Source organism: Rhipicephalus microplus, chromosome 3 (assembly GCF_043290135.1).
Source record: "Rhipicephalus microplus isolate Deutch F79 chromosome 3, USDA_Rmic, whole genome shotgun sequence".
Classification (NCBI taxonomy): Eukaryota; Metazoa; Arthropoda; class Arachnida; order Ixodida; family Ixodidae; genus Rhipicephalus; species Rhipicephalus microplus.
This window is the reverse complement of record NC_134702.1, coordinates 115,668,522-115,812,700: the sequence shown is the minus strand read 5'-3', so window position 1 is coordinate 115,812,700 and position 144,179 is coordinate 115,668,522. Positions and strand designations below refer to the sequence as shown.

At 45.8% G+C, this 144,179-nt stretch overlaps 1 protein-coding gene across 1 annotated transcript; it reads left to right on the top strand.

Annotated features, from left to right (window-relative positions):
* The first annotated feature begins 51,060 nt into the window (after positions 1–51,060).
* Positions 51,061–142,768, top strand: LOC142802912 (uncharacterized). The gene is made up of 9 exons (XM_075887995.1): positions 51,061–51,277; positions 56,031–56,269; positions 69,260–69,400; positions 73,981–74,085; positions 87,987–88,178; positions 131,037–131,193; positions 132,730–132,834; positions 137,424–137,711; positions 142,488–142,768. The coding sequence occupies exons 1-9, from the start codon at positions 51,061–51,063 to the stop codon at positions 142,766–142,768; spliced, it is 1,725 nt and encodes a 574-aa protein (XP_075744110.1).
* Positions 142,769–144,179: the final 1,411 nt, after the last annotated feature.

The window sequence follows — 144,179 nt, the reverse complement described above, 5'->3', positions numbered from 1 at the left end:
CCGCAGGAGTCCGCCCGGATCCCGAGAAAATTCGCGCCGTCACGGACTTTCCTGTTCCAAAGTCAACAAAGGACGTTCGCAGTTTTGTGGGCTTGTGCTCCTACTTTCGACGGTTTGTTAAGGACTTCCCCATCATTGCACGCCCACTCACAAACCTCCTGAAGAAGGACACCCCGTTTTTCTGGGGCGCTGATCAAGCTTCATCTTTTTCGCAGCTCACGACGGTCCTTACAACACCGCCGATTTTAGCCCATTTCGATCCATCAGCTCCAACCGAGGTTCGCACTGACGCTAGTGGGCATGGCATCGGGGCAGTGCTAATGCAACATCAACGCGGACATGACCGTGTTATAGCATATGCAAGCCACCTGCTATCTACAGCCGAGCGCAACTATTCAATCACGGAACGTGAGTGTCTCGCTCTCGTGTGGGCAGTCGCCAAGTTTCGCCCATACTTATACGGGCGTCCATTCCGGGTAGTCACCGACCATCACGTGCTCTGCTGGCTGGCCTCACTCAAGGATCCCACAGGACGCCTCGCTCGTTGGTCTCTACGATTACATGAATACACGTTCACCGTAACGTACAAAACAGGGCGGTCACACCAAGATGCTGATTGCTTATCACGCTACCCCGTGGAAGAGGCTGCCCATACTGACACCTTTCCAGACCTGCTGTCTGTGACGCAGCTACTCAACCTTGGGCACGAACAACGCCTGGATGCTTCCCTGCGAACCATCATTGGCAAACTTGAGTCAAGGCCTTGCGACGCATCTCTACAAATGTTCCTGGTAAAAGACGGCATCCTGTATCGCCGTAACCTCGATCCATATGGCCATGACTTGCTCCCCGTCATACCAGCACATCTTCGTGCGACTGTTCTCAACCAACTTCATGACGCTCCTTTGGCGGGCCACTTGGGCGTCTCTCGCACATACGACCGTGTACGTCGTCGTTTCTTTTGGCCTGGTCTTGCCCGCTCTGTTCGACGCTACGTCGCCGCTTGTGAACCCTGCCAGCGCCGCAAAAAGCCATCTTCTCTACCAGCCGGATTCCTTCAGCCAATCGACATTCCCATTGAACCTTTTTTTCGAGTTGGCCTCGACCTGCTTGGCCCATTCCCAATCTCCAGCTCAGGCAACAAATGGATCGCTGTCGCCACTGACTATGGGACACGGTACGCTATCACACGAGCCCTTCCGACGAGTTGCGCAACCGATGTGGCGGACTTTCTTGTATATGATATTATTTTAGTACACGGAGCTCCACGCCAACTTCTCACTGACCGGGGCCGCACCTTCCTATCAGCTGTCGTGGATGAAATCCTGCGCTCTTGCTCTGCCAAGCACAAGTTTGCCACTTCGTACCATCCACAAACGAACGGTCTTACGGAGCGCCTCAACCGCACCATAACCGACATGCTTTCTAAATACGTAGCGGCCGACCACCAGGACTGGGACGTTCATTTGCCATTTGTGACGTTCGCATATAATTCGTCACGTCACGACACTGCCGGCTATTCACCATTCTATTTCTATACGGCCGAGAACCCGCCCTACCATTTGACACCTTGCTGCCCTCGGTCACGGAGTATGCCGGCGAAGCCATCGCGCCAGCCGTCCACGCACGCCAAATCGCCCGCAGCCGCCTGCAGGCTTCACAGGAGCACCAAAGACAGCTCTACGATTCCCATCATCGAAACGTGCACTTTTCACCGGGTTCCCTTGTCCTCCTCTGGTCCCCCACTCGGCGTGTAGGGCTTTCTGAAAAACTGCTATCACGCTACACTGGACCATACCGCGTCGTTCGCCAGGTGACTGACGTTACATACAAGATCGTTCCAGCCGATTCAACGTCATCATCGTCACCTTCTAGTGACATCGTGCACATAGCTCGACTCAAGCCCTATCACCTTCCTTCTACCGCATGCGAGTTGCTCAAGCACCGAGACGGTGCTTCTACCGCGGGGGTGTTATGATACGCAACAGCCGGCACAGCCTCTCTGGAAGAAAGAGAAAGACGACGTTGGTGGCTGGTTGTTTATGAACTGTCGCCATCTTGTTCGCCGAGCACAATGCATCTTATTTAATTTATTAAATAAGTTACCCGTAACAATATATATATATATATATATATATATATATATATATATATATATATTGTGTGTGTGTGAAGTTTGCATGCGAAATATGTATACTTACGCGTCGTGCCGCTCCGACCACCAGGGGTGCCCTAACGGGCTTTTCGCAGACCCCTTTTTTAACATCGCAGCAGGTAGTGAACTTTAGATTGCGATCTGTTGTGAGTGGGCACCTCCATAACTGAAGTGAAAGAGTTGATAGTGTTCTAGGGTCAAAGTTGCTTCTGTGTTTCGCTTTTTTATATTGTACTAAACAGTATGCTGTATGAAATTTTCACTGTGTGACACGCACTGTTCTGGTCCTTTTCATTTCGCTTTTACAATGCTGATGAATGAAGGAGTGTTAACTTCTTTGATATTTAACTAGGCTAAGAATGAAAAAGAATTGATGGAGCCAGAAAAACATTTTGTTTATCAGGTGTGCCATTCACTCAGACACAGTAGTAGTAGTAGCAGTAGTAGATGCAATAGTAATAGTACTTGTAGTAATAATAGTAATTGTAATATTACCATCTCGCTTTTCAAGTTCTAAAACCACCATATGAATATGAGAGATGCCGTAGTGTAAGGTTCCAGAAATTTCGATTACCTGAGGTTATATAACATGCATCCACATCTGAGCACACGAGCCTCAGGCATTTTTGCCTCCATCAAGAATGCGGCCACCATGGCCAGGAGTACATCCCGTGACATGCGGTTCAACCACCGAGTGCCTTAGCCACGATGGTGGGTAGAAACACAAAAGTCTAGTGTTTGAGTACAAAATTATTCATGTTATAAATTGTGATTTCAATTTAGCAAAAAATTCACCTAAATGACTGTCAACTTTACTTCTATATTTCAATTTCCATTGATAATACCTGAAATAGGAGTTATGTTTTATTTCGTTTCACAACTTATGACTAACTAGCCTTTAGCAGCTGCTTAATGCTTATGCCATCGTTGATACTTTACTTTTTATAGTTAATTAGCCGGTCAGAGATATACGGTCTATGTAGCTGGTACTGGTTACAAAAAAAGCTTTGCTGCTTATGTACGTTAGGATGCGTTTCAAAACCAGGACATTGAAAACAGTTCAAGACTGCCAAGTTAAACGTTCTTTTTTTTCGGAAAGGCAGCATCTAAGAGCCTGCTCCTTGATGCGAATTATGCTCCATACGTTTTATGCAACTAACTAGTGAGGCGACAGTTTTATTACTAACCTTAATTTAGGTTGGTGTGCTAGAGCATCATTTTACAATCGCACGTTTGGCTATTAAATGACACAAAAAATGGTACAGTTTTCAAAAGATTTTTTTTGGTTTGTTCCAGTTTAGAAGTCGTTGCTATTGTCGCCCTCTCATATCATCACTTTGGGTCACACTGTCGCTTTGCATGGCGTGTAACGTCGCATGTCCAATGCGTGAAGCTACTAAATGCCTGCCGTAACCATGTCACCCAATGAACGTGCATGAAAGACATTAGAACCTTTCGGCATACAATTTGGTTGACCGCTACCTCCAGGATTGACTGATATGTGGGGTTTAACATCCCAAAACCAGTATATGATTATGAGAGACGCCGTAGTGGAGGGCTCCGGAAATTTCGACCACCTGGGGTTCTTTAACGTGCACCCAAATCTGAGCACACGGGCCTACAACATTTCCGCCTCCATTGAAAATGCAGACGCCACAGCAGGGATACGAACCCGCGACCTGCGGGTCAGCAGCCAAGTACCTTAGCCACTAGACCACCGCGGCGGGGCTACCTCCAGGATTGGTACAGCTCTCAACACTTGGCGATTTCGTGCGAGGACGTTGCCACGTAACATGTATTTATGTCACGTATCAATAACTTTACTGTTTTTTCCTGTCCCTTACATCGTCATGACGGGGGAGCAGCGATGCCCCGTAGCTCACTTTTAACGAACTCCCTTACCTCTTTTGTTTGTATGTTGCCTAATTAGTGTTTGTGTTGAGTGTATTTTTGCAGTGACATCTGATATATCGAATAAAATTTGTAACTTGACTGAGTACAGTAATTTCATATTTTTAAGAAACGTTTTCGTGGGACTTTTTGAGACGTGCTTAGAGAGACACAGCAGGGTTGATGAGCAGGGAGACACAACAGCACAAGTTGATAAAAAAAATAAAAAAGATACAACAGTGAATATTCACAAGAATTTAATATAAAAATGCAGGAATTTAAAAACTTCAATGAATAATAGGAAACTTTATCGAAAAGTAGTCTGTAATGATACGTACATAAAAACTATTTGCCCGAGTATTTCAATAAATAAAAGGACGTTTACAACTCTATTCCCTGTATCGCAGTCGTCGACAGTTGTTTCGAATGTTCCTACTTCGATTCTAGAAGACAGTAGTGTCTGATTGGTAAAAAATCAACGTCTACAGCTCAGGGCCTGTCCGTAAAATATACAAGTTGAGTTTGGTCAAAAACAATTACTGATGTCTTCAGTATATTCTGTGTAGAAATATATTGAGCATCGAGACACCAAGAATAACACAATCTTCTCCCTGCAAGGGCTCCCCTATAGTTAACAGCCATGACCACACGACAGCGTAGTGGATGGTGAGAGCACCGCTCAAGTTTTAATTTTCCATTGTCATTTTTTTAACATTTTATAGTTCACTTTTTATATGTGAAGGCTTCTGTTGATATTTGTCAAAGGGAAAAAGTCAGAGGGCTAGCGTTATCGTTGCATCAGAGCTGCATAATACGTTATATGCACCGACAGGCTTCCTCATGATTCCAAATCTCAAGAGAAGCCTTACTTGGACCATTTTCAGGGCGTTCCTGCCACGGAACGTAGACTGTCAATGCCTCAGAGAAAGGTCATAGCTGGTTACATTCCAGGAACCTTTGCAGCGTCCAGATAGATATTTACACGGTGTAAAGACGTCTACGAATACCGTTTTGTTAATTAGGTAATTCTGACTAGGTGCAACGTCATCAAGCATTGCAGTGATTACGCATGCGCAAGCCTGCCCTGCCTCTGTACAAATACACCGGCGTCATGCAATAAAGGGCTCTTTCATTACCCGCTGCACGACTGTCCACATGGTGTCAGAAGTGGTTCGTTTTATACCACCGTAAGTTCGCAATGAATGGACCCACCGACCGGCCGCAAACGCCCGTCGCGAGAATGGCGTCAACGCTGCTGCAGCCACCGAGGCCACTAGACTTGTCTGGGGACATTTTTTATAATTGGACCACATGAAAACGTGAGTTTGACCTTTTTGCTACGGCGACGGGACTGAGCCGGCAGCCTAAGGATGTTCAAGCCGCAACCCTTTTGGTGACAATAGGAGAAGACGCGAGAAGAAAATTCTATACTTTCAAGTTTGACAGCGAAGACGATAAAAAAAGACCTCGGAATTATTTCAGCAAAGTTCGAGGCGAATTTCAAGCCGTCTCACAACCTCACCTTTAACAGATTCCGATTTGGCTCCAGGGACCAACAAGAGGGAGAGTCGTTCAATGACTGGCTTACGGAGTGTTATGAATTTGCTCCGTCGCGATGGTAGCGGTGGCGAAGAGCGGCGAGCCGTCGAGCGGACTTCGATGAAGCCTTAGCCCGAAGGTGAAACAGGGAGGCAATCCGTTTGGAAAACAGCAACAAAAGGAGCGTTTACTGTAGCAGGTTGTCGTTTGTACAGGGCCGGCCAGCACGACAACGTCGGCTGGGGCAAAATCTTCTTAACATGGGGCCGGCACGGCCTTAAATAGTCTCTTTGGTCCATTCTCTCAGACCAGTTCTCGGGCTCGGAGGGGGAGACGTAGCCATACCCGGAACTGCAAAGTGGTTCCGCGGAGGAAACGACGTTATGCCCGGAACTGCACGGTTCTCCTGCACAGAAGGCGGCGCTGGGAGGGGGGGGGAGACAGTTCTTCGAAACAGGGCTCGATCTTGTGAGACGTGCTCCCGAACGAGGAACATGTCTGTGGCATAACAGCACCCCCGCCGCCAGACAATGCATCCGGAGTTTTGAGCCGTCAGCGCGGCTCGGAAGGAGGGATGCTGGTTGACCGTCGATACTGTAGCCACTCCGTGGTGATCTTCAGAGCCCTGCAGGAAATCACTGGAACGACGGAGTTGAACGCAAAGCCAAACCACTTTCGTGGAAGCAAGCACCCTCTGAACGTCTCTCATAGCGCCAGACCAAGGCAGCAAAGAGATCTATTGAGTCTCTACTATTGTACGTTTTAAAAAGCACGAGAAACGTATCCCTTAGGGACCTCAAAACACTGGCCCTCACGAATGCTGTGATTACACTGCGCAGTCCCGATGCCAAGAAAGGCCACGCGAAACCATCCCCAATGCCATACGAGCGGGTCGGAACCCGCTGAAGCAGCCCAAAACCAATTCTGTGCAATTTTTTTGAACAATTTTACCAGAATGGAAGAGGCTGGGCTTCCTGGTAACATATCAGAGTACACTTCAAACAAAATTACATCTGTTAGTGAATTATGCACAGAGTTTGTGTACCAGCTTAAATCTAATTTGAAAGAATGGCTTAGAAGTGCAGATGCTTACGGTAACCACAACAGGGTGATTGATTGTGTGGCCCTCGAGCAATTTTATCGTGTGTTGCCTGAAGATGCCAGACTCTGGCTTCAGGACAGAATGAAGGGGACAGACATTGACAAAGCTGCTGAGCTAGCTGATGAGTATTATACGCGAAGGAATTTTCAATTGGATCGCGAGGATACAAAAGAGAAGAAGGATTCGTCAAGGCGGCTTGCTGCTCAAAATGCAGCACAAAAGATGGCTCCGCCGCGTGACGAATTCAGTCAGGGAGCGACTAACAATGAGAGGGGAAGGAGAAAGCCAGGAGAGGGACCTGAGTCGACAGCAAGTGCGAGGGAACGCGTCGACACCGCTCGAGCTCTTGAATCAAAACGACCAATTGTATGCTACAATTGTAAAAAGGAGGGTCATATCTCATCTAGCTGTAAGCAAAAGTTTGTTTTCGCTGGCATTCACGAGTCGGACGAGAACTTGAAGTTACTCGAGCCTTACATGCGCGAAATTCTGGTCAACGGAAAGAAATGCTGGGCACTCCGTGATTCAGCTGCGACGATGGACATAGCACACCCATCTTGCATCTCCCCTGGCGACTATACTGGCGAATGCGCCTGGATCAGACAGGTTGCAGAAGAGCAAAGTGCCTGTTTGCCAATTGCTGCGGTTGTTCTAGAGGGAAGTTTTGGAAAATTGCACGCTGAGGCGGCCGTGAGCCCTAATTTGCCCCAAGATTTTCCGTACATTTTTTCCAACAAATCAGAGCAGCTCCTTAAAGAAAAGGGCCAGTCATTTTCATCTCCCCTCGCGTGCATGGCACTCACGCGATCGCGGTCCCGCGCTCTCGCGGGGAGACTTGAGGTCTCGGTTTCAAACGAGGAGGCGGTCGAGCGTGAGACAACTCCTTAGGGAGACTCGGGCCAAGAGGCGACTAGTGTATCACAGGACATCGAAGACAGTAGGGCTCCGGATACGGTATTGGCTGCTGAACGCGACGAGCCTGTGGAGGTGGATGAAAGCAGGGCGCTTCAGGAGAGCGTTCAGTCGTCCCTGCTTGGTCCAACATCCACTTGTTGGGAAGAGCTCAGTAAAGTAGACAGAAACACACTCGTCACTGCGCAGGCAAGTGATGATACCATTAAGAATCTGCAGCATAACGGGAAAGAAGGAGTAGCCCGAAAGAACATCTCATTCTACACTAAGGCAGGGCTCATGTATCGAAAGTATCGGGACGCTGAGGGTAGAACGTTCGACCAGCTTCTTGTGCCAGAGAAGTACCGACGACAGTTTTTAGAACTGGCGCACGGAAATGCCTGGGCGGGCTACCTTGGCATCAAGAAAACAAAGGCGAGGCTCGCACAGGATTTCTATTGGCCTGGATGCTAGAAAGATGTAGAAAACTTCGTGCGATCGTGCGACACGTGTCAGAGAGTAGGCAAATCTACTGATAAACGGAAGTCCCCGATGAGATTAGTGCCTGTTATCACAGAGCCGTTCCGGAGGCTCGTAATTGATATTGTTGGCCCCCTTCCAGAGTCCCGTTCCGGTTGCCGCTACATTTTAACTGTTTTGTGCGTGGGAACGAAATTTCCCGAAGCGGTTCCGCTAAAAGAGCTCACCTCTCCCTGCATTGTGGACGCACTTTTGTCCATTTTTGCTCGCGTTGGCTTTCCAGCCGAGATTCAGAGTGACAATGGGAGCGTATTTACCAGTTGTCTCACAACAGCGTTTTTTGAACGCTGTGGAATAAAAATAATCCACAGCTCTACAGGACATCCACAGTCTAACCCCGTGGAGAGGATGCATGCTGTATTCAAGCGAGTTCTGAGAGCTCTTTGCTTTGAACATAACAAAGATTGGGAGACTTGCATACCCGCGGCACTGTTCGCCATACGGTCCGCTCCCCACGAGACAACTGGATTCAGTCCCGCCGAGCTTGTCTATGGAAGAAACTTAAGATCTCCATTTCGGCTATTGAGAGACTCGTGGGAAGGATATGAAGAAGACCCACGCGTAGTCAGCTACGTTTTAGATCTGTTGGAAAGACTATCTAAAACCAGAGAGCTAGTTGAGGAAACATGAAGGCAGCTCAGAGTTTAGCGAAGACTTACTACGATAAGTTGTCCCGGAAGCACACGTTCAACATCGGCGACCAGGTAACGCTGCTACGACAGTGTAAAAAGAACAAAATGGACATGCAGTGGGAAGGGCCAGCTAAAGTAATGTCCAAGCTTTCAGATACAAACTACGAGGTAAAACTGGGCCGAAAGAAAGGTAAGGTTTACCACAGTAATTTAATGAAGACTTACATCCAGCGCCATGCCGTGGTTAACATGACACTGAATGCGCCGAACGAAGTGGAGACCGACCTCTTAAGTTTTCCACGTGAAAGCGACGCGCCAGCTAACAGGCTCGTACAGCTTATTGCCGAAGAGCAAAGTCTCACGGAGAGTCAGCGTGATGATCTCACGAAAGTAGTTAGAGACTACGCAGTCCCACCGCTGCCACCACTGTTATGAATTTGCTCTGTCGCGATGGTAGCGGTGGCGAAGAGCGGCGAGCCGTCGAGCGGACTTCGATGAAGCCTTAGCCCGAAGGTGAAACAGGGAGGCAATCCGTTTGGAAAACAGCAACAAAAGGAGCGTTTACTGTAGCAGGTTGTCGTTTGTACAGGGCCGGCCAGCACGACAACGTCGGCTGGGGCAAAATCTTCTTAACATGGGGCCGGCACGGCCTTAAATAGTCTCTTTGGTCCATTTTCTCAGACCAGTTCTCGGGCTCGGAGGGGGAGACGTAGCCATACCCGGAACTGCAAAGTGGTTCGGCGGAGGAAACGACGTTATCCCCGGAACTGCACGGTTCTCCTGCACAGAAGGCGACGCTGGGAGGGGGGGGGAGACAGTTCGTCGAAACAGGGCTCGATCTTGTGAGACGTGCTTCCGAACAAGGAACATGTCTGGGGCACAACAGGAGCTGCGAATTTTCGCGGGGAGATGCGAGTTCGGTGAGCTTGAGGAACGGCTGATTCAGAGCAGGATAATTCTCGGCATCAAAAATAAGGATTTCCAGCAGAAGCTTCTCTCGGAGAACCCCTCTCTTTCAAAAGTAGTGCAAATGTGCCGCGCAAGAGAAGAAGCAAAAGAACAGCTACTAGAAATCGGAGCCAGAACGGACAACCCGAAAATTGCCACAGTCACAGAAAATACAACGCCTTGCACGCGCTGCTGTCTTGAAAAACATCAATATGGGAAATGTGTGGCGCAGGGCAAACGCTGCAACAATTGCGGCAGAAACAATCATTTCGCTCGTGTGTGCCGTCAGCCAAAGCGAACGCCTAGATCGACCACACGCGAAGTAAAGCAGGTTGTTTTGGGAGTTGCAGATGAGTACTTTCTACAAGCCCTAGAAGCGTATGCTATCTCCAGTGAGGATCGTTGGTCGGCGGAAATTGTTATCGCAGGTTCAGTGGTTGAATACAAAATTGACACGGGAGCTAACAGCTGTGTCATGCCTGAGGCGACGTTTCAGAAACTAACTACGCAGTCGGCGCAGCGGTGCTCGACCACCTTGCGCGCTTTTTTTGGCCACAAGCAAACTGCGTTGAGTGAAATGATGTTACAGACTTCGTACATGGCTCAGACTTGTCAAGTGGAATTTTTCATCGTACTCCAGTCCGTGCCGGTAACAGTGAAGGGCAGTGTTGCAGAGCACTTAAGACTGAAATCCCGCGTACGCGCGGTCGATGCCCAGCCAAGCCAGGACCAAAAGTGCCGGTTTTGAATATGTATTCCAAGGCCTCGGGGAGCTGAAGGGTGTTTCGCACCACATCGAGCTCAAGCCAGGCGCACAAGGTAGCATCAAGCCAGCTCGGCTAGTTGCGGTTGCTCTTCAAGAACGCGTGAAACAAGCGCTCGATAAAATGGAGCGTGACCTCGTCATTGCAAAGGTAACTGAACCTACTGCCTGGGTAAGCCACATGGTCGTAGTAGTTAGGAATGACAAAGTGCGCATTTGTTTAGATCATTTGGACTTGAACAAGGCCATACAGAGGGAGCACTATCATATGCCGACATTAGAAGATGTAGTTCCAAGCCTGCATGGGGCAAAGTACTTTTAAACGCTAGATGCATCGTCAGGATTTTGTCAAATTAAGCAAGACGAAGAAAGTTCATTGTTATGTACCATGAGCACTCCCTTCGGCCGCTACAAATTTCTGCGCATGCCCTTCGGGATTGCCTCGGCCCCAGAAGTCTTTCAGCGGGCAATGCACCAGGTAGTTGAAGGCCTGAGTGGTGTCGCCGTTGTAATAGATGACATTCTCGTATGGGGAAACTATCGAGAAGAGCATGACAAAAATCTAGCAGCTTTGTTCGCTAGCTGCAGAGAGCACAACCTAAAGCTGAATAAAAAATTGTCATTTTTTGCAGCCGCAAGTTCGATACATGGGTCATATCCTCACTCAAGAAGGACTTTGCTTGGATCCCGGGTCAGTAGACGACATCTCGCATGGGCCACCACCGCAAAACTGTAAGGAATTGCAGGTTTTTCTCGGTATGATGGACTTTGTGGCGCGTTTCGTCCCCAACATGTCTTCACTATCTGCACCCCTTCGGGAGCTATTGAAGAAGAACACGGCCTGGGTATGGACACAAGAGACCCAAGAAAGCTTCAATACACTTCGCACTTGCCTAACAAAAGCACCTCTTCTCGCCCATTTTGCGAAAGGTGTTCACTTGACGTTGTCCGTGGATGCAAACCAAAAAGGGGTAGGGGCAGTTATTTTGCAAAATGGACACCCAATCGCCTACTCGTCGCCTTCGCTTACCGAAGCACACAAGAAATACGCCCAAATCGAGAAAGAGCTGCTAGCCATTCTTCACGGGTGCGCAAGGTTTGAAGACTACATCCTAGGGCAGCCAGAGGTAATCGTCGAATCCTATCACCGCCCTCTAGAGTCAATATTTAGGAAACCACTATGTGAGTGCCCGTTACGGTTGCAGCTTATGAGACTCACCCTTCAGAGGTTTCTTGTAAAAGTGATTTACAAACCAGGAAAAGAATTGTTCCTAGCGGATGCGCTCTCGCGTTTTCCTAACCAGAAGGAGCTGAAAGAAGAATCACTTGATTTTTATGTGCACGCTCTCTCTTCTCTTTCACTCTCTGATCGGCAACTGCAGGAAATCCGGGAACAAGTACTCAAGGATGAAACAATGACCGAACTGTGCAGCTATTCAAGCACAGAATGGCCTGAGAACAAGCTTGAGGTGTCTGAAACCGCACGACCATATTGGAACTATCGCGATGAACTTCACGTCGAAGATGGCTTTCTCTTAAAAGCAAGAAGTTGGTCATTCCGCCGACAAAAAGGCAAGAAGTACTTCGTTTGCTTCACGCGGCGCACGGGGGTGCAGAAAAGATGAAGGCAAGAGCCAAAGCGGTTATGTACTGGCCGGGCATGTCGGTGGATATTGCAGCTCTAGCGAAGGCGAGTCAACTTTGTCAAAAGTACAAGAGCAGGAACGCCAAACTACCAATGCTTAGTCCCTATATACCTACTTTGCCGTGGCAAGTAGTCGGATTCGACCCTTTCTACCACGAAGGCGAGGAGTACCTCATTGTGGTAGATTTATAGTCTTTTTTTCGAGATCAAGCAGATGCATCGAACTACTGCAGACGCAGCAACAAACGTGTGCGTGCAAATCTTCGCCACGCACGGCATACCAGCAAAGATATCAAGCGATAATGGTCCCCCGTTCAATAGCGCGTGCTTCCGTATTTCTTCAATGCAGCTGGGCATCACCTACGTGACTTCCAGTCCGCATTATCCTCGCGGTAACGGCATGGCTGAAAGGGTCGTCCAAGAAGCAAAGAAACTACTGAAGAAGTGCAGGTTTGGAACACTGGAGTTCTACAGCGGCCTGCTTGAATGGAGAAACATGCCGAGGGATGACCGCCTAAAGTCACCCGTCCAACGGCTCATGGGTCGACAGACGAGGAGCAAGCTGCCCGTACTAGACTGCCACCTAGAATCCCTAAACCATGCCAACCGAAGTTGTCCAAAAGTGACTCGGCGCAATACGGCGAAAACAACGCGTCTTCTGCAACAGATCAACGCGGAATCTACCGGAAGTGCACAGTGGGCCCACAGTATTGGTTTACGATACAACAAACAAAACTTGGGCACCAGCAGTTGTCATGGGCCCGGAAAGTACACCACGCTCTTATATTGTTGCTTCTGAGAACGGCCAGCATCTACGACGCACGAGAGAACAACTCAGGTCAACAAACGGGCAGGTTTTCTCACAGCAGCCAGAAAACGCGACAGCGACCGCGCGTTCCAGCCAGCAGCCGTGCACCACAGAGCAGCAAGCACCTCAAGAAGCACTGCGTCGAAGCACAAGACTGCGAAGATTGCCACAACGCTATCTTCTCCCAGAGCACCCAACATAAACTGTTCCACGGATGTAGTGCAAATTGAACTTGAAATTGTTTCTTCAATGTGCCTTCGTTTACACATTTTTTGTTCTGTTTCTTTTTTTTTCGAAAGTAAGGAAGATGTGACCAGGTGCAACGTCATCAAGCATTGCAGTGACTACGCATGCGCAAGCCTCCCCTGCCTCTGTACAAGTACACCGGCATCATGCAATAAAGGGCTCTTTCATTTCCTGCTGCACGACTGTCCACAGTAATATGAACCGATACGATCAATACATTTGTATTTACGAGACCCAGTCAGATTGAATCGCGGCAAGACCCTGTGTGTAAAAGTAGTATGCTTCACACATTTACTTTAAGAAACATCGGCGCTTTTTCTATGAACAACGCTCATCATTGTTCTATCACAGCTTTCCTAAGGGCCTTATAACAAGCTTTCTCTGTTTCTTTTACAGGTGAAAGACGCCATCAGCTTTTTTGCCCTATTACGCCTCACCGTTCCGTATATACCAGAGTCCAATCAACTTTCGTGGCAGAAAGCAGCTGGGATGTACCACGTTTGCTTGAATTTTGTATCGAAGTACGAACCAGAGGTGTGTGAATGCTATGTTATTATGAAACCTATTATATGAGTACGTTGATAACAGGTGACATGTGCGAGAAAATGGCTTCTTTCTGGATTACACGTGTCTTCAATTGAAAGACAGTTCTGAAGGGCTTCTAGTAGGAATAACTTTAGTGAGGCCACTATAATACCCACGTGGCAGCGTTTCTTGGCAGCCACATGAGTATTATAGCCCCGAAACGCATCGGTTCTATCTCGCATGATGCGGTTCTGCGTATATGCAAGTGAAATATTACTGGTCTGTGTGCTGGGTGTTTTCATCGCTTGTTGAATACCACAGGGGGTAGAAAGGCCGTGAAACTTTACCGAATTGAACCGCATTAGTGTATATCTTCTTACTTACAAGAAAATCACAGAAGATCAAGCATAGAAACTTTCAAGTACATACAATCGATTAGAACCTAAGAATATATCGAAGCTCTACCTCCCCTCCCACCCCCCAAAAAAAATTGAAACAGCGGTGCGCCTGTCTGTCATCTGTACAAAAGCCATTCCTGCACAAATAAAGCACATGTTGGCTGCTATAGAAGCTACTACACGTACTATATGTTCAAGTTGGTCGTGCGCACCTCAAATATTACTCAATAACAATGTAAGAATTTTCGCTAAATTTGAGTGCGTGTTTTCTTATGGAAACCATCGTTGCAGTGTTTGTATGGGAACAAAACCCGGCCGCGACCTGCATAAGGAGCTTGACTTCGTGGAGCGAATGCGATTAGATATGGCATCACACTGCATATAAGCAAATCACCTCGGATAGGACCCTAGCTACCGAGGGTGGAGCCTGTATTTATTCTTAGGCTCTAAGCGACTATTGTAATAACTCAATAGTGAAATGAAATTACGACGTCATAAGAGAGAAAATAGGGCGTACTGTGCACCTTTATGTTCTGAGTACACCCGATTGGTTCTGTTTTCGCATAGCCACTGTAGACAGCACAGCTGCATTGCCATCTTTTCGTTCTGGAGGAAACAGGCGTGTAGCAGACCATAGAAGTGGTTCTCATTTTTTTCAGCGCGAAGCACTCCAGGCTCTAAGTTTGTCCATTGTGTGTTGTCCTGCACAGCTGATGAAAGCTGCCCACTATTTGCATTGACGATGAGAATGAAGTATAAGTGCGTTAGCACACGCGCGGTATTCTATGAAGATGACACTGCCATCACGGCACAGAACATGCAAGGTATCTACCACACGTCATAGGAATGATGATGACGCTGATGACCACGAAGAATAAGTTCGCTAGAGACCACACATTTTCTTCTGCCAATAATTAAAACAATCGGGAAAGCGCTCTAGCCCACAAAACGCAAAGCAGCAATTCGATTGACAAGCCGCTACTCCGTGGAGCCGAGAGTTGGAATGTGGTGGCTCAATGTCTACGCAGACAGCAAGCTACTCTGAAAGCAAGAGATCGGGAATCAGCGTAAAAACAGCTGAAAGCGCAGGAAGTGGCAGCTCAGTGGCAAAACACAGTGTATGGGACGTATACATGTGTTTTCGTGCTGGTAAAAGTGCGAGTAGGCAATGTCATGGGTGATTTGTGGCACAAAACATTCTCAGTGCTTCGCCAATTCAAGGTTCACTTCATAGAGATGCGTAAATTTTGTGTTGGCACTTGGCTTTCCGGTGCACTGAGAGTGGTGCCAAGGCAATATACGCACTCCACACAGTCAGTAACTGAAAAGCCATGATAAGCGGCATCACATATGATTTGCATGGGCTGCGTGAGTTGTACTTCTATCCTGCTGCGTATAAAAACAGCTTGGTTTGAGACGTTCGACCAGCCTCCAGCAACACTGTGGCATAAACGACGGGGTTATGTGCGGCTGAAATGTTTCTATGCTGTGCATTACGTTAGAAGGGAAATAAATGTTTCCTCGCATATGCATACTTCAACGTAATTAAAGCTGCTTTTGCATGCAATAATTCCTAATTGAAGGCTGAAATTGTTTCAACCGCCATTTTTTTCTCTAATTAATCTTGCTTTTTCATGTGCGAGAGCCCTTCGGCCAGAACACAAAACGCACCTTAGCAATGTGTTTTAATTTATCTTACAACTGCTTTTTTATCGCAGACTGAATACCTCGTCAAGTGGCTAAATTCACTAAGCCTGGACCTTCGTAGCCGCCGAACTCTACTGCAGTTCAACCCGGCCGAGATGATAGTGCGCGGTTCTCTTGAATTTGGTGTTCCAGCCATATTAGCCATTTCCTTTAACCCGAAGGTGTTTCGTGATAACAAGAGAATAATGCAGGTGCGTAAACAAATCGTCATTCAACGTACATCTGGAATTTTAAGAACAGCGTCGTAGGTCACATTGTACAGGCAAAGCGGTGTTGGCTTGTTTTCATAAGCATGCGTTGTGGCTCCCTAGAGGCAAATTTTGAGTTTAAGTGAAAGCATCAACCTATATGTCGTTCTGTATTGAGTGATTGATATTCACCATTACAAAATGACAATAGTTAATATTTTGCTTTGACGAAGCCTAAAGCCGGCCATTTGGATGTGCGTTTAACCGTAGCTAGAATAGGACCGCTGAAAAGCACACATAAACATTTTTACGGCAGCTAAAAGTCTAATAAATCTGTACAGCGGTGTTTGTGCATACTACTTACCAAGAAAGAGAAAGTAGCAAGGCAAGAAAAGAAAGTTCAAAGCTACCCTGAAGAATGATGTGCCGAAATAGCCCGTTTTCCAATGTATGGTTCAAAGAAAGAAACATTCTGTGCTTGTATCCTAATTCTAAGCCTGTTTTATTTTTGTAAGTGCATACAGAATAACGCTTAACTCAATGAGAGCTCATTGGTGTTTGGTGACAATACAATTGTATGAATTAGAATTACATCACGTATGCTTCAGCCCATAATGTTTTAGTGAATATTCATGTCCTTGTTAAGAAACATAGTTTGGCCCAAATTAAACGTGTAAGTATTTCGGTGCTAAGTTTACAAGATACTTGTTCGTGTATCTATCTATCTCTATTTCTTCAGGGTATCTTTGCCATAACAACACATTTGGCTGTGGCTTAACGCAGTTACGCCAGGATGTGTGTCGCGAAAGGTACTGTTAATATTATTGGTCAGATTTAGTTTAGCATACGCAACAGCTTTGCGGATGCAGCATGCCGTAGGAAATGGCTAGAAAGCTGAGTCCAGAGATCTGCCGCGGATGTTCAACGACATCTTTCCATGACGCATCTTGGTCCTACCTACGGTCACACTTATCGACACATGCCGCTTGTTCTTTCCTGTCTCCTCGGCTCACAGCATCCTCTCAGTTTCGTTCCGATGACGAACCCTGCCTCTCTCCGACTGATTTTCTATATCCACTGATGAATTCCACCAAGCCACCACTTCTGTGCATACGACGCAATGTCAGCTCCTTAGAATGAAATCGATGTTGGAATGAAATGCAAAAACATCATGTTAGTTCTTCAGCATGCGCTTAGCGCGTAGCTTGCGTCTCCCACGTAGGGACCGACAAGGAGTACCTGGTGGCCGCTTCATGGGCCTGCTGGACGGCCATTGCTGGTCGGCGAGGAGTGAGCTCCTGAGGAACCTCTCTCTCTTGTTTGAAATAGAGCCGGGAGGAGTGCTTCTACATTCCCAGAGCGTGTGCGCGAGCGTCGCCATGTCTCCACGTGAAAGGCACGTGTCGTTGTGGTACGCATCAGGAGAGTAAACGTGACGCTTGACAAGGTTTGGGTACGTTTGGGTCTGTAATAGGCGTAGGGTTAGCGCCTGAGGTCTGTTACTTTGGGGTGGGGGGGTGTATAATTGTGGCGTTCAAGGTAAAAGTGCTTTGTGATGTCATTTTGCGTAATGGGTGCGTCCCGATTGGTCTCTAACACAGCGAGATGGGGTTGCTCTGTGGCGGTGTGGTCGGCAATTGTGCGCGCTACATTACGGGCGATCTCGTTGAGGTTGGATGGGGCACCCGGCACCTGGCCGAGAGGGGCTGGGAACCAGATGAAAGTGTGGTGCTTATGGGCACTCGGGTCCGCTATTCGCAGGATGCGTAATGCCCGGCTGGAGACGACGCCACGTTCGACGACTTTGATGGCCAATCTGGAATCACTGTAAATGACGTCCAGTTCGCTATCGAGCATGCCCATAGCTATAGCTACTAGCTCCGTTACTTCGGGGATATGGGTGAGAATTGTAGCAGAGTTAAGAATCAGCTCTGCGGATGATACCACGACCACGGCGAAGGCTTGGTTGTTGTCATAGGCAGCGGCATCTACGAACGATTAGTTTTCGGCTTTCATATCTATGCTCTTGAGATTAGCGGTCGCCCGCACAAGGCGCCTGCCTCTGTTGTTTTCGGGGTGCACATTTTGCAGAATGGGAGTGGATTTCACGGGGAATCAGAGTCAATTTTGGAGGATCCCTGGCCATCGAGGCGAAGAAGCCGATCTGGTTCGGAATATGACGGCCCACTTTTCATGGTCGTGAGTCGCGTCAATCGCACGCGTTCCCGGGCCCTGGTGAGATCTTCTAGCGTGTTTTGTACGCCAAGCTGGAGGAGATTTTGCGGATGAGTAGTGATACGGAGGCCGAAAGCTTGTTTGACCACCATGCGAGTGAGGGCATTCAGTTGATCGCTCTCAGCACGTAGCCATTTGTGTATAGCGGCGACGTAGGTAAAATGGCAAAACGCGTGTACGAAACGCAGCAACTGTGATTTTTTTAAGCCATGGTGCCTGCTATTTACGAGTTGCATAGCGTTCTCAGCCGTAGTCCTGAGCTTCTCTACTCTTTGGGTGATGGTTCCGTGAGGCTTGATGATCATGCCGAGGACCCTGATAGTATCTACCCTGAGGACTGTGTAGCTATCTCTGAATTGGAGCATGATGTTGCGTTCCGCCGAAGGTTTCCACCTTTTGGTTTTGGCACCCCTGCGTTTGAGCAAACGTGAATAAACGCGGACCGCGTAGAACGCGCACGCGCACACACGCGCGTGCACACATACACACATAGCTGACTTCTAACTGAAGAGTAGTTCAAAATCGGTTCCTCTGGCTCGTCTTCTAATATAATGACAGGAGACGTGGTCATCAGGGCGGCCTTCGGCTACAGCAAAACAGCAAGAATGCGGTAAACGTAGCTCGCGCTACAAAATGGAGTCAGAACCAGCAACGAACTTGCGCAACAAAGTTTTCATGACGAAGGAGTACTTTCCTACCTCCAGCGAACCATCAGAGGACATGATCCGTCCCGAATTTTAAGACAATCGAAAGAGACTTAACTTGTAACGCACAACAAAAATGAACCACATGTTCTCTGTCGCATCATATGCAATTAGATTCATACAGTATTCACAAAAGTGTCATGTCGTTCCATTTTTTCCATTCAGTTTGATTTCAGCAGTTCATAATATTTAGGACTTGAATAAATTTTTGTGGTCATTCCATATGTCAGGTATTAGTATCATTATTCGATTGTATTGACGATATTCGTTTTCTCTTGTTATGTTTGTAAGAGTTTTCTTTGAACCATGTTTTTTCGTTAATTTTTTTGTGAAAAATATCTGTATTGCCCCACTGCCACAATCTTGAAAGAGAGTAGCAGTGTTGTAAATGTATATTATGAAATATATTATTGCCCGTAATCAGTGCACTTCAAACGTACTGAGATGTATGAAGAACCAGCATCTCCGGCTGCACAACTCAGTTTCCTTCCGGCATGAAAGTTCCGCACTTAGTGCGTCAAAAAGGAGGCTGTCCTCAATCATTGTGTGGCGTTGACAACTCCTCGACCGCTTAGTATACTTGGCGCCCGCACCAACTCATGCTCACACCGAATCTCGGTTGTTTTAGTTGCAGAACTAAAGTTTTGAGGTAGATTTTATCAGACAATTGTTCATTGACCACCAAAGCTACCAAGCACGACTGTCTTTCACATTTAATTAGGGGGCGGTTTCAGCGTTGGAGCCTACAGCTATTCTTAGGTGTAAATGTGTATGGGGTCATAATCCCCAGAAAGATTTATGATGCAACGTGCCAGCATGTACCGATGATGACAAGACGGCGGAGTTATCGGCTGTCAGAAAGCGTGTTTTAGGCGCCCAAAATAGGCAGCTAGAACAACAGTTTAGGTTGCGGATATTATGCAGCAAATAGCAGTTTCAGACATCAATTTTTCCAAGTATCCGTGCAATAGATTTCTGTATAAATTTAAACAATTTGAAAATAAGAACTTGGATTACCTGGATGACTATTGTGATGGTATGGTGCTATTTTGGGTTCAGGACTCGTCACAGAAAAAACGACGCAGCGTGCAGGTGAACAAGCTTGCGTAAGATGTATTTACAGACGCAAAATAACCGAACAAGTATAAGCATACAGTTGCGTTCAATATTCTGTCCGCTACGCGCAATAGTCGATCGTTCTTGTTCTATTAGGAGTCTTGGCTGGCGAGGCCGCCGAGTCCAAAGCGTCAAGCGTCAGATGGCGTAGCTTCGTGGATGCGTGTTGGCGTAGAGTAGTGGCCGTTGATTCAAGAGCTCCGCCCCCGAGAACTCCGCAGCGTAGACTTACTCAGCCTCCAGGTGCTCATGCACTGAACCCTCAGTGTGCCTGGCGGCATACAAAGGCAAGATTTTTACCGGCCTCATGCCCGGTTTCTCGCCCGATCTTCGATTAGCAGAACAGGCGGGAGTGAATCGGTTACGCTGAGGTGACAGGAGGTAGGGCTGTGGATTCTCCCATGCATAGGACACCCAGAAAAAGAGAGCTCTGAAACTTCTGCCCTCGTGCATTGGTCAGCCACTGACCATGCTTCCTAACGCCACACCAGGCAGCAGATAGCCACCCTTTACGCCATCGCACAGCACATAGGCTGTTGAATACTCGACCACTGTCGTGCTGTTTGGAGTCGTAGCTGACAACGTTGGTGAGTCAAAAGCATCCAGCGTCACATATTGTAGCTCGGCTGTGATTGTGGTCGCATAGAGTCGTTGTGGTTGAACTAGGAGTTCCTCCAACAGGAACTCCTTCAAGGTGAACGTACTCGACCTCGACGTCCTTGCTCGCAGGTCGAAACTTGCGTGGGCCCATTGGGACACAGCGGCAACGCTTGGCCTAGCTTCGGAGCTGGTTCATGGCCTAATCTTCTGCTGGTAGAGGTGAGGGAGTAAGGCTGCAGGTTCTTCCTTGAATGCCGGCCCTAGCTTACGGCTCAAGGACTGGTCATGCTCCCTCGGGCTCTCCCACTCACCTGCCCGATCAAAGCAACCTCTCATTAGATTCATTGTATTCTTTACGTGAAATTGTTTAATATTATTATCCTTAATTCCCGCACATGCAAAGGCCAATGTAAAGTGAAGGAGCGGTTTTTACTACAACTGTACACGAAGACAATACTGTGTTCGGTAGCACTGAAACACTGAAACCCTGCCATATCTTACTATTCTTCATTTGCTGGCACGACACACTCGGGACATCAACTGGTAGTGGGTAGTCTGCGGAAGGAAAAGAAGAGATAGGACAATGATGAAAATAGCAGTTATAGCGGTTAAACTAAAGCGGTTAAACTAAAGTGGTTATGTCAGATAGAAGACGAACGCTGCGCTATTTTAGGCGCCGATTTCTTTAGACAATTTTATCTGCTCGTTGATATAAACCACTGTCGCTTGGCGTACAGCTATGCGGGCTTATTGTTAAATAGTTTTCTGTTGAGTGCTATGATTCTAAACCCCACTTTCGTCGAACTGGCTACGTCATCATGTACATCTCTGCTCAACGAGTTTCCGGAGCATACTACGCAGTCCCCAACGAATCCAGGGGGTCACATTGTAACTCCCTGGATAATAACCACACGCCTACCTGCTCACTGCCACCCTCTTTGACTCGACACGGACAAACTTCGATTGGCTCACAACGAGTCTAAGCGTATGTTACAACTGCAGATCACTCGTCCACCATCAAGCTCGTGGTCGTCGGCGCTACGCATAGTTCACAAGAAGAAGACTGACTGGTGGCCATGTGGTGATAATCGGTCTCCTAATGCAGTCACCGTTCCAGATTCATACCCGTTACTCAATATTCAGGAGTGCACTGCCTTTTAAGTGAGCACCACAATATACTCGAACAATAATCTCGTGAAAGCTTATCGCCAGATCTCTGTTGGGCCTTCTGACAATCCAAAAAGGGTAACAACTACCCCATTTGGGGCTCATGAGTATGGACGAATGCCTTTAGGTTTTAGAAATGTGGCTATGAAGTTCCAGCTTTTTATAGATGAAATCACGAGAGGCTTGCCATTTTGTTTCGCCTATATGGACCATCTTCTTGTTGCCAGCATTGACGCTGAAACGCAAAAGGCGCATCTGCGTGAGCTTTTCTCTTGACTGCATGACTACGACCTTGTCATCAACGTAGGAAGAGTGTCAGCTTAGAGTCTAGGAGACAACATTCCTCGAACATCAAATCACTAACTAAACTTGGCGTCACTTTTTTAGCTGTCAAAGTACAAGCTGTCATCCACTATCTCCTCTCACGTCTGTATACGTCAGCTGCAACGTTTCATCCCACTCGTAAATTTTTATCGCCGCTTTATTTCTACATTCTCTACACAGCTGCGGCATCTGGAAGCAGTACTCTCGACTGTGAAAGCAGAGTCAGCCGCGCTATCCTGGGTTGCGGATCAAGCTGTTGCCGCCGTTAAGGTCATACTCGCCCAGGTCACGCTCTTGCACCACCTTTCATGAAATACTCCCACAAGCCTCATGGTGTGCGCATCTTCGGAAGCCTTCGCAATTACCGTCACAGATTACAAGGTCACGGTACTGGCATCGGCAACAATCCTCGCCAAACGTATCAGAACAGCTGAAGAAGCTGCTGTAGCACTCGCCACCCAGACTAGGGATAATACCATCGTGGTCTTTATTGAATTACACGATGCTGAGCGCCCATACACTATTTTTGGGTGGGAGCTTCTCGCAGTCGATTTGGCGGTGAAGGACTTCAGGTACCTTCTTAATGGGCGACGATGTCTTGTTTTTACAGGCCACAAGCTACTTGTTTCGGCTTTAGGTTCTTGGAGTAGAGAACTCAGTCCTAGAAAGCTTCGGCATTTCGCTTTTACTGCCGAAATCATCACAGAGATGCATTATGTAAAAGGCAGCTTTAACAGTGGAGGGGCAGACGCTCTCAACCGTATTATACCATCATTGGCACGACAGCCACCACCGACTTTTTATTATTTCCGCTCGCGTAGGCACATCTATTAGACAATGAGCTTCCGCGATTCAGAAGCTCTACACCTCTTCGACTGGAACAAGTCAACCCTTCCGTCGACCACTTTGATCTCTGCTGTGAAGTTTCACACTACTGCACTCGTATCTATGTTCTCTCACATCTGTGTCGTGCTGAATGATCACACTCTCCACTCAATCTGCCATCCAGGCATAAGAGCTAAGCAACATCTGTTCACTGAATGATATGTCTGGCCACCCATACGATCTTGCATTCGTCATGGGTTCGCACTTGCGCAGCGTGTCAGCGTATCGAGACATAAAGAAATACCAAGCCTCCATAGGAAATACTTGTTTTACAAGATGCACGTTTTGACGCCATTCATGTGGAAATTGTCGGGCCTGTACGTCCATGCTGGCGATATACGTATTTGATTACGTGTATTGACAGGTACACTAGGCGGCTTAGGTTTATGTGTTGACAAGCATTGCACGTATGCAATACACGTTGTCAATACACGTTTTCGTGTATTTACATGTGAACAGAGCGTACGTGCATTGACAGGTACACTAGGTGCATGTCGTATACTTGGGTCAATAGCATGGTCGGTCACTTGCCCCTTAAGAGTTCGTTATTTTTGTCCGCAATGCGTTTTTTTGTGTTTTTCTTGTATTTCCCCAGCATTAGCTTGCTTGTACAATGTATATTCCACGCCTGTAACAACCCTCGTGGAGGGTTGACGGTATTCTGTAAATAAATAAGTAAATACATAAATACACTGAATAAATGATAAGCCATGATGTAACATGTCGTTTATCTTCAAGCGTTGGAGCAACTTCACAAAAACTACCATACCTTGTGATTCTGACGAAAAAAACTGAAAGTCAATATTCAGATAATCTCTCGTGTACGTTGAGCTTTGCACTTTGCCTCCAGCTATTTCTCATATTTGGTGATTCGCGAAGGAGAAATTTAGTTGCGCCAGGTGCACTTGAGAGGCACCACAAACGTTCATGTCTTCTTTTTTACATTACAGCTTGAGTATGCTCCAGATGAATTTTTGCGGCGAAATTTCAAACGCAGCCTGAACGATTATACAAAACTTACGGTATTGTTGGGTGATCATCCCGCAGTGGCCGAAAAACTCGCCCAGAAGATAAAACAATACGACGACGAACGTGAGCAGCATGCTTTTCTTTTTTTCGTCTAATACAAGTAACTAGAATAGTGCGCATGCTATATTTACTGAGCTTCTACGTGTGTACTTCTCATTTTTCTTGCGCGAGAATTTTACATGCTTGTAGCTGTTGCCTCAAGACCCATTACTTGCATATAATTCGTTGCCGCATCAGCCTCTGTGCTTGATGACGAGTATAAGAAAACTGTTTCTAAAAATTCGTACGATCGGAGAAGTACTGACCTTTCGTTAAAGATCTAAAAACTTGCGAATGTTTTCTCGATGAATTGTTAAATAGTGTAGCACTTTTATGCAGATGTAATAATGTAGGCTTTCTTAAAGCAGATTGCGTGTTCTAGCGATTTCCCTCAGCGGAACATGTGGACCTAGGCGATATACTGAGTCCTTTGTTATAGACAAACCTTTATACATGGTAAAGCTATGCACCACTGAAGAAATACAAGAAGTACAAGTAAATACGATGACGTCAATTTACCAAACAATTCCGAGTCACTATACCACCCTGTATTGTTTTCCTTTATCTTTATATGGTTCGGTGAATGTGTTATTGGAGCCACCGCTAAGGCCAACATATATATTAGGGGTGGAGCCCATCAAAGGGTCATGCTTTCGTACTCTGTAGAATACTGTCGGCGTCACTTGGCGCAGCGGTTCATGTGCGGAATATTGAGTGCACGTTCACTCCGAGGAGAAGATTTCTTCATAGTTTTCTGCGTGTGCCTTGATGTAATCACTTCTCAACACTAGCAAAAAAAATAGACAACTGGTGCTCATGGTGCAATGCAAGCAAAATTATGTACAAAGATAGATGAAAGTGAAAAGCGAGTGCGAAATAGAAAGAGACAAGCGAAATGAAAGAAAAAAGACACGAAGAGCAAGAAAGAAAAATGTTAAATAGGCAGAAATAAATAAATAGAAATCAAGAAAGAAGTTTGAGAAGAATAACCAAAAGAAGAAGAAGAAACAAAAACAGCAGAAGAAAGAAATCACATAAATTAAAACAAAAGAAGGCCTATGGGCTACACCCTTTAATAAGGCTTGGCAACGGTACTGCAAATTGCCCATTTTTTTATTTTTTAGAATATATTTTCTGCAGTATGCTGCTACAGACCGACAACTGCCCCAATACAGCGGGTCTACGCCAGCCGTGACACCATCTCCACGCTTGATAACGTCTTATAGCCCTCTGAAGCCACTCACCGACAAAACCTGTATCATTTGTCAAAAGCATTGATTATATATTATTAACTTATATTATATATAGCAAACGCAAGCTTTCATGCATTATGTTTAGTTAGCAAATAAAAAATTGTGTGAGCTGTTATCTTGAAGCTTTAAAGTTTAGACGCATAAGTCTGAACCAAATGACGACAAAGTGCCAACATTTATCGAAAAAATTGGGCCCCAGTTGGATTGTAGCAGAACGATCATAAAACAGGGCGGCGTGTTAGTTTTTTTCTGTGCAAGAAGTAGCCACTGATTGGCGAAGACAAAGCAGTGTTGTCATCGCAAGTCCTCAAAAGTCGACACTCATGTGAGCTGCAGTGGTAACAACAACCAATACCACAAAATAAACAGGCTGCTGCTGCGGTGCAGCCTACTGCTGGAATGGCGAAGTTGGCTAGGCTCAAGGAATGTTGAACGAGACTGGTGTAAGAATGTTTATGGACCGCTCTTTAGGGACGGCTTCGTTTTTTTGCCACTGTCTTCAACCTACAATGAGTTAACAAAAAGCAGTGACATTGTTTACGTTGAAGCTTGCAGTACACAAACACACACACACACACACACATTATTCCTATTGTGGCTACCAAAAAAGCAAGCCCTTATATTCATACATCTTTCCTATGAAATAATACCCTACCTCACGTTGAACATTCCAAAACCATGAAAGAATTGTAAAGGCACTGTAGCGGAGGGCTCCAGAAAGTTTGACCATGTGATGTTCTTTACCATGAACTTACATTGCATAGTTCACGGCTTTCTCCGAAAGACAGAGGGCTGCATATACATACATATATATATATAGGCAGGCATGGTGGTTGAGTGGCCGTAGCGTTGCAAGTAGTCAAGCAGATATACTCCGTGAGCAGTCACAACGTGGTTTATTCCGACGTTTCAGCAAGGCTCTGGCCTTCATCAGGATCGAGGATACAGTTTGTTGGTGCTCAGTTTTATACAATCCTAAATCAAAGGGGGAGAAAGAAGCAAAGGCAAAAAAAAACAGAAAAAATTGAGATGGAATTCCCGGGTATCCCTTTCACTCTTCCTTCCGCTTCCCCCTTTCTTTCCTTTTTATCCGTTTCACCTTTACGATGTCTGCGGTCTGTGTATCCTTCCTTTCACTAACGTACTGTTCCCGACCAGACGGCGCCGCATGGCTCTGGCGGTTCGATGTGGGGGAAAAGAGCTTGTTAAAGAAGTTTAGGCCTTTAACTAGTCAGCGCCTCGTCGACATCTCGTCGTTGAAAAAGGGGCGTTGCGTATTGCCGCAGAGACTGGCAAACGGGTGCAATGTCATATCTTGCCCACTTCGGGATTACGCGTGCAGTAGGGGCCTCCTGACTGTGCACATGGTTGCTGTTGGACATGACATGCTTGGCACAATTAATTGGATAGTAAGGTAAAAAATTGGCAGATCCCACGAACAGTGGGAATCGATGATATGCGAAGCATAGATGAGAAATGATGATATGTCAGTTTAAAATGAACACAACCTTACAAGTTAGATGCAAATGATGCCGTACATGACTTCCGTGTCATGAATATCATGTTTGAATGTGTCGTTTACCTTCGTCATCTATTCACGTCACGTGATACCAAATTTAGTATATGTGAAGCTAGCGAAACGGCCGTGAAAACGCTATGAGCGTGGTATGTTGTCATGTTCTTACATGACACGCGTGTCAGGATTATCATGTTTGCACCAGGATTATATTTCATCATTCATTGACATCACATAGGACTAAACTTGGTATACGCGGAGCGAGCAAAACGGCCGTGAGCGCATCATGAAGGACCCAATATTATACTCCAAGGTAGCGTTGACGCACGCGCACGCTGGGGACAGCAACGCTACCTTAGCAAAACGCGAGCACTCTATAATCTGACCCCAGGCGCGACCAGCGTCCGTTCGTGCGCGCCGAACGGCAACTGGCGCGAAATGCGACCTGCACTTCACACCGATGCCATAGAGTAACATAAATATATGCCAATGCGCAACGAAGACAATACTGCGTCTCCCCCTTTTCGTGACGCAGGGACGCCGGACGCGCAGAAACGCGCATGCGTCAAAGCAACGCAGTGCGGCACGCTCCTGCGAGTTTACGGCAGGACTGGCGCCTAGTGTGACAACGCCAGCGTGATGCGACGAAATGAACCCCAACGAGCACGCACACCGCGTCATGTCGAAATGCATTGGCCCCTTGAATGTGGGATGTAGTCATGTTCTCACATGACATGCATATCATGATTACTTTTGCACTATTCACACACCTTCGTCATTCATTGGCGTCACGTAATACGAAATTTGGCATACGTAAGCTAGCGAAACGGCCGTGAGCGCATCGTGTGTGTGACATGTACTCATGTTCTTACAGGACACGCATGTCGTGATTATCATGTTTGAATGTGTCATTTACCTATATCTTCAGTTCGCGTCCCGTAATACCGAGTTTGGTACATGTAAGGATAGCGAAATGGCCCCGAGCGCATCATGAGCGTGGCATGTAGTCATATTGTTACATGACACGCATCTCACGATTATCATGTTTGCACCAACCACATACTTTCGTTGTCTATTCACGTACCGTAATACCAAATTTGGTATATGTGACGCGAGCGGAACGGCCACGAGTGAATAATGAGCGTAGCATGTAGTCATTATGTTACATGACACACATGTCACGATTTTCATGTTAGGGTCAGTCCCTTGTGTTCGCCATGCAATCATGCCATACCCTACTAGTTTTGCAACATGCCATGTGAATGAAACCACTGCAAGAGCTGCAGGACCGTGAAATGTAAATCTTGACATTCCTGACATACATACCAATATCTTTATATTGTGACTAGTCAAATGTTTTTCATACAGATGTTCTTCATATCGTCATGTTATACCATACCAAGTTTAGTATTGATACCTTTATGGAAAAGGCCAGGAGAGCTGAAAGTCGTAGGCGGTTAGATAGATAGATAGATAGATAGATAGATAGACAGATAGATAGATAGATAGATAGATAGATAGATAGATAGATAGATAGATAGATAGATAGATAGATAGATAGATAGATAGATAGATAGATAAATACCCTAAAGTCGCCGCAGTTTCTCTACTCTATTTCACATATTTTATTGCTATGTGCGTAAGTCTTCTCGTCTGAGAGGGAACGCTTGTGTGGCACCTCTCCTATTCAACAAGTTTCTCAGATCTAGCCCGAACCATCGCTCTTTTCCCTTTATTGTGTTCTATAGCTTCAAATTTTGTCTTGGTTTCCCCTATTTTGTTTCTGAACAACCCAGGACTACTTGTTTTTCAAGTATTAAACTGTCTAATAGGGTCGCAACCACGTTTTTTTTCTACGGGTCGTAAACATTATTTTGCACCCTCTTTCTATTGCTTTAATTTTAAAGTATTGTTTAAAGCTTTCCCATTCTTACAACTTATCCTACTCCCTTTGTGTAACCAAATTTTTGACTTTACTCTTCACGAGTTCAATGATTTTTTATCATTCAAAAGCTTTTCATTAAACTTCCAAAATTCCCGTTCAACCTCCTTTCTAGTCTTGGTTCCTATCTCGAACATGACCAAACTGTGATCAGTATACAATATTTATTTCACCATGTAGTTCCTGCAGCTGCTGGCTACGTCTGAGGTCACATAAGCTCGGTCAAGCCGAGCATGGCAGGTACCTTGAAAATGAGTGAAGTGCCGGCGTTTCCCACCAACAGGATTATAAGCCACATCGAGCACAGCAAGATTGCCTATTACATCCCTTAAGTACACTGAACCGGCCTCACTTACGCGTGTTACAGTAGAACGATCGTCGGCTTCAACCACACAATTGAGGTCCCCGAGCAGTATTGTTGCTCTATCACAGTCTAACGTAGGAGAGATAAATTGAAAGAACTGCAAATGTGCCTTTGGCAACGTAGGTGCTTAAACTCAAACCACACGGAACGCACACCCAGCTAACTTGAAATCGCACTTCGCTAACCTACCGTGGACACAAGACACCACATTTTCTACCGTAATGCCGATCGAGTTCTTTAAGAGAAGACAACATCCTGCGGATGAGCCAACAGCGTGACTTATGCACACGTAGTAGGAGACACGGAAAGGTGCAAGCATTCTGTCGGTAATAAATGCGAAGCACTTCTTTGCGAACTTCGGTGACTTTAAGCGTATCTATCTATCTATCTATCTATCTATCTATCTACCTATCTATCTATCTATCTATCTATCTATCTATCTATCTATCTATCTATCTATCTATCTATCTATCTATCTATCTATCTATCTATCTATCTATCTATCTATCTATCTATCTATCTATCTATCTATCTATCTATCTATCTATCTATCTATCTATCTATCTATCTATCTAGCCGCCTAGGACACTTAGCTCTCATGGCCGTTTCGATAATGGCATCTCTTGCAACACCAGCGGTTGCCGAAGTGGACGCAGAAGAGCACGGTCATGCGTCTTCTCTCTCTTTTGTTCCCTCTCCACCCCGTTTCCCCTCTTTCATGATATATGCTTCAAGTGGTCAATCACCGCTGTCCTTTGCCTTGTGGCACCGCCTAGTTCATGTCTCCGGCGGTGTCTTTGGCGCCAATGTAACAGTATCGATACCACACTTAGTATGGCATAACATGACTTTACGAAGAACATATTTGATTAGTCACAACATGCAAATCATGACATGTATGTCATGAATATCATGATTTACTATTCATAGTCCTGCCACTCTTGTGGTGGTTTAGTTCACATGGCATGCTGTGAAACTGGTATGGTATGACATGATTGCAAGGCGAACACAAGCGACTGACTCTAGCATTAAAATCATGACATGCGTGTCATGTAACACTATGACTACACGCCACGCTCATGATGCACTCGCGGCCGTTCCGCAAGCGTCACATATACCAAATTTGAGATTACGGTACGTGAATTGACGACGAAGGTATGTGACTGGTGCAAACATGATAATCATCAGATGCGTGTCATGTAACATCATGACTACATGCCACGCTCATGATGCGCTCAAGGGTTTTCGCTGGCTTCACATGTATCAAACTCGGTATTACGTGACGCGAACGAAAGATATAGGTAATTGACACATACATACTTGATAATCACGACATGCGTGTCGTGTAACAACATGAGTACTTGCTACACTCACGATGCGCTCGCGACCGTTTCGCTAGCTTATGTATGCCAAATTTGGTATTACGTGATGCCAATGGATGACGAAGGTATGTGAATGGTGCAAACATAATCTTGAGATGCGTGTCATGTGAGAGCATGACTACATCCCACAGTCAAGGGGTGAATACATTTCGACATGACTCGGTGCGCGTGCTCGCCGGCGTTCATTTGGTCGCAGCACGCCGGCAATGCCACACTAGGCGCCGGTCCTGCCATGAACTCGCAGGAGCGTGCCACACTGCGGTGCTTTGACGCATGCGCGTTTCAGCGCGTCCAGCGTCACTCCGTAACGAAAAGAGGGAGACGCAGTGTCGTCTGGGTAACGCATTGGCATATATTTATGTTACTCTATGGCATCGGTGTGAAATGCATGTCACATTTCGCGCCGGTTGTCGTTCGGGGTGCACTGACGGACGCTGGTCCACCTGGCGTCAGATTATAGAGTGTTCGCGTTTTACTAGCGTAGCGTCGCTGCGCCCAGCGTGCGCTCGTCAACGTTACGTCGCAGTATTACGGGCCCTTCATGATGCTCTTCCCGCCGTTTCGCTAGGTTCACATATTCCAAGTTTGGTATTACGGGATGTGAATGGACGACGAAGGTATGTGACTAGTGCAAACATGATAATCATGAGATGCGTGTCATATAGCAAAACGACCACATGTGACGCTCATGCTGCGCCTGCGGTCGTTTCTCTAGCTTCACATATACCAAATCAGTATTGCATGACGTCAACAGACGGCGAAGTTAAATGACACGTCCGCGCATGGTGATCATGAAATGCGTGTCACGTAAAACATGACTACATGCTACGTTCAGCACGCTCGCGGCCATTTCGCTAGCTCCACATGTACCATAATTTGGTATCAGGTGGCGTGAATAGATGATGAAGGTAAATGACACGTCCAAACGTAATACATATTGTCACGACGTCAAAACAGAGGTCTTCCCGCATAAACTGAGACACCAGAAGCAGGTAGGTTCTTTTAATAGAACGCGCAAGAATGTTCTTTTTTTTTGTCCATTTCGTAGTCCTTGGTGGCACATGCACAACTGCCATCGTCTTTTTTGAGCAAGCACGTTACTTTGCCTCCCTCCGAAAGAAGCATCGTCCCGATGCGCAACTTAGGTTCTCTACAAGGCGTATGAAGTGGTCGTACGAAAACGGCAGCCGGGAGCTAATTAACTCGATAAATATGGTTTCATACGCACGACGAGCACAACTTCAGGCAAATGCTTTCGGCGCTTAGAACTACAATCAGTGTCGGGAACAACTTCGTAGTTAACGTCGTTCAAGCGTCGCGTGACGCTGTATGGACCAGAGTACCGTCTTAGCAGTTTATCAGACAGTCCAGGTCGACGTATTGGAATCCAGACCCACACTTTGTCACCTGGTGTGTAGCTAATAAACTGGTGTCGGGTGTCGTAGCGTTGTGCATCTTGATGCTGCCGATGGCAGATGCGCACGCGCGCGAGCGGTCTGGCTTCTTTGGCAGGCTGAGTGAATTCTTCGGCGTCTACATGGATGTCGTCACACTCATGTGGCAACATGGCGTCCAATGTTGTCGCGACTTCACGACCATAGATCAGACTGAACGGTGTAATTCCAGTGGTTTCTTGTCGAGCGGTGTTGTAAGAAAAGGTCACGTACGGCAATATCTGATCCCAGTTTTTATGTTCTGTGTCAAGGTACATACTGATCATGTCTTTGAGAGTCCTATTGAGGCGCTCCGTCAGCCCGTTTGTCTGCGGAAGGTATGCAGTTGTTCTCCGGTGAGCTGTACCGCTGAGTCTGAGAACCGACTCCGAAAGCTCTGCGGTGAATACAGGTCCTCTGTCTGTGATCACTGTTGTCGGAGCGCCATGCCGAAGGACGATGTTCTCGATGAAGAACTGAGCGGCTTCTGCTGCTGTGCCGCGCTGCATAGCTTTAGTCTCCGCATAACGGGACAGGTAATCAGTGACCACAATAATCCATCTGTTCCCTGTTGTGGAAGTTGGAAAGGGACCCAGGAAATCCATTCCAATCTGGGTGAACGGCTTTTCTGGTGCTTCGACTGGATGTAAAAGACCGGCTGCCTTACTGGGAGGTGCTTTGCGTCTTTGGCAGTCGGTGCAAGTTCACACGTGATGGTTAACAGCAGCAGGTAACTTTGGCCAGTAGTACTTGCATCGCAGTCGGCACAATGTTCGGGTGTAGCCTAGATGACCAGACGTTGCTTCATCATGGCACGCTTCCATAATTTCTTTTCGAAGAGAGGCAGGCACGACGAGCAAGTGCGGGTGACCGTTTGGTGAGAAGTTTTTCTTATAGAGAACATCGTTTCGCAAGCAAAAAGATGGCAGTCCTCTAGCAAATAACCGCGGCACGTCTTCACGTCATCCTATTAAATATTCAACACATACATACTTGATAATCACGACATGCGCGTCGTGTAACAACATGAGTACTTGCTACACTCACGATGCGCTCGCGACCGTTTCGCTAGCTTATGTATGCCAAATTTGGTATTACGTGATGCCAATGGATGACGAAGGTATGTGAATGATGCAAACATAATCTTGAGATGCGTGTCATGTGAGAACATGACTACATCCCACAGTCAAGGGGTGAATACATTTCGACATGACTCGGTGCGCGTGCTCGCCGGCGTTCATTTCGTCGCAGCACGCCGGCAATGCCACACTAGGCGCCGGTCCTGCCATGAACTCGCAGGAGCGTGTCACACTGCGGTGCTTTGACGCATGCGCGTTTCAGCGCGTCCAGCGTCACTCCGTCACGAAAGGAGGGAGACGCAGTGTTGTCTGGGTAACGCATTGGCATATATTTATGTTACTCTATGGCATCGGTGTGAAATGCATGTCACATTTCGCGCCGGTTGTCGTTCGGGGTGCACTGACGGACGCTGGTCCACCTGGCGTCAGATTATAGAGTGTTCGCGTTTTACTAGCGTAGCGTCGCTGCGCCCAGCGTGCGCTCGTCAACGTTACGTCGCAGTATTACAGGCCCTTCATGATGCTCTTCCCGCCGTTTCGCTAGGTTCACATATTCCAAGTTTGGTATTACGGGATGTGAATGGACGACGAAGGTATGTGACTAGTGCAAACATGATAATCATGAGATGCGTGTCATATAGGAAAACGACCACATGTGACGCTCATGCTGCGCCTGCGGTCGTTTCTCTAGCTTCACATATACCAAATCAGTATTGCATGACGTCAACAGACGGCGAAGTTAAATGACACGTCCGCGCATGGTGATCATGAAATGCGTGTCACGTAAAACATGACTACATGCTACGTTCAGCACGCTCGCGGCCATTTCGCTAGCTCCACATGTACCATAATTTGGTATCAGGTGGCGTGAATAGATGATGAAGGTAAATGACACGTCCAAACGTAATACATATTGTCACGACGTCAAAACAGAGGTCTTCCCGCATAAACTGAGACACCAGAAGCAGGTAGGTTTTTAATAGAACGCGCAAGCGAGTTCTTCTTCTTCGTCCATTTCGTAGTCCTTGGTGGCACATGCACAACTGCCATCGTCTTTCTTGAGCAAGCACGTTACATTGCCTCCCTCCGAAAGAAGCATCGTCCCGATGCGCAACTTAGGTTCTCTACAAGGCGTATGAAGTGGTCGTACGAAAACGGCAGCCGGGAGCCAATTAACTCGATAAATATGGTTTCATACGCACGACGTGCACAACTTCGGGCAAATGCTTTCGGCGCTTAAAACTACAATCAGTGTCGGGAACAACTTCGTAGTTAACGTCGTTCAAGCGTCGCGTGACGCTGTATGGACCAAAGTACCGTCTTAGCAGTTTCTCAGACAGTCCACGTCGGCGTATTGGAAACCAGACCCACACTTTGTCACCTGGTGTGTAGCTAATAAACTGGTGTCGGGTGTCGTAGCGTTGTGCATCTTGATGCTGCCGATGGCAGATGCGCACGCGCGCGAGCTGTCTGGCTTCTTTGGCAGGCTGAGTGAATTCTTCGGCGTCTACATGGATGTCGTCACACTGATGTGGCAACATGGCGTCCAATGTTGTCGTGACTTCACGACCATAGATCAGACAGAACGGTGTCATTCCAGTGGTTTCTTGTCGAGCGGTGTTGTAAGAAAAGGTCACGTACGGCAATATCTGGTCCCAGTTTTTATGTTCCGTGTCAACGTACATACTGATCATGTCTTTGAGAGTCCTATTGAGGCGCTCCGTCAGCCCGTTTGTCTGCGGATGGTATGCAGTTGTTCTCCGGTGAGCTGTACCGCTGAGTCTGAGAACCGACTCCAAAAGCTCTGCAGTGAATACAGGTCCTCTGTCTGTGATCACTGTTGTCGGAGCGCCATGCCGAAGGACGATGTTCTCGATGAAGAACTGAGCGGCTTGTGCTGCTGTGCCGCGCTGCATAGCTTTAGTCTCCGCATAACGGGACAGGTAATCAGTGACCACAATAATCCATCTGTTCCCTGTTGTGGAAGTTGGAAAGGGACGCAGGAAATCCATTCCAATCTGGGTGAACGGCTTTTCTGGTGCTTCGACTGGATGTAAAAGACCGGCTGGCTTACTGGGAGGTGCTTTGCATCTTTGGCAGTCGGTGCAAGTTCGCACGTGATGGTTAACAGCAGCAGGTAACTTTGGCCAGTAGTACTTGCATAGTACTACTTGCATAGTACTACTTAACAATGTGCCGACTACTTTGGCCAGTAGTCGGCACAATGTTCGGGTGTAGCCTACATGACCAGACGTTGCTTCATCATGGCACGCTTCCATAATTTCTTTTCGAAGAGAGGCAGGCACGACGAGCAAGTGCGGGTGACCGTTTGGTGAGAAGTTTTTCTTATAGAGAACAGCGTTTCGCAAGCAAAAAGATGGCAGTCCTCTACCAAATAACCGCGGCACGTCTTCACGTCATCCTTCTAAATATTCAATGAGTGGTAACAGCTCAGAGTCACTGCGCTGCTCTCGTGCAATAGTGGCCGTGTCGACAACTCCCAAGAATGCCGCGTCGATGTTTTCGTCATCAGGAGCGGCAGTTTCCACTGGCGACCGTGAGAGACAGTCGGCGTCGGTGTGCCTCTTCCCAGATTTATAGACGACGGTCATGTCAAACTCTTGAAGCCTTAGGCTCCAGCGTGCCAAACGACCAGATGGATCTTTAAGGTTGGTGAGCCAGCACAAAGAGTGATGGTCGTTAACAACCTTGAAGGAGCGGCCGTACAAATACGGGCGAAATTTGATGACCGCCCACACCACGGCGAGACACTTCTTCTCGGTGGTCGAGTAGTTCTCCTCCGTGCGAGAGAGAGTTCTGCTGGCGTAGGCTATTACTCTTTCACAGCCGTCTTGCCAATGCACTAGAACGGCACCCAGACCTACATTTCTGGCGTCAGTGTGAAGTGCTGTAGGGGCTTCCTGGTCGAAGTACGCGAGGACTGGAGGTGTTTGCAGGCGTTGTCGTAGTTCATTGAACGCGATTTGCTGTTGTTCACCCCAAAGGAAGGGGACGTCCTCACGTGTGAGTCGTGTCAATGGCGCCGCAATAGACGAAAAGTCCTCGATAAATCGCCGGTAATAGGCACACAACCCTAAAAAGCGTCTCACGGCCTTTTTGTCGCGTGGTGCAGGAAATTGCGCTACAGCGTCTATTTTGGCCGGGTCAAGTCAAACACTCTCGTGACTGACGACGTGGCCTAGGCAGCTGAGCTCGTTAAAACCAAAATGACATTTTTCTGGTTTTAAAGTATGGCCGGCCGAACGTATGGCTTGGAGGACGGTGAATAAACGGCTGAGATGTTCCTCGAATGTTGCTGAGAATACAATAACATCGTCCAGATAGACCGAGCATGTTTGCCACTTCAGACCTGATAGTACGGTGTCCATGAGGCGCTGAAAAGTAGCTGGCGCCTAGCACAACCCAAAAGGAAGCACCTTAAATTCGTATAGGCCGTCGGGCGTCACGAAGGCCGTTTTTTAACGATCTCTCTCGTCGACTTCTATCTGCCAGTAGCCGCTTCGGAGGTCCATTGAAGAGAAAGAGCGCGCATGATGCAGTCGATCGAGTGAATCGTCTATTCGGGGCAGTGGATAGACGTCTTTCTTCGTGACTTGGTTCAAGTTGCGACAATCAATGCAGAAGCGCAAGCTGCCGTCTGTTTCCTTGACCAAAACCACGCGGGGACGCCCAAGGACTTTTCGAAGGTTGTATGACGTCATCCGCGAGCATCTTGTGTACTTGCTTCTGTATCTCCTCGCGCTCTTTTGGAGACACACGGTAGGGGTTTTATCGAATCGGTCGCCTGTTGTCTTCAGTAATGATGCGGTGCTTGGTCAATGCTGTCTGCTGGACCTTCGACGTACGCGAAAAGCAGTCTTCGAATTGGTGTATAAGTTCAAGCAGGCGCTTCCTATCTGAGGGCGGTAGCGTAGAGCAGATGTCTACCGACAAAGTTGTCGAGGCGGGGACAGCCGCGTCATCTGGTTGCAAGGTAAAACAATCCCCGGCTTGGTCTACATCGTCGTAGTAGGCAATTGCGGTACCCTTCTGGATTTTGCGGCGCTCGTTGCTGAAGTTTGTGAAGAGCACTTCTGCCTGTCCACCAGTAAGCGCCAGGACGCCCCTCGCGATGGAAATGCCTTACGTGAATAAAAGAGTGACTATGTGCTCCGCTATCACATCTTTATAGCAAGGACACCCACTGGACACCGACACAAGGCAGCAGGATCTCGGTGGGAGTGTCACATCGTCGGCCATTCGCAAACGGCCGCGTTGTTCTTCACTGCTGTTGTCGGCATAAGGATGTGCGCAAAACGTGACCTTACGTTGAGGGATGTTGATAACAGCACCATGATCTTGAAGAAAATCCATGCCCAAAATTAACTTTTTACAGCAGTCTGGCAGCAGGACTAAAGTGGCCACGAAGCTAGAATCCCCGATGCGAAGTCTAGTGGTGCATTTACCCGTGGGTGTCATCAGCTGACCACCAGCACTCCTTATGTGCGGCTCTGTTCACGGTGTCTTGACCTTTCTAAGGCGGTCGGCGAGCTCTTGTTGCGTGATTGAGAAGTCGGCGCCAGTGTCGACCAGTGCTGTAACGTGATGTCCATCAATGAAAACGCTCAGATCGGCACGTACAACTTCATCAGTATTATTATTCGTCGTCGTATTCGTCGTTGTCGCCATACCTTCTTGCGATGATTGGGGGAACTTTTCAGTGTGTCGACGATTGGCAACCTTGCCCCCCGAGGTCGCATCAGTTAGTTTCCCCGGCGCGGGCTAGGCGAACGGCCTCTGGTGACGTCCGCGTAGCTCTGAGGGAAGTCACGGTGACGCGCAGGTGATGGAGATCGCCAGCGACGCGGTGGGGTTGCTTGGGCAGGCGATAGTTGATCGGCATCGTGGGCACGACGGTCTTCGGAGCGGAAAGAAGCGGGACGAGAAAAGTTCCCGAACCCAGAATCGCCGTGACGGCAATAGCGGGCAATGTGACCGGATTTTCCGCAGCGGTAGCAAATAGGTCGATGGTCGGCCATGCGCCACAAGTCAGTTCGGCGAACTGGTGGTCGTCTCGTAGAATCCCGTTGCCACCAAGGTACGGCAGTGGGTCGTGGCTGGAAGGGTGTCGCCACAAATGTCGGTGGAGGGCGACGGACCACATCAGCGTAGCTCGCTGGATGTGGCTCAGGACTTGGCGCGGGTGGTGTAATGGCTTGCCTCAACTCCTGGCGGACGATTTCGGCAACAGATGCGACTGGCGGTTGGGCAGGGGGAACGCAGAGGGCCCGAAGTTCCTCACGCAGTATTTCCCTAATCACTTGTCGCAGGGAACTTTCGCATACGGCAGTGTTCTGAGCTGCAGCACTTACTGCCGTGTGGCTCTGCAGGCGGTCAAAGTGTCGGCGTCGTTGTTGCAGTGCGCGCTCGATGACTGTCGCCTCTTTTTTGAATTCATCTACTGTTGTAGGTGGATTTCGTACGAGGCCCACAAACACTTGTTCCTTAACACCCTGCATTAAATGACGCACCTTCTTCGTCTCGGGCATGTCAGGGTCAGCTTGTCAAAACAGACGGATCATACCCTTTGCGTACATGGCGGCTGTTTCATTGGGTTTTTGCACGCGTGCCTCAATCACTTGCTGTGCGCGATCCCGTCGGTCCGAGTTCAAAAAATGTAGCGAGGAGCTTTCGACGGACGTCTTCCCAAGATTGGAATGTAGCCTCGCGGTTCTCATACCACGTGCGAGCGCTATCTTCCAGTGCGAAATATGCACGGCCAAGTTTGTGCTGTTCGCTCCAGCGGTTACATACAGCGACCCGTTCGAACTGTTCGAGCCAGTCCTCGACATCCTCGTAATCTTCCCCACAGAAAACTTCAGGAGCGTGAGGATGTTCAAGAGTTACCTGTGAGGGAAGAGTGGTCTGCGATGGTGGGATAACCGTGGATGTCGTAGAAGCTGCCATGCTGGAAATAGGCGGAACAGGTGCGGACTCTGGACTTAGGCCTAGTAGGCGCCGACTGAATCAGTGCACAGGAGTCGTGACGAGGGGCTGAGTTTCTGGACTAGGTGAACGGGTCCGAGCAAGACTGTGCTGCATCAGGTTGTAGGCCCCAGCACTTCCACCAGTGTCACGACGTCAAAACAGAGGTCTTCCCGCATAAACTGACACACCAGAAGCAGGTAGGTTCTTTTAATAGAACGCGCAAGAGAGTTCTTCTTTTTTGTCCATTTCGTAGTCCTTCGTGGCACATGCACAACTGCCATCGTCTTTCTTGAGAAGGCACGTGACAATATGACATGATAGTCATGTACGGCATAATTTACCTACCCCTCATAACGTTGTTCTGATTTTAAACTGGCATATACACCTTCCTCATCCGTGCCTCGCATATCATCGATTTCCACTGTACGTGGGATTTGCAATTTTTTTTCTTACAATTCCCAACCACGAGAAGAAAAAACGAAGTGGACTGAGGAGCAGGCACAGTTTACCGGTGGTTACTGTCAAGTTTATTATTAGTTTCTCGCTCTTACTAAAGGGAGACATCTGCTCAGGCTTTATCCCCCGTATTTAGAAGCGCTCCTTGACTTCAAGTTGACTTGAAACTGCCTTCAATGCAGCGCGTTTCAACGAGTCTGTGGTTTGTGCTGCCTTGGCACCGCCTAAAACAGTGCATTAAAAACGTGTTTGTGCTGCATTGAAGTCGGTGGCAAATAACGTTCAAGTTTAGCAGCGTTTCCAAATACGGGGGTATGACGCCTCTCGGCTCATTTGACAGACAGCCCCGCACAAATGATTGAGTAATGAGATGTTTTTCGCGCACCGTACAGCGCAGTCGGGCTAGCGCAGTGCTGTAGCTTTATTATTAGCAACAACTACATAACAGCTTGGCCAAAATAATGCAATGCGCAGGAAACATTATGCTATCATATTATTGCTTCAGTAAGCATACGAATGGACAATCTGAGTTTTCGCATAAAAGCCTAAGAAGTGCCGGCGAGTACGACCGGCGGCTGTCGGTCGCGGAAGGCGTATACGTTTGCAGGATGTGCTGGCAGCACGTCTCATTGATGTTTGTTGCTTTTTGCGCGGACTCTGTGCACTCTAAAAATGCTTCATTTAGGGTAAATGATGCCATGGATGTGTTGTATTGTGGTTCTTACTCGTCGAAATCGTGTATTCTGAAACCCAAAGGGCCGATAACACTTGAACAGGCTCGGTCGGTAGGCCCAACCTTTGGTTGAAGTCATGGTGGTAGAACAGAAGGGTAAAAGTCAAACTCTCTGGGACTCGTCTTGACATATGTCGAAAGTAGAAGTTTAAGCCTTTAAGCGTCGCACGCACTTTGTTAAGTTAAATGTACGGCTCAAGTAATTGGGTCTACAAGAATTGCCAGAGTTGCGTTTCTAGCGTGGCGGCATCAAGTGACCGCTGTATTATGGTGTACCGTTGAAAGGGGAAATTGCGAACTGGAGATCATTTCTTTCTCGACAACTGCGCGGGGATGTAACACATTTACAGTCACTGCTCACAGTGACACCTCTAGTCTTCTGTCACCACAAAGCACTACGATGCGCATGTCAAACTGATGCATAAGTGCACGAGATGTAAAGATTCGCGGCCACAATTTACGTACCACAAAAATTTAAGCATCGTTGCCGCCACAGTAAAAAAAGAATGCTTGAAAGCGTAATGAGCGGTGTTGGTTTCTTTCAACCGTAAACATATTTCTCTGCGCATTAACGAGTAGAACACTAAGAATAATTGAATGGTTTCTCATACTGCCATCGAGTTTTTCATCATGCCACCATCATTCACCAAGATTCCATCATACCGCCGTCATCCAGCTTGTTAACCAAGCCATCCACTAAACATGTCTTGAAACGCAACCATCAGCCGGCATTCACCACAGTCGCCCCCATTGGCTCGCCACCACCACTACCATCTGCCACCATTTTGTTCACTCTCGCAGTCATCAGCCATTATGACCACTACAGCTTCCACCATATCTGCTATCATTTCCACCATATGCAGTATTATTTACACCACATCCACCAACGATACCAGCATCCAGCAGCCCAAGATTTTCAATAGGGGTATTATCAGTGAGGTCCTTGTCGACTATAAGACGCGAGTTTTCTTTCCTTTATACTTCGGTTTCCAGTACGGTCCTGCCCTGTGTTTTTGCTTTCTGCCGTTTGCGTAGTGCTATGCTTCGCCATGAATACATGCTTTCTCACCCAGAACTTTGCGTTACTTCATAAGCTGTGGCTTGCGGAGTACGCAAGACGGAATTATAGTAAGGCGAAAGCCTTCAATCGCACCCTTTCGTTTTTTTAGAGGTGCATTAGAAGGGAACGCGCACATCGCCTTTCCTTCTAATGCACCTCTCTGTTCGTCTGTCTGTACATCCCTGCTTTCGTCTCTCCGTCCATGCGTCCTTCCGTCTGTCTGTGCGTCCGTGGTTCCGTCCAGCCGTGCGTTCATCCGTGAGTTGGTCTGTCTCTTCGTCTGTGCATCTGTACTTCTGCCCATCCGTCCGTGCGTCTCTCCAAGCACCCATGAGTTTATGTATGCTCCCATTCGTCCGTCTGTGTGTCCATCCGGCCGAACAGACGGATGGATGGATTGCTGATGTGCTGTGATTTTTTAAAGCTGTGTCGGTGCTCTTGCCGATACATTTATATGAATTGTATCGTATTCTCAGGTGGACGTTGTGTGCCTCTCGCAAAAGCCAAAGTATATAATTTGTGTTTTTTGGAACACAGGAACACTACATGATGTTTTTTTATTCCTTGTGCAGTTGATTATTTTGAATACACAACCTATAGTGACCGAGGATTCGAGCCGATTCGTCTGAACAACTTCGGCAGCGTTACGGAACCGTACGTTACTTCAGGTAGGAAGTCATTTTGTAACTATGTCCGCTTTGAGTAACAAAACCTTTATTTTTCATAAGTCTGCCAATGGCACCTAATGCAGTTATGCTTGGTACGTAAAGATGCGGGAATACTCACGGCATCTTAGTCACTGAACCATGATGATCTTTGTGGGCAGACTGACTAGCTACACATAAGAAGTCAAGAAGCAGTAAATGATCAGCACATTATTGGGTCACTCAGTAGCTAGCTCAAAGTGCCTCGAAAGTTTCCGCAAATAAATGTAAATAACGAACAGCTCAGCCTAGAGAGTGTTTATGTGATGATATACACAAATCAAATCAGGGTTATGGTAGAACCATTAGGCGCATTTATTATTTCAACGTGATTTGTCCTTCACAAAATTATTGGTAACAAGGAATGCTATTGTCCCTGCATGCCCGTTGCGTGAGCTGTATACCCTGATTTTTTGCGAACGTTACAAGATACCATTAACCAGAATACACAAAAAGTGATGGCGTAACTGTAACAAGTATACTTATTGGTTCAAGCGCCTGTAAATAAATGACCTGGTGATGTAAAAGACGAGGATACCTATTGCTAAAGATAGCTATTGATCGTAAACGTAAAAATAGCTATTGGTCATTCTTACCAATACTTAGACTACTTAAACTCCATGGTAGCCAGTGCAATCAAAAATCATTTAACACATCCAGTTGCTTCTAGATGACTAATATGTACTGAACTGTTACACACGTGGGGCAATAAAAATGTTTAAAATGCTAAGTTCATTTTATTTTTATTTATTTTTTATTTAATACATACTGCGGACCACACTTCGGTCCAAGAAGAAGGGCATGGTGTAATGCAAAGAGAAATACAATACACACAAAAAAACAAAAAAAACAGTGCACAGTTACTCAGTATCGCAAGTACTACATCCGATTGTCTGGTTCCAGTCTGAAATGATGCGTGGAAAAAATGAAAATTTGAACGTGTCCGTTTTCACGAAGTACGAAGTTAGTGCATTTGGTTGGCGATGTTTTGTCGGTCTTGTGTTTAATAGAGAAAGAAAAGGGGTTGGATCAAGGGAAAGTTTGCGATTATATAAAAGAGACAGAAAATCAAGGCGGGACTTCTTTCTACGATCCTGAAGGGAAGGAATATTATTAGCTAGCATCAGGTCTGTGGGGGAGTCCGTTCGCAAAAACCTAGAATAAACAAACCGAATGGCCTTCCGCTGAATCCTTTCAAGTTTTTAACGTTTTGTTTAGTATGGCTGTTTAGTATGTTTAGTATGTTTAGTATTTCCAGATTGTTTTGTCGCAGCGTCCCAATTTAACCAGACACCTCTTCACCAAACCCACAAAAGTACTCGTTAGATAACATGCCAGAAGGTGCTGTAAAAAGAACAAGACGCTACACGTTTACAAGTCCAGCAGATACCCAGAGACAGCGTTCTCTTGCCATCGACCTGCTCCTTGGTTTTCTCAGTTGTGTTAGTAAAAATTAAATTGGTGCGCTGTACTTTCGCGTCGATTAACAAAAGCTCAACAAGATCACAACGAAAGAAGCTTATGTTCTGCCCGGAAGAGGCGATTGTTCGCATCGTATGCACAACGCACGATAATTCTCTTGTGTGGATTTGCGGATTCATTATAGTAGACTATCATTAAAAGAAACCTGAAAGAGCCAGGAAAATCTGTTCAAATTAACAGGAGTTTTGTTTACTGAGAGATGAATAAGGCTGCAAAATGGAAGTAGAAAATCAATTGTGTTAGAGGCACTTGTTCCCCTTAAGCAGCTGTTCTCTTTAACAGATTTACATTTACTGAGGGTCTTCTGTAGCCGCAAATTGTAGTTCACCAGTATGACTACAAAAGTACCATTTTTTGTCACCAGTCTTGGTAAGTTATCACACTATAAAACAGTTAGAGATGGCATTGCACGTTCTTTCTTTCGCGCAGCTCCAACGAAAATATGTAGGCGCCTCATGAACACTAGCACTTCCCTACATTTAAACAGACTGTGGATTTCTGCCTTCGGACCTTAGACTTTGAAAATGTGAAAAGCTTTTAAAACAGGTCAAGGTAAAAGTTGTGTCGTACCATCTAGAAAAAAAAAATTGGCCCCGTATCTGCATGTAGTCTGCAAATGTCGTCTAAACACGACAGTCTTGCGTGTGGAGAAAGTGAGCAAAACATTTGTTTGGTGTTCTTCGCAAGAAAATTGGTGATTGGTATCTCGGAGGCGCTGCGTTAGTACCTCGAGCGTGCAGCGGACGCGAATGAGCGCATCACGTCAGATCGTACGTGAGACATGAGCACCATCTGGCAGTTTTTTTTTTAACAAAGCGCATGGCCTTGAGACGGGCGTGCACTCCCGCATCAGAGGTGATAAGATGTAAAACACAAAGCGACGTGTAGGTGCTACCACAATGTCGTCTTAGCAAACCGTTGGAAACACTCACTTGTTCGTGCAAGCGTCGCATGGTTCACGCAGCGTTATTAACGCTACGGTCCTTAGAAATATTTACATACACCTTTTCTAGTAAAAGACGCAGATGCAGAATGTATACGTGTTTTTATGGTGCCACAGATATGCGCAATATATGCTTTTTAATTGACAATCGCACACGAATGAACGCTGTACCTTAAGCAACATTGGTGGGCGCTGCGGATGGAGTCGGCTGTTCGGGGTATCGGCTGGGGCTGTTTAAAGTACCTTGTTCACGTTAAAGGTGGACAAATCGACAAAGGAACAGACAGACAGACCAAAGTTTTTGCTTCGAAGGTCCCCAAGAAAGACTATCGTCTTTAAAAACGTCACTGCGCCCAAGTCTACAAAAAGTCGGCGCAAACTAGAGCGTATACACGTGGTCCTAAGCACCCCTAACAAACTTGGAAAGATTTGGCTGCCGTCCCAATAAACTTTATTAAAACAAATACCTCCTGAAAAGGGTAATGTAGCATATTACACAATGACCAGTTTGTACCATGCGCTTCCATTGTTTATATAATATCCCAATGGCATGTGGGCGAGTTTGAATAGGAGAGATGTCCCGCTGCCTAAATACCTGCCTTTTAGTGCCTTTTAATACTTTTAGTGCCAAATATGAGACCCATTTAGCTGCCCACTGTAAGGTTCGCAAGTTAACGCCTTTTCTTTATAAAAAAAACTTTTATGTTTATAAATACGGATGTCAGGGCTCAAGAAATCATGGAAACACTTTTTATTAGAAACCCTTGGGAGAGCTGTATCGGGGTACCAGATGTCAGAGTTCGTTTCATGAAAAGTGCATTCTACTTAGCTGTCAAGAAACTACAATCTCACCTAATAAATACAATGGAGGGCACAAACACTCCTTGCCAAAGCCCGTTGTGATACTAACGTAATTTACATTACTGACCAAGCTACACATATCTTCAGTTCAAGTTAAAATTGAACGTAAAATTGTGCAAGTATTCATATACTATACCCTGAGGAACCATCGAATGATGTATATGAAGCGCATTGCAAGACTTAAAAACGAGAGCACGACACTGACACAATAATTGAACGTTTGCCTCGTCTGCACCTGCATTGTTTTCAGAGTATTGGAGCGCCTTCATTTCGCTGTACACCAATAACACCTACACTTCTTCAGACTACATTTACTACAAGGAAGCTGCAATTCTGATTCTCAAGAAAATATACAAAAATATGGGCGAAGACAAGCTTCGATATCTGATCGCTTGGAAATTTTTCTCGCACCTGGTCCGGTTCACCAACCCCTACTTCTTTCTTGGTGATAGGCCTGCCAGTGAAGCCTGTTACGAGCACGTCAGAAATGTCATGGGTCTGGCTGTCATCAGTCCATTCTTGGTGTCAGGTGAGTATACTCTGCTGTGCACTGTTAGTAGCTTTCAGATGAGCAACGTCCTTCTATCATCGACGAAGTGGGCTTTTAAAACCTTACATAACTACACCGCGAAAGCCTTGATCTGCTGCGTGAGTCAGAGTGGTGTCAGTGAGCACCCACCGTATATCGACTGCTGATCAGGCATCCATCGTGAGCACGCTCAATTCAGCGTTTCGTCGTGGTTGTAGAGACGAGCTGTTGCTAACGTGAAAATTAGAAAACGAAGTAACCGTAACAGATCAGTCTTTTAGCTTTCTGTTGAAGGTACACTAATTAGAAAGAATTTTAAATGCGAAGCATTTCTTTGTAAACTTCGGTGACTTTGAGAGTATCTATCTATCTATCTATCTATCTATCTATCTATCTATCTATCTATCTATCTATCTATCTATCTATCTATCTATCTATCTATCTATCTATCTATCTATCTATCTATCTATCTATCTATCTATCTATCTATCTATCTATCTATCTATCTGTCTATCTATCCGACTACGACTTTTAGCTTTCCTGGCCATGTAGATAATGGTATCGATACCAAACTTGGTATGATATAACATGACTGCATGAAGAATATAACTGACTAGTCATAACATGGAAATCATGACAAGTATGCCATAAATGTCCAGATTTACATGTGGTCTTACTGCTCTTCCGGTGGTTTCATTCACATGATATGTTGTAAAACTGGTATGTTATGACACGACTGCAAGGCGAACACCAGCGACAGACCCTAACATCGAAATCATGACATGCGTGTCATGTAACATGACTACATGCCAAACTCATGATGTGCTCACGGTCGTTTCACCAGCTTTGCAAATACCAAATTTGGTATTACGGGAAGTGAATGGGTGATGAAGGTGTTTGACTGGTGCGAACTTGATAATCATGAGATGCGCGTCAAGTAACAACATGACTACATGCCATGCTCATGATGCGCTTGCAGCTGTTTCGCTATCTTCTTATGAACCAAATTCGGTATTACGGGACGTGTATGGATGACGAAGGTATGTGGCCTGGTGCAAACACGATTATGATGAGATTCGTGTTATGTACAAACATTACTATAGGCTACGATAATGAGCTTCACATGTTCCTTCACATGTACCAAACTTTGTATTACATGACGCGAAAGGACGACATAGGTAAATGACAAATCCAAACATGAGAATCATGACAATCGTGTCATTTACCAACATGACTACGTTCCACACTCATGAAGCGTTCGCGGCCATTTCGCTACCTTCACTTATGCCAAAGTTTTGTATTACGCAACGTGAATGGATGGCGAAGGAATCTGACTAGTGCAAACTTGATAATCATGATATACATGTCATGTAAGAACATTAAAATATGCCACACTCAAGGCACATATGCATTTCGTCGTGAGCCGGCACGCGTGCGCGCCGGCGTTTTTTTTCACGCGTTACGCCGGCGATGCCACGCCAGGTGCCGATATCACCCTAGTAGAGGTCAGTAAATCTGAAAACGGACCTTCATTGTTGATATGCATGCCATATACTCGAAGGCTTGCGCCGCGCTGCGTTGCTTTGACGCATGCGCGTCTGAGCGCACACAGTGACCCACCGTCACGAAAAGAGGAAGATGCGGTTCTGTCTATGTAACCTCGTCGGCGCGAAATGCTGCATGTTGCATTTCGCGCCGGTGGCCACCACGCTGCGCTAGCGGACGCTGGTGGCGCCGGTCTCTCCTGGCTTCACACTATAAGTGCTCGCCGCCCAGCCTGCGCATGCGTCAACGTTGCGTCGGAGTATATTGGGCCTTTCATCACGCGCTCGCCGCTGTTGCGCTAGCTCCACATGTACCAAATTTGGTATGACGGGAAGTGAATAGACGAAGAAGGTAAATGACACGTCTACGCCTGACAATCATAACATGTATTTTATGTAAAACATGACTACATATACACCGATAGCGTTTCGCGGTTGTTTCACTAGTTCCACATTTATCAAATTTGGTATTACGTGACGTGAATGGACAATGAATGCAATGTACACGTTTAAATATGACAATAATGTTATGAACTTTATGTAAAAATGACTAATGCTATGCTCATAGCACGTTTTTGGCCGTTTGGCTAGCTCCATATCTACCAATGTTGGTATCAGGTGACGTTATTAGATGACGAATGTAAATAAAACGTCCAAATATGATAATCATGACATGGCAGTCATGTACAGCATAACTTACCTCTGCCTCTTTACGTTGTGCTGATTTTTAAGTGATCTATCACCCTTCCTCACTCGTGCTTCGCATATAATCGATTCCCACTGCACGTGGGATCTTCCATTTTTTTGCCTTAGTAAGGTACTTCGCGAATAAGCCAAGAAGATGCTTTGTATGCCAAAAAGTGTTTGAAAACTTTGATGATTGATTTAAATGTTAGGTTGAACGTCCGAAATCACCATATGATTATGAGAGACGCCGCAGTGGAGGACTCCGGATATTTCGACCACCCGGGGTTTATTTTAACGCACACGCTTTGAAAACATATAGTGGTGACGCCTACCTGAAATAGGTGTGTAAATACACAGTTTCAGTTTTCTTCGTTGGACCAATGTCATTAAAATACAAAAAAACTCTCGTTGTACTCTTGTCCCATTATGCCCGGTGGTTTTGGCCGGAAATGTAGACATAAAATTTTGATCGATTTTTTTTGTTCTTAGTTCGTATGGTTTTACTGCCGCCCCAAGAACAAAAATATAATGTGTTTTGAGCACATCATCGGTATACAAGATTAATGGTGCCATGTCTTATATTAGGACACAAGGGCTTAGTATGTTTAAAGAAAATTATTGGAAGGTAAATAACTGCTATTTACTTTACCCTAACAGCCCGTCTAAAACAGTGTCTAAAATGTCGAAGAGCGGGTTTTAGTGCTCCCGATACTCAACTTCATGATGTACTCGAATGGTCATCGTCTAATAAGTGGACGCTTTAAACAACCAACCTCATAATAGGACACTGAACACTGTTTTGCAGTGCGAAAATTATTTACGGCCGTGTTTGAAAGGGCAAACTGATTTTACTGAATTTCATTTACTTCTAGCTCCCTCACGTACCGTTCATATAGTGCGAAAAAGAAATTCAAGTTCATTACGTACAATCTCGCTATTATAGACACCATATATATTAACTAAGAGATTTGGAACGGTTTGTTATCTATATTAACAAGAAATTGGGAACTTTCACAAGTGCTACAACCCCGGATTTTCTGGATGCATTTACAGTTTTGACAACTACTGAGCCCAAGTGTTCGATATTTAGGACACAAAGATTACCCATTCCTGCGGGTGACATTCCAGTGTTAGGGTAGACCCACTTTGTATGTAGGAAGTTGACATGTTGTAAAAAACTGGAAAAAACTTGTGAGCTATCGATATAATAGTTAGTCATCACACAACATCAAATATTCAGTTGCGGGAAATGTCTTGTTCACATTCTGTCGTATTGCTTTCCGCTTTCCAGAGTTACGAACAAGATGATGACGAAAAAACTACTGACTATGTTCATACAGAATTAGTAGGGATACCTCCGACATTACTTTACGTTTCCGAGGTAATTCTGTCGCATTAGACAGCGAACTTTGTGTGTCCTTTTTGTAGGACACTAGGGCCGGAAAAGTCAATGTACTTATGACATCTATATTATCGAGATTAATATTGTGACAGCCCATTTTATGAATACTAACCAAGCCAATGTATCACTTTAGCATGATTTTGACATGCCCACACACTTTCACGCCTTTTCTGCCTCCTAATGTCCAGACCTCGATTGTACATGACCACTATATCTGTAGTGTGGGCAGTGCTCAATGTAGAAGCAAACGCTACAGGTTTTCTCAGAGGAGTCGGAGACGTTTGCTATCGCAGCAAGGAAGACAACAGCATTAGCACTGTACTCAAAGATATATTCTGGCATAAAAAACACAAGCGGCATAAATACTAACGCAAAAACTGAGAACAATGCAACGAGCTTAACAAGTGTCCGTCAAAATTATTTCGAACAAAATCCACGCTCACGCTTTGGCGCTGGACGAGACAGTTGTAGTTTAGATTATGCTCTTGGACGAGAAAGACCAGGTGGGCTCCCGCTGGTTCTGCGTCAGCCTGCCGCCAAGAGCAGAATACGTGTCCCTGCGAGGTTCTTCGTGCGTCGGCGATCGAGCAGGGCTGGCGGCGACATTGCTGGCCTCTCTAACTTTGACATCCGAACTATCTCTTGTGGCCAGGTCTTCTGGTGATGTTGGTCAAGCCAACGTGGCCTGTTCTTTTTTCTTTTTTTTCATTGCGCCACGTCGCCACGCGTACAGACGTATCTTGAAGACGAGCGAACTGCTCTTATTTCATTTCGCTTGCTTGGGCGTTTTGAATGCTATGGTCGTCTTCTCAGCATGACTGGTTCTCATCCCAACACCAGCGTTATGCTTACACGCCTCTGAAGTAATACTGATAAGTATTCCGATGCGCGAAAGACAACATAGCGCTATGCTTGGAGATCCCTTTATAAAAAAAGGCTTATAGATGTCTGCTTATCTTTTAATGTAATGCTTATATTCCCGTTCCATCCCAGCTGCGTCAAATTTAACAGTCTCTGCACTCTATATTTTTGTCTCAAAGTTTCTGCCCTAAAGTTTAGTACTTGCGAAATATTTCTTGCTTTTTCGACTACACAGACAGTGGTCAGAAAATCACACTGCAACAAACCATGTGCGTTACAAAACAATGTCCTTGAATGAACTAGTCAAGCTGCATATGTCTCTAAGAATCTAAAACTTCTTCCAGCGCCTCAAACTTTGATCAGATATACAGATTGCTTCTTGCTTTTTTAGTTGATAAAAGATGATGTATTGCTGCAAATTCTAGATGAAAAGTTCAAAATTTAATGGGTAATAAAACGAATAAATAATGGTGGTTATGCTGGCTGACTGCTGTCACAGGCATCATTGTGTCTGCAGCAGCAGTCATAATGGTGTCAGTCACCGAGAGTCAATTATATCTGGTCAGTTGACAAAATTATTCAAATAATTTACATTTTGGTAAATATGTCACAGAGTCGTTTTTTTCAACTAGTTTCTGATCCTTATAGCGTGAACTTCATTTTCAAATTGTACCCTTCAACATAATTTCACTGCAAGAGACGGAAAAACAACGGGAGACATCAACGTGGTTCGGCACCATACTAAAATAAATAATGGTTGCCTATATGATCGTTTCGTCAACAGAGGTTCAGCCGTACACGATAGGAAAGGCGAATAGCATGGTGGACGAAATCCGTGAAGCTTACCTGAGGGCCCTGCAATATTCAACCTGGCTCAACACCGACTTTCGACAAGCGGCTAAAAAGAAGATCAAGGACATGGTGTCCTACGTCGGAAGTCCCGGGAAGCGCTTAGATCCTAACTTCGTCGAAGGTCTTTACAGTGAGTATTGATAAAAACGTGTGTCTTTAATGCACTATAGGAACATGAGCGTGTCTACTGAGGGAAGAGGCAGAATGGCAAGGAAGGCGGGAGGTGAGGAAAGAGTGCCCGTTACCCTGTTCATCTAGTAGGGCACAAAGTTTTCCCATCATTTTCGCTATGCTTGTCCTCTCTCATCCTTGTTTAAGCAGCAGTCCTACATTTATGCAAGTTTTTGATAATACCAGCGGCTTCGATGCAATCATGTTGCCTAGCAAGAACGGTTCATTTGCCACATTCAAATAAAGCCGGTGAACAAACTGAAGTCATTGTAACTATGTGCCAATTTATGATTTTTTCAGCCATTGCCAAGCTTGCTTTTTCTTTGCTCTACGCTAATCAAGAGAGGAAGAGCTGTACTGAAGTTACGGTAGTTCATTTAACATATTGAATAGTATTGATCAAATTTTTATTTCGTTGAGTAAAAACTACTTGTGTTTGTCCTTTTTAACTGCGAAGGTGCTCCTTGCATGTATCTGTTTTCCACTTTATTTGATTTATCAGTGAAATGCAATTCATCGTAGAGTAGCCTTACCTGAAACCGGGTTTTGTTCCTTGTTGAATGAAGTTACGTGTTACTGTTACACTGTTTCAAAATACCTTTGTAAATATTTTGAATATCACCACAAGCTAACGTGTGGGCCTGTAACTCATTAATTAATTTGTTTTCTTCCTTGTGTATTAGCATAACCTTGGCACATCTACTCAATCGAACTCTTCTTGTTGTGAGGCACTAATTTTTCGTAATAAATTCTGGACCGTCTGTAATCACATCTGCTGCGACTACATCATTATCATCGGATTTGCCACTTGGCGTATGTCGTATCAACAATTCATCTTTTTTCGACTTACTTATGGATTTAAACTTGCTCGTCAATAATTCATTACTAAAACAAATAGTTATCTTAGAACTGTATTGCTTAGTGCAGAATTTGTTTCCAATATAGCTGTCCTTTGAAAGATTGGTATTTATTTATTTGCTTTTTCAGTATGCACTGTTTCTTATTGAACGGAGCTGCCTTTTTTTACTGCTGGCTCAAACAATTTGACAATGTCATTTTTTATGTAACTTACTGCTTCTGTATTTTGCTCCTTTGCAGCCCATTAGACCGGAAAGCCCTGTTTTAGATGTGGAGTTGATCTCCATATTGCATCTGCTTCTTTGAAAATATTTCGTGAATTAATAGAGTTTGTCGACTGTCACTCTTGGGATTTTGCCACCATCTTCCATTGCTGCCTTGGTATGAGAGTCACGCGTGCGATTTCAGTAGCGACGGTCGCATTTTCGTGGAAACGAAATGCTCGAGTCCCCGCACACTATGCTATCTCAGTGCACGTTAAAGAACACCTGATGGTCAACATTTTTGGAGCCCTTCACAACGGCTTCTCGCTTACTAATCGCGTGCTTTCGAGACGCAAAACTTCCCATAAGAATAATAATAATGCTTCTTCACTGAATAATATAGTCATTGGTTTCATCATTCTTTCGACGTCAGTACTGTCTCTTGTCATACAATTGTGTTTTTGTTCTTTATAACCCTGAAATCGAACAATATTCTTGCTAAGTCAAGGCATGACTGGCTTTTTTGTGATGTAAGGGTACAAACAGCTGCTAAGATGAGGGTAAGGAAGAGTGCGTTCTATCTTGCTGTGATTGACCTTGGCAGAACAGCGAGCATTCAGAGCAGTGGCTTGCTTATTTCTCTTCTGCTTCCACCCGGCTCTTTCTGCACTTCCATCGGTGCATGTGCCTTTTAGTAAAATGCGCTGATATTTTTTGGATTTCATTCCTTCTCAATGCAAGGCGTGCACATCATTTTCTGGTAGTCAACAGGTTAGGCATTCATTATTGAAGACGAAGTCAATATGGTGAATCATGGGCATGTAAAGAATTTTTCTTTATGTAACCGAACGTGCAGGTCTTCTTGATCTCTCGGTCACTTCATTAACCTGATAAACACCGAAATTCGCATTTGATGACATAAGTGTATGGCGACAGCAACTGACTGGTGATAACAAGAAAATCATGTCAAGCATGTCTTTAGTGTTGGGACGCACACTTATTGCTCGTGGGGCTCAAGCAATTTCTTTACTAAATAGATGGCTTCCAATTGCTTCATGCATACCAAATTGCATTCAAATTGCATTTGTTTTATAAAGTTGGTGCCTACCGCAGTGAGCTGGCATATCTTGTAAAAACAAAACTCATAGGACGAAAATAGTGTCATGCATGCCAGGTACGTACTGTAACATCAACTGTTGGTGACGCCGTAGCAGCTGTTTTATTGATAAGAACGTGTTGAGAGACTGGTTCGTTCATTTTAGGAGGCATATCAATGCGAAGTATTTCAATGGAATATCGCAAAGAAAACACGAGCGTCAAAAACGCCAAATACTGGTTCATTGTCTGGAGAGCGTCGTTGATCTTTTGGTCCTCCGAACAAAATTGCGCAGATGAGCACAAACAGAGAAAATCCTAACACACATTATCGTTTCTGCATCGTAAGGTCATAACTGGCAGCACTTACCCAGATACCACCCTCCATCTTATTGGCAAAAGCTTCTGAGGCTTCTCGAGGACTCTCGTTGTTACAACGCCCCTTAATCTTAACATGATAAACTAATGCTTCCCATTCACAGGAAGCACAGTGAGCGGCTAAATGGACAATTCATTTTGTTCTGACCTTGATGAATACTCAAATATATGAGAGATATATGACGTGTGTAAGTTACTGATCCCAGAAAAATTAGGCTTCCGATGTATGTACGTCACGTTAAACACTACTCATTGATGGCGATTTGGCAAACTCTTTAGTTACTTCACCTTCACTAAAAATGTCAAGCCATAATAAAAATAAATTCATAGCGTTATTGACCACTCATAACATGAGTCATGAGATCGAGTACATGGCATGGCCAAGTGCGTGTTGGTATTTGACAGATTTGTATAATTTTAGTGGGAAGTGACTATGTCTAAATTCGCGCGGGTTCGTTAGAGATGTGCTGGTCCTGCCTCTCCAGAATAATGTATTCGGGGCTACCCCAACTGGCTTAACCTGACCCTACTTAGTTATGAAACTAGCTAGGCAATCTCAAGGTGCTTAAATGTTCAAGAGAAGCTTCCGCCGGCATATTCCAGGACAGCTTAGCGTGCACACACGCCTTCATCCAACTGTTTCGGTAGTCTTATTTTTCGTAAATGTGAAGAGATTTTTCATAACTAAACACAGCCCCCTTGCTAAGCATTCTAAATTTGATCAATAATAAATTGTTGAAATACGGATTTGCTTAATCCACACTAGCACCGTAATGAAAAGTTTTCTCGTTGTAGCGACACCACTTCATCTTGTTCGGAATTAGCACAAGGCAACAGTTTCTGCGCTATCTCACTCAATCAAGGTTAACTGTTACAGATAAGTATTGATTGCTACACTGATTGGCTGGTCCGAGCTTAATCAAGCCGGGAGAAACTCGTTCAACTAAACTTTTGTAAGCTAAAGGTGGTTGTTGTTAATAAAATTGAGTAGCATTGATTACCTTTTATTGGTATCACTTATTACTAATTGGTTTGACGAAGCCTAATAAATCTAGGGTAAGAATAGTTTTTCTTCTCTAATGTTACCTAAGTTCAAACTGCGCCACGTAGGTATCTGCAAGCTAAGCTGAGTTTATCTTACCTACCCTTAGCCTGAAGAAAAGCTTAGCGGGTCCTCTGCAGGTGACGCTCCGCATAACATTTACCTAATGAAGCTACTACGGAAATAGTATATAATTCATGCAATAATTGTACAACAACATGCTCATTGCAAGCGACGAAATATACAGGCACATAACTTTCATTTGAGTTGACAACTAACCGGACATGTCTTGGTGCCGTCAGTCCGACACAAGCAATGGAGTTTTCCTTGTGCCTCCCATTTGTTTGTTTGCACGCTATTACAAGACAAGCAAAATAATCGTTGGTTTTTTGCTTTTAAACTTGAACAAAGTGGCGCACAGCAGCGTCTCATGCCAGTCACAGAATGTATGTAATAATTATTGACACGCTTGTAGCACTGTCCCTGTTCAAGGCACTGTACGCTGCCTCACACTTTATAAGCATTAGTCTTCCCATAAAACATGGTTACGCGTACATCAAGACATTCTATACAATCATGGCGTCCTCTGCACTTTCAGAATTTTCACCTTACGGGAGTTGCATTTAGCATGCGATTTAAAAGTACGTCATGACTTACACTGCCTTTTTTGTAAACACCAATGCGTTGCTATTTTCGGTTGAAGTTGTTCTCAGAAATAATAAATCAATCAATAAATTATTGTTGTTTACAACACGAATATAATAAATATGCGCAATATGTATATTCATAATATAGGCTACTTCGGGCACCATTATAATCATACGTAACAGAAACTCCTATAGTTTTACTAAGTGTAAACAGAAATAAAAATAAAAGGGTGTCTTATAGTCCTGAATAGGAACACAATGAATACTTCGATACGCGTGCTCACAGCTTCTTGTCAAGTTGGTAATTTTGACTTCTCTCGAAATGCAGTCACACCGTGAGCCGTCTGACAACACTTTCTTTGGTCCGGTCTCATGCTAAGATTGAAAAAAATACGGTTACTTTTTGCGAATAGAACATTTTGTCATTTGTGAACCTGCATGATATCCTTGTTCAACATCTGAAACTTTTTCGTTGATCTTCTTACTCAGAACCCTATCCGGATGTGCCACTGGACCTAGAAGCATTGTTCCCTACGTGGATAAAGGCTCTGGGTTTGTCCGCTCAGTACATGTGGATGGACACGACGACCCCGTTGTACGACGAAACTCGTCCCATCCCTTATTACACGGGTGTCAGCAATGACGTAACTGTACCGACAGCATCCATGCTTCCTCCGTTCATGCATACAAACGGGATTGACGCACTGCACTATGGTGGCCTTGGAACGGTGCGCACGCAGTCTTTTATCACGTATACTCTTCGCTCTGTTTATTTACACCTCACCGTTGCATCAAAATCAATTCAGCAGGACAACAATATTGGCACAAAACTATTGCACGCGCTAGAGAACAACAATATATTTACCAGAAACACCACTGAAGACGCGAGTTAAGAGAGAAAATGTCTGCATTTTTTTTGCTTTGCACCTCAGTAATTTAGCAACCAGCTTCGCAGGTTTCTGCACACCTGCATTTGAAGTGTCAGCGGCGTTCTTCACTACGACGGCGCTATTAGGATTCAACTTGGTAAATATTTTTTACTGGCTAAAGAAACAAGGAGTGTATATTGTACTGCAAAGCAATGTTACCATGGCATCAATTATCGCAGTGATGTGCCATTCTCATACACTTCGGAAATCAATGAACTGAATAACGTCTTATTGAATACTCTGCCAAGGGGTGATACAACCGACTCCGCCCACTCAGGGACAGTTGGACTTGTGAAGCATTATGAAATCGTGTTCTGATATTCATGCTGCGCCCCTTTTCAAACTTTCTGAGTTGATATAAAAATTTATGGCAACTTATGCAGCCAACGAATAAACGAAGGCATTCATCGCAGCTCCAATGGCTCGCCTGTGCGGTGTTTAAAAGGGGAGGGTCCATAGCGATCGACAAGCACTATCTATCTATCTATCTATCTATCTATCTATCTATCTATCTATCTATCTATCTATCTATCTATCTATCTATCTATCTATCTATCTATCTATCTATCTATCTATCTATCTATCTATCTATCTATCTATCTATCTTTCTTTCTATCTATCTATCTATCTATCTATCTATCTATCTATCTATGATGTGGCTGAATACGTCTTTCCACTTTTGTGGTAGAGGGGAGGAGTGTGGCCTTAACAATTAACAGCTCAACAAAGTGCGTTATGTGCCATTATCATTAAAAAACCCCGCCAAAACCTTCTAAAAAAAGGTAGTATACCTTGACAGCATGGGACTCTGCAGTGTACTGTGACCCATACTAACAAACATCCTTCACCAACGACCGCTTTTTCAGAATATAGATGGCTGCGCTAATTTTGTACTGTGATTCAATTATTCTCCTTTACGCAACTATGATTATTAAACAGATTGGATTGGAGAGCACTGAATTCGGTGTGTCTGTAAGATGAAATGATATATGCGGTGAAATCCCGCTTGTATGAATGTCAGTTGGGCAAACCATTTATTAGCGCTAACTTTGTTTTCTACCTTTGAAGCCAGCACTGTAACTAGATAGACTGCAGAGTTTAAACTATATAACAAATTAGAGCGCACGTATGATTTCAATTCTACGGACATATCTTGTGACGCCATCGAAGGCCTCGCACGTCGTATTCCTTACAAGTGCAACGGCACTAGTGGGGAATACGACTGAAATTGTCGTTCAAAATTACCAACATTGCACCCAGCTTGTTTAAATTTTCAAAACAACACATCAGGTTTTCTTCAGCTTACCATTGTGTTTGCAATGAGTTCCACGTGCCCCACCAGCGAACTTCCTGGATGTCAGGCTCCTACCTCTATGAAATGGAATGCGTTGGTTGTCTCCCTTTCCGCCATTATTGAGACATGCGCCAATCCATCTTGAGAAGAGATGGCAGCGAGTGTCCCCTTCCAAAAACATAAGCGTGAGGTCGAAGTAACTCTTCCCGAGGAAGCACCACTCATTTCAGCTAAAGAAGCACTTGTGTATTTAGACAAATTCAAGCGCTTCACTGTGCAGGAGAGGGTTGTGCCAGAAAAATATATATGTGAGCACTGAAGCCCAGCTATTGAACTGATGACCACTGCAACCCTAAGTGAACAAGGGGGGCACAAGGGTACTGATTCCTTCAAAAACATCAGCAATAGCCGAAATTGTCGTTCAAAATAACCAGCATTGCTCCCAGCTTGTCTAAATTTTCAAGTTTCTTCAACTCATGGCAAGCAGCAATCTATATATATATATATATATATATATATATTGTTATAGCGTTTATTAGCCGGCACACAGCGAGTATACACAATGGCGACAGTAACGGCCAAGCACGGACTCTCCGCGCGAGCGGCGTTCTTTTTGGGTATATCCACTAGAAAGCACTTGAGGGTTTGACCCATTTCAGTGTTCGGCGGCTTCTGTAGAATTACCCCGGGGTCGAAGAGGGAGCCGCCTGGCGACCTAACAGCTTGTCACTACGAGCGGGTCATAGTAAGCCTTCAGGCGCTCCACGTTGACTATGTCGCGCCCGCGACGGCGCATGTCTGAAGATGGTTCAATTGGCTCGATAAGATAGTTGACTGGAGACGTGCGCTCGATCACACGGTAGGGACCTTCATATTTCGGGAGTAGTTTGGAAGAAAGGCCAGCTACAGAGGTTGGGATTGAGAGCCATACACGGGAACCGGGAAGGAACGTGGGCTCAGAAGTGGCGGAGCCATCACGACTACTCTTCTGCCGCTCTTGCTCATGCGTCGTGAAAGTCTTGGAAAGCTCGCAACACTCTTCAGCAAGCTTGGCCGTCTCGGAAATAGGTGTACACTCAGATGGATACGGCGTGTACGGGAGTATCGTTTCGATGGTGTGTGACGGGTGTCTTCCGTACAGCAAGAAGAAAGGTGAAAAACCGGTCGTGCTCTGATGGGCGGTGTTGTAGGCGTAGGTGACGAAGGGCAGTATAGTATCCCAATTCGCGTGGTTGGCGGCGACGTACATCGACAGCATGTCGCCGAGGGTGCGGTTAAAGCGTTTGGTCAGACCATTCATCTGCGGATGGTAAGCAGTAGTTTTGCGGTGGACAGAATGGCACTTAGTGAAAATGGCGTCGACGACTTCTGACAAGAACACCCGGCCTCGATCGCTGAGAAGCTCCTGGGGTGGACCGTGGCACAGTATGAATCAATGCAGTAGGAAGGACGCAACATCACGCGCAGTAGCCGCAGGGAGAGCGGCGGTTTCGGCACATTGCGTTAAATGATCTACGGCAACGACGGCCCAGCGGTTGCCAGTGGACGTCAGAGGGAGTGGTCCATACAAATCGATACCTATGCGCCCAAACCGACGGTCAGGGCAAGGTAACGGATGCAGACCGGCTGGTGACATGTGTGCGGATGGTTTGCGGCGTTGGCAAGCGAGACAGGAGCGAACGAACTGCTGGACATAGCGGTACATCCAGCGCCAGAAGAAGCGTTATCTAATGCGATGGTAGGTTTTGAATACCCCAGAGAGCGCGCATTGCGGATCAGAATGGAAGGATTCACATATCTCCGACCGCAGACTGCGGGGTATCACGAGTAGCCACTGCCGGCCATCGGCGTGGTAATTGCGTCGGTGTAGGAGGCCGTCACGAATGGTGAAATGGTGAGCTTGATGAAGCAAAGCACGCGTGAATGGCGTTTCGGACGGATCAGAGAGCAAGTCGATCAGTTGGGTGATCCAATTACACTTTCGCTGTTCGGTAGCGATGATGTCAACATCAGTGGCAGAAACAGCAACCGAGGATACTGAGCAGAGCACGTCAGCTTCAGGCAGAGGGGAGCGCGAGAGGGCGTCGGCGTCAGCATGCTGGCGTCCGTTGCAGTAGAGCACGCGGATGCTGTAGTCATGTAAGCGAAGAGACCAACGGGCCAGGCGGCCAGAGGGATTTTCAATGATGACAGCCAGCATAGTGCAAGATGGTCGGTGACGACATCCAATGGGCGACTATACAAATAAGGTCGAAACATTGTAAGGGCCCAGACGATCGCCAGGCACTCTTTTTCCGTGACGGTGTAGTTTGTCTCGGCTCTCGTGAGCGCACGGCTTGCATATGCCACGACAGAATCAGGAAACCCGGGTTTGCGCTGCGCCAGGACAGCGCCGAGGCCTACACCACTGGGGTCCGTGTGCACCTCCGTTGGGGCCGTAGGGTCGTAGTGGCGGAGAATGGGAGGAGACGTCAACAAATGGCGGAGCTTCAAGAACGCGCCGTCGCACTCTGACGACCATGAATTCAGGGGCCCGTTACTTCCTAGGAGCTTCGTCAGCGGTGATATAGTCGTGGCAAAGTTTCGTATGAAGCGTTCTCAGTATGAGCACAGGTCCACGAAACTACGCAGTTCTTTGACGGACGCAGGTTTTGGGAATTCGTTCACGGCCCAAAGCTTGGCTGGGTCAGGAAGAATGCCATCCTTGGACACGACGTACTCTAGGATGGTGAGGTGGCGTGCTGCAAAGCAGCACTTCTTCAGATTTAGTTGCAAGCCGGCATTGCTCACACGTGCGAAAACTTCTTTTAAACGTTGAAGATGCGTGGCGAAATCTGGAGCGAAGACAACAACGTCATTGAGGTAACACAAGCACGTGTACCACTTCAAGTTGCGCAGAACGGTGTCCATCATGCGCTCAAATGTCGTAGGTGCATTACACACACCAAACGGCATGACGTTGAATTCGTACAAGCCGTCGGGTGTGATGAAGGCAGTCTTCGGTCGAGCGTCATCAGCCAGGGGTACTTGCCAGTACCCCGAGCGCGGTCGAGAGAAGAAAAAAATCGGGCTCCGTGAAGGCTATCGATTGCTTCATCGATGCGCGGCATTGGGTAGACATCCTTGCGAGTGATCTTATTGAGCCGTCTGTAGTCTACACAAAACCGCACAGAACCATCTTTCTTCGCAACAAGGACAATGGGAGACGCCCCTGGACTGTCCGACGGCCGAATGACGTCGCGTCGAAGCTTATCGTCAACCTGCTCGTTATTTTCCCGGCGTTCAGCAAGCGACACGCAGTATGGACGTTGCCGTAATGGTGGATGGCCACCAGTGTCGATACGATGCGCCCGATCGAGAGAACGGACGCCCGATCGGACGCCCGGACGCCCGATCGAGAGAACTATGGATACGCACGCCCGATCGAGAGAACTTCGCCCGACATCGAAAGAAGAACCGTATTCTTGCAACAGGTCTAGAAGCTGTGAACGCTGTACTGACGTAAGGTTGTTATCAATGTATGGGCCCAATACATCAGGAGATGATTGGTCAGAAGTAGAAACAGCACTGATTGTACGCGAATCGGGACAACACGAGTCTTCGGGTACGTCCAGGACTTGTGCGTCGTCGACTGGTTCCACTCTTCCGAGACATTCCCCTCGAACCAAGGTAACACTGTACGGGGATGGGTTGGTCAAGAAAATAGCGGCGTTGCCCTGATGATTTGCACGGTCGCGAAAGGTACTAGCAACCCTTTCTTTCTGGAAGCATGGTCGGATGGCGAAACGAGCGCAATTGTGTCGGAGAGACCAGTGCAGTATACCGATACACCCATCGTCGAGCTTGGAGGCACTATGGTATCGTCTTTCACGAAAATCTTGCTCAATGTCGAGGGACCGTCTTCTGGCGTCAAATGCGAGAAGGGCGAGAGTTCAATTTTGGCAGCGGCACAATGAATGACGGCGTCGTTGCGGGAGAGAAAATCCCATCCCAGGATGACGTCATGAGAGCATGCAGGAATGATGATGAATTGGGCGACATACAGAACGTCCTAAACGACAACGCGAGCTGTGCAGCCTGGTGTAGGATGAATACGATGTGAGCTAGCTTTACGAAGAAACAACCCAGAAATCGGCGTCGTCACTTTTCGAAGCAAGCGCCAAAGGTTTTCGTTCTTAACTGATACCGCAGCTCCAGTGTCAAAAAGAGAAGATGCATGAACACCGTCCACAAGCACATCAATGACATTAAGTGGGTTGCTCTGAGGGCTTTAACAATGCGATAGCGTCGCATTCCTTGCCTCTGTGACTGCGACGACTAGTTTTCCCGCTCATGAGCAGCTGCACTTGGCCGCATGGGGGACAGGGAACGACGTCGTGGAGACGGCGATTTTCGAGATGGACCTGGGCGAGACCGAGGTGGCGTAGACGGCGGTTCTTCGCGATAAGGGCGGCTGAGTTGGCCAGCAACAGGTGAAGAAATTGGAGCCGGCTGTACGCGATGGCAATAACGGGCCACGTGACCGGCGTATACGCACGCAAAGCAGATAGACCGGTTGTCGGGTGTGTGCCATCTGTTCACCGGGGTAGGTCTCACCCATGTCACAAGGACCAATGGACGGAACGGTGGCTGCATGGTGGACTGATGCTGAGGCTGAGTTGTTACGTCGACATACGTAGTGGGCATACCAGCTGCAAAGGACGGAGGTCGAGCGGCAGATTCGGCGTAGGTCAGAGGAGCGGGTGCTGGAACGACTTGGGGCAGCCTGGCGACCACTTGCGCGTAGCTGAGGGGCGCAGGAGCTGAAGGCTGTGGGGGGTGGTACGCAGGCATTACCTCCGCTATTTCCTGTTCAATCGCTCGACGGATGGGAGGGAGAAGCGTAGTAGCCGATTGTCTAACAGCCGGTTGGCGGGCAAAGGGCAGGAGTGAGAACTTACGCGCGATTTCCTCACGGATGAAGGACTTCAGGTCTGCCATCAACGCCACTTGGTCGCAACTGGCCTCTAAGCCAGCAAGCGTTGCAGCTCGTTGTGAAGAGCGTCGGGTCATCAAACGCGGCCGGCGGAGCTCCTCGTAGCTCTGGCACAGTGTGATGACCTCAGCCACTGTGCCGGGGTTTTTGGCGAGCAGCATCGTGAAGGCATCATCGTCAATGCCTTTCATGATGTTCGGAATCTTGTCAGACTCGGACATGGTGTGATTAGATTTGTTGCATAGGCCCAGGACTTCTTCAATATAGCTGGTGAATGACTCACCAGCCTCCTGAGCACGTTCACGTAAGCACTGCTCGGCTTGCAGCTTGCGAACAGCAGGGCGGCCAAAGACGTTGATGATTGCGGTCTTCAAATAGGATCAGGTGGCAAAATCGGACGCGTGGTTGTTGTACCACAAACTGGGAACACCCGTAAGGTAGAATACCAAGTTGGTCAGCTTGCCGTCCTCTTCCCATTTGTTGGGCACGCTCACGCGCTCGTAAATGGCGAGCCAGTCCTCCACGTCAGTGCCACCAGCGCCAGTGAAGATAAGTGGATCGCGGATCGTGGGGACACCGGGACAAGGGGGTGGCATGGGAGGAGTCGTTTACTGAGAGGCATTGTGGGACATGGTAGATTGCAGGGTACGTGAGCGTAGTTCCAAAAGCATCAAAGGGGATCGTAGCACTCACCACCAACTTGTTATGGTGTTTATTAGCTGGCACACAGCGAGTATACACAATGGCGACCGTAACGGCCAAGCACGGACTCTCTGCGCGAGCAGCGTTCTTTTTGGGTAGAACCACTGAAAAGCACTTGAGAGTTTGACCCATTTCAGTGTTCGGTGGCTTCTCTACAATATATATATATATATATATATATGGTAGTGGGGAAGAGGGAGAGATACAGCATCTATTCGGAGCACCTAGAAGACGACTACGACGAAGAGCTGAGCTCGTGACAGTGACTGACGCCCCTTGAACCAGACAATTAGTTTTAGTCAATTAACCCACTTATAATTTGGTGGAAGTGCTGGGGTAGTCTTCGAAGCTGGAACTACAATGTCGCACCTTACCTATAGTGCCAGCAATGCCGGAAGAACCCTCCACCCAAGGTACCTCGCAAGTTCCCGCCTCTACATGTCCCGGCTTGTGGCCACTGCGTCACCCACCAATCTTCAGCGGCACTGACGGCAAGGACGTTGAGGAGTGGCTAACTGCTTCCCAGAAAGTGAGCACAGCGAACAAGTGGGACCTTGCTGCTAAGCTGACCTATGTAAGCTTTTACTTGCGCGGCGTCGGTAGTCTCTGGTTGCGCAATCACGAAGCAGACATTGCCAGCTGGGATTCATTCAAGACCTCCTTTTCGCAAGTCTTTGACCGCCCTGCTATGCGAAAACTCTGCACAGAACAACGACTTCATGAGCGCGCTCAACATTCAGGAGAGACCTTTACTAACTACATTGAAGACGTTGCTGAGTTGTGCAAGCGGGTAAACCCAGCGATGCTCAAAGCTTACAATATCAAACGAATCCTCAATAGCATATGCAATGACGCCTTTCAAGTGTTGTTAGCCAAGAACCCACAAACCATAGCCAATCTCGTCAACTTGTGCCAGAGTTTTCACGAATTGCGCAAGCAACACGCCCAAACACGGCGCTCTCTGGAACAACGTGACACGATCGCGGCCTTGCCTCTCGCAGACCAGAACGACACGTTGGCTTGCATAAAGCAGTTCTTGCGTGAAGAGGTCGCTCGGCAGCTCTTTGTTTTATCGAGCATGCCCGAACCAGCACAAACGCATTCTCTGGCCCCAGATCATCTGGCCCTGGCCATAGGCACATCATACAAAATGAGGTAGCGGACGCTTTGCCTTTCGCTCGTTCACCTTCTTTGGAGGCCGCATCCTTAACATATACACACGTCGTTGCAGCCAGAGCACCTCGACAGCCCACATATGCTACCTCACCGGTCCCTGTTCGGTCATCACCAGTTCCGTTCAGTCGGCTAAATTGCGGCGTTTCTGAATCCGTGGCGCACCGCAGACAACCACCCGATTTGATATTCTTGCGGTTACGCAGGACATGTGGCTCGCTTGTGCCATCGCCACCCTCTCGTTCACAGCGACACCATGCAAATATTGTCACACGACTCTCGGCGCTTCAACAACAAGGCATGTCAACAAGGATCCTCTTTCCCCGACCCCCCACCCCTCAGTCAGTCACCGATCTCCATCTCCCCGACGTCGCTCCTGGTCACCTATGCGCCGTCAACCCTGCCCTTCAGAGGCGGAAAACTAGATGCCGCAGTTCCCGAAGCACGAACTGCATCGTTGTCGAAAGAATCAAGTCCTTGCATTTCTCCAACAAACCTCATCGACGTTTCTGTGAATGGTTACCGTACCCTTGCGCTTGTGGACACTGGTGCTGCTGTTCCAGTAATTGATTTAACACTTTGCCGCCTGCTTCGGAAGGTTACCACGACGCCAAAGGGATTGTCCCTCCGTACTGCCAGTACTCACCATATTCGACCATCAGCTGCCTGTACCGTCCGCGTTCTCATCCAAGATAGTTTGTATACCGTTGAATTTCTCGGGCTACAGGCATGTTCTCATGATGTGATCCTCGGCTAGGATTTTCTGTCTCGTAATCATGCGGTAATCGACTTTGCTCGTGTTGAAGTGGCCTTCTCTGCGTTGTGTGCCTCGTCTCCGGAAGTTCCGTTGAACAAGCTGTTTGTCGCCGGCGACATCGACATACCACCTACTAGCGCAGCCTTTGTTCCCGTGTCTTGTGCCGATGTGCCTAGGCCTGCAGTGCTGTTTACTCCTTCCCAAACATTCCAAAGTCGCAAGAACATCGCGTTGCCCTTCGCACTTCTATATATTACGAGAAATGCTACCAATTTGTCACAAATCCCTTGCCGTCTCCCACAACCTTGCATCGCACAGAATGAATGTATTGGAACATTTCAAGACTTCGACGTTTCCTTCATCTTCGGCCTTGACGGTGAAAGTGATTTGCAGCTTAATGCACTGACGTCGTCTGCCTGTTCACCTGTTCACGAAAACATTAATTTTTGGCCCCTAAATTGATAGGGAACTTGAAGAACCACACCGCGAGAAGCTTCTAGAACTTCTTCACCAGTTTCTCGGCTCGTCGAATTGTCAGCAGACGTATTTAGGTCGAACGCACACCGTTGTCCATCACATTAACACATGCTTCGAAGCGCCTCGGCGACAGCGTCCCTACCGTGTATCTCCTGTTGAGCGTCGTGTGATCACCGATAAAGTGGCCGACATGCTTCAACGTGGCGTCAGTCGACCGTCCAGCAGCCCCTGGTTTTCACCTGTGGTACTTGTGAGGAAAAAAGGCGGCTCGATTTGTTTTTGCGTCGATTACCGCCGTTTAAACAACGTCATGCCTAAAGACTTATACCATTTGCCTGGCATCTATGATGCCCTGTCCTGCTTGCATGGCGCTGAATTCTTCTCATCACTGGACATATGGTCCGGTTATCGGCAGGTACCCATGCCACCATCAGATTGACCAAAAACTGCTTTTGTGACGCCCCATGGGCTATACGAATTTAATGTAATGCCCTTGGGTCTTTGGAATGCGCCAGCCACATTCGAAAGGATGATGGATAGCGTCTTGCGTGGGATAAAATGGAAGAGATGCCTATGTTACTTGAATGATGTCGTTGTTTTTTCTCCTGATTTTGACAGCCACCTCTATCGTCTCAGCGAAGTCTTGAGCTGCCTCGCGAGCGCTGGCCTTCAACTAAACACAAAGAAGTGCCACTTTGGAGCTCAAAAGCTCGCAATACTTGGCCACGTTGTCTCAAAAGATGGCGTCCTCCCAGACCCAGAGAAGCTTCGTGCTGTCGCTGAGTTCCCGAAGCCTACGACCCTGAAAGTGCTTCGCTGCTTCATCGAATTGTGCTCATATTTTCTTGGAGTATGTAGTTGCGTATGCAAGTCGTACCCTAACCAAGGCAGAGCACAAATACTCGGTTTCCGAAAAAAAATGTTTGGTCATTGTTTGGGCATTACAAAACTTATGTCCTTACTTATACGGACGCACCATTGATGTAGTTACAGATCATCATTCACTCTGCTGGCTCGCTTCATTCAACGATCCGTCGAGCCGGCTTGGACGTTGGGCACGACGTTAACAAGAATTCGACATTCACTTCATTCACCGCTCAAGCCGCAAGCATATCGACGCAGATGCTCTTTCTCGTTCACCCCATCCTTCAGCCATTGCACCTGTTTCCTTTGCCGAAGCTACCATCGATAGCATCGATACCGCTGACATGCCTTCGGAACAACGCAAGGACCCTTGAATAGCCTCGCTCATCGACGTTCTCTCCTCATCTTCGGCGACACCACGTCAGCGTCTACCTCGTGGAATACGTCGGCGAATTACTCATTATGCGATACGGGATGCCATGTTGTACCATGACAACTATCAGCCGGATGGTAGGAAATGACTTTTTGTTATACCTCGCAATTTGCGCTCCAACATGTGCGCGTACTTCCACGTAGACCATTAAAATGCGCACGCCGGCGTTTTGAAAACATACGACCGGCTTCGCCAGCAATTTTTCTGGCGTGGAATGTATTCGTACGTTCGCAAGTACATACGCTCCTGCACTGAGTTTCAGCGACGGAAAGCAACTTGTCATGCCTCTGGTGAAAACAACCATTGCCGTGTCCAGCTCCGCCGTTTGATAGAGTCGGCATCGACCCCTACGGCCCACTACCTTGTACTTCCGCTGAAAATCACTGGGCTATTGTGGCCATTGAACATCTAACCCGTTACGTTGAAACTGCGACTTTGCCAGCCGCTTCTGCTAGTGAAGTCACCTTGTTCATCTTGCGTTAGTTTGTCGTTCACTATGGCGCGCCACTTGAGCTGCTTAGCGACCGTGGGAGTGCGTTTCTATCGCAAGTAGTCCAGCAGCTTCTCAGTTAGTGTGATATTATTTATCGCACCAGCACAAACTATCACCCATAGAGAAACGGTTTGACGGAGCGCTTTAACCGCATGCTCGGTAAAATGCTCCCTATGTACATATCCTCCGACCATTCCAATTGGGACTTGGTGCCCCCTTTTGTGACGTATGCGTATAATAAAGCCACGCAAGCAACTACTGGCTTTTCATCCTTTTTTTCTACTGTACGGATGAGAGCCCTCTCATACGCTTGACACGATACTTACTTACCACCCAGATGCTTAAGAATATCGCCAAGCCTCCCAACTTGTTTAGTTGGCCGAAGAGTATCGCCAATTAGCGCGTTCATTTACGTCCGTCGCACAAGGTCTCCAAAAAGAACTTGACCAAGACATGCCTGCTCCCAGCTTCCCCGGAGGCTCATTTGTATGGCTCTCAGTTCCATTCCAGTCCCTTGTCCTTTCCCGAAAGTTTGCACTCAAGTACAATGGTCAGTACCACATCGTTCAATTCACATCACCGGTCAACTACGTCGTCGAATCAGAGACACCTGCTTATGACAGACGATGAGTGGTCGTGAGACCATCCACATCAGCCGCTTAGAACCTTACTATGATCCCCTTGTGCTTGCTTCGCCGTGAGTCACCAGGATGGCTCCTCTTCACCACCGGGGCAAATGTAGTGGGAAAGAAGGAGAGAGACAGTATCTATTCGGAGCACCTAGAAGACGCCCCTACGACGAAGAGCTCAGCTCGTGACTGTGACTGACGCCCCTTCAACCAGGCAGTTGCTTTTATTCAATACACCCCCTTATATATATATATATATATATATATCTAAATATATATATATATATATAAATATATATATATATATATATATATATATATATCGCAATAACAATATTTTATTACTTTCATTTCAACAAGAAAGAAATCTGCAAAGTGGTCAAGCCTAAAGTGCCCTATGAATACGCTCATGAGAAAAGGAAATTACCGGTTGTGCTCGCCAGGACACCATGCTACAGCTTCTCGTGAAATCCCAGCACTGTAGCGTTTGGTCACAAGTGCATGTGCAAAAATAGAATTGAAAACAATTGTTGATGGCCTAACGCTGAAATTTCTCACAGTGGAGCAAAGACTGAAGCAATCTGCGCTTTAGAATTCATGCCAGAAACTCCACAGAAGTTGTATATTAGACCGATTGTGCACTACGATTTTCAATTGTAGTCGTTTTTAATTCTAGCAATTATACACGTGACAAGCTGCCATTTCCTTTGTCCAATTTTGAGATACACTTTGCTGTGTTTGGGTACTTTTCTGCTTTGAATACACGTGACATCGCAAACTTAATTCCATGGTAATCAAGCAGCAAGGCCGCAGTAGCTATTTCATATCAAAAGTACCATTGATTGGCGCTACTTGGCGGGATAAAAAATAGTGAGCTCTCCGCACATTCATAAAGTTATCTCGTGGTTCAAGTTCAATCAGCAAGTACCAATTGCGCTTTGTTTTTACGTAAGTGCTTCTTGTATCTTACCTCCAACAATTTCTTTTTTCAGATGATTGGTCACGCAATGATGCGTGCATTCGATGTGCGAGGCATACATACTCTCGAGGGCTATGTACCAGATGAAAATGACGACGTCATTCGAGAATACACGAAAAGAGCACTGTGCTTGCGGAGATCTCATAAGTCCGTCGTGAGTAGACCTACCGAAGGTTCTGTTTCATCTAACATCTTTCAATATATATATATATATATATATATATATATATATATATATATAGGTGTGTGTGTGTGTGTTAGTGAGAACAAAAAGAAAAATGCGGTGTAAAAAAGTTATGCCTGTTGTATAATAATAGCAGTCGTGTGTACATACACCCGCTAAAAATCTAATTAATTAGTGCATTTGAATATGATACTTATTTATTATTGCTTGAATATGTCAAATATTGCTTTCTATTGTACGTTACCCAACATAAACCAAGACTCAAACATTTGTGTGATGAAATCAGCCTCATTATTTTTTTTCGAATCGGTGCAAAAACACCCAAAACACGCGAAATATGATATACATATCGCTACCTAGTACCACTAATCTAATGTCGCTGTTCGAGTGCGTCCAGGAGTTCTTTAGCTAATACATGACTGAGTTCGATCGTCAGTGCATCGTGCACGGCCTCACGCTCGCAGATGAACGCGGTGGCTGCGTCTAGAGATGCACGTCTATCGAATAGCAGGATGCCCTGTACAAGGAATGAACTCAGCGGTGTATCAGCTAAACAACGGGAATTTATTTTGCTTTATTGCCTGTTTCTGTACAACCAGAATAAAGTATTCGTTATGCTGTGACATGGTTTTGTCAGTTTCCTTGCACCCCGTTTTACCAAAGCTCTGTGGCTGGGGTTGCAGAAACTTTGCAAAAACGGAAGGATATTGAAACCCAAAAAGATAAATCGAGGTCAATTTATTTCAAGCTTATTTAGCTGCTGAGCGTACACGAAAACAGAATAACAGTGATAATTTCGTATGTGCTGTGAAAAAAAAACGTCAACATTTTTTAGATTTAGTAAAAAGCCTAACAAATAAATTTCAAATATTTAAAGTTCAACAGCTTTTAACTCTTTTTACAAAATATATCACGCTGAAAATTGATTGCAACTTTATTAAAAAATTTTTAGTTGACCTTTATTGGCAACCGCCATTTTAAACTCAGTGAACTTCCCAGATGCATGACCATGAGCACCACCTTATTCAGCTAAAGTAAAGTAAGGCTCGCTTAGAAAAAAATCTTTTTGAACGCAACAAATATTTAATTTCGACTTAGCTGAGCTTGCTCGAAGCAATGACCCTGGAGTGGCTGTGTCTGAAAAGAATGGAGAGCCACTCAAAAACGAAACTCACAACAGCTACGCAACATCCAACTCATGGCGTAATTCTAAATGGAATTCTACAAAGTATAAGAATGATGTAATATTTGAATCTTAGGTCCAGTAGACGTAGTGGATAAAGTTTGTTGTCAGTAGAAGGAAAGCCTATGCAATCGTGTGTCTGGTTTTGCCTCCGCAAACCACCATATGATTATCAGTGACCCCGTAGTGGAGGACTCCGGTAATTTTGACCATCTGATGTTCTACGTGCACCGACATCGCACAGTACACGAGTCGTTACCATTTCGCCGCCATAGAAATGCGACCGCGATGACCGGAATCGAAGCAGAAACCTCCAGGCCAGCGGCCGGGCAGCATAAATATAGATCCACCGAGCACACTGGAGGAAAGGTTATTTCTGGCGACACATAGGGCGTAGATACAATGGGAGTGATGCGTACGAAAAGCAGTGTTACCGAAACGGGAACATAAAACAAATATTCTGTGCCTTCATGCGTACGCGCTATTTGGACACAACATCACTGTAGAAACGTTTACCACATCGCACAAAAGACTATCCCTAGTTCTTGTGTCTGATGCTGATACAAAGCACACCAGCGCGTCAATTGCGGACGTCTTTCATATCACAATTTTTTAAGCCATCAAAAAGCCAGTCCAGTACCTGATCTGACAAGGCTGCAGCCAATACAACCGCAGCTGTACTCGTAACTGACCTGAAAACCTTCTTTAAAAAAAAGCTCGGAGTTTATTGGCAGAGCTTATGTGGTAGGCAAACACTAAATGAACCACTCATAATATTAAACAAAACTCAGACACTTGCCAGCAGCATCTAGTCACGCCACGTACAAGTATCACTTCAAGGCTGCGAGTGAAATAGGACACCACTCAGCACACATGCGTACCTTCTATCCAGCGGATATTCGTCGTGGTGTGTGTGGGGAACCCTTGCTACCCTCTTTGGGTTGCCAAGCAGTGTCATGATATTTCCTTGTTTTTGCACAAAACTTTCCTTTTTACATCGCAAACGCACGTGACCATTCCCGACACATGTGCAACGTGATACTCCCGCCGAACATTGTATATCTCAACATAATCGAAACTTCGCCCATCTGTGTCGGTAATGATATAGGAATGCATTCTACAAGTGCATCTTGACACAGAAATACAGATACTCAATAATATTGAACTATTGAACTGCGACTGAGATCCTCTCGCGATACTCTTGTGTCGTGATACTGTATAGCTTTGGCGTGCAGCAGCGTCGCAAGGTTCGAAGGTCGGTCTGGCTGGAGCAGCGCTTGCAGTGCTGGCCGGGGTCGCAGAGGATCACCATGGGCTGCAGGGGCGTTGTAGAAGCGAGGTAGTTCACTGATATGTGAAGGCAAGCCAATTCAGCTACCGTGGAGATGGCGTAGAAGGGAAGGCGGCACTCGATGCCTGCTACCACGGCAGAGCGAAAGTGTTGAACAGACCCGTCCATGAACATCAGGAGATTCCCCCCCCCCCCCCCCCCACCACCACCTGACATGAATTTTTGCCACATTTTGCTAGTAGAGCCCACATTCCGGAGTGCGCCTTTGGCCGAGGTTGTCCTACTCCAACTGCGTGTTGACAGGCTGCTGGTGCTGTGGTTGGACTGAATAGAACAGGGAGCGTAGAGAACTTGTTCATAGAGAGCGCAAATCTGTTCTATCCATCACGCTAGTCAATTTAACTGTCTTCAAAGTAGAGTAGTGGTCCCAGAGGCCCTGAGGAGAGGTTCGGCAGGATGCAGCGCCTGTAGTAGCAAAAGGAGTCAGAGAACTATCATAATTATTAAAATGTAAGCGGCCTATGCCAATGTAGTATTTAACGGGCTGAAGCAGGATGTATAATACCCAGAAGATTTTGTTTAATAAAAGTAATTTATATAAGGTGAGACTAAACAGTATATATGGATTATGTAATGATGACCTTGCAAAGAAGCACGCGCTCGAGGGTAAGGACTGTGTGCTTTCAAGAGAGCGTATATCTGTATGTAGGTGTGAGCAACTTCTCAGTGAACTTTAAACTTTAGAACACGCATAAGTAGTGCTGCACGTGAGCAGCTCGAGGTACTTTATATTGAAACAGGAGAAACGTTGATAATTTAAATGCCCTTGTTTTTGCACGTACGTGGGTGTCTATACCTTGAAGACATGTTCTACATGATTCGATCAGTTTTGCCTTACGCATACAAATATTTTGTAACGCTGCAAATTCTGACAGCAGTATGGAAATATGTATCTTTTTCTGTTTCTTGTGGCAAGCCATTCTCTGATACCTCTAGTTGTAAATTCCTTCTAATAGGTTGCTTTTTAATGCATTATAATACGAGTAGTTCAATGACAAGCACAGTACTATCATCGAACAAATAAAAGCAAAAATGCATGTATCTTCTTCTGTACCTGTCAGTACCTGTTCTGTACCTGTCAGGCAAACGACGTGTCATTTTCACAGCAATGTTATCTCGTAGCTCACGAGTGGTGTCGTAGAACATTCGTTTCATATCTCGAATCGTGGGTTTCGGCTACCGTGCTTCACTAACTGACAATGCAATTTTGTAATTTTTTGTTAATCCTAATGGCAGAAAACATGCGCAATGGTCGCTTCTGCCCGGAAAATGTTGATTTCAATGTGCAAATCTTAGGTCACCATTAAGGCACCGAATAAGCAAACGATATAATTAACATAGGTAGAATCATTCTAATGTCGTCATGAGTCAGTGTTGACGCCATGACCTCCCTTAATTTCTGTCACTACTGTACTATTTGCAATAAAAATCTAGTCAATACACTCGTGTTTTCTTTCGTTATGTTTTAGCATACGTGAGCTTGGTATATATGGTGTGCTGTATATGCCACATTCACGTTTATTCTACTTGACTTGTTTTTTGGACACCATAAACATTGGTACAAACGAAAGCAAACAAATTGCAGTTAGTTCATAGTATACGTTATTTTTATTTTGAGCATTTCCTTGTCAAGCAAACATGTATATATTGAATTTAAATGCTACTAGTGGACATTCAGGGGCTCATATGTAACGGAATGGTGCGAGTTTGTTCTAGAGTTATGATCCACAAAAGATTCATTGTGGAAAAATGTAAAGAGAGTCCGAATGAATAACTTGGTAACCGTCAGTGTCGAGGCCTCGCTGTACATTACCAAAGGACGTGGCAAACTTGCGTAGTGTTCGTATGCACGTAAAGTGCATAATAATCTGACGCCCAGAAAATAGAGGCAGAGAAACACACACATTCAACGTCTAATGGCCCTACTACTTCTCTACCACCTTTTTTTGTCGAAAGCATTCTGAAATAGGGATTCGTATAAAAATAAGTATTTCATGCAAAGTTTTATATTTCCAGCTGTCCTTACGTGGCCAGGAAGAAACGCTGAGTGATGAGCTTGACAGCGAGAACCTGGCTGACCTTGTGGGCACCAAGATGGCGTATGATGCTTTCGAGCATACAGTGAGTGAATACAGGGACGAAAACCTCGCTGGGCTCAACATGTCAGTGCAGCAGCTGTTCTTCGTCAACCACTGCGCGAAAGAGTGCTCCGAAGACAACTCAGCAGTACCACCCTACGCATCAGCTCGCGCGCGTTGCATAGTGCCACTGATGAACATGCGGGAGTTCTCCAGCGCTTTCGGCTGCGCTGCAAGAACACCCATGAATCCACACGAGAAGTGCACTTTTTGGTAGTAAATTTGTTACTTCTGTACCTCATTCTATCCATCTGTTGGTCATGTTCCAGTGCCATCGAGTCGAAAAAAGATTTCACAAGAAGTATATTGAGACACATTCGTAAGCTTCACTGAATATATCCATTGCTCTTAACGTGTTTCAATGGTGAAGGTATTTAGCCTACGTTCTTTGTACGGCCAGTCAGAGAGCTATCATAACAATTAAAAGGTGTGCATCAAAATGCAGAAATTCCTATTGCTCACCAGTGTCTCGCTTGGCAAGCCCGCATTTGCCAGGATGGTTGGTTGTCTGTGGACGAATGGACGCTCTATTACTAAGGCCCTACTTGTGTTCGCAAGACAGCAGATGCTTTTTTGTGTGTTCATAGTTACTACACTTTTTGAGTGTTGACCGAATACTAGTTTATATAGAAACGAAGAAATAGAGCAAAAAGACTGAACTGGAAAACGATATGTTTTTGGTACGCAAAAAGGGTTGCTGTTTCACACCTGGTTTAATGGACCCCTGGATCGTGTCCTGGTTAAGTATTTTCTCTCCCATTTTACCAGCTTTCGCTGTACCAAAAGAAGGCATGAAAAGGTGTCGAAAATCGCAATGAAGGTTTTCTTTTATATAACGAAAATGCTCAACTCTTCGCCCCCTCCTTGTGCACTTGCTTTCTCAGGTGCACTTAAGACAGATGCCAAGGTACAAAGCTAGACAGCTGGATTGAAATACATTTATTCTATCGAAACATTTGAAGCTCAAGTAGTTGGCCTGGTTTGGTGCTGGAACTGAAAATCACTAATAATTATGAAAATCTGCTACGTGAGCCATAGACACGTCACCTAACTTCGAATCTATTATGCTGCTGTTTCACATTCACAACTCTAAACCTGTAGAGGGAGGGGGCATTTCGGTATGACACTGGCCCCCAATGTGTTACGTTTTTCTACATTAGCGTACATGTTAGGAAAATTACAACCTAGAACACTCCGGTCAGAGATTCAGTGTATGACCCATTCGGCAAAACCAGCACCTTCCGACTGGCAGGCCTACGGACTCTGCGTCAAGATGTCAGGTTACTTGTACCGATTTCAATGTGACTGCTGTCGGCAGGCAGGACTCAGCAATGAAAATTTTGATTTTACTGCACCAGCAGCCCCACGAAGCGGCCGCCAGGTATTCCCTGTCGGTCCCTACGTGGAATACGCCCGCTATGCGCTGAATGCGTCCTGAAGGATTAAAAGAAACTTTTTTTTCATTCCTCTCCACTACACCACTTAGCAACGTAGTCTGCACAGGTCGGTAGACTTATTGCGCGCTTCGTAAATATTCATCTCTCGTTCCCGCTGTACTACCACTCTGACTCTATTTTACCCCTGCGCGTGACCTTGCTCGAAATACCTGCTCAGTTTACCTCTCTTCGTGCGTAGTTTTGATGACAAAGGGGCGTTTCCCCTTAATGTAACTGCTATGGCTTGACAACGTAGGTGTTCGACATATTTCTATTGACTCGCAATACACCCCTCATTGTTACAAAGGGCGGGATCATCTGGGTCGCAGAACATGGCCCCCTGTTTGCTAACGCAGCATTCCGAGAGCTCACGAACCGCGTTTACTGAAAGAAGTGCCCAACGTAGATGGCGCATCAAAGAAACCCCAGAGCTACACTGAAGCACTAAGAATACCATTCGAAACTGAAAGCACTTACTACCTCCACACAGAGCCTTCGGCTACGAGGAAGGTATGGAGAAGGAGTGGGAACTCCAGAATAGGTCATTTCTCTGGTTTTTCATCCTTTACATCTTCTCTTGTAAACGATGTATAGACTATGCAGCACCTGTGTAGCAAAGCGGCCAGTGTGAAGCTATCCCTGGGTACTTTCACAGTCGCTCAGCGACCCCATTCCTCCCCAAGCGCATCACATTCTTTCTCAGTCACTACGGCAACCTGCTCAGAGCCGCAGAGGCAGCATTGGACGAGCCAGGGGCCACGTAGACAGACGCGAGCGATTGAAGCGATGAAATAATGGAGGCACCCTATAAAATTATCATAGCTGCGCTTCCACGCTTCCACACAGGAGTATGATTAGATAAGACGCCGTAGTGAGAAGCTCTGGAAAGTCGCACCATCTACGGTTCTTTACCCTACACCTAAAGTTAAATGGACGCTAATTGTTTTCGATGCGAAGCGTCTTGTGGAGGGGGCTGCGCCCGTCACTTCCAGTCTTTCCAGCGGTGTCCATCCCGAATGCGCATTCGCGACTCCTACCCTCTCATTTTTTAAAGACGGAAGTCGTTCTTGGGGACATTCGTTCCAAAAATTTTGGTCTGTCTGTTTGTATATTCATTTGTTCCGCCACTCTTAACAGCACCGGGTACTAGAACCGGTCGACCCCATCCGCATCACCCACCTATGTTGCTCAAGATTCAGCGCTCATACTTGTGCGATTGTCAATCAAAAAGCAGTTATTGTGCATGTCAGGGGCATCATAACAACACGTATACAGTTTGCATGTGTGTCTTTTACTAGAAAAGGCATACATAGGTAACCGTGCAACGCTTGCACGAAAAGGCGAGTGTTTCCAACGCTTTACTAAGACGAGACTGTGGTGGCATATACCCGTCGCCTTGCGTTTTCTACACCTTCACATCTGAGATGTGCGCGCGCACCCGTCTCAGAGCCACGTGTTTCTTTTTCCAAGAAAACTGCCAGATGGCACTCATGACTCACGTGCGACGTGATTTCATGCACTCGTTCTCCTCCACTGCACACTCGAGGCACTCTGACGCAGCGCATCCAGAATACCATTCACCTAATTTTTTGCGCAGGACATCACATAAAACGTTTTGTTCACTCTCTTCACACACAAGAATATCGTCTTTGGACGACATTTGCTGATTAACACGCAGATACGGGGCCAATTGTTTATATGCGAAGCATTTCTTGCAAAATTCACCGACTTTGAACGTTTCTATCTATCTATCTATCTATCTATCTATCTATCTATCTATCTATCTATCTATCTATCTATCTATCTATCTATCTATCTATCTATCTATCTATCTATCTATCTATCCGCTTACATTTGGGTACTCTCGTGGTCACCCCCTTAACTTGGCATGAACCAAAATCAGCATGGGAGGATAAGATGGTTTGACAAATATGACGCCTTGGTTAAGACAAGTATGATGTCACAATGCCGTCGTCAAACGCTTCCCACCAGACAGTGGCACATACCCACAGGCGGATATGTGCCGCTGGTATACGGGTATGTGCCACAGGTGTTTGACACTTAGTATCTACCCAGGAACGACGAGAACACACATGGGCAATTTTAACGCGGGAGTGTTAAGCAATTTTCGACATCGGTATCGTCGACGCAACGAACTGAAAGAATAAATGTCAGCGTCGCAGCCAAATTGAACCCAAGAATTTCGCGTCCCAAAGAAATATTTTGCCGCAGAGCTATGCCAAGTCCTAAAACTACTTTTTAAATAGACGCAAAACTTTGTGAAATGTCAATAGCGGTCTCAGTGCTGCCTACCCAATCTTTTAAACATTAAATATGTACTTGTTTGATACAGGAGTCACGTCGAGTTAATGTCATATGTGGTTAATTGCCATGCGCTGAAGTTCATTCATGTAGCAGTGTCCATGGCCAGCATCCTCGCGAGCACCAGCGCTTCATATGAGCTTCTGGTGTTGCTAATACGCATGTTCTAGTTGGCGTCGTTGCGCAAGTGGAAACCACTGGTTATATAAACATTTGCAACTCTTCAACTTATATTAGTGCGGGCAACATTTGAACATATATATTTAGCCTCTTTTCATGACGTGTCGCTCAATAAAAAGATCAACACGGTCACCGTCCCTCCGCGTGCTTCGCCTAATGTCGATTCCCAGGTACGTGGGATCTGTCGAATTTTTTTACACTCGCTCCTGCTCCCCTTCCGTGACGTCCGCACCCCCACTTAGCATGCATGTCTCCTCTTCCCACTCTCCTCCACTTTGATCTCCCTGTCTTTCCTCTAAAAATCATCTATTACTCAATATTGGCCTCGAGGAAATACCAAGGTGCCACCTATGTGATTGCGTCACTCATAGGATACCAGCTTGTGTTGTCTGCTAGAACACCGCAATTCTTGCGCTTTTGCTGTGGACATCATGCGTGTTTCCTTTTGTTTCGAGCTCGGTGCTATAAGAAGCAGTATTACCTGATAATACGGGCAAGCAAACCAAGAATCGGTGCCCTCGGTGGCACTCTCGTGTCAAATTTGCATAATAAAATTGCAACTAAGAACCGGTGCATGCAGCCATGGGAGACGATGCAAGTGGTGTCGTGAAAACAAAGCTGCCGTATTCCACAACCACTATCCTATCTGTGACGTTGAAGGGCCAGTGGATTAACTTTCCAGCACGTGGAACGGCTGTCAGCTGTAAGTAGTGTGATTCGTTAATCACTTCTTCTAATTACACAGTCAACAGGCTCCGAAACGCACTAGAAAAGCTCGTGCATTTTTTCTTCGTGTGACCAACCTCCTTCCGAGCGCAGTGACGTCAACTCGGCGATCGGCGATGTTGACTTTATTAGAGTTTGTTGACACCTGGTTTAGAACAATCAACGAGCTGCGTGCTGCGTCCCGTCGCCGAACGCTGAGTGGACGTCACTACACGTGGAAATAGGTTGGCGACGCACAACATAAATGCGCGAACTTTTCTTGCATGTTTTGGAGTCTGTTGACTGGCCCTTCAAAACAATTGCAGCGCTGGTCTTTCTTATGGTGGCCCTCGTGACCAATATAAAACAGCACGCACGGCAGACAGCTGCAGAGTCCACTGAAGATGCCACGTCAGTTCTGCGGTATAAAAGTTTGGTGGGCGTGCGCCTCGTTCTCTTCTGCGCAGGGGCACGATGAGCGCCAGCGTCACAGCCGCCGCCAGTGTCAGTGTTCGCGCCAGCGCAAGTTCTCAATAAATTACATCATCTCTCGCTCATGTGAATCATGTCCCCGCCGCTGCTCATGCACACATGATTCTCTTTACAGGAGGTGGCGTTTTTTTATTTTTTTTATTCATTTTCGGACAGTACAAAAACATTGCCCGCGGTCAGGACAAAAGGAGGTGGTTAGCCCCCTGACATGGTCCTGCTCGCGCTGGGCGTAACAGTAGCAATTGAAACAATATAAATTATTGCAAAGCGCACACATAAACGTATATACATACATAAAATCTATACATACAAATAAAAAAGGAACAAAAGAAATCACTATTGTAACAATAGAAATCATTGCTGAGCACACATAACATAAAGACATACACAAAAATATATACGTACAAATAAAAAGAGCAATAGAAATAAATATTATAACAATAGTATTCATTGCCGAGCACACATAAACATATATATATATATATATATATATATATATATATTTATATATATATATATACACAAAGAGTATGAGAGACTGTAGCTCACCCTACCGTGCTGAGAGTGCATTTATCCTAAGTGTTTAAGAGGGACCGAATTTTCATTTTGAGTTTTTTTGAGTTGGTGCACGATCGTGCTAGTTCAATTATTGCAGGATGCTCATTACATAACTTCATAATTTGGAAGTCTATTGTTTGCATTCCATAGTTTGTGCGTGTTCTTTCAACAACTATGTGTGTTTTACGAAGGTCCTGGCCGGTGTTCCTGCTTAAATAGCGACGGCTAAATGAACCCCAGTCTCCCAATACTTCGCAATATATGTACATCGACAATTTTATTTTGTAAACAAGGCAGTATTGTGGAATTCTGTACTTTAACATGAGAGCTGACGCATCTACATTCTACCCCGAATTAAGTAGTCAAACTGCTTTCCTCTGTAAAGAAGAAAGCTTTTCATTATCAGTCTTAATTCCTGTTCCCCACACTAACGAGCAGTAACTAAAATGAGAATGTACTATGGAAAAATACAATTCCTTCTTTAAGTTAGTTGTTAAAAAGTTACGTAAACGGTTCAACATGCCTATAGACTTCGCTACCTTTATCCTTACATTGTTCACGTGTATTGACCAAATTAAATTTGATTGAAAAGAAACGCCCAGAAACGAATGATTGTGTACTAGATCAAGTTGCGAATCGCCGTTGTATAGTTTCATAATGTAATCTACTTCTTTATTTTTAGGATAGAAAAGCATGAACTTTGTCTTTTTAACATTTATTTTTAGTTTATTAGAAGATACCCAGAGATTAGGTTCTTTCAACCAGTTGTTTGACATCGCCTTTAGCTCCTTCAAATCATTCCCAGAAAAGAAAACACTCGTATCGTCAGCATACATTATTACCTACCCAGTAAAAGGGATATTAACAATATCATTCACATATGTTATAAATAGTAGAGGGCCCAGTACAGAGCCTTGGGGCACACCATATTTGATTACAGTTTCTTCAGATTGAGCATCCTGGAGACAAATGTACTGTAGTCGATTGTGCAAATAACTACGGATAAGATTTTGTGCTGCACCTCTAAAGCCGTAGGCTTCAAGTTTACGGAATAAAATTTCGTGTTTGATGGAGTCGAATGCTGTTTGGAAATCTAGATATATAGCGACTGTAAATAACCTGTTTTCAATATTTTGGAGGATTTTATCTTTTATTTGTACAAGTGCCTGTTTCTAGACTTTCCCTTTTGAAATCCGAACTGTTGCTCTACAATAACATTTTTCGCTGACCAAAATTTATTAATTCGCGTACATAAGACTTTCTCTGCAACTTTAGCAAATATTGATAGTACAGATATTGGTCTATAATTACCCAACTCATTACACTTGCCGCCTTTATGAAGTAAAGTCACACGAGCAATTTTCAACCTATCAGGATAGATACCAGATGATATCATTTCATTAAAAATGTGCATTAATGGCTTTGCAATGTCATGTGCCACGGCCTTAACTGGTGAAGCTTTTATGCCGTCTTCTCCGGCAGCTGATTTGTTATCAAGAGAACCTAGAATAGACATGATTTTATCTTCTGAAGTAGGAGAAACAAATAAAGTGTCTTTCACAGCACAATGCAGGTACGTCATATAACATCGTTCTGGGTGCACAGTATGGAGGGGTTCAGCAGCTCCAACATTGGTAAAATAATGGTTTAACAAGTTTGCTAAAGAATCTCCAGAATACCTCACGCCATCGACATCTAATTCCGCTGGTACTCCTGATGAAGGGGTACTTGTCAATTCACGAAAGACCTTCCATGTCTTACGACTGTTTTGGGCGACGCTTTCAAACTTGCGTTCAAAAAAGGCAAGTTTGGCCTTCCTTAGGTCGACATTTAAGCTATTTCTAAACTTCTTAAATTCCTGTAATATTTGAAGATCGCGTGTTTTTAGAAAATTAGCAAATAATTTTTCTTTTTGTTTAATACGATAATAAAGGTCGCTCGTGATCCATGCCTTCCAGGCCTTTCTGTGCTTCACTATTGTTGTTAAACGTAATTCCCTCCCATCTAGATGCGGCCACGATCGCCACAACTCAATTTTATGCTTTCGAGCAACCTAGCGGGCACCCTTGACGATGTGTTATCGCGGCGGATCCAGGTTTCATACAGTGAGAAAGATGGATCATCCTTTTTCCAATAAAAGCTTTCTATCTCAGTGCACATCACGTTTCTTACTGATAGAAAGTGCTTCATCAACTTTTTTAGTCTTGAAGGCTTTCTGTGGTGCATTCGTCGAAACAAAACATAAATTACAGGTTCACTCCCGCTACGTATTGCTCCCTAGCTTCATCAAAACTCACAGAGAGATTTAAACAAACGTCTTTAGCAGCGATACGTGACTGGAGTATGGACAATGCCAACAGTTGATCTAATTAGCATAAAACAAAGCAGCGAAAATTTGATTACCTCATTTATTGATTCGTTTCACTGACAAGATTGTCGCATTTGTACTTCAAGTCTCTTTCAAACTAAACCTTAGTGATTTCCAGTTAAAACATTGAACAAACTTTTCTTTATAAAGACATAAGGTGTTTTGTTCACAAAATATTTTTCTATAGTTGCCACAGGGTTATGATATAGCGGCGAATTATCTACGTGCAACAGACATTTCTTTTTGTCGAACAGTGAAGTAAGTTATGCCGCATGCGCATGTTGAAGTGGGAGGCGGAGGCATCATATATATAAATAACAATTGCCACTTCAGAAAAATATTATCTGTTTTGATATCAGCCACCATTTTTTCTAAAGAGAAATGCACTTGAAGGTATATGTAAAATTTTTTGTCGCATTGTTTCCTAGGCATGAATGCGTAACGAACACTGAAAACACCTGGCAGATTCCTCAGTCTTAGGACTCGGTGTAACACAAAAGTGAAAATTCTCCTGCGAACCTGTTTGAGTGCTTACTGTACATTGATACACGAAAGCTTCTACAATGTCTGCTGGTGCTTAAGAGGTAAATTTGAGCGTCGTTTTTTCTACATGCATCCATGTGGGCATTAATAATACAACTTCATACCGACTACTAACGTGCATGATTAATGACTGAATAATGATAAACATGCCCTTGTGGTCACCGATGCCAGTGGTTGCTCTAGTAGTTATCGGTGAGTGTAGTTCACTGTGAGAGTAGAGCCGAAGAAAGTGGTGTGACAGCCACAAAAGCACGACTGCACGAAACTTTGCCTAACGTCATCTACTCGTGGCATGTTCAAGCAGCGCCTCCTAGAGTCCCTTCTATGAGGCTTTCAAAGAGTTATTGAACGCAACTGCCCGATCAGAAGGCAACGCAACGCGCTTTGTGTCTTCCCTCTGGGCCAGTCGCAATTTTTCGCGTAGATAGTGTAAGCGGGGAACGCAAAGTTTCATCCAGCACGTTGGTCTATGCGTTGCAGAAACATAGTTGGCATGAATTAATGCTGTTAGTCACACCAACGCTTTGGGTAAGGTCGCTACCTGGCAGTGTGTTAAGATGTTGACAGAATTTACTTCTATAGGTAAGGCATAAAGTATACGACAGACGCGTTGAACAGACGCGTTTTAGGGTGAGGATGCATTATTAGGCTTTACCAAGAGAACTCTGACATGGCAGTGGTGGACATAAAAGGCGTGATTTTGAAGCCTACAAATTGTGTGACCATGACAAAGTAGACGGCATGCCCAGCCACTGTTGTCGCTGACCGAAAGAAAAGTTGGGATTGTTCGACTCCTGTTGACAGAAGTTTATTTATATTTGGATTCTGAACACTTTTTGAAGACTTTAGTCCTTATTGGGTACCTTTGACGGAAACATTTTGGTCTGTCTGTCTGTCTGTCTGTCTGTCTGTCTGTCTGTTTGTCTGTCTACCTGTCTGTCCGTCCGTCTGCCTGTCTGTCTGTCTGTCTGTCTGTCTGTCTGTCTGTCTGTCTGTCTGTCTGTCTGTCTGTCTGTCTGTCTGTCTGTCTGTCTGTCTGTCTGTCTGTCTGTCTGTCTTCCCTTAACGATACCTCAAACGGCACCAAACAGCCGACCCTATCCGCAGCACCCACCAATATTGCTCAAGATTAAGCGTTCGTAGTTGCGCGATTATCGAATAAAAACATTTATTGCGCATAGTTGAGACGCCATAACAATACCTCGATGTTTTGTATGTGTGATTTTTTACTGTAGAAGGCACACACAAGTAATTCTAAGGACCATACCGTTTATCACGCTGCGCTGAGAGTGCAACGCGATACTCAAAAATGCAAGTGTTTCCAACGCTTTGCTAAGACGACATGGCGATGGCACATACCCATTGCTTTTCGTTCTACACCTTATCACCTCCAAGACAGGCGCGCATCTTTCTCGGCGGGCGCGCACGCTTTCGTTTTAGAAGATAACTGCCAGATGGCGCTCGTGTCTAACGTGCCTCGATGTGCTCGTTCACCTCCGCTACACGCTCGAGGAACTCTAACGCAGCGCCTCCAGAATACCATTCACCAATTTTCTTGCGAAGAACAGCAAATAAACGTTTTTTTCACTACAGACGCAAGAATATTGTGATTCAACGACGTCTGCAGTGTAACATGCAGATTCGGCGCCAATTTTTTAACTCGTCATTTCCATACCGTGATTGTGTCGCTGAGGTCTTTGTGGATCCCGGCATATAATATTTTCGTGTTAAAAAGTAGTATGCATAGTTTAGAGATTAAGGTGGTCACCATTGTAGAAACCTAAGCATTTTAGAGAAAATTAAGTACCTCTCATCTTACGGAGAAAGTATTAGAGCGGAGCTGTGTCCGCTCGTTGCGATGTCAATCATAGATTAGCAAAGCAGCATTTCCGTAACCACACTTTGGAGGCGAAAATACCATGGCCCGTATGATGCATCCTGTCCTTTTGCGGCACGATGCAACTGACTCACACTCATTCTCAACTTGCACTGGTCTAAAATTAACCAATTGTTGTCACCTCCGTGCCACAGGCCTCTCGTACACACGCTATACCGCTTAATACTACACCAATGAAATTTGCATGTTTATATATAATCAAAACTATTACGCTTAAACTAATCTAAACCTGTATTCACAGCCTCTCCAGAATTGTAGGACATTTATCGTGGTCGAGAGTAATGGAATTGGCTATAACGAAATTTTGCTGCGGTGTTACATCCTTCAGTTTATACTTGCATAGAGCCCCCCCCCCCCCCCCCCCGCGGTGGTCTAGTGACCAAGGTACTCGGCTGCTGACCCGCAGTTCGCGGGATCGAATCCCGCCTGCGGCGGCTGCATTTTTGATGGAGGCAGAAATGTTGTAGGCCCATGTGCTCAGATTTGGGTGCACGTTAAAGAACCCCAGGTGGTCGAAATTTCCGGAGCCCTCCACTATATACGGCGTCTCTCATAATCATATGGTGGTTTTGGGACGTTAAACTCTACATATCAATGAATCATTATACCTGCATAGAGCTGGTTTACTGCTTTCCCTTCTGCTGTGTTTAGTAATGACACGGGAAGAATTAGTCAATTATTTTTATCCAGCCACTGGTTCGCGTCATTCAGGGAAAGATTTGTAGTACCAGCTCTTAAGAATCTAGGTCTGCATGGTACAAAATCAGTTACTCTTTCTTTTGGCGCCTTTACTCTGGGAAGGTCACAGGGATGTTTTCTTTGCCATTGAGGAATCTATTTGACAGTCTGAAGAACAATTAGATTTATTTTTCGGTTTTAAATATTTCATTACAAGTAATTTTGAATAAAATTCATGATATGACATATATCTAGCTTATAAGAGTAATACACGAAGGAAAATCCTGAAAAAAATTCCCCTACTACTCGGCCAACGCCATGTAAGAGCCATTAGATTAAGAGAAGAAAGTGAAGACAAAATTTTTAAATCTTCTTCTTGATCTCGTTTACCTTCTCTAGTGGTTCATACCCACTGTGAGGCATTCGTCAATAATTGAGTAGTCTTACAACTATAAAGGGGCCCATCAACTTTGCGGTCTCTTTAGCATTGCGCCCTCATTGCTTACTGCAATATATATTTTTCTTTTTATTCTGTTCAAAGCAAATGAGAAAGTACCTTTGCGAGTTATTGAATGTATTACAAACGATGGCCGCCACGTAATAAAGAGGCGGTTGTTATCACTAACGTACAAGTGCTTGAGGATACCACCTAGTGGGTCTTGCCATTCCGTAAAAACGCAAGCACCCGACGTCATTTCGCGGTGGACCTATATTCGCAGGCACGCTTGAACACTCTAACAGAGTTTAGGCAGCGTACGTGACCTGCGCATATCACGGGCATTGCCTGTGTTCCAATCGCTCGGCATTCACCTGGATGCTTTCAAGACCAATGGTGATGTGTTTCTTCTGTATACGTTCATGTACTAAGCCTTCTCAAGAAAAAAGCGTACCCATTTGCAATTACTGTAATTTCACCCAACATTTTAGTATCAATTTTGTTCAATTCTTTTCCTAAATGCTTAACCAGCAGAGCAGAAGAGCTTGTGTAGTAGCTTCTACAGTGCTTTTATTCCTCGTAGCAAAATAATTTTGCTTGAAAAACATGTGATTCTTTTACATAAAATGTAGCAATACTTTTACCGAAGGTTTTTTGCTGCTCGTGCGTAATTGAAATTGTTCTACGCATCATATACACTCTGATTCCATTTGCAGGAACCTCTGGAATCACTGGTGTAGCATGTCTAAAGTGTCTAGTATACTCGGTAGCACGAATAGGCGCTGCTAGTTACGCAGCTGTGGCTCTGAAATATACTGTCAGTCAACAACAATTGCTGCCCCTGTTGCGCCGCCTTGCAAATTGCGTGCACTGAGGAGTGTTGCATACAATAGACTGTTGTGAGCTTACTGGTTCCTGCATGAGTCGCACTGAACATCTGTTTCAAGCTCGCTTTAAGCAGGCACCAGCACCGCATTCAGTCGCGTCCGTTGCGTATACCTCTGATATGAGGCAGTTTTATCCCCAGCTTGCGCTGACAACGGATTGCAACGCTGATCACACATAAAAAACGTGGTGCAACCTCACCATCAATTTGCACCATTTTAGTTATTCATAGTGGAACTGACGCATTGTTGAACCTTTTTGCGTCAGATACCATTAGCCGGCGCAAACTACTTATTTTCGTGAGGTGAGCCGCTCAAGGGGAGTGATATTTTTTGTTTTTTTTTGTTTTATGTTCGCAACAGCCTCGTGGCCGACCCGTTATGCAATTTTGTAGAGTAACTATACAGCGCAAGGAAAAACAGGAGACAATTACGCGAACGAAGATGACCGCTGACTTACCACTGAACTTTATTGTGAAGCACAAACAACTGATCAACATGACGGCGTACGAAAAAAAAACTCAGAATATGATAAAAAGCGCCCTCTTCCAAACACACGAACCTAACATGAGCAAGCACTTTAAACCAAAAAACGAACTGGTCCAAAGCCAATCTATGCTTCGCTGTGCAAGAGCGTTATCCATGCTCATCGTGCTTCGTCTACGGGTTTTCCAAGTCCTGTAGGTAAAAGTCGTAATACGGTGCCAAAAACTACAATTATGCTCTGTTATCTTGGAAGTGAAGGCGCGAAGTGGACGTAAAGTGAAGGCTATTTCGGAACGCAATTTCGCAAGTGGAGGTGAAGGTACTGAAGTCTGTACTTCGCTGAAAAGTGGTCTCCTCTTTCTTACAATAGCGCGAAAAAGCTCTGAAAGTAATTTCTTTTGTTTACTTTTTGAAAGTTTTAAGAACAATGTGAGAATTGTGCGTACACTTTGTATGTTCAGCAAGCCTGCGCAAGCTACGAAACAAGGTGAGCTGCAAAGAGATCTGATAAGACATATACGATCACCTTATTTGTATCTCTAGTATGCTTGCATCCACCCAAAGATGTTATTGTTATTCACTGAATAATTTGTGTATAGACTAGCTTTTTATATGAAAAAGCTTGTATTTTGAAGGCATTCTTTCAAATAAGATTAGACCCTATTCAATTTAGGCTCTATTTCATCATGCTTTCTTAGGCGGTGTTTTTTTTACCCATTGGTGGAGCCCCCTTAAGGTAGCAATACGTTATGACGATGCTCGTCGTACTATGCGTAACGCCTACTATTGAATCAATCAGCACGCTTGATCATTGCCGTTCTGTAGCGTGATTACTTCTCTCGAAATTGAATACGCCGGCTTCAAGCGTAACTGTCGGGTTCTCAATGTTCGTTGCGCAGGAACAACGGGCCCGGATACCTGACCACTTCTTGCTCTTTGAAGATCGCAGTTCTGAGAAGTTCAGCAAGCGACCTGGTTATGACCGCGTCTTGTTCTTGTTCGTGGTCACACTGGTGCTAGTAGTGATAGGCAGCGTGTTCGTGCTAATATACCTCCCGTACTTTCAGCCATCTGAAGAACTGCACACAACGGTAAGTGTGTTCAAGTCATCCCGGGTAACTTGTTCACAAGCTGCACTATTGCGTAATTACGCATGAAATTGCACATTATACTAAGACAGATCCAACCAATATGTTTCTTGCACCGTTCCGAACACCGAATGTTGCTTAACGCGTTCTTTCTGTCTCGTCTGTTTTTTCTCTTTGTCATCCTTGTGCCACGTATTTCAGCCTAATATGTACCAACTAGCCCAACATAACGTACTGCGTTGAGGGACACTTTGACACCCCTTGGCGCTTGCCCAGCTCACGTGACGCTCACCCCTTTCCGTGCCTACAGGACGTCTCCCCACTCAACCCACCACCAAGCTTAGCTCCGGATGGGCTCCAGGAAGCCATTACAAGAGTAGTCCCTCGGTCGAAATAACCACAGCTCATGATCGGTAATCGACAGGAGTAAATGACAGTCTTGGCACCATATTTCATCCAGGGTAGTGCTATGTCAAACATTTCCCGTTGCAAGGCGAACTTAGATTGAAGCCCTCTTCGAGAATAAGTGATGCAAAGCCACGAGCCAGACCTTGTATACCGAGTGGCTCAAGATGTGCCAGGAAAATATGAGAGGAATGTAAGAGTGACATTGCCCAATGCAATTTTTTAAAGCACATAAAACTGTTTGCTTGAAATCCTCCATGGTGGTCTAGTTACGGTGCTCGGCGGCTTACCGAACGGTCGCGGGATTAATTGCCGGCCACAGACCATATTTTCGATGGAGGCGGGAATAATTGAGACATTTGGGCTTAGATTTCATGTGCGTTAAACAACCCTGAGTCATTAATACTTTCACAGCCCTCCACCTCGCCGTCCGTCATAGTCACATCGTTGTTCTTGTTTGGCAAACAGCAGTGGTTATTGTTACAATACGTTTGCCTAAACCACCTGCTTGCACCCTGAAAACGTTCTGACGATTTACTTTACGATAAAACGATTAGTCATTCAGGGTTATCTCACTATGACGACGATGACCTGATAAACCTAGTAACGCACCTCTGTCAGGCGGCTGACTGAAATAATGCTTGATTTGAATCTGTTATAAGAAAAGTATTGTTTCCATTCGCAGTTGACTAGATTCTCAGGATAGCGGAAAACTCAAAGGGCACGGAAGGATTGTTATTGAATCGTTCATACTTCAGCGATAGCAATAGATGCAACGGTTTTACACGAAAAAACTACTTCGCGATACCAGGCATAGTAAAGTATAACCACAGTAACACCAACCACTCTAGAGGCTGTTCAACGTCAATTAAAGCACCGAGGTGTTTTTTTTTATTTTTGCATTTTAACTTTTATATCTTAAGGCCACCGGGGCTGCAATTGGGACTGTGACCCTCGCATTTTGCACGAAGGTTGCTGTTTACACCAACAGAATAATGTATCAAGAAAAAAACAACATGATACTGCAAGAGCATCAATAACAGCTCCCTAGGTGTGATTATTTTTAGAAGTCATGTACTGCGACGAAAAAATATAAGAAGTCTGCTTGTTTCGATGTATTTATCTGGAATCACTCGGTCATAATTTTTATATTTGTGTCTTGATAATATTGGAAACTAGTAGGTGTTATTCTTTTTTTTACACAATTAAAACTGGAGGCTATTTTAATCATGTATTTAAAGGCGTAGCTTTCGGGGAGGAGAACGCTTCCACCCATGAACGAATGCCCCGGAATCAATAAGAATTGATGGGGTTCAACTTCCGCGAACATTGACAAGGGCAACGCAAGCGTCACCACGGTCATAAAGTTGCATCTGCTGTAGTCTGCCACTGTGGTTATGCTGTGAGTTTCAGCACACAGCCAGCAGCGTTTCGAGTGCGTCGCGGCAAGAGTGAAGTGCGCAATGGCTCTGTTTGAAGTACTCACGCACGCAATGCATGATTTCTCGGCGCGAATGCAACGCTTTGCAGCGCCAATGCATTACCTCAAATTCAAGCTGTCTTATTTTTCGTTACATTAATAAGAGTATGTTATTAACACGAGCACTTGAAAAAACAAAACATTGCACGAAAACTAACGTGTGACTTCAGTTACAGTCACTAGCCTAACAGTTTATAGACACCAACAAGCCCAAGCAAGTACCCTAACAAGCGACATCTTTTGTTTCATGACCTAAAGTAATCTGCGTTCATACTCCGTTTCTCACCAACAGCCCCATTCTGAGCGTGGCTTGTGGCGGTGACCAAGTTTTTCTTGATGTGACCTGCTTGCCTCTCCAAGTCATATTCACTATTCACAGTGCTTCTACAAATGTTATCCTTCTAACTTGTCAGCTTCTAACTTGTCTCTGCCTTATTCATTGCTTGACCCTTGCACCAAAACTATGGCATTTTATTGTTACAGCACGTCTCCAAAGCTCGGATTTGGCCGTGTGTCAAAGAAAATAGTGTTCGACGCGCGTGCGCTAAATCACTACGCAATCACTCAGTACAGGTGGTCAACAAGAGAAGCAGGAATGCGGGGCCTGTAACAACCATATTTTGTATGAAATCGGGGGCGTGGGAGAGTTGGCAGTGTAAAAGCCTAGCCAAAAGCACAACGAGCTAGCTGCCCATCATCTCTTCTGTGACCTTGCCTGGCGCGCCTTAATGTGAAGTATACTAACCGTTTTCTTTTGCCCTCGTAAAGTTACCGGTGATACTTCGTTATAAACTTCCACTAGCGTTCATCCTCTGTCGTCGTCCCTTATGCGTGTACATCGCTCCAAACGAATATTTACCAACTTCAACTTCGTTGAAAATTCGGCCATAATAAACAGCTCCAAGAGAATGAATCAACATTGTTCATTTTGAGCAAGACTAGAGCAATCAAGTGAACCCATACTCCTCACCGTATGTGTTAGCGCATACACGCAAGCGCTCTCGTGCTGCGTTATATAAAATAAAATATGCCTGTATACTCACGGTGCCTTTCATAAATGCGAGCTAGACTTTTGTCGTCTTTTTGGTGCGTCCAAATTTCTGGTATATTTTTCTGTCGATATTTCTGTTTTCGAATGCATGGTGCAGTTGTAAGTATAAGCAATAGGATGAGCTACTCAAAGAACGTAACAGTACCCTCATTTGGCGTGAAGCAATGGCGAGGCGAACACTCGAGTCACTCAGCACATGCCACGATAGAAAGAAATTCGACACTAATGTTAACGGTCCTCGTTGAAAAGAGAAGTAGCCGAAATCACAAATCTTGCCTCTAAGTTTTTTTTATTTTTCACTGGCCTGCCGGCTTTCCCAAGATATGCCCAACATCAGGATTGGTTCCAAGAATTTCTTTGTAGACAATTGCAGTGTAGGAAGTGGTCTCGCATTGCTTTTTTCTGTTTATTATTATTATTATTATTACTTGCGAAGAAAATTTCAAGGTCTCTACCAGTCTAAGAAGTTATACTTCCCAAATTATAAGAGGGCGGAAAAAGGCCATTAGAAATTGAATTGTGGGTTCTCTGAAAGGCAGCTCTCTCAACATATTTAGTAAGCCCTCCTCACTTGATTAACTACACGCATGCAATGGACTTCACACTTTCGTTCTTTTTAGGGGATCGATACTCATTCCGGGCGGTGGATTCCAACGGTGTCAGTTCCTGATTTTCTGCCGCTACCACCAGCGTTTGTGCCAAATAAGACGCATGCGGTGGTTCCGCTACCCTCGAACCCAGGTGAAAACCCACGTGTATGCTCGACGCCTATCTGCCGCATCGCCGCGCAATGGCTTCGAGCTAGAATAAACCCAAGCGTGGACCCGTGCCAGCACTTCTACGGATACGTATGCAGCAAATTCAAGGGACAAGACGAGACCGTTGAGGTAGGTGCCCAATCCAGCGACAGCTTGTGATATAGCTCTTTTAGACTTATATCGCTTCCCTTAAAGGGGCAGTAAACAAGCTCGAACCCGTAGTTGTGACGACAGGCTACGACATGCATCTCTCTCTATGGCAGGGAATAGTGGCGAGACCGAGCAAAAATTTGAAACCTGTCGAAACTGAAGTTTCAACCCTGTAGCTTTCTTATTATAGCATGCATGCGAAGAGTTTTTGTGACAGCATGTACACATAGAAAACATGGGCATACTTCGCTTCGGGACAAATTTTCGACTTGGGTTTTTTTACTGGCCCTTTGAGGTAACCGTTCACAATGAAAGAAATGAACATAAGCATAAAATTCAGTCTGACACGACTTCATGTTTTATCGCACAATCAGTGTGCAAATTTTACGCGTTCTAAAAAACCGACTGGCCAAAAAGAAGAAACGACCAAGTACATGGAACAATATTTGAGCTGCCAGCCGCTTCAGAATGCAATGAATAAAAGAAGCTTCAAAAATTTTAGCTAAGTCAACCTTATTGTGGTCATCAAAACCTCACTGACAACTGTTGACAAAATTTGACTTATATATGTTTCCTGATAACAATAGCATATTGTTTCAAACAAACATCAGAGATAGTGATACTGTCTTAAAATTTCTTTTTCTACGGCAGGCCGCATCCAGTTGTTAGCGAAGACATATTCAAATTACAGGTTGGTACTACTAACAGATTGGTATTTTCTTAAAATATTAGTTATATTCAACAATTCATTTCTATGCTTGTGCCATACCTGACCTTTTCTCTCAATCATTATATAATATATAATCACGATATGTTTTCTTGTGCATAGGGCAACTTACGCTTGAAGTTTGTAAATTCTAGAGGTTAAAATACGTATATATTCTTCTATCACGCTTATTTTTCTTCTCCAATTCAAACCTATGTTTCCAAGGGATGTGTGGTTTTATATTATTGTACCTTCTTTTTTTTTCTTGAACTTGTATGCAAACGTAATGGTCACTGTGCTGCCGTGAAACCTTGTAAGGGGGCAGCGGGCTCGTCAAGCTATCGGTAGACAGATGGCATTTGCCACAACTTTGTCTGTTTGTGGAAAGAACACAAATAATGTTTAATGATTGATTGATTTATTGTGTTTGACGATCATTTGACAGCAATAGAAGGCTATCTTCTCATTGTGTTTACAGTGCAAAGGATGAACCTCTCAGTGCAGTGAAGATTTATTGCCACTGCCAAGGCTTTGTGAGGTGAAAAATTCACGAACACGCTACAGCGTTCAACCAGCATTCTTGTGCTGTGCAGGGCCCATTGTTGCATTTTGCAACGCGTGTCGAAACATCGGCTCCAATGACACTCTTTGTTCATAATTTTTTTTCGTAATTTGAAGCTATATATATATCGAGAATAGTGCAGTATAGGAAACAAACCAATAAAATATTTATTTAATCCTAACAGTTTCGGCTGGTGGACCACCCTTCTTCGGAGGATATAAGTGAAATGGTACAAGTTCCCGTAGCAGAGGGTCACCCTCACAGTTTGAAGCAATATCTTAAAAGATGCATCTATTAGGCTTACACAGGTCGTAATACAACACAGTACACGTAGGGCCGCGGAACTTAAAGAGGAAGAAAAGCCGCGACTAAAACAGTCAAGCTTGACGCAGTCAGAAACAGAAGAGCTGGCCAAATACGAAGGAAAAAAAGAGATTGACAATTCAGGGCAAGAAGGACAAGAAATTGAGGCGAGACGGTGCGTGGCCGACTTTAAAATTCTCCGCCAGCAATCCTCCCACAACGTATACAGATCAACCTGTTACCTCTCGTCAATCTCCACAAAAGAGCACCGATGTCACCAATGTGGTTAATCTTTCCAGCAAATCTTTGCCACCTGTGCAAACAAAGCTGCTATCAGAAGGTCTAACCTTCTGCCCCGCCTCTGGCAAAATTGATGAGTTTAAACTTCACCAAGATTTGGACAACTTTGCCAGAACCATGCGTCTAAAAGAATATTTTCATGATCGAAGCAGCACGCAACAAAATTAATTTTCAGATAAATCTTGGACTCCAGGTGAACAATGAGACAAATATCTAGACATGTACATTTGAGCCGTCCAAGGTGATATAATCAAGGAATATAAAAAGCACCGATCCATTCGCAACAATCTGTCCAAAGAGGAGCGGGAGGCTTTGCGCAGTTTAAGTGACTGCCAGAGCATCGTCATTAAACCAGCGGATAAGGGTGGTGCTGTGGTTGTACTCGACAGGACTGACTACATCAAAGAAGGGCTTCGCCAACTGGCAGATGAAAATTTCTATAAAACAACTCCCTTGTGATCCGACAGAGAAGTATGAAAGTACTATTAAGGCCTCACTAATATCATTACGTAAAAGTGGTAAGATAACCTACCCTATGCTTAAAATGATGTCACCTGGCAAATCATCTCCCGGGCGTTTCTATTTACTACCCAAAATTCACAAGATTAACAATCCCGGCCGACCCATAGTTTCCAGCAACGGTACTGCTACTGAAAAAATCTCTAGTTTCATCGACTCTCTGATTAGGCACATCCCACAATCATTCCCATCATACATCAAAGATACCAGCCACTTCCTTCGAGAAGTCTCAAAACTTGTGGTACCTCTAGAGTGCTATTTGGTCACCATGGATGTCTCATCACTGTACACAAACATTTCCCACACCGAAGGAATCACCGCCACAGTCGCCGCCTATGGAAAAAGTAAATCAACGAGTGAATTCGACGAAAGCGCTTTAGAGGTTCTCCTAAATCTTGTACTTAAAGATAATAACTTTGAATTCGACCAAAAACATTATCTGCAAGTAAACGGAACTGCCATGAGAACCAAAATGGCCTGAAATTACGCAAATGTTTTCCTGGCCTCTTTGGAGATTTCTTTCCTCGAAAATTCTCCATTCAAACCTATATTTTACCGACGATTCCTCGATAATATATTCTTCGTGTGGGCCGATAGTGAACTTAATCTTTCCAAATTCATTTCCGGTATCAACTCCCTGCATCCTTCGATAACATTCACGCACACGTATTCGCAGAAGAATGTTCACTTTCTGGATGTCACTGTATCACTCAGTGGCACCACCATATCTACTTCCCTGTATAAAACCAACTCACCGCCAACAGTAACTGCATTTCCATAGCAGTCACCCCCGTCACTGCAAAACAGGTGTTCCTTACTCTCAAGCCCACAGATACAGAAGAATTTGCTCTGAAATCACGCAATTTGACACCCACGCACAGGAATTGAGAGCAGCCTTCTTGCGTCAAAAGTACCCCGAAAAAATAATTGACAATGCCATTGAGCGCGCTCGCTCTTTGGACCGAGAATCAACAATGAGAGAAAAAGGCGGGAACAAAGATGATATAACTTCAGGGGCAAATTTAGTCCTCACATACTGCGCCGCCGCCCCTCGGGTGAATTATATACTAACCCGCCGTTTCAACATACTTAAACAGAGTAGTCGCCTCTCTGCTGTTTTTCAGACTCCGCCCAAGGTGGTTTACCGAAGAAATGAAAACCTGAGAGACTTGCTGGTCAGGGCGAAAACACACAAATCCGACCACCATCAGGGCTGTAGACCATGCGGGAAACCTCGCTGCAGGGTGTGCACACACATGGTGACCACAGATACGGCCGAAGCCTCCTGTTCAGACTTTATGTACAAAATCAAAGACGACCTTAACTGTGACTCAGCCAATGTGGTATACGAAATTCGCTGTGAGGTGTGCAAACAGGAATACATTGGACACACGGAAACCGCGTTCCGTTTGCGTTTCAACAACCACAGTGCACACGTAAAGGGCCTCCCCAATTTGCCGTTCTCCAAACATATCAATCTTCCTGGTCACTCTTTCGAACGCGTAAATGTCATACTCCTACAAACTGGCTTCCAGAACACACGGGAGCGCGAACAGCGGGAGTCATTCTTCATAAAGAAATTCAGATCACTTACCCACGGAATCAACGAGAGCCCTGGGCGACTGACGTGCCTCCGCGACGTTTCGTGAAACACAGAAATTGAATTACTCAAATAATTTATTTGTACATACGTGAAGTCGCACACGTAAGTTGGTCAATATAGCGCGTGAAACTAAACGAATTCGATGCTACGTAAACCAAACGGTGTGTGTTAGAATTATTAGACTTTATTTTCATTTCTGAGTACTTCTTTAGTATTATTTAATTTTTACTTTTTTGTTTACGTTTTTGTTTGTTCATCCTTTACAAGAGTACCCATTCATTTATTTTCAGTATGACTGGTTGTACAGTTTTCTGCAAGAGAGGGTAGGTGGAGGGAGGGGTAAAGGGCACATTAGCTTTCCAACGTGGCCACTATTTTCCGAAAGCTGGAGCGGGTCGTATGCTTCTTGGGTGTGTGTGTGTGTGTGTGTGGCCCGATGCCGCGGGCCAGCCGCCGAACCACGTGAACTTAAACTCGATCCATGTGTGGGATGCGAGTAAGCGGCAACATGTTCCACATTTTTCCGTCTTTCTTGGTCGCCTCTGCTGGCGGCGCGTCTTACCTATACGAAGTAACAATGCCAGAATTACCCGCTCGTTTCCGGCAGCTCTCCGTCGCTCCTTTCTAGTTTCTCTCCTTCTTCTCCTTCTTGTTGTCTGTTGCTACCTCGTTCGCCCGTTTGTCTCGTTTTTTTTTAGGGTCTTCAAACTGTGAGTGTGACCCTCTGCTACGGGAACTTGTACCATTTCACTTATATCCTCTCCGAAGAAGGCTGGTCCACCAGCCGAAACTGTTAGGATTAAATAAATATTTTATTGTTTTGTTGCCTATACTGCACTATTCTCGAAGTTTATAACTTTTATTACGGTAGCCGGAAGAAACTCTGATCATCTATTTCATCCATATATATATATATATATTGTCACGTGTGTCCCGCGAAAAAGACGCAGGCGACAGCGCATACGCGCATCTGCACGCTTTTACGCTTTTATGCAGAACGTAAACACGACAAAGACGAGGAACTCTCTTGGGTTAATAAAAATACCGACCCGCTGTTGTTTTCTCAGCGTCTTAAAATACGACCTCTGTCTTCACGTCGCGACACTGGTGGAGGTGCTGGGGCCTGTGACCTGATGCAAGAAAGCGTTGTTCGGGACCGTACACCCAGTCCGGAGCCTCAACAACTCGTTACGACTCCAGTACACCGATTCAGCCGGCGCCTACTAGGCCTAAGTCCAGAACTCTTGAAGGCATCTCCTGTTACCAACATGGCAGCCCCTTCATCGTCTGCGAATCTCCCTCCGGCCCAGACGGCTCATCCTTACCAGTTAATTTTTGAGACTCCTCGTGTTCCCGAAGTCTTCCGTGGAGAACCGTATGAAGATGTCGAGGACTGGCTCTACCAGTTCAAACGGACCACTGTGGTGAATCGATGTAGCGTGCAAGAAAAACTTGGCCGTGCCTACTTCGCAATGGAAAACAGCGCTCGCACATGGTACGAGAACAGAGAGCCTACTTTTCAAACCTGGGACAATTTCCGCCAAAAGCTTCTCAAGACGTTTCTGAGTGCGGACTGACGGGATCTCGCACAACAGATGATTGAAGCCCGCATGCAAAAGCCGAACGAAAGCGTCGCCATGTTCGCTGAGGATATGGCCCGTCTATTTCGCCACGCTGACCCTGACATACCTGAGGCAAGGAAAGTTCGTCACCTGATGCGGGGAGTTAAGGAACCGCTTTTCGCCGGCCTTGTACGAAATACGCCAACAACAGTGGATGAATTCATCAAAGAGGCGACTGTCATCGAGCGGGCGCTCCGGCAACGATGCCGCCACTTTGACCGCCTGCCCGCCCAAACGCCTGTTGGTGCCGCCGCTCAAAACGCTGCTGTTTCCGAAAACTCTTTACGCCAAATGATTAGGCAAATCCTGCGGAAAGAGCTGTGGGACCTCGGCTTTCCGTCTACCGAGCCCCCAGTTGCTTCTGTTGCGGAAATCGTGCGTGCACCAGGAACTACGGCAAGCTTTTACATCACCGGCGCCACCACCCGAACCACGTCCACTGACCTCTGCTGATCCCGTCTGCCGTCATTCGCCTGCCCCAGAAGAAGCACCCTTTCAGCCACGGCCCGTTACCTTGCCGTGGTGGCAGCGGGAACCTGTGCGGCGACCACCAGTACGTCGCACCAACTTGTGGCACACTGCCGACCATCGACCCCTTTGTTTCCACTGCGGCAAACCAGGCCACATCTCGCGCTACTGCCGTCATCGAGAAACCCGGTTTGGAAACTTTCCTCGGCCCGCTTCATCTTATTTTGAAGACCCTCGTGACCATGGTGCTGATCACCTGCCGGCGAACCAAGCGTCTTCACCAAGTCGTCGCTGGCGGTCTCCCTCACCTGCACGAGGTCACACTTCCCCCGAATCGCCAAAGCTACGCAGACGCCGTCAGAAACCGCTCCACAAGCCCGTCCCAGAGAAACTAACTGCCGCGACCTCCGGGGGCAAGGTTGCCAATTGTCGAGACGCCAAAAAGACCCCCTTGCCTCTACACAAAGACGACGTGACGACGGTGATGACGAAGACGACGACAACCACGAGTACTAATGCTAATGAATTTGTACGTGCCGACCTCAGCGTTATTATAGACGGACACCGCGTAACAGCATTGGTTGACACTGGTGCTGACTTCTCTATTATGATACAAAAGCTCGCCGACCGCCTTAAGTAGGTCAAGACGCCGTGGAGTGGGCGGAGCATAAGGAGTGCTGGTGGACAGCTAATGACGCCAACCGGTAAATGCACCGCTCGGCTCGTAATCGGTGATTCGAGCTTCGTCGCCACTTTTGTCATTTTAGCGGACTGTTGTAAAGAGTTGATTTTGGGTATGGATTTTCTGCGAGAGTACGGTGCCATCATCAACATTCCAGAACGTATCGTCACCTTTTCCGCCCATCCTTATGTCAACGCCAGCACTGAAGAACTGCAACGTTTACGTGTAGCCGATGATGTGATGCTCCTGCCGAGATCTTGCTGCCTTGTGTCGGTGTTATGTGAACGGCTGTGCCGTAATGAGGTGATAGCGGAGCGAATAGACACGTTATTGCTTACGCAAGTTGTTCCAATAGCGAGAGGCGTTCTGGCACTACTTGATGGGCGGACAGAAGTGCTCCTCACCAACTTCAGCAACGATCGTCGTCACATCCAGAAAGGCACCACGATTGCCTACTATGACGACGTGACCAAGCCAGTGATTGCTTCGCTTTGCGATCAGACGACGCGACCATCCCAGCCTCGACACCTTTGTCTGTCAACATTTCCTCAACCCTGTCACCCTAGGATAAACCGCGCCTACTAGAGCTGATACACCAGTTCAGAAATTGTTTTTCGTGCACGTCGAAAGCCAAAGAAACACCACTGACCCGGCACCGAATCATCGTTGAGGAAAATACGAGACCGATACGTCAAAATTCATACCATGTGGCTCCGAAAGAATGTGAGGAGATCCAAAAGCAAGTTCAGAAGATGCTCCAAGAGGACGTAATACAGCCTTCCAAAAGTCCCTGGGCATCTCCCGAGGTATTTGTTAAAAAGAAAGACGGCAGCTTGCGTTTTTGTATAGATTACCGCAAGTTATACCAAGTGACGAAGAAATACGTCTACCCACTGCCACGCATAGATGACTCTCTTGATCGGCTGCGGCATGCACGCTATTTCTCATCGATGGATCTGCGAAGTGACTATTGGCAAATAGAGGTCGACGAGAGATACCGTAAGAAAACTGATTTCGTGACGCCGGATGGTCTTTATGAATTTAAAGTGCTTCCATTCGGGTTATGCTCTGCGCAAGCCACTTTTCAGCGTTTAATGGACACTGTGCTATCAGGATTGAAGTAACAGACATGCTTGGTCTATCTAGACGACGTTATCGTCTTCTCAGCTACATTCGAGGAACACCTAAGTCGATTGATCGCAGTTCTACAAGCTATACGTTCGGCTGGCCTGACTTAAAAACCAGAGAAGTGCCATTTTGAATTCAGTGAACTTTGCTTCTTAGGCCACGTGGTCAGCCACGAAGTTGTTCGACCTGACCCGGGCGAAATCGACGCTGTCGCAAAGTTTCCCGCACCGCATGACAAAAGGGCAGTGAGACGCTTCTTAAACCTCTACGCTTATTACCGACGATTCATCGCCAACTTTTCGTCTATCGCGGCGCCTTTGCTCACACGAGAGGATGTTTCCTTCCTTTGGAGCGAAAAGGAACAAACCGCATTCAACGAATTACGCCAACGCCTCCAAACACCTCCGGTTCTTTCGCACTTCGACCAGGAAGCGCCAACAGCACTTCACACCGACGCAAGCAATGTAGGCCTGGGCGCCGTACTGATACAATGGGAAGATAACTGCGAGAAAGTGATAGCCTATGCCAGCAGAGCTCCCTCTCGCACGGAAGACAACTACTCAACTACCGAGAAAGAGTGCCTCGCCATGGTTTGGGCAGTTCTCAAATTTCGACCATATCTGTACGGCCGCTCATTCAAGGTTGTCAGTGATCACCATTCGCTTTGCTGGCTCACTAACTTGAAAGACCCATCCGGCCGTTTAGCACGCTAGAGCCTTCGGCTTTAGGAGTTTGATATGACCATTATTTTGAAATCAGGGAAGAAGCACACCGACGCAGACTGTCTATCGCGGTCACCCGTCGAGCCGGCCGCTATTAATGACGAGTCTATGGACGCCGCATTCGTGGGAGTCATCAACGCGGCCACTATTTCACAAGAGCAGTGCAGTGACCTTGACCTGCTTCCGCTTATCGACATCTTAGAAGGACGACGTGAAGACCTGCCGCGAGTTTTTGCAAGAGGAGTGCCATCTTTTTGTTTAAGGAAAGACGTCCTATACAGGAAAAACTTCTTGCCCCCCGGCAGCCCATACTTGCTCGTCGTATCTGCATCACTGCCAAAAGAAATTTTAGAAGCCTGCCATGACGAAGTCACCTCCGGACATCTCGGTTACACTAGAACATTGTCCCGTCTGCAAAACAGTTACTACTGGCCGAACCTACCTGCTGCTGTGAAACATTACGTCCAAACATTTGCCGACTTACAAAGACGCAAAGCACCACCCGGTAGGCCGGCAGGCTTATTACATTCCGTCCAAGTACCAGCAAAGCCATTCGCCCAAGTCGGAATGGATTTGTTGGGCGTATTCCGAACTTCCACCACAAGAAACAGATAGATCATTGTCACCACCAATTACTTGTCTCGCTACGCAGAAACTAAAGCCATGCCGAGGGCCACAGCAGCAGAAGCGGCTTATTTCTTCAAAGAAAACGTCGTCCTTCGGCACGGTGCTCCAACAGTTCTCATCACGGATAGAAAAACTGCGTTCGTGGCAGAACTTTTGGAGTCAGTTCTCAGGCTCAGTGGTACAGCTCACCGGAGAACAACGGCGTACCACCCACAAACGAACGGACTAACAGAGCGGCCTAATAAGACCCCCGCAGACATTGTCTGCATGTATGTCGACACAGAACACAAGAACTGGGACGAAATCGTGGCTTATATATATATATATACATAATCCTTGGCGAAGCACGTCAAACACATACATGGCCTTATATATATATATATATATATATATATATATATATATATATATATATATATATATATATATATATATATACCTCACCCCCTGATGAAGGGAGGACCCCTACCGAAACTGTTGGGAAATAAATATATTTATCCTTGTTGACAACGCTCCCGTTGTGCCATATCTCATACCTTCACGAAGACTAACTGGCCCATTGAATTATAACTCCCACTATATCTATCTATCTATCTATCTATCTATCTATCTATCTATATATATATATTGTAGGCATCTATTATGCGCTTCATCCTCATCTGAACAGCAGTCAATCATCATCATATGTTCTGGCTGACAATCATCATCTGCTTGGCACGAGCGCTTCTTTGTCGGGTCCGTTGCGCTTGTTCGTTCCCGAGTTCACGGCCAATAAACCTCGCTGCAACCGAGTCGTCATACGTGGTGGAGGTGGATTGACGTTCCCAGTACCTCTACTTACAACGCCTACTCGCTGGAGCTCCGTTCAGGCCGCCGCTTGGACCCTCAGTCCGCCAACATGTCTCAGAGTGAGTGGGTGGATGCCCTTTCGGCTCCCGTCTCTGCGCCGCAAGCCGTCTCTGCGCCGCAAGCCGTCACTGCGCCGCAAGCCCCTCTTCTTTACATCGTAAACCACCAGCGTGACCCTCCGATCTTCGCTGGTCTCCGCGGTGAAGATGTGGAGGACTGGCTCGATAACTACGAGCGGGTCAGCGCCACTAATCACTGGGACGACTCTAACAAGCTCCGCCGAGTATCGCTTTATCTCACGGGTGTTGCCAAGACATGGTTCTTGAACCATGAGATCGACCTCACCGACTGGCCTGCCTTCAAGCAGCAGCTTCGCCAAGTATTCGGCACACCAGCCGTTCGATCCGCTCTAGCGAGGAGGGCCCTGGATACTCGCCAACAACATCACGGCGAGTCATACACATCTTATATCGAGGATGTCCTTGCGCTTTGCCGGTGCTTCAATTCTTCGATGTCCGAGTCGGACAAACTGCGCCACATCCTGAAGGGCATCGGAAGCATTGCCTACAATGCCCTTGTTGCCCAGAATCCTTCTACTGTCACGGACGTCGTCTCTACGTGTCAGCGTCTCGACGAACTTGATTCTGTTCGCCTTCAGTCGGGCAATAGTGAACACCGTACCGCAGACCGGGACCTGCGTGACATGATACGGGAGATCATACGAGAAGAACTTCAATCAATGGGTATCTCAAAACCTTCTCCATCTGTCACACAGCCTTCAAGCTTGGCCCTCCGTGACATCGTAAGGGAGGAACTAACATCATTCACCGGTCCAGCCTACGTCCAGCCACCTCCGTCTAGCCCTCCAACGTACGCGCAAGTTGCGGCCGCGCCTGAAGTGGTTCTTGAGAGAAAGGAAGAGAAAAGTGAGCCCCGTTATTGTCTGCTTCAGTGAGCGACACTGCCACAGAGCTCACAAAGGGATGGGGGTAAGGAGGGATAAAAGGGTAGAAGTAAAGGTATAGGAAAGAGGAAGAAGAAGCAACAACAAACTGAGGGGATAGGAGAGACAGGAAAGATGGAAGAACGGTCACTGGAGTCCGAGGACGGGGTACACTTGCGAGAGATGGTGTCGGCGTCTGTAGATGGCGTAGAGCAGGACCAGTAAATCAGAGCTGCGCTGTCGTCGAAGGTCGTCGGCGACAGGAGATGACGTAGGACGAGCCCAGTCGGCCAGCGCTACGATGACGCCGAAGGTCGCGAGCGCGCGGAGCGCGCGGGCGCACAACCGGTCGGCACAAAATCCAGGGAGCGTCCCCGGCCGCGCCTCCTCGCAACGTAAACTCTACTTCACCGCTGCCATCATTCACGCCGGTTGCTGCTGCACCACCGGTCCACTTCCGGCCAATCCCACCCGAACCTCCGTCAGTCCACTTGAGTGCGCTATCTCCCGGTGTGCCGAACGCCCTCTACTACCCGCCCTGGCGCCCATCTCGCCCAACATGCTTTTACTGTGGGTATCGTGGCCATATATCGCGCTTCTGCCGCAAGCGCCAGCAGGACGAGCGTCGCGGGTACGACATGCGCGAACGGGACTTTTCCAGAGGGGACTCTTACGCTCGGAGTTATTCATCTGCACAGCAGCGGTCTCCATCTCCGCCCGCGTCGACTGAGACGCGGAACACTTACCGTTCAAGCCGACGCCGATCACCTTCGCCCTTCCGTCGCTCCTCCTCTCCTCTTCGGCCAGCCTCGTTTACTAATGATAACCGGTCGGAAAACTAAATGATGCAGTTTTCGGAGGAGAAACTGCATGTAACAGTAGGACTCCTATTCCTCCAGCACGCCCGTTCAACATGGTTTCTGTTACGGTGGAAGGAGTTCTCGTGGACGCTTTGGTGGACACCGGTGCTACAGTTTCTGTGATTAGGTATGATTTGTGCAAACGCCTGAAGAAAGTAATGACACCTTATAATGGACCCAATCTAGTCGAAGCCCAGGGGAACGCTATCCGCCCTTTTGCTCTTTTTACTGCTCGTGTGTTTATTGATGACATTTTGCATTACATCGAGTTCACTGTGCTTACCCGGTGCTCTCACCAGCTGATTCTAGGGTGGGACTTCCTATCTTCTTCTTCAGCCGCTATATGTTGTGGTGAACGGATTCTGCACCTAACTAATACGGACTCCATGTTCGACGAAGGCGTCTACAAGCCTCTACGCCTGTTCGCTCGCGAAGGTCTCGAACTACCGCCACACCAAGAACAAATTGTGACCCTGATTTCTAAGGACATCGACCACGGTGACGTCTTGGTGTCCCCTTCGTCGACTTGCGTCGCAAAAGGCATAGCCCTTGCATCAGGTGTCCTACGCTTTCACCATGGCTCCGCGCTCGTCATTGCTACGAATGAAACGCCAGAGAAAGTTCTCCTGCCAGAGGGCACTGCAGTAGCCTGTGTTGTGGATGCTGAGCCTGTCAGCGTCACGCCACTTAACCCTGCCTCTACCAACGACCGTTCTATGAGTAAGCCTGCCTCATCCTCTCCCTTCACAGCTCTTATCAGTGATGACTTAACAGCTATGCAGGCGCAGCAGTTGCTTGCGTTATTAACGAAACACGCCGATTCTTTCGACAGCTGCTCCTCAACGTTGGGCCGAACTACCACTGCAGCGCATCGCATTCAGACGGAGGGAACATCTATTGTACATCGCCGCCCGTACCGCGTGTCTCTCGCTGAGCGAAAAATCATCGAGGAAAACGTCGCTGACATGCTCCAACGAGAAATAATTCGTCCATCAACTAGCCCTTGGTCATCCCCTGTTGTTTTGGTACGGAAAAAAGATGGCTCCGTGCGCTTTTGCGTTGATTACCGGGCACTTAACAACATCACACGCAAAGACGTATACCCCATGCCACGCATCGACGACGCCCTTGATTCACTGCAAGGTGCCGAATACTTTTCAAGCCTTGATTTGCGTTCGGGATATTGGCAAATTCCCATGCACGATGACGACAAAGAAAAAACGGCATTTGCAACCCCCGATGGCCTATACGAATTTAACGTGATGCCTATCGGGCTCTGCAATGCGCCCGCGACGTTTGAACGCATGATCGACACCGTCCTGCGTGGTCTGAAATGGAAGACGTGTCTCTGCTACCTTGATGACATTATCATCTTTTCATCAACGTTTTCTCAGCACCTGAGCCGCTTGGGTGACGTCCTAACATGCCTGGCCGGTGCGGGTCTGCAGCTCAACACTAAGAAGTGCCGTTTCGCCACCAAATCCATCAAGGTTCTCGGCCATGTCGTCAGCAAGGACGGTATTCGCCCTGACCCCGAAAAGATCGCTGCCGTCCTTCGATTTCCATGCCCCACAAGACTTAAGGATTTGCGAAGTTTTCTTGGCCTCGCATCATATTTTCGTCGCTTCATACAAAATTTCGCTTCAATAGCTGCGCCACTTCACAAACTACTTGCATCTAATGCACCCTTTGTGTGGTCCGAGGAATGTCAGTCGGCGTTTCACCTATTGAAGAAAGCTTTGACGTCAGAGCCTGTACTCTGCCATTTTGATGACACCGCCCCAACACTCCTGCATACCGACGCCAGCGGCTGCGGTATAGGTGCTGTTCTCCTCCAACGCGATAACTCTGGACGGGAAAGGGTCATCGCATATGCTAGCCGAGTGCTAACTTCTACCGAAAAAAACTATACCATCACTGAGCAGGAGTGCCTCGCTGTGGTTTGGTCCATACAAAAGTTCCGTCCTTATCTGTACGGCCGTCAATTCACCATCGTAACGGACCACCACGCCTTATGCTGGCTTTCTACAATGAAGAACTTGTCCGGACGCTTGGGTCGTTGGATTTTACGCCTGCAGGAGTATCAGTTTGAGATTATTTATAAATCGGGCAAAAAACATCAAGACGCCGACGCTCTTTCTCGTTGCCCACTACCTACAGCGTCGTTCGACACTCCAGCTGCCCCCTCCAACGACACCAGTGCGGACGTGACTCCCACTTCTGTTGCCTTGCTCGCCTCGCTGTACCAACCACCAATCGACGATGAACAACCCTTCAGTTCTCACCAGCAGGCTGACCCGTATTGTCGGCGCATTATAGACCACCTTTCAGGAGCTACGCGTCCACCCAATGCACGCCTTCGTCGACAACTCGAGCACTTCAAGTTTCAGGATGGTGTGCTGTATCGTCACATATATCATCCTAACGGCGCACGCTGGGTACCTGTTCTGCCACGCGCTCTTCAACATCATGTACTTAACGCCTTTCATGACGATTTAACTGCTGGCCACCTAGGCTTTCAAAAAACCTACGACCGCATTCGAAGCCGCTTTTATTGGCCTGGGATTTCTACCAGCGTAGCAAAGTACGTGGGTTCCTGCTCTCCATGCCAACTTCGCAAACTTCCGACATCTCCCCCAGCTGGTCAGTTACAGCCAATGACGTGCCCTACAGTACCTTTCGAGGTCGTCGGTGTCGATCTTTATGGACCCCTTCCTGTTACTGGTGCTGGAAATAGATGGATAGTCACCGCCGTAGACCATATGACACGCTACGCCGAGACAACTTCAGTAGCTACTGGTTCAGCATCGGAAGTTGCTGACTTCGTCCTTCAGGCCATAATACTACGTCATGGTGCACCTCGTGTACTTCTGAGTGACCGTGGAAAGGTGTTCTTATCACAGCTTTTAGGTGAAGTTCTTCGCGTTTCTGGTACCACACACAAGATGGCGTCTAGCTACCATCCTCAAACAAATGGTCTGACCGAGAGATTTCATCGAACCCTTGCCGACATGATCGCCGTATACATTCAACCGGATCACAGAAACTGGGATAAACTTCTACCGTTCCTCACTTTCGCCTACAACACCGCTGTTCAGCGCACAACAGGCTACTCACCGTTTTATCTCGTTTACGGACGTTCACCTACTTTCTTTATCGATGTTTCCTTCTTCACCAGCAATGGCCCTACATCACCATCTTCTTGCGAAGAATATATTTCTCGCCTTGCCCAGTGCCGCCAGCGCGCTCGTATGAACACGGAAGCCACGCAACAAGCAAGGAAGGCCGTCTACGACACCTCTCATCGTGTGGTATCATTCCGACCGGGTGACGAGGTGCTGCTATTGACACCAATTCGCACACCTGGTCTCTGCGACAAGTTCCAGCCTCGATTCATCGGCCCATATGTTGTTTTAGAGCAGACTTCACCTGTCAACTATCGTGTGACGCCTCTTGTCGTGCCAACTGACCGCCGTTACCGCAGCACCGAAATTGTACACGTTTCCCGCATGAAGCGTTTCACACGGCGTTCCTCGTCACCTTGACTACCCGCCCGCAGCGGCCAGGCTGGCCGCTTCCACGGGGGGGGGGGGGAATCAGTGTAGGCATCTATTATGCGCTTCATCCTCATCTGCTTGGCACGAGCGCTTCTTTGTCGGGTCCGTTGCGCTTGTTCGTTCCCGAGTTCACGGCCAATAAACCTCGCTGCAACCGAGTCGTCATAATATATATATATATATATATATATATATTCGTATAAGGCCGTGTGATCGCCTTATTGTAAATCTATAAAAGCATTGCTTGCTTTCTCGTATGTGTACCAGCTTTTGTGTGTGTGTGTGTGTGTGTGTGTATATGTGTGTGTGTGCGTGTGTGTGTGTGTGTGCGCGTGTGTGTGTGTGTGTGTGTGTGTGTGTGCGCCTAACACACCACCAGACGTGCTGCGTGCTGTATTATTACCAGCATCATCTGTCTTGTACGATCTAACATGGAACATGCCAAACGTACACGATCGTACGTATTTTTCGACAACCTTCCGAGAGTAACTCGCCGCTTCACCTGGCGCTGCGCGTCATTTTCAGACTCAGCTTGAAATTCAGTACTCAACCATCAGCCATGCCGAAGAACGTCCAGTTTCAAGTATCAATCAGAATTTCGAAGAAAAGGCGGTTGCCATGTTTCGGGGCTGCATCTCCTTCGTTGCAGCTAATGTGTCCGAGGTAAGTGTCAGCTACGTTTTCATAATCACATGAACATATGCCGGTCTGATCCGCCAAAGAGGCGTCAACGTGTATCAGCCCATGCTGAATTTCTTTGGATCAATGTTTACCAGCAGTTATCAATACACTATTTGCGCAAACAGTTTGTTGCTGTATGGTATATGTGTAGTGTTCGAATAAAGCCATATCAAAACTCACTCAAGTTTTGCTTGTGTTTGCCGAATCTGTGCTTGCGCTTTTATAACCACCACTATTTATGTCGAGCTATCACCGTTTTTTTTCATGCACTTTTATTCTGCTATCCAGTTGTTTCTGTCAACCTCACGCAATTTCTACTATTGGTTATTGTTGTCTTGAATATGTATTTCCGAGTTACTATGTGAACTTCATAAAATTTATGGTGTTAACAATGCTAAACTTTATTATCCATAATTATTCCAATATACCTCTTATTTGAAAGCTTTCTCTCCTTTATTAGTAGGTATAGCCTTAAAACAGGTACGCTTCATTGTATAGTCGTAACATATAAAATGCTGCAAGCTACTTTTAGTGGTAGCTTATAAACAAGGTCCCAATGCATTGCTGCCGCATGCCGTGTATTCGCATCATGCAGCCTTTTAAGCCATCACGCTAACTTGATCTACTTTCACTAACGAATCAAGCTGAAAAAACCTCTGTGCAATGAGGACATCCTGAACAGTCCATGATTCTTTTTATGAAAGTCACATCATTTGTTTTACTATACTCGCAAAGCAATAAACTCACACCTAGGAATACAACGCGTGCAGATAGGGCGTTTAATCGTAATGATGCTGAGAAGTTCCTTTTCACGCGATTCTGCTCAAGCCTTCGAACGCGGATAACTTACAAGTAAATTGTAAATATGGTACCTGAATATTGGGATATATAACGCTTTTGAATGACAAGCCTACCGCATCCAATTTTTTGCAGGCTCACTACCTCGTAGAATGGATGACGATATGGGGTTTAGACCTCCACCGTCTGGACGATATGGAAAATATGAATCCAGTTGATACGATCGTGCGGTTCTCTCTCGACCTAGGCGTACAAGCTGTGATCGTGTTCAGGACGGACGATAGGTATTTTGTCAGGGGCAAGCGTGTATTATGGGTGCGTAAAATTGATTTACTGTCCGTGAACTGTAAAATACTGTGGTCAAATCTTGATTAAGTCGAGGAACGACTGAATACTTAAAAATGTGCGGTCCGGTACACATACACTGTAATATACGAGATTTCTTCTATGTACACTTCAAATCGATCTGTTGTGTCACATTTAGGTTCGTATTTGAGATTTGTTTAAAAAAAAGGTATCCTGCTCTGAGTCGCGCTATAGCGTTTGGCGAAACAGAGTAGCCGGCAGTCATTTGGTTGCAGCTTGACCATGCACACGTGCACTTCATTATATTGTTGATCACATGTGTTAACTAGTTGTCAATCATGTTTTATGAGCATCGCTTGGTACCCCCAGAACAAAAAAAATATTTAACAAGTAATTTCTATACGTTTCTCTCTATATCTTTCTCTCCATGTATTTTTTGTTGTTGCTCTTTCTTGTTTGTTCAATTTCATTTGTGCCTGTCTCACTATTTATGACTTTATTTGTTTCTCTTTCGCTTTCACTCTAAATATTTGGATTTTTTTCTTTGTTCCTTTTTCGCTATTAGGATTTTAGACGTGTTTTTTTGTCAGCCCGGTTTTTGTGCCTTTTGCGCCCGTTGTGTGTAAGGCTTTCTGTCTCTCTTCATTTATCTCTTTGCTTTTCTCTCTCGTCGTTCAGTTTCTTCCATTTATTTTCTGTATATTTTTGTATCTTTCTCCTTCTCTCCTGTTCGGTACTCGTTCTCTCGGACAGCTCAGTTACTGCACCACACGGAGGCTGATTGATTGATTGATTGATATGTGCGGTTTAACGTCCCAAACTCGTCATATGATTATGAGAGACGCCTTAGTGGAAAGCTCCACTAAGAGCTCCACCACTTGGAGTTCTTTAACGTGCACCCAAAGCGGATCACACGAGCCCACAGAATTTTCGCCTCCATCAAAAACTCAGCCGCCGGGGCCTGGATTTCATTCCGCGACTTGCGGATCAGCAGCCGAGTACTTTATCCACAGGCCACTGCAGTGGGGTGCCCTCCACGGGGCGAATCAGGGGCTGCGGAAGAGTGCTCTGATAGCATGCGGGTACGTGCAGCAGAAGATGTATATAACGAAGAGAGCACCCACCGGCTTGATGAGATGAGAAGGAACGAATGGCGCACACTTAGCAGCTCTTGCGTAATGCCATTCAACTTCCGGAATTAACCTAACACTAATAAATTTTGGTCTTTGTAAGGTAAGAAAAAGCATTGTTCGGTCGTTTCTATCTATCTATCTATCTATCTATCTATCTATCTATCTATCTATCTATCTATCTATCTATCTATCTATCTACCTATCTATCTGTCTGTCTGTCTGTCTGTCTGTCTGTGTGTCTGTCTGTCTGTCTGTCCGTCCGTCCGTCCGCCCGCCCGCCCGTCCGTGCGTTCGTCCATCCTTCTATCCGTCCGACTGGCCGGCTGACTACGTCGGAGCGCCCTCGTGATCGCCTCCTTCACTTAGTATAGACTGAAAGCAGTATGACATGTTAAGAGGGTTTGACGAATGTGACTGTGATCTCTTGGCATGAGCAACGTTTAAATCCTGGCACGTCTGTCATTTTAGCAGCGGAGGCGGCACACAGCGCACAGGCGTATCGTCTACTTGTGTCTCACAGGCGATACCAGGACAGCTGCGGTGGTCGAGCATGCCTTAGGTCAATGAACTGCAGAACTCAAGCCAAGCTAAGCTGGTAGCGTGATCACCTAGCACGTCAGAGCGAAGATTATTCAACGCCTACGTGACTTTACTGTACCCATCCTGCGCCTGCGTAGACATTGCTACGCAGCTATAAAGGAGCGCAAAGCTGGCTTCACGGCATTTTGGCAGTGGAGGCAGCAGACAGCGCACAAGCTTATCGTCTACTTGTGTCTCACAGGCGATACCAGGGCAGCTGTGGTGGTCGAGCATGGCATAGGTCAAGGGACTGCAGAACTGAAGCCAAGCTAAGCTGGTAGCGTTGTCACCTAGCCACGTCAGAGCGAAGAATAACCAACGCCTACGTGACTTTACTGTACCCCTCCTGCGCCTGCGTGGACATTTCTACGCAGCTATAAAGGAGCGCAAGGCCGGCTGCACGGCATTTTGGCAGCGGAGGCAGCAGACAGTGCACAAGCTTATCGTCTACTTGTGTCTCACAGGCGATACCAGGGCAGCTGCGGTGGTCGAGCACGGCATAGGTCAAGAGACTGCAGTACTCAAGCTAAGCTAAGCTGGTAGCATTGTCACCTAGCCACGTCAGAGCGAAGATTATTCAACGCCTACGTGACTTTAGTGTACCCCTCCTGCGCCTGCGTAGACATTGCTACGCAGCTATAAAGGAGCGCAAAGCAGGCTTCACGGCAGACAGCGCACAAGTCTATCGTCTACTTGGGTATCACAGGCGATACCAGGGCAGCGGCGGTGGTCGAGCACGGCATAGGTCAAGAGACTGCAGTACTCAAGCCAAGCTAAGCTGGTAGCATTGTCACCTAGCCACGTCAGAGCAAAGATTATTCAACGCCTACGTGACTTTAGTGTACCCCTCCTGCGCCTGCGTAGACATTGCTACGTAGCTATAAAGGAGCGCAAAGCTGGCTTCACGGCAGACAGCGCACAAGCCTATCGTCTACTTGGGTATCACAGGCGATACCAGGGCAGCTGTGGTGGTCGAGCACGGCATAGGTCAAGAGACTGCAGAACTCAAGCCAAGCTAAGCTGGTAGCGTTGTCACCTAGCCATATCAGAGCGAAGATTATTCAACGCCTACGTGACTTTACTGTACCCCTCCTGCGCCTGCGTAGACATTGCTACGCAGCTATAAAGGAGCGCAAAGCTGGCTTCACGGCATACAGCGCACAAGCCTATCGTCTACTTGGGTATCACAGGCGATACCAGGGCAGCTGCGGTGGTTGAGCACGGCATAGGTCAAGAGACTGCAGTACTCAAGCCAAGCTAAGCTGGTAGCATTGTCACCTAGCCACGTCAGAGCGAAGATTATTCAACGCCTACGTGACTTTAGTGTACCCCTCCTGCGCCTGCGTAGACATTGCTACGCAGCTATAAAGGAGCGCAAAGCTGGCTTCACGGCAGACAGCGCACAAGCCTATCGTCTACTTGGGTATCACAGGCGATACCAGGGCAGCTGTGGTGGTCGAGCACGGCATAGGTCAAGAGACTGCAGAACTCAAGCCAAGCTAAGCTGGTAGCGTTGTCACCTAGCCATATCAGAGCGAAGATTATTCAACGCCTACGTGACTTTACTGTACCCCTCCTGCTCCTTCGTGGACATTGCTACGCAGCTATAAAGGAGCGCAAGGCAGGCTTCACGACATTTTGGTAGCGGAGGCGGCAGACAGCGCACAAGCTTATCGTCTACTTGTGTCTCACAGGTTTGAGTATTTCTAACCTTTTATCCTCTTCTTTCTGTTGCCTCTGCTGCCAATAGTGTAGTTCTAAATTTTTGTGAATTCGTCTTTTTGAACTGTGCCCCAAAATGGAAAGTGATATAGAAAGTTTGAAGCGAGAATTTGGGAAAGAAATCAGGGACCTAAAGAGCAGCTTAGACTTCATAAGCAAGGAATATGAGTCCACTAGGAAGACTCCTCAGACATCAAAAAAAGAAAACACAGCACTAATGGCAACCCAAGAAACCATTTTGCAAGAGATTGAGTACCTCAGAAAGACGACGCAAGGAAGCGCAACGCGCATTCCCGCACAAGATCATTATTCGCGGAACGAAAACGTCGAGATTAAAGGCATCCTGCAAACAGTCAATAAAAACCTTGCACAAGTGCTTACTAAAAGGGGGGTTGCACTAAGCGAAACTATTACTGAACATGACAGTGAGGCTTGCCATCATGTTCCGGCTCGAAGTGCAAATGCTCGTTCGAATGCTTCCGGCAACCAAGACGGCTCTGTAAACTCAAATATTGTCGTATCTTTCAACCGCCGAGTAAAACGTGATGCCCTAATGGCTAAGGCAAAACGAACTCGGATAAACACAGAAGACCTTGGCTTTGCCACAAAGCAACCAGTGTACATTATCGAGAATTTGTGCCCACAAATAAAGAAGCTATTTGGGCTGACGAATGTACGAAAACGAGAACTCAACTGGCGATTTGCATGGACCAGGGGTGGCAAGGTGTTCGCTCGTATAACAGACACATCTCGTGCTATCCAGATAAGTAGTGAAGCAGACCTGGATAAGATGCGCGAAGGCGGTCTCACTTCGTAAAGTAGTGACTACCTCGCACAGATTTTTTAGTTTTCTGCTTTACTTTTTTTCTTTACCATGGCGTCACCAAAAGATATCGCACAGTAGAATGATGGTGCTCACCTGGCATTTTTACACTGCAATGCACGATCGGCTTGAAATAAGTACGATAAGCTCACCACCTTCCTAGATGAATTTTCCTTTAGGTTTGACATTATTATGGTTACGGAAACCTGGTACGCATGCGACGAAGAAGTGTTTAGATTACCAGGCTATAATAGCTTTTACTTGAATAGATCTTCCCGCCGAGGGGAGGATTACTGCAGTTAATCTTGGAAAAGCTATCTTGTAGCTTACTCACTGAATTTACAACAATCACGCCGGATTAGGAAGCTTTAGCACTTATCCAAGATAACCATCTTTATGTTGTTTTTTTATCGCCCACCTGGTGGGTGCGTTGAAAAGTTCTATGTCTTCCTTGAAAGGCTACTAACTATTGTAGGCACAAATAAGCTGTGCGTCAAAATAGGTGGTGACTGTAACATCAAACTTTTACAAATTAATCCAAAGTCACGTTTATTCCAGCTGCTGCTTGATTTTTATGCATGCACAGTCACATTAAACGAACCAACTTGTCTCAGTATTCACTCTGAAAGTCTTCTAGATATATTTATCACGATTAATAGAAACCACTCCGTGACATCAGGTTCCGTTATATCGGATGTGAGCGATAACTTCCCTGTATATATGGTATATATGATATATAAAAAAATAATAAGCTTTCTAGACACCTAAAACCAAGTCCTTTGGAACACTATCAAATACAGCAAATCAATTACAAACTTTGGAGCAATTTAGACACCATATTGAAATTTAAACTTCAGTGCCTTGTATAACTGCAAAAATGCTGATGAGGCTTACGATACTTTGATGCGTCTTTTAAAAAATGCATATCACTATTGCTTTAAACTAAAGACTGTGAGAGCCTCGAAGAAAATTTGGAAGCCGTGGTTGACAAGCGAATGCCATGAAATGATTCGTAAAAAGAATGCTTTATATCATAGATTTATCAAACGTAGAAACAGCAGTCATCTGGCCGAATTCAAGAAATTTAGAAACACGTTATACAAAACTTTACGTAACAAAAAGACTGCTTATTTTCTAAACTTATTTGAGAGGGCAAGTTCTCGTAGTGATGTTTTATGGCAGGAAAAAAATCGCCTGGTTCACTCTGGCACTCGTCAAACTAAGGAACTGGAGCTCGTAGTGCATAATAAAATATTTAGCAGTGAAAAACTGGAAAATGATTTCCACAAATATTTCACGACTCTGGTCTCAAGTAGCACGTCATCTGGGCACAAACGCTCTATTTTGCAATTTATGGGCACATCAAATATGAAATCTGCGTTCTTAGAACCAGTAACGGAACAGGAAGTACATTCCACTCTTATAGGCCTGAAGAATAGTAAAGCGCGCGATATTGATGACATTCAAATTGGCCCAATTAAACACGTATTTGACCTTCTAGTGCCTCCACTTACTTTTCTGTTCAGCTTGTGTCTGCAGCACGCTAAAGTTAGCGTGTTGTACAAATTGGGAAATAAGAATGACATCTCAAATTACCGTCCCATCGCAATATTGCCTGTTATTTCTGAAATGCTAGAAAAGGTTATCTGTAAGCGAATTATATCTTTTTGCGATAAGCAATCTTTGATTGCGTCGGAACAATTTGGTTTTCGTCAAGGTTTTTCAAGTGAACACGCTTTTCTAGCACAAAAAGAAATCATCTTAAAGGGATTTGAGGAAAAGAAGCTAACACTGGGTATTTATATTGATTTGTCTAAGGCGTTTGACAGAATACACCACCAAACTCTGTTTACTACTAAACTAGAACAATGTTTCCGGGGTGCAGCCCTAAATCTCGTCCAATCTTATCTAGGGAATAGAAAGCAATGTGTAAGCATTAAAAATAAAAGTTCTTCGCTATTAGACATAAACACCGGTATTGCGCAGGGAAGTGTGTTAGGCCCCGTGTTATTTACCATCTACGTAAACGACATAGTAAGAGTTAGCGAGAACGTCGCATTTTCAGTTTACACCGACGACACAAGCCTGTTCCTCCGAACCGACGACGTATCTAATTTTAGTATGCTAGCTCACGACGTGCTAGAAAAGCTACAAAAATGGAGTGTAGTGAATTCTCTTGTTATCAATGCTGCTCAAACAAAGGCTGTTCAATTCAAACCAACTAATAAAAAATTTAATATAGCTTAGACTTACACCTCGGTGACAAATAGCTTGGGATTCTACCGGACGTTAAAATAATGGGGGTCACTTTCAGTGAAGGCTTCAACTGGGATTCGCATGTGTATGATGTTGCCAGAAAGCTTTCCAAGGCATATGGAGTGCTTTCAAAATTCCGAACTATAGTTTCTCCGAAAGTTAAACTCCTCATTTTTAATGCTTTAAGTCACTCAAATATCAATTACAGTACCCTCGTCTGGGGAAACACCACGCAAAAGAACAAATCAAAATTGATCTGGCTACAGAAGAAGGCAGTACGACATATCGCAGGTGTTCTATACGCCGCTCTTACATCAACGTTATTTACAACATATAACGTGCTCCAGGTAGAGCAGCTGTACAATTTCAATCTCTTTGCTAAATACAAACATGGTTTGAAAAGTGAAACCAATTTTCTGACACTCTGTCAGCTCAAAGAGTCACCCGCAACACCTTAAAACATGAGGAAAAGAGACACATGTCAAATACCGTTTTCCCGAACGAATTACGGCCTTAAAAGTCTTAAGCATATCATGCCAAACTTTTTGAATCACCTAAACAACAAAGGCATTACGCCTGATACGCTGACAGTCAAGCAGTGTAAAGAATATTTAATTAGCAACTCAGAGAGTCTGGGGACTTGATCAATCAATCTCGAGTTCATTTTCACTATGTATTATTTTATAATATCATATTCAATTTTATATTTTGTTTGAATAGAAGTGCATTTTGCCTTTTCATATGCACATGTACAAACATGAACTGTTTTATGTATTTGTGTTTTCCTTATGCATACTGTTTCAAGGTAGTGTTTCTTATATATATAAATTATGTTCTTTTGTATTCCATCTCACTTTGTTCTCCCATATTATGCCGCATTCTTTCAGTGTTTGCGATTTTACATTATGTCTGCAGTTGAAGTTTGCTGCTAAATTTGTTGATGTTTTACTTGCTTGTGTTATGCGCTCTTGCACTTTTTCTGTTTACTTGCTTGTATTTTATTTCTTTTTTTTTACATCACCACGAGTCTGCGGCCAATCTGATCACGGTCAGGAATCCCGTCAAGGTGCTTTTTAGCAGCTTTTCATTCCTGTCCTTGCATATTTTTCACTTTTTAATCTGATTTAAATTTTGTTTTGTGTTAACCATTTCTATTTTATGAAAACATTGAATCATTGTACTTTAACATGATTGCTGAAAAAGATTGCTAAATAAACTGAAACTGAAACTGAAACCTTCTCGAGACCTGTATGGCAATTAACGGTACTCCATGGGTCTTGATACGCAGGTGTGCTCCATTGGTGATCTACAGTTTGTATTTGCCTAGGAACAGTTGTATTCACTTAGGATAGCAGACATTGGTAATTCCAAGGCTAGAGCGTTCGGGAAGGCTCGATGTAGGATGAAATTGGCCCGATATCATTCCACATTTGTCTGGAGCAAGAAAGGCTGTTAGAGCACATCTACTTTTCCTGAACTTGTTACTTCGAGCTGCGATAAAATACACGGTAACAAAATACTGTAATACCACCGTGGAAAAGAACAGGTGTCCTTACAGAGATATGCTACATTCTAAAAACAAAGGGGTTGGCATGCTTTCCTTAAAAAGTGGGCCTGAATAAATGCGGTGACTAAAAAGGGAAGTTATTTGACCGAATTGTAATATTCGAAGGCCGCAGGTTCGGTTCTTGCTCACGACAAGTTATCTCTTCACCCACTTTTCTTGCTTCACATTTAGATTACAATTCGGTCTAATAACTTCCCCTATACTTTCCTTGGCATTATTGTACGTTATATATTGTGTCAAAACACGGAAAACGGGCCTTTATGTGTGCACTTTGTTTCCTTATTCATTATTGAGGGTCTCGTACTGGTATACTTCGTGACTTAGGTTGTATACGAGGGTCCATTGGTCAGCTGCCAGCTCGTAATAAGTTCACGTGCCACGAGACGCCATACAGGCTCATAACGAGTGTGCAACACTCGCCGCCGTGGCGACTGATAGCGCTGACTGAAACTCCCACGTTTAAATTCACATATATACCCAAAATAGTGGCTGGTAAAATAGCCACCGTGGTAGCTCAGTGGTCGAGCACCGAATTCGTTATTCAAAGGTCGCAGGTTTGGTTCGTGCCTACGGCAAGTTATCTTTTCACCCACTTCTCTTTCTTCACATTTACATTACGATTCGGTCTAATAACTTCCCCTATACTTTCCTTGCAATTATTGTCTGTTAGATCTTAATAATTTTGTGTGAACACACAGAAAAAACACTTCCTTCCCTATATATATATATATATATATATATATATATATATATATATATATATATATATATAGTCTAGTAGATCCTCCGTGAGCGGTCACAACGTGGTTTATTTCGACGTTTCGGCCTAGAGTCTGGCCTTCATCATATATATATATATATAGATATATATATGTATATATGTAGATATATAGATATACTATTATTATTAGAGTTGGCCTGGGATAAGGACGTCATCGCAGAAGGAACCAGGCAGTCCTCGCTCGTTCCTCGCGCCCACGTGTCGATGTCGCTGCAGTAGTGGATATTTCTTTTGGCTACATATCGTCCCCCATCGTAAGAGGAGCCATCCGGGTGACTCGCGGAGAACAGAGTACGAGCGGATCGTAATATGGTTTCAACCGCTGTACGTGAATGGTTTCAGTACCTCGAAAGCGCTGGTGTGTGGATGACGTAACGTATTCGACGATGTACTTAACATGTGAAGTCCCCGAGACAACGTGGTAGGGTCCCTTGTATATTGAAACAAGTTTCGAAGAAAGGCATGTAGGGACAGCTGGAACTCAAAGCCACACAAGGGTGTCCAGAACGAAGTCAGGGTACGGGGTGTTATCGTCACGCCGAAGTTTTTGTCTACATTGGTCGATGCTTGTAAACGACTGGGCGAGCTTACGGCATTCCTAGGCTTGGCGGGGAGCTTCAGAGATGGGCGTAGACTCGAAGAAAAGGGGGTGGTAGGTCAGAGTGGCATCTAGTGTTGTGGAAGGATCTCGGCCATATAACAGGAAAAACGGCGAAAAGCCGGTAGTCACCTGTGGAGTAGTGTTGTATGCATGTCACAAAAGGCAGAATGAGGTCCAAATCGCAGTGGTCTCAGCCAACATACTTAGATATCACGTCCCCAAAGATACGCTTGAATCTTATCGTCGAGCCATTCGTTTGGGGATGGTAGGTGGTGGTATTCGGGTGAATGATACGACAGTCGGCAAGGAGTGCGTCGACGACTTCAGAGAGGAATACACGTCCACTGTCGCTGAGAAGTTCATGCGGTACGCCGTGACGGAAAATGAAGTTCTGCAAGAGAAAAGATGATACGTCGCGTGCTGTGGCAGCAGGCAAAGCAGCTGTTTCTGCATATCACGTCAAGTAGTCGACAGCGACAACTACCCAACGGTTTCCGGAAGCCGTGAATGGAAGATGCCCGTACAGATCGATTCCAGTGCGGTTGGAAGGCCTGGCTTGGCAAGCGATTAGCTGGGTCAGACCAGAGATGTAATGAGGCAAAGCTTTTCGTCCTTGGCACTGCAGGCATGACAGCATGTACTTGCTCAAAAAGGTGTACATGCCTCGCCAATAAAATCGGGAGGAAAGCCAAGCGTACTTTTTTAAGATGCCCGCATGTGCGCACTAAGGGTCAGCATGGAAGTCTGAACATATTGCAGCGCGAAGATGGCGAGTTATGACCAGTAACCATTTCCGACCGTAAGACGGTAATTTCTGCCATAAAGGAGGTCATCGCGGATCTAAAAGTGAACCGCTTGACTGCGCAATGTTCGGAAAGATGCAGAAGTCGACGGGTCTGAAAGGAATCGCAGAAGAGTGCTGATCAAGTCATCCTTACGTTGCTAAGACACCATGTCGCAGTTAGCTGAAAACGCAACCGTTTCGTCCCCGGCAGAAAGACACGCAGAGATTTCCGATGATACAGTTGAACGCGATAGGGCATTGGCGTCAGTGTGACGTCAGCCAGACCTGTAGACAACCCGCATGTCAAACTCTTGCAACCACAAAGCCCAGCGATATAAACAGCTGGAGGGATCCTTCAACGTGGATAACCAACAAAGTGCATGATGATCAGTGACTACGTCGAAATGGTGACCATATTGGTATGGTCTAAATTTTCCTTGAGCCCATATATTTGCCATACCCTCCTTCTCTGTCACAGAATAATTGTTCTCTGCTTTGGTGAGGGTGCGGCTTGCGTATGTGACTACGTACTCCTGGAATCCCGACTTGCGCTGGCAAGTTGGGATTCCAAGAGGTACACACCACTGGCATCAGTGTGTACCTTAATTGGAGCAGTCAGGCTCAGGTGACGTAAGATTGGCGGTGAGGTAACAGGTGGCGCAACTTTTTGAAGGCGTCGTCACTAGCGGGTGACCAAGCGTAACTTTTTGAGTCATTCCGTAGAAGTTCAGTCAAGGGGGTGGTAATCATTACAAAACTTCGAATAAAGCGGTGGGAATACGAGCAGAGGCCAAAAAAGCTGCGCAGATCTTTTCGAGATGCAGCCTTAGGAAACTCTGCAACTGCCTGAAGCTTGGCGGTGTCAGGGTGAATACAATATTTAGAGACAGCATGGCTGAGGATTGTGAGCTGACTTGTGCCAAAGCGGCATTGTTTCAGGTTGAGCTGAACGCCAGCGTCAGTTAGGCATTGTAGTACTTCATCTAGCCTGTGAAGATGCATGGAAATTCTGGCGAAAATATAACAATGTCATCTAAGTAGGACAGGCATGTTGACCACTTCTGACCCCGCAAAAGATTGTCCATCATCCACTCGAATGTTGCGGGCGCGTCGCAAAGACCGAAAGGCATGACGCGGAATTCATAAATGCCATCAGGTGTGACAAACGCCGTTTTAGGCTGATTTTCAGGCGTCATAGGTACTTGCCAGTAGCCACTCCGTAAGTCAATAGATGAGAAGAATTCCACACCTTGAAGGCAGTCAAGGGTATCGTCGATTCTCGGTAAGGGATAAACGTCCTTTCGAGATGTTTTGTTCAGACTACGGTGGTCAACACAGCGAATCGACCCGTTCTTCTTCTTAACGAGAACGACTGGAGATGCCCAGGGGCTATTCGAAGGCTGGATGACGCTACGCTTGAGCATGTCAGCTACTTGGTCACCGATAACCTGGCGCTCTGTCGTGGACACGTGATAGGGTCTTTGACGCAGTGATGCATTAGTGCCCGTGTCGATGCGGTGATACACAGCTGAGGTGCGGCCGAAGGGACTATGCGGGCAGTAAAAGGAAGAACGAAACTTTTTCAGGAGTCGCAGAAGCTGAGCACGTTGCGAAACTGTTAACGTGTCGGCGATGGTGCTCAGTATGTCAGGTCTAGTAGTCTGTGGCGAAGAGGCACAGCTCAATTCAGCAACTTTGTGTTCGGTGAAAGAACCAGTCGGAATGTCAATAATTGCTGAAGGGTTGAGACTGTAAACACGACCAACACACTCCCCCCGAAGTAGTGTTACCGGAATGACAGCAGATTTGAGAAGAGCAGTCTGCTGACGCCGTCATGAAGTTCCAGAAGGGCATAAGGTAGTAGCGAGCACTTGCGGCGAAATAAAAATGGCAGATGGCGTAAAAAGGGCACTCGACTCGGCGAGCTCGTTGCAAGACACCATGGCAAGGGCAAAAAAGGTTGCGGTGTAATAACGTATTCAGCAACAATTAAAATAATTGCGTATAAGACTTTTATCCGTCCGATCCTCGAGTATTCATCTGTGGTTTGGGACCCTCATAGCCAAGTAAATATTAAAACACTTGAAATGATTCAAAGAAAAGCAATCCGATTTGTATATAATCGCTACAGCGCTCTGACGTCCTCCAGTGAACTGTTAAAAAAAAGCTGACTTGGATACATTGCAGGCAAGACGGCAACGCGATCGACTGAAGTACATGTTTCTACTTTACCACGACAAGCTACGCGTAGACAAGCACGCGTACATAAAAACGGTTCACCGCCGATCAACTCGTTCCGAGCATCCAAAAAAACTGAAGGAATATTCCTGTCAAACAAAAGCCTTTAAAACCACTTTTTTTCCGTGCACTGTCACTAATTGGAATGCTCATTCTGCCGATCTGGTGAACTGCGAAACTGTTCAGTCGTTCATGGAAAAACTTAAACACCAGCAACCCACTTGATTTTGATCTTTCTTTGCGCTTCGCCCTCAATTTTTGCACTGCGCATCCTGAACAGGCTTCCGTTTATGTTCCACTTTTATCACTTTTTTTCATATAAATGCGTTGTATTTTTGAAATGTTGCCGATTTTTGAACCGTTATATGATATTTGTTTCTTAGTTCGGTATGAGCAAGTGTTTGCCATCATAGTTTTTTTTGTACGTGTACGCGTAAACCACTACAATTGTGTAAGTACTGGCGCTTTACTTTGATGCACTAGTTCTTCATGGTGTAGCTCTACGTGACGTGTTTCCTTTCCTGTTGTATTTTCATATTTGTTTCCTTTTTTGTATCACCCACCCCTGCCTACGGCCTCATGTGTGAGGCTGGCAGCACTTCTGAAATAAATAAGTAAATAAATAAATAAATAAATAAATAAATAAATAGTTTGTCCAAAGCTTCAAGAGCGTCATATGAAGAAGCGTCGCTTAACACTTCAAATGCCACCTCAGCGCGAGAGCAGTCGATGACAGCCTTATTAGTGGAGAGAAACTCGCCACCCAAAACGAGGTCTTGGGAGCAGGAATTCAGCACCAGCAATTCGACGACATAAATGAGGCCCTCAATCGCGATGCAAGAACTATAGGCAGTGGCCGGCGTGGCGTTCTCTGCGCTGGCTGCATGAAGTGATATGCTTTCTAGTGGCGTCATAACATTTTTGAGCACGCGGCATAGTATGGCTCTGACTTCTAAAACTGCGGCACTAGTGTCGGCAAGAGCGAGCGCAGTGACGCCGTCCACATATACGTCGAGAACATTCGTTGGTGAAGAGAGAGGCCTTTATCGTTTCGCGGGCGACGCAGTTCCTGCCTCAGGAACTGCGGCAATTAGTTTTCCCGCTCCCGCGATTAAGGACGACGACGCATCGGCGATGGCGAGCGGCGTCGAGGTGATGGCAAGTGGCGGTTAACAGGCGGGTGGGGGTCGGCGTACTATGACATCTGGTCGGAGGCTGAGAGCCTGTGAAAGAAAGGCGCGGTCCCACGTAAGGGGCTGGTTTGAAGCTCTGGTGGTAGTTTTGGTGGTAGACAGGGACGCGCTGACGGCAGTATCGCGCTATGTGGCCAGGTAGGCCACAAGCAAAGCATATTGGCCGATTGTCGAGTGTACACCATTGTCCACTACTCTGGACGGACCTTGTCTGAGCGAACCGAGGAGGGGTCGCAGCGGCATGGCCGATGATAGTGACGCAAAGTCTGAAGAGGTGGTCTAACGGCCACTTCAGCATAGCTTAGAGGTGCATTTACCTCGGCACAAGCAACAAAGGTCGGCAACGGTTAAATGTTACGGGCAGATGGCAGAGCTGCGCAAACTTGCTCTTGGATGACCTGGCGAATGTTTTCTGGCAGAGGTGACGGTGGTTTGCCGGCTGTTGATAGCAGCGATAGCTGACCAGCGACCTCAGCACGAACAAACTCGTTGATCTGCCATAGCAGTGACTGAAGGTCCGAGGTGGTCGTCAGGCTTGAGAGGGTGTCATCCGGGACGTTAGGGCGTCGCATGAAAAGACGCTGTCTTCGGAGCTCGTCGAAACTCTGACACAACTCGATGAGCTCAGAGACAGTGACAGGGTTCTTCGAGAGCAGCATTTGAAAAGCGTCGTCGGAAATGCCTTTCATGATATGTCGTACCTCGTCTGTTTCCGCCGTCGTCGGGTCGACACGCTGGCAAACGTTGAAGATGTCTTCGATGTAGCTAGTGAATGTCTCACCAGTGTGTTGGGACCGGCTTTGTAGGCGTTGTTCTGCGCGAAGTTTGCGCACTCCAGAACGTTCAAAAACATCTGAGATGCAGATTTTGAAGGTCGTCCAAGTGGCGATATCCGCCTCATGGTTTCTGTACCACAGCTTGGCAACATCCGTCAAATAGAATATCACGGTATCAAGCTTCGTGGGATCGTCCTATTTGTTAGTAGCGCTCGCTCGTTCATAAGATTCCAGCCAATCCTCAACGTCTTTTTGTCTGGGCCGCTGAAGAAGTCGGGTTCTCGCAAGAGCTGTGCACCGTGACAGCCCCTGCGTGGAGAAACCGGTGGTGGTGTGAAGACAGCGTCGTCAGGCTTGACGGACGGCAGCTTTCGGCTATGCAGTTCCAGGACTGGGGAAGACCGCAGCACTCTCCGCCAAAATATAACTTAAATGCAAGGTCAAAAGCAGTAGCAGCGTCGATACAGAAGCAGCTAGAGTTGGCCGAGTATACAGGCGTCGTCGCAGGAGCAACCAGGCAGTCCTCGCTTGTGCCTCGCGCCCACGTATTGATGTCGCTGCAGTAGTGGGCATTCCTCTTCACTATATATATATATATATATATATATATATATATATATATATATATATATATATATATATAATATGGCTACCAGTTAGTAGTGGCGGCTATGTACCTACTGCGACAACTGCTACTAATAATTTCTCCCACATAAATCGCAGATGCACGATCAACGGCTTGAGAAACTTCGCCCGTTAAAAATTGCCAACCGCATGTGCCCACGAAGGAAGCCCTAGTAAATGCATCGTAGAGTGCTTGGGCTATCGCGTAAATGTTGCGCAATTGCGTATAGTTCGGGAATACTCCATTATTTTATTTTCATTATTCCTATTTATTGAATAAAATAAACACGTTGCCTTTATTGTCAAGTAACAGCCAATGAAAGACGCTCTTGGCGGAAATCCAAACGCGCAATTAACTGCCTACATATACGTAGTGACCAGGGAATGGTTGTGCAGCGTTAGCAGCCGTTTATAGGGTCGAAGCGCCTAAGGGCGTGGGTGATTCCCTCCTCTGTAGTTGTAGTGCTAGTATAATGTAGCCAATAGTAAAAGAGGCGCTCAATACAATGCGTTGTGTGTATAAGTTCGTGGGAATAATATACTAAGATGGCGTTAGGGCAGTTCACAGCATCGAGTTACGGTATATATTACCTTTAGGTAGCAGATTTGGCATTAGGGCTGCCATCTTGTCTGCTGAGACGTCCTGTCATGCATTTAAGCTGCCCCTTCCCTATGTAGGGGCCGATGCAGCTCGGCAGCTCCGTACGTAAATTTTTTTATTTAATAATAGAGAGTTTTAGTACTGCGTACGCTGCGTACGTGGCGGCGTTGCGTACGTAAGGACGCCACGTTCTGCGTAGTGCGCATGCGCAGACCGCAACGCGCACGTATCGCGTTACGTACGCAGCCGCTACGTACGCACGCATGAGATGCGTGCGTGCTCACGTATGAGCTGATCGCGCCGCTCTCCAACAAGTTCGCGACAGCGCGAGACTTCGTTTTGCAAAATGGCGGCATCGAAGGCAAGCACCGACCGGCTCTGTGGCTTAAAATATGGCCATAATCTGCCTGTAACACTTGGATTGGCTCACATTGGCTGTCAACAACACGTGCTTCTATTTTGATCTACCAGATGGCGCAGCACGCTTCTCGCTCGTTACGTACGCGGGTACAACGGCGTACTAAAAGCCGATTAGTGGCGAACGACGCCACGTAACGCAAGGCGCTTGCGTGATGCGTACGTAGCGCCATTCCGCAGTACTAAAACTCTCTAATACTATTAACCCTCACTTGAGGGTCATAACAGGGAGGGAGTACAATATGAGTACAAACAGAACACCTAAAAAAACCACTAAGCAATAAACACAGGAAAACAGAATGGGCAGTACTTCAACCATTACCAAAATAAGCATCAATTTCTCTGTCAAAAGTTTGTACATCGGTACTATTAATAACATGTTGGGGTAAAGAATTTCATTGTTCTATAGCATCCGGGAAAAATGACCACCGAAAGATGTCAGTTTTCTCGCTCGTTCATAACCCGTCTCTGGCGCATCGACTATCGCCTCAAATAAACAAAAGAAAAAACTCGCATAAATGCTGGTCTATAATATTGCTAATGCTATATGTTGTTCGATAGCAGTTACCATAGCAAGATAGTTTTCTTTTAAATAGCAAACACGAAAGCCTTGACATGTCAAGAATCGCGTACACTGTTCGCGACAACTTGAGCGCCGCAAATCACTCGAAGGAACAATCGCTAAAACTCTCCCTCTGTGTTTTACAAATAACGTAAGCAAACGTGTATTTTCGGCATATTTATAACTACCTGTGCCATCCTTCCATCATGACAAATACGCAGCATTTATTCATGGCGCTTCGCCATATAACCAGGAAGTGGCCCACCGGGCACGTTCACCCTCTCAATACCCCCTGAATTTTTTTTTGCCATGGCATACAGAGCAATAAATAATCATTTCAAGGGCGTGCCCTCCCGAAATCAAAAAGTTACCACCCCCTTCCTCTAAAATATGTCTGGCTATGCGCTTGACAAACGACTCACGTTCACTTAAACGGGCAACACAAAACACAATCACAACACCAACCAAAAAGATTACGCGCTCAGTGGGATCGCCTCGCTGTACTGCTTGGGCATCGGTGATGATGGCGCGAGTGGCGTGGTGGTCGCCAGCACCGGCACGGCCGTAAAGCTGGTTTTCCCTAAAATGTAAGTCTTTCGCGCACGTGAAACCGCATGGCAAATGACGGCACGAGCGACGAGTTCTCTCTAAAGTGCCACAACTCCCTACATAGAGGCAGCAGTTACTTCATCACCATATCCACGGAGCGAATGATCTTGAGTGGGGTAAAGCGTCAGTCCATCCATTCGTATGTCCATCGTCCTTGCTCCGGGCGTTCGCCCGTCCGCCCATCCGTCAATGATTTCGTCTTTCCACCCGTCCATGCTTCAGTTCATCCGTCCGTCTGTCTGTCCGACCATGCTTCCGGCCATCTGTGCAACCGTTCGTGCATCCGCGCTTCTGTCCGTCTATCCGTGCGTGCTTCCGTCCGCACGTCCATATATGCGTCCATAGTCCGTCTGTGCGTCCATGCATCCTTCCGTCCATCAGTCCGTCTGTGTGTTCCATCCGTAGGTCTACACACACGGAAGGACGGACGCTTTGCCCTACTCATCATCATTCAGCCCGTGGGTATGCTGGGATTTTTAACTAGCAGATGCTGCCTACGGCAGCGATTGAGAGGAGAGAGAGAGGAAGAAGAGCGACTGTTTTGCGGGTGTTTTTCTAGACCGGCACAAGACGCGAGCATGCGGCGTGGGCATGGTGTAAGATATAAACAATTTTACATGCGAAGCATTTCTTGTGGAACTTCAGCGAACTTGAGCGTAATTATTTATCTAGCCGTCTACGACTCCTAGCTCTCTTGCCGTTTGGATAATGTTATCAATACCAAGATTGGTATGGCATAAAATCATTGTATGATGAGCATAATTGTTTAGTCATAAAATGAAAATCGAGATATCTTTGTGTTGAGTTGCATGATTTATATTTTATGGTCTTGCTGCTCTTCCGGTAGTTTAGTTCACCTTACATTTAGCGAAACTGGCATGGTATGACCTGACTGCACAGCGAACATAAATGGCAGACCCTAATGTGAAAATCAGGACATGCATGTTATGGTTTACTTGTTATGACATCTCATGACTACATGCCACGTTCATGACACGCTTGCGGCCGTCGCGCTAGCTTCACATGTACCAGATTTGGTGTTATGTGACATGAATGGATGACAAATGTATATGACTAGTGCAAACATGATAATCATGACATGTAAAACATGACTACATGCTACGCTCACAGCGAGCTCGTGGCCGTTTACATAGTTCGACATATATCGTATTTAGTGTTGCTTTACGAGAATGGACGGCGAAGATAAATCACACATAGATGACAAGCATGATAAGATGACAATGATACGGGTGTCATGTAAAACATGACTACATGCTACACTTATAACGCACTCACATCCCTTTTTTTAGCTCCGTAAATACCCAATTTGGTACCACGTGACGTGAATAAACGATGAAGGTAAATGACACGTCTAAGCATGATAATAATAATATGCGTCTAATGTGAAACATGACTACACGTTACGCTCATAGCATGCTCACGGCCATTTCGCTAGCTCCACATACACGAAATTCGGTATTCCCTGAGGTGAATAAACGACAAAGGTAGATGACAGGTCTAAACATGATAATCATGTTATGTGTGTCACGTGAATTACTTGCTACGCTCATAACGTGCTCTCGGCCGTTTGGCTAGGTACATTTGGAATCATGTGACGTGAATGGACGACGAAGGTTAATGACACCTCTAAACATAATAATCATGTTATGCTTATCAGTTGAAACATGTTTACAAGCTACGCTCCTAGCATGTTTGCAGCCGTTTCACTTGCTCCACATACACAAAGTTTTTTATTACGTGGCGTGAAGAGACGATGAAGGTAAGTGGCACATCCAAACATGATAACCATAATATGCAAGTCATGTATGCCATAAATACGTCCACCTCGTAACGTTGTGCTAATAATAAAGTGGCATATCGACCTTCCTGATTCGTGCTTTGCATATCATCGATTCGAATAGTACTTGAGATCTGCCAATTTTTCGTTTATATTTTAAACCGCGGACACGAGACACGAGCTTACGCAGTGAGGATGTGGAAAGCGCCGACGTTGAAGCGCGACATCGCGCGACCATGAAATGTTGCGCATTTCAAAGAGACATCGGCAGCTCGGACCCGGCGAATTCTAAGAAGCAATTCGCATGGCTTACAGGTTGTTTGCCAGAGAGAAAGGGCTAGCCTTGACACTGTTTTAGAAAAAGATTCTATGAAAACGTTATGCTTATGCAACGCCAGTTGTGGGTTCGATTGGCGTATCTATTTAAAAAAAAGACTATAAAAATTGACTAAATACCCTTTTTATGCGGACGTACTGTGAATTTAATGTACATTGGTGCTCCAGTGCTAGCCATGCTGTTATAGCACTATGGTAAACGTAAGAGTTGCATTTCCTTGACTTAGTAAGCTATATTAAAGCGTTCCGCCACCCTGGATGCATGCCAATAAACGTTACTTATAACTCACATAATTACCTTGCCATGGGAGCTTCAATTGATTAGTACTGACATGTGTGATCTAAAGTAAGTGTTGACATCACATCAGACCATAAGCCACCTTTGAAATGCCAGTGTAGTCAACTTGTCTGGTTAGGCCACGAGGTGCACAGGACTACAACATTTAGAAAAACGCATTCATTGACAATGTAAAGCTTGGCTCAACGCCAAAAAATAAATGCAGCGTGTGCAATTACTCGCCAAGTGTTTTACATCAAGTCTTTTCCCACCAAGCGTGAGATCCACCGCGTTTCTATTTTTTAATGTTCTGATGTCCAATGCCAAGTGTACCTCCCACCAGATCAGGGGTCTTGGGTAGCCTCCCTGCATTGCATGTGTGTTTTTTGGCACTTTATGAGGTAGCTTTTCTTCATAGTGCCAAAGCCCTCCTAGCCAAACAATGCAGATTTCGCACCTGCGGTAAGTCTTAGTGAAGGTCACAGCAGGTGAGTGAGCGTATGGTGATCAAGCAGGTTTATTCAAAAGCGTGCGATCGTGTGGCCATGCTTCTCGTGTCATACTTCGCACATCATCTTCTATGCAAAGAAGGTAAAGGGTGTTGGTATAAAAAATGAACACTGCAGCACTAACATTGAGAGCGGAATTTGATTACGTAGCTACCAATAAAACAGCGGCAATGTTTACCTTGATACAACGAAATGACTGATTTCAACCCATAAAAGTGTTTTTGCATAATTCAACGTAGTTGGTACAGTCACACTGTTTTTTGACCGGTGTAAACTTCACAGAACAAATCGGTGCTTTTTGTGCTTTCTGGCGAATGTGAGCTAAAGCACTTCATTCATCTCTTTTCGAAGCATCTCGTTTCTACAATATGCGGATTAAAATTGGCCATTTTTATTATCAAGTAGAATTTTTGCGGTCAAACTAATTGAATTTTGGTAAGAGCTTTGGAATAAGTTTGGAGAGAATTTTGGAATAAGTTTAGCTTATTATTGATTCGTCTATAATAAAACATAAATTGAGTATGTGTTGATTACTCTATGAAGTGGTAGTAAAGTGTAGGCATCAGAAAATCGGCATCTTTAAATCTTCTGGACATTAAAAGTGTCCTGATAAAGCCACTGTCAGCTGGAAACAAAACGTTGGGATATATTTTTACGGGGACAAAATACAACACACATAGATGCGGCAGCCAAGAAGCGTCCACTACAGAGAATCTTCGCGAATGTGGAAGCTAGAAGAACCCGCACTCTCTACCAAAATGTAACGGGGAAAAAAGGCGTTGCAGAATATATTGACAAGGTATGTACACTACCGAAAACCAGGCATACAAGGCAGAGCCACGTTCACGCGGATATTCATCTCTAACATCGTATTCATCTCTAACATCGTATTCATCTCTTCGTATTCATCTCTAACAGCGCTTAATTCACAGCACTATCGACCCATAAAAGTGCCCGATAGTGGAAAATTAGTTAGTATTTTCTCGTGGGAGGTGGTGGCCGAGCTCTGCACCATTGTGGCCAATCCTGTTCTTGTGAGGGAGTGAATTATTAAGTGTGGTCACAACTGAGACGGCTCCCAGGCATTTTTATAGACTGATATAACAATTATTCTTTTCAGCATCATAAATCGCAAGTTTGGGCGCTTTTCGCACCCTGCAGTTGGCGTAGAGTGCACCGATGTTGCTGATGATACGGAAACCCTTCATGTGTGGAAACTTGCCTTCCAATTTCTGTGCCACCGATAAATACATTGTGTAAAGTTTCCTTAAAAGAACCCATTATCTGTGTCTCTCTTCACTAACTTGTACTGAAATATCTGGTCAAGCTTCGCAAGTTGATGACTACGCACGGCCCTTTTTGGAAAGGTGTTTTTCAAGTAACAGCTGCCTCTTCGCGCTCGCATGCGCTGCAGCGTCAAGGCCACCAAAACAGCGGGTGAAATTTTACGTGAGTGCGAGAGTGCTTTTGCTAAGAAAATGCGCTACGAATGGTGGACTTTACTGGTTTAGCGCCCTCGCTTGGTGCATATACGCTACATTTGATGCGAAGTCCCAGAGAAATCAGTAAACATGTATTCCCTTCTCATGCCGCAGGTTGAGTACAGCAAAAGCCTAAAAGAATGGATTGAATCGCGTGAGTACTTCACAACCAACGACAGGACTCGTGGTTACAGCACGCTGCTTCAAGTGTGGGGAGACCGCTCCAATATTACTTCTATAGCGAAGAAAATTGTCGAATACGAAGACAAACGTAAGAAATATTATATTATTCTACGCGCGATAACGTGTGCGTTGTTCTTCAGCAAGACCTATTAACGGAAATGCGGAAACTTGTTTGTTTGAGAAAGTATCTTTTCTTTTTGTTTTGCTCTCTCCGAGGCTGTACAACGAAATAATAATTAGCTCATTCTGCATGAATTTTATCATTGCATCTTATTACTATCATATTGCTATGGCGAAAAAATGCCCTTACCTTGAGACCCAAAAGACCTTGGTCCAACGAGTCCAGGCAGCAGTGAACGCCAACCGGGTACCGTTCTAGGGATTCCTACCTACCAGATGTGCATGCCGTCATCCTATGGGGCGGTTTCTGCATACCTTCCTTGTTTCTGCAAAATCTTTTTACTATGCACCGCCATGCACCACCCACTTCTCGCTTCTCTCTGTAAATGATGTTGTATACCAAAATGTGTGCGCAGATATTTGCGTCCATGGCGGTAGACTGATCTGAGCATCGGGATCCTTCCTGAGCTGCCCTGGCATAACGCCGTGTGCCCGCGCTCACAATCGTAATAAATTTCAGCCACGCAGTCAAAGAAAAACAAAGAAAGAAAGTGCGCATGTGCCGTTTTCATACCCATATCAGCTCTAAACCTGCTCTAAGTGCCTTGTAATCCCCCTCCTTGTGTTGCTATCCGTACGCTCGCTGGCATGAAAGCGGAGAGAAAGGTGCTGGAGCGTGTGAGAAATTCGTGTAACTCCTGCTGTACTCAACAGATCCTAAAAATTGTAGTGGCGTGTGATTTGTGAACTGCCTTGCGTTTTAAAACCATTTTATCACAACTAGGAAAACCGTGGCAGGGTCTTTTAAGTTCGTTATCGCTGATACTTTGGGTTATTTGTGCTAACTATATTGTGTTATTCTGTATTTGTTAACATTAACGTGGTTTAGCGCATCCCAAGCGTTGTCTTAGGTATGTGAACACTCAATTTTGTGCCTGGTTACGCCGCATGAGGTCTATGCATAAATGCAGGTCTGGGCTGGCTCCTAAAGTGTGCTACGCATCACACATACAAGCACACACGCACGCGCACTCATGCACGCACACAAACAAGCATGCACGCACACAGTGTCATGTACATGTATTCCTCTTATATTCTGTTTTTTTCGTGTGGTTTTAGTTTTTTTTTTTCAAAATGAATTACCCACTTCCCAAGGCTCTTTCATCGGGTTCTTTCCTTGTGCCATGTTATCGCTAGGGTACATTAATTTTCCGCTCCTACATCTATTCACGCAGCACTCCTGGGAATATGAGCCTTTCAAAGAAAACAAATAGGATGCAGTACTCATAAGGACGGAAATTTGTACGCTTTCGCTGTAAATTCATTCCCTTCTTCCACAAAACGAAGCGCAATTTAATTTCTCAAGCCACTTAATTGCTATTTATCTACCAAAAGCATTGCCTTCGCGCTTGAATTCCTTTCATGAGTACACTTTTGCACCCTCATGAGCAAAAGCACTGCTGTTGTTAACAATGAAATTTTTATGTGTTGTATCTTGTTTCAGTTGCTTATATTCAAAACTCCGACTACATTACCCCACGTGAACGCCGTCTTTTATTGAGGCCTATCCACTTCATGGGATCCATAACGACACCGTATGTGACGTCAGGTGGGCATTCATTTTTTCTAAGCACATGCAACTGTCTTTTGACTCAAGTGCGTGAATTTGGCGTGATGCTTTCTGGAACCTTATCAAGAAGGCTCGAGCAAAATGTATGCACAGTGTTGTGACTGGCACCCGAGCTGATGAGGGAGCGGTGCTCTTTAGATTCTCAAACAAGTAACCAACCAGCCGGCTGCCTATGACCGCCAGGCATTGTCCCTCCTAGCCGGAGGGTGAGACGTCGTGTCGCCACGATGCCGTAAGCCGTTCGAGAGAGGACAACAAATACAGCATCTTCCTTAGAATAGACGCTAGTGGCCGCCACAAATCGCCCCGCTAATTAGGCGAGCAGTTCGGCCACCCTTTGAAGTATGCTGCCATGAGCTTGGGACTCGTCGACCAGCGGCACACACATGACGAGGAAGAGCCCTGCTGGCGCCACCTTGGACTGCAGAGTCACGCCTCAATATTGGACATTCACGTGGGCCGTGTATGCTCGTCTTCTCGCCTGTTGTGTGTGATCTGTGATTGGACAGTACCATCTGCACATGTTACCTCATATAGAAATCTGGGGAGAACATACCCTTTATAATGAGCCACCCGGCTCATTCGAAGGAGCGCCATGTAGAGGAACGCGAGATTGATGATTTTAATTGATTGATTTGAGGGATTTAACGTCCCAAAATCACTATTTGATTATGAGAGACGCCGTAGTGGAGGGCTTCGGAAATTTCGACCAAATGGGGTTCTTTAACGTGCACCCAATTCTGAGTACGCGGGCCTACAACATTTCCGCCTCCATCGGAAATGCAGCCGCCACAGCCGGGATTTGATCCCGTGACCTGCGGATCAGCAGCCGAGTACCTTAGCCACTAGACCACCGTGGTGGGGCGGAACGCGAGATTCGAAAGCTCGCCATGTAAGAAAGAGCTCTTCATGTACGAGAGCTCACCATGTATATATTGTAAATAAACCTTCTTCAAGTCTCTGTTCCTCCTGCCTCGACAACTTCATGCTGGACCTCCAGTGCCTACAAACCCCAGTCACAACAACAGGTACACACATTTACACGTCTTTGTGAAGAAGAAAAACCCAGTTTCGCCAGATATTTGGGATAACTGCTAACTTTATAGGATAATAAAACACTGTGGCTAAACTATTCATTGGGGAGGCAGTTGCCCTGCAAATTCAAAAGCTTGATGTATCGAACCTCCAAAATCACACCAAGGCCACATGAAAAATAAAAAAAAACTCTTCTATTTAGTGTACCAGAAAACGCCGGTCAACGTGCAGGGGTTGACGCAGAGCCAGTGATTAATTATATTAACACAATGTGCTGTAAACTGAGACAGTACACGGATCAATCAATGTTGGCTGGTTTATCTCAAATCACATGGGCTTAACAGCCATGAGCTAATTTGAAACAATCTTGTTCGAATACTAGCACTTTAAAATACTTGATAATAATTAAAATATTGTCATATTCACTGGTTTCACGAGTGAACTCGGAGGGAAATGGACGAGCACCGTCTCGCAATCGAAATATTTATTTCGAAAAACCAGAACAAGAAAACTATGCCGAGTAGTACACATGTGACCCAAAGTAAGACAGTAAATCAAATAACTTTGCAATGAGCCAAGCAGGTAACCAAACTCTTTACCTTTAAATAAAGTGGACGCACGACTCACGCATGCATTTACTATTCTCTTATACTGAAAATCTTCGATAAATTCACGCGTTAACTTGTTACTGCACCTAGAGTGCCATTCCGCATATACGAACACCAGAGAGTAGCCACATGACGATGCGACATTTGATGGCATAGGTTAGGCTTATTAGACTATTTGTTATGCTCATTTCAGTGAACGCTCATAAAGCTGCCGCTTTGTACAAAGTAAGATTTGCCGCAAATAAGCAGAATTCATTCTACAAGGCCAAGCTTACAAGTTACGTTTCTTGACAAGTATTTAGCTTCATAGCAATAAGTTTTCTCTTCACTACCTGACGTTTTTTTGAAATGGGATTGCAAATTTGAAAGTTTTTCTGGAGCTGGAAACAACTTGTTACACACCCTATCTCTATGCCTTAACTGCTCAAGCTGTGGGAAAGTTTAGAGACATACGGCGGAAGCGATAGTTTATAATATTTTTGCACTAGTGCCGGCACAACAATGGTGACGGTAAAACGAGAAAGCTAAGCACAGCATAGCTCTCCACTTTCGCCTTTCGAGATAAATCTTTCACTTGCAAGAGAGAGCTTGCCCTGTCCACGCTCTGTTCTTTTCGTCTTTGTCTGCATAGCGCTGCGTCTGCCATGGAAGAATTCTAACCAGCCCAAATTTCCATTCTACAACAATTCACTTCTCCTGCAAAATTATTTTCATGCTAGGCCGCAATGCAGGCCTTTGCTCGTTTAGGTGGTTACTATTTACCACATTGGATGCAATTCGCCTCTAAAAGCGAAGCATTTCTTAGCGAACTTCGGCGACTTTGAGCGTATCTATCTATCTATCTATCTATCTATCTATCTATCTATCTATCTATCTATCTATCTATCTATCTATCTATCTATCTATCTATCTATCTATCTATCTATCTATCTATCTATCTATCTATCTATCTATCTATCTATCTATCTATCTATCTATCTATCTATCTATCTATCTATCTATCTAGCCGCCTACAACTTTTAGCTCTCCTGACCGTTTCGATAATGGTATCGATACCAAACTTGGTGTGATATAACATGACTGTAAGCAGAACCCCTTTGACTAGTCATAACATGAAAATCACGATATGTATGTCATGAATGTCATGAATTACATTTCATGGTCTTGTTGCTATTGCGGTGAATTTGTTAGCATGACATGTTGCAAAACTGGTATAGTACATGACTGCATGGCCAACACAAGCCACAGACCCTATTATGAAAATCAAGACAAGCATTTCATGTAACACCTGACTACATGCCACGCTCATGATGCGCTCGCGGCTGTTTCGCTAGTGTCTCATTTACGAAATCTAGTATAACGGGACGTAAATGAAGAGCAAACGTATGCGATTGGTGCAAGCATCATAATAATGAGATACGTGTCATGTAACAACATGACTCCATGCCACGCTCATGATGCACTGGCGGCCGTTTTGCTTGCTTCACTTATACCAAATTTTGTAATACGGGACGTGAATGGGTGACAAAGATATGATTCTGGTGCAAACATGATAAACAAGAGATGAATGTCATGTAACAACATGACTACATGCTACGCTCATGAAGCACTCGCGGCCGTTTCGCTAACTTCACATATGCCAAATTTTGTATTACGTGACGCCAACGGATAACGACGGTATGTGACTTGTTCAAACAGGATTATCATCAAATGCGTGTCATACGAGACCATGACTATATCCCTCAGTCAAGGTGCCAATACATTTAAACGTGACTCGGTGCACGTGCTTGCTGGCGTTCATTTCGTCCCGTCACGCCGGCGTTTCCACGCCAGGAGCCGGTCACGCGTTACGCTGCGTTGCTTTGACGCATGCGCGTTTCAGCACGTCCGGCGTCCCTCCGTCCCGAAAAGAGGGAAACCCAGTGTTGTCTTGGTAACGCATCGGTGCAAAATGCAGCACGTTGCATTTCACGTAGTTTGCCATCGGGCCGCGCTGACGGACCCTGGTCGCGCCTGGCGTCAGACTATAGAATGCTCGCGTTTTGCTAACGTAGCGTCGCTGTGCCCAGCGTGCGCGCGCGTCAACGTTGCGTTAGAGCATCTTGGGACCTACATTATGCGCTTGCAACCATTTTTCTAGCTCCACATATACCAAATTCTGTGTTACGTGACGTCAATGGATGACGAAAGTATGACTGGTGCAAACATGATAATCTTGAAAAGCATATAATGTAAGAACATGACAACATGCCACGCTCATAGCGTGTACGTGGCCGTTTTGCTGGTTTCACTTATACTAAATTTGGTGTCATGTGACCTGAATAGGAGACGAAGGTAAACGACACAATGAAACATGATAATCATGACACGAAATTGATCAACGGCATCATTTACCCCCACTTCGTAACGGTCCATGGGCTGATTTTAAAGTGACATATCACTCTTTCTCAATCTTGCTTCACATTTCATCAATTATCACTGTGCGCGGGATCTGCCAATTTTTCGTAGTGAATTGTTCATGCGCATGTTTATTGGCGTTATATTTTTCTTGCTTTGTTATGAGGTGCGAAGCTCATTTTTTGCTCATTAGTTGTACTATGTATACTTTTAACATATATACCAGCAACTGTTATATTTATTGTTGCTAGTGCTGTGTAACTACACTAATGTTCCCACACATATTGGGTCCGAGTAGGCCCTGCAGTACTGTAAGTACACTAATTCACAGGCTGCTAGTTCGTCGAACTGGTGTGACAAAAGTTTCAAGTTCTCTCAAGTGAATATTACCACTGAGCTTAACTTGTCTCATATACGCACGAAGAGGGAACTCCATTGAATGTGCTCAAATCAGATACACCAACTTTAACCACCTTCACTATCCATGGGTCTTGGACATGTGAGCTTACATTTTGGTATTTTTTCCAGTTGAATGGTCAAGGTACGTAAGCAAGTACACCAACAACGTCTACAGGGGCAAGGACATGATCATGCTGAGGTTTCCCGTTCTCAATATTCTGGTCGAAATACTGAAGTCACCGTCTCTGGGACGCAAGGGCCTCATGTATCTGGTCTTCTGGAGCATCTACACACAGCTGGAACATTACACAAATCCGTTGAATTACGGCGAAGAAGAGATCTATGTGCTGCGTACTTGTTACAAGAGAGTCTACGCAGTCCTCAGTGTTCCGCTCACCAACCCCTACTTGCAAACGGGTACGTTCGTCTTTCGGCGATATTGTTACGGCGTTCATGCCATATGCAGAGTCCTTGACGTAACTGCAACCAAATAATTCTAACAATGACACTGTATACCTCTGTCTCGCAACGGTTCTGTCTCTGTGGACTAAGACCACCAATTCCCTATACCGCGAAGAGATGCTTGCGCTCACTCGTTTCTCTGCTGGCAGAAGTGCGCACACGAAGGGTTTTTACTTCAGAGACTGAGGTAGTGGTCAAACATTCTTTAACAATTAAAGGAATAGAGAGAGCTGATTGGGTTGCGTCCTTACTGGCCTCCTCCCCTCGGCAAGCAGCTCCGTCCGCTTCTGCTCAACCAGGGCCTTATGGGCTTCCAGGTCCTTACAGCCGATCACGGCCGCCTTTCAGTCCTCTCTCGTGGAGTTAGCGTTCAGAAAGGGGATAGATCAGACGCGAAATCGGAGAAGTATATGGATAGGCCAAAGAACGCATTCGTTGAAGACTCATCTACAAGTGCGACGCTACAAATTAAGTTTAACCTCTGGGTGTGTAAAAGGCCTTAACAATTAAAGGCATCAATATATCTTCCAATCGAGCGTCGAGCATATAGTTCAGCATTTCTTTCAATAAAAAAAATCCCACATATCCACGAAGTGAATTTTGATGAAGAAGCTTGCTTAACGGGTCAAATGTAGCAAATAAAGAAATGCTCTGTACATATCCTCAATCATCTTAATACAAAGACGTGACAAGAGAGTAGTTGTAGTGTGATTGTGTATACACGTTACGTATACGATGTTTATTATTTATGTTTTATGTACTTTATATAGATATTTGCATTCTGATGCAGTATATATATTTGGTTCAAGAGCCTATATACAGATCATATAAGCTCACAAGGACGTTTTTCTTTTCGTAAAATCACTTTAAATCGTAAAATACAAAGGCAGCAAATCTTCAATTATAGGATGCTGTGAAAACTTCAAAAAGGGTCCTGATGGTGAGCCTGCGCTGCAGCCGCTTTGCGAGCCCGCCGCGCTGCCACCTTGGTTTCGGCTGTGTTCAGAGTGGCGTTCGGCGAAAGAGAAAGGAAGCGCCCCAAGAGCCAGTGCTATATATGAAGGCGTTGCCACCTATTGGTCTCCTACCCAACAAGAGCACGTGCCGAGAGTGGAGCGAGCATCGCCTGAGCGGTCGCGTGCCATCTAGTGGCGCTCTTGAAATGAAGAGCACACCTGTGCTCTTAGCGGGAGCAATGAGCACTAGCGTACGCACCGGCACAACGACGAGAGACAAATCCCTAGCAAAGAGAGCAAGTGCCTACAATCACAAGGCGAGCATCAAGGCGGCGTGTTGGATAATAAGGCAGATTGTAGCTAAGGAAGCTACCACGCGTTCGCGGTCAGAACTAGGCTACATTTGCTTTGCACTTCACACGAAGGCTTCGAATAACGTCAAACGGCTCTTCTTCCTCCTCGCATGGATTTCCTTCTTTATTTTATAAAAGAGAGCTTCCGAGCATCTCGTTCAGTTCATTCTAAGACTGCCATAGGTATACCACCTAAGTTAATGGCATTGTGGGGGGGGGGGTGGTTCAAAGCATCACGGGCAGGAAGGGGGGGGGGGGCGGGGTTCAACGGTGTTTTTAAAAGTGTTCTATACTGGTTTGCGATGTTACCTTTGCGGTTAACCTTGCCTGTGATTACGTTGTTAACTTGGTTCATTATCATGCATCGCGTGAACGTGGTAATGGAAACTCTCGCGATGTTGTCTTTTAGTGAACGCGCATGCTGCAAGTTTTCATTGTTGAACAACACACACGAGAAATATCCTACAAACACTATCAATTGTGGATCAAGATACAGTGCCTATAAGCACACTGCGCTTTATAGGGCCAAACCTCATAAGCGCGAAAATGCACGCGACAGCGACGAGCGACGCGACGTAGATCGTCTTCGCACGATCAGTCGCTAGCGCAGGCAAACCTCATTCACGCGATGGCTTCGGCGAGCGAACTGCACTGTTGCTGGCATGAGGCCGTCTACTCCCACCAAGAAAACCGCCTAGTGAGCGGTATGCAATTAAAAATAAGATATATTGTTGTGTAAGGGAACGGAAAGTGTTTATGAATGCTTTGCAGCACTTCTTTTATATTCACATGCGTAAACATTGCGTTATTTCTTGTTGCGCATACGTGACTCGGGCAGGGTCACGTACACCTATGTAGTCTTTGTCTTTTCCGGTTTTTCGCTATTGGCTGCTTGAGCCCAGCACTTCCGGGCGATGAGCGACGGTTTGCAAATCTGGAGAACTGAGCAATCGCGCAAAAACGAGCACGCGACACGACGCGCGAACGCCCTGTTCAGTCGCTCATAGCATCGCTCGTCGCTGTCGCGTGCATTTTCGCGCTTATGAGGTTTGCCCTTAACTGTCCAGTGACGAGAACGCCTCTGGCAGTGGTGCGCGCATCCGTGGGGGGGGGGGGGGAGAATAGGAGCCTTCCGTCGGGATCAGTCCACCGCCCTCTCCCATAGCAACAGCAACGGGCGCGCGCACCCCCAGCAAGTGGAGCCCCCCCCCCCCCCCCCCCCACACGGAGGAAGTGCCCCACCATGTCTCTCGCCGTTCACTCTGTCTCTTCTGTGCGCCCCATTTTCCCGTCCGCTCGCGCCACAGTCTCGACCATAGAGTTTCAAAAAGTAATGCCTAGAGGGGAATGTGGCGCTAGTGTCTGCGCGGGCTCCTTAAGCGGCGCTTGTACTCCCAGTAGAATTATGAGAGATTCGCGGGAGTATATATGAACTTATATTTAAATGAAACTTACTTTATTTATTTGTACGCAAGCTTTATTGTAAAAGGCTTTTTGCTACGAGGTACGAAAAGTGAAACCTGGGCAAATTTATCCACCAGGGTATGCATCGCTCTGCCATTGCGTTCCAGATTCAGAATCAATATTTAAATATTTATTTTTTACAACACTTGAAAACAAACGTGCTTGTTTTTCTCTCGAAAGTACGCATTATCTATTTATGGAAATAACAGTATAGTATTAGGTGAGAAACACTTGACGTTTCGTCTTCTGCGACGCTAAGTGCGTCTGTCCAAGTGGTCTGCTCTCAACGCACCTCTGGTTCTGTTATAAAGCCGACCAAGCGGAGCGTTACGGTACATTTACTTAGCTTCGTCATCGCTTTGCAGTTGATTTAAAACAAGTGTAGGCAAGAAGCACTCGTGAAAAAACATAAACTTGATGCAATATCCTGCACTGGCATGAAACGCTACATCTATGCGCAGCGGTGAGTGGGTGAGGCCTCGTTTAAACTGTCAAATACGACTCCTAAAGCTCGAACATCACAATGAAACAAAAGACCTAGCAGTCTTCAGCTTCTTCGAACAACAAAGGCACTGCTTCAGCACTTTTCACAGAACCTCACTACCAGCGCTGCATGAAGAACGAAACTGAAACTGTAGAAAAAGGTTTGTAGACGGTTCGCTAGCTAACCCTATCCAATCCTAAGCATGTACTTCCCATATTTTTAATAAGGGTACATGATGACAGCGCCAGATTCCTCTCTAGGCATTATTGTATGAACCTGTATGGTCTCGATCATACCCTGGCTCGGTGCGAAACGCCAACGCCAAGCTGAGAACGCTGTTTGTTTCGTCAACGGCTTTTTTTTTATCTCAATGCCAGTGCAAACACGCGCTTATCGACGGCATCGACGAGATTGATTTATTCATTGAAAACTTTATTGCACTATTTACAATGTGCTCTCACTTGTGAGCTTCAGCACGATGAAAAAAAAAAAAAAACACGGGTGACCTCAAACTGGTCAGCTTGTTACTGCTGGGCAGGGAATGGCGATCGCGCGCAAGGCAGCACACCACAGGTACAGTGTCTAGAAATATACTGCCTAGTGTGCTGAGCGCGCGCATTCCGTACGAGAGAGCGTGGCCCCGCATGTGATTACTGCACTCAGATGCCACAAGCGGCGCTGCTTGTCGAGAGGGTGTACAAACGCGCGATATAAATTCATCTCGTCCTGTTGCTGCCAGGGCCTCGCCGCGTTTAAAACAGTGTGTTACAGCTACCACCTGTATTACTGTGAAGTTCGACGGTGTCATATGTATACTGCAACACCCTGAGATGTTAAAAGCTAAGCGGCAATGCAAAGAAAGGACGTGTACTATGCCGCTGTGTCCAAAAAAGTTATCGGTCGAAGAAAGAAAAGGTGTCTTCTTCCCCGCACTAACGGATCCAGCGCGGTTTTCTGAAACAGAAGGCGGAATCCGAAAACTGTCGTGTCAGAAAAGCATTCTGAGAGTGACTCCATCGAACTATCTTTTCGAATTAGGGTGAACAGTGTCGGGTACAAAATCGCGGTTCAGGCATTGTTGAAAAAAAAAGAAATAAACGTGGGCAGGCTAGTACTGTAAGAAGAGAAGTTGGAAACAAAAAACGGCGCTTGGTCTGGTTTCTCCGCCGATCGGTAGTTTTCCTTGACATCGTGGTGCCGAAATTTTCGTTCGGGCACGTTTCCTTCATCGCACGACTCAAGGGGACCTTCTACTCGTCTGCGTCGTTTTGCGGGCGGCGATGACTGCAACGGATCGTTCCTGATCGGCGTAGACCGGACTACACTCCAACACCAGATCTGATGGATCGCCTCAAGACCAAGTGCTCCGCTCGACGAGCCCAGAACACCAAGCTCCTGCAAGAAGCAAGGCCACTGCTAAGTGACCCTACCACAAACAAGCCCAAGCTCACAGGTATTTAAAACCGTTTGTCAGCGAGCAACAACGAGCTCTCGAAGATCAATGATGCGCTTGAGAAGCACGTAGTGGACGAGGAGCTCGAAGCTGAGTACGTCGCGGCAGCAGAGCATAACAACAAAGCTACAAGCACGCTCGCTGAGATTCGCTGCAAGATAGACGGTTTGCGACATGGAGACAGTACAGCAGCGGCTGCTCCTCAGAACGCAAACCCATCACCTTATGACGTGCCGACCGCAATTGGCCCAAGGCTGCCGAACCTTGGCATGCCAACATTTAGAGGTGATATACATGAATGATCGGCTTTCTGGGAGCAGTTTCAGGAAACTGTCCACCTGAACAACGCTTTGTCAACAACGACGAAGTTCTTCTATCTACGCCATTATCTTGCAGGTGCAGCGGCAGCTGCGATATGTGGTTTTCCGACTTCCGAAGCCTGCTATGTAGACGCCATCGAGTTATTGAATGAACGCTTCGGAGATCGAAAATGGATCGAGCAACACCACCTATCAGCGCTTCTCAGTCTACCTCACATCAAGTCGGGAAGTGACGTCCGCGGCCTTAGGCGACTTTATGATGCTGTGCAGCTGAATATCCGTTGTCTAACTGCGCTAAATGTTCCTACGCTTACCTTTTCTGCTATGCTGATTGACATTTTACAGGAAGCCCTAGCGTACGACATCATTTTGGCCTACACACGTGCAAAGCGCAGTCAGACACTAAGAGAAAACGGGTATACTGCCAATGTCTGAGCCAAGCATGGCAGCTGCTAACTCTGATGCGGAGTTAGAGAACTTGCACTGCTCCCGACTTTCTAGCTCTATACGTGTATAGGTGAGCGGTTCCTATACGTGTATAGGTCAGCAACAATTGTTAATGCGGGGGCGCGGAGGATGTTAAACATTGTGTGAACGACAAGATAGTCATTATCATCATCGGGGATTAGAGCAGCATTCGGAATAAAAAGAGTTCAGCTGGCGGGCTTCACCATGGGCAGGGCGGCTCGTCCTTTCCTAAACAGGCATAACTTCATATATCAATATTTATCTGAAAATTTTGAAAATGTACTTTCAAATGCCATTCACACAGTTTTTCTCCCATTTCAACGTCCGACTCCCTTTCCAACAATGTTTTGGGTATCACATGCGGCGAGTGTCAGATTGGTCCTTGGCATGTTATCATTCTTTGTTTTCACCCGAATTCTAATACAATGCAGGCTAAGAGGTAAAGGTTTTTGGGTCTTCTGTGATAATTCTTGCTCCCAAGAACAAAGCACATTTTCAAAAATGGTTATGCTGTCTATGGTTTTTAAAATGATTTCTTTGCGTATTGCAACCACTTTGAGCACCTATCAATTTATCTATCTATCTATCTATCTATCTATCTATCTATCTATCTATCTATCTATCTATCTATCTATCTATCTATCTATCTATCTATCTATTTATCTATCTGTCTATCTATCTATCTATCTGTGTGTGCATCTATCTATCTATCTATCATCTATCTATGTATCTATCTATCTATTTATCTATCAATCTATCTATCTGTCTATTTATCTGTCTGTCTGCCTGTCTGTCTGTCTGCCTATCTATCTATCTATCTATCTATCTATCTATCTATCTATCTATCTATCTATCTATCTATCTATCTATCTATCTATCTATCTATCTATCTATCTATCTGTCTGTCTGTCCGTTCCATCTGTCT

Bases quoted from the DNA above. Each gene is read 5' to 3' on its own strand.
- LOC142802912 (XM_075887995.1), top strand. From the start codon at position 51,061: ATGATCGTTTCGTCAACAGAGGTTCAGCCGTACACGATAGGAAAGGCG. The intron at 56,270-69,259 runs GTGCGCACGCAG...TTCTTTTTTCAG, and splicing joins ACTATGGTGGCCTTGGAACG to ATGATTGGTCACGCAATGAT. The intron at 132,835-137,423 runs GTGGGCATTCAT...TATTTTTTCCAG, and splicing joins GACACCGTATGTGACGTCAG to TTGAATGGTCAAGGTACGTA.